This window comes from Anarhichas minor, unplaced genomic scaffold, assembly GCF_050575085.1.
Source record: "Anarhichas minor isolate MPS153535 unplaced genomic scaffold, ASM5057508v1 ptg000040l, whole genome shotgun sequence".
NCBI lineage: Eukaryota > Metazoa > Chordata > Actinopteri > Perciformes > Anarhichadidae > Anarhichas > Anarhichas minor.
The window spans coordinates 6,753,203-6,895,454 of record NW_027466486.1 but is presented as its reverse complement, the minus strand read 5'-3'; the positions used below and the strand labels follow the sequence as shown (position 1 = coordinate 6,895,454).

At 41.2% G+C, this 142,252-nt stretch overlaps 10 protein-coding genes across 17 annotated transcripts; 6 read left to right on the top strand and 4 right to left on the bottom strand.

The window, feature by feature from the left end:
• Positions 1–35,004: 35,004 nt before the first annotated feature.
• begain (brain-enriched guanylate kinase-associated) lies at positions 35,005–52,709 on the top strand. Its single transcript, XM_076108693.1, has 6 exons — positions 35,005–35,087; positions 36,828–36,989; positions 38,545–38,611; positions 45,881–45,988; positions 48,238–48,318; positions 51,171–52,709. Exons 1-6 carry the CDS (start codon positions 35,017–35,019, stop codon positions 52,707–52,709), a joined length of 2,028 nt encoding a protein of 675 aa, XP_075964808.1. The 5' UTR covers positions 35,005–35,016.
• Positions 52,710–55,765: 3,056 nt separating this feature from the next.
• Positions 55,766–70,580, bottom strand: wdr25 (WD repeat domain 25). Of its 4 annotated transcripts, XM_076108179.1 has the most exons (7): positions 70,452–70,580; positions 69,153–69,883; positions 65,211–65,358; positions 59,378–59,508; positions 58,149–58,319; positions 57,676–57,816; positions 55,766–56,457 (listed from the first exon to the last, which is right to left on the bottom strand). In XM_076108179.1, the coding sequence occupies exons 2-7, from the start codon at positions 69,852–69,854 to the stop codon at positions 56,236–56,238; spliced, it is 1,515 nt and encodes a 504-aa protein (XP_075964294.1). In that variant the 5' UTR covers positions 69,855–69,883; positions 70,452–70,580; the 3' UTR covers positions 55,766–56,235. The 4 variants fall into 4 exon arrangements, with proteins under 4 accessions (XP_075964294.1, XP_075964293.1, XP_075964295.1 ...); XM_076108178.1 differs by having other exon boundaries at positions 69,153–70,571; XM_076108180.1 differs by lacking the exon at positions 57,676–57,816 and having other exon boundaries at positions 69,153–70,571.
• A 241-nt stretch (positions 70,581–70,821) lies between these two features.
• wars1 (tryptophanyl-tRNA synthetase 1) lies at positions 70,822–75,388 on the top strand. The gene is made up of 11 exons (XM_076108182.1): positions 70,822–70,877; positions 71,178–71,313; positions 71,555–71,771; positions 71,937–72,045; positions 72,268–72,387; positions 72,487–72,669; positions 72,795–72,895; positions 73,133–73,245; positions 73,336–73,509; positions 73,591–73,731; positions 73,921–75,388. Exons 1-11 carry the CDS (start codon positions 70,846–70,848, stop codon positions 74,077–74,079), a joined length of 1,485 nt encoding a protein of 494 aa, XP_075964297.1. The 5' UTR covers positions 70,822–70,845; the 3' UTR covers positions 74,080–75,388.
• A 2,076-nt stretch (positions 75,389–77,464) lies between these two features.
• On the top strand, positions 77,465–83,778 carry slc25a29l (solute carrier family 25 member 29-like). 4 transcript variants are annotated; one of them, XM_076108729.1, is made up of 4 exons: positions 77,465–77,859; positions 79,018–79,061; positions 80,204–80,287; positions 81,031–83,778. In XM_076108729.1, exons 1-4 carry the CDS (start codon positions 77,826–77,828, stop codon positions 81,799–81,801), a joined length of 933 nt encoding a protein of 310 aa, XP_075964844.1. In that variant the 5' UTR covers positions 77,465–77,825; the 3' UTR covers positions 81,802–83,778. The 4 variants fall into 4 exon arrangements, with proteins under 4 accessions (XP_075964844.1, XP_075964848.1, XP_075964847.1 ...); XM_076108733.1 differs by lacking the exons at positions 77,465–77,859; positions 79,018–79,061 and adding exons at positions 79,192–79,917; positions 80,808–80,884; XM_076108732.1 differs by lacking the exons at positions 77,465–77,859; positions 79,018–79,061 and adding an exon at positions 80,805–80,884 and having other exon boundaries at positions 79,192–80,287.
• Positions 83,779–83,929: 151 nt separating this feature from the next.
• On the bottom strand, positions 83,930–115,579 carry fancm (FA complementation group M). 2 transcript variants are annotated; one of them, XM_076108727.1, is made up of 24 exons: positions 114,786–115,579; positions 114,526–114,698; positions 113,449–113,526; positions 113,154–113,312; positions 99,512–99,643; positions 98,680–98,812; positions 98,479–98,571; positions 98,214–98,318; positions 97,747–97,919; positions 97,318–97,524; positions 96,947–97,187; positions 96,685–96,833; positions 96,030–96,194; positions 88,296–90,198; positions 88,100–88,188; positions 87,513–87,581; positions 87,204–87,323; positions 86,587–86,749; positions 86,343–86,449; positions 85,782–86,239; positions 85,614–85,707; positions 85,150–85,501; positions 84,709–85,003; positions 83,930–84,534 (listed from the first exon to the last, which is right to left on the bottom strand). In XM_076108727.1, exons 1-24 carry the CDS (start codon positions 115,480–115,482, stop codon positions 84,405–84,407), a joined length of 6,285 nt encoding a protein of 2,094 aa, XP_075964842.1. In that variant the 5' UTR covers positions 115,483–115,579; the 3' UTR covers positions 83,930–84,404. The 2 variants fall into 2 exon arrangements, with proteins under 2 accessions (XP_075964842.1, XP_075964843.1); XM_076108728.1 differs by lacking the exons at positions 113,154–113,312; positions 113,449–113,526; positions 114,526–114,698; positions 114,786–115,579 and adding an exon at positions 110,039–110,943.
• soul3 (heme-binding protein soul3) lies at positions 101,889–110,994 on the top strand. Its single transcript, XM_076108734.1, has 5 exons — positions 101,889–102,480; positions 107,456–107,550; positions 108,353–108,494; positions 108,631–108,814; positions 108,960–110,994. The coding sequence occupies exons 1-5, from the start codon at positions 102,231–102,233 to the stop codon at positions 109,129–109,131; spliced, it is 843 nt and encodes a 280-aa protein (XP_075964849.1). The 5' UTR covers positions 101,889–102,230; the 3' UTR covers positions 109,132–110,994.
• A 196-nt stretch (positions 115,580–115,775) lies between the features above and the next one.
• Positions 115,776–118,298, top strand: iqcc (IQ motif containing C). The gene is made up of 5 exons (XM_076108735.1): positions 115,776–115,884; positions 116,110–116,253; positions 116,337–116,604; positions 117,258–117,358; positions 117,885–118,298. The coding sequence occupies exons 1-5, from the start codon at positions 115,843–115,845 to the stop codon at positions 117,918–117,920; spliced, it is 591 nt and encodes a 196-aa protein (XP_075964850.1). The 5' UTR covers positions 115,776–115,842; the 3' UTR covers positions 117,921–118,298.
• Positions 118,299–118,715: 417 nt separating this feature from the next.
• Positions 118,716–124,433, top strand: dcdc2b (doublecortin domain containing 2B). Its single transcript, XM_076108416.1, has 15 exons — positions 118,716–118,841; positions 119,031–119,325; positions 119,497–119,548; positions 120,935–121,005; positions 121,492–121,623; positions 121,722–121,856; positions 122,016–122,052; positions 122,177–122,239; positions 122,416–122,584; positions 122,705–122,814; positions 122,973–123,026; positions 123,324–123,395; positions 123,498–123,575; positions 123,670–123,747; positions 123,846–124,433. Exons 2-15 carry the CDS (start codon positions 119,042–119,044, stop codon positions 123,876–123,878), a joined length of 1,368 nt encoding a protein of 455 aa, XP_075964531.1. The 5' UTR covers positions 118,716–118,841; positions 119,031–119,041; the 3' UTR covers positions 123,879–124,433.
• tmem234 (transmembrane protein 234) lies at positions 124,304–126,428 on the bottom strand. The gene is made up of 5 exons (XM_076108417.1): positions 126,392–126,428; positions 125,958–126,109; positions 125,792–125,858; positions 125,318–125,410; positions 124,304–125,030 (listed from the first exon to the last, which is right to left on the bottom strand). Exons 1-5 carry the CDS (start codon positions 126,402–126,404, stop codon positions 124,921–124,923), a joined length of 435 nt encoding a protein of 144 aa, XP_075964532.1. The 5' UTR covers positions 126,405–126,428; the 3' UTR covers positions 124,304–124,920.
• A 1,255-nt stretch (positions 126,429–127,683) lies between these two features.
• On the bottom strand, positions 127,684–130,342 carry ncmap (non-compact myelin associated protein). The gene is made up of 3 exons (XM_076107721.1): positions 130,255–130,342; positions 129,697–129,781; positions 127,684–127,963 (listed from the first exon to the last, which is right to left on the bottom strand). The coding sequence occupies exons 1-3, from the start codon at positions 130,340–130,342 to the stop codon at positions 127,684–127,686; spliced, it is 453 nt and encodes a 150-aa protein (XP_075963836.1).
• Positions 130,343–142,252: the final 11,910 nt, after the last annotated feature.

Sequence of the window (142,252 nt, the reverse complement as noted above, 5' to 3'; positions counted from 1 at the left end):
AAAGGGATTTTCCTCATCTCCCTTCCTCACTGGCTAATTTAAACGTTACGATACAACGTCAGGTTTCAGCATTACGCAGTAAAATATCTCAATTAGGGACATTAAGATCTTCACCTTCTAATTATCAGGAAAAATAAGTATTGATTTGTTTTCAATTGAGTTTAGCACCCCATCCACTTAAAATATTTACACAATTCCAAATCCACTTGTGTTCATGAAATGGTGTGTTTCATTATTTATTATTGATTATCTGCTGCCATTGTAAACCTCACTTCCAAATGGTTCTGTTGAGCTGCAGGGGAGGAGGAGTCAAGCAGAAGATAAGATATTCCTACCCTCATCTAATTGAATCTCACCTTTCAGTAGAAACCTGTGGCTGCCAGCCCAAGGTTAAGCCAGTGTAGATATTGCCTCTCTGCTCGCTCTCACTCACTACAATCCCTCACTATGAATTATTCACATGCACGGTCACAGCTGAAAAGAGGCCAACGCAGGAGGAGATAAACTCAGCCCCTTGGATCAAGCTACTGTATATAAAACATTCTTTAGAAAAGCACTTTCGTCCGTAGCACTTTTCATCGGGTGTATTTTGTGTTTTATGAGCCCTCTCTATCAAATCCACAACATACTTATGAATGAGATGGTGTCCGGTTCAGACAGTTTTACGCCCCATACTGCTTAGGGTCGCAGATTGTAGTCACGAGTTTCCTGAAAATGTTACATCAATTTCTTCATCATGCGAGACGGGAACCAAATAATGAGAGTGGCACTGCTCCTCCAACTGTAACCAACATGATGGACCTAATTTCCTCGCTCGTTTTCCCCATCTCCCATGATGCAACTAGCCAACCAAATGAAAAATGAAATGATACAAACAGCAAGATTGTGGAATAGCAGCAGTGGTGTATAAAGTACCCAAAAGCCATACCTGAGTAAAAGTAAAGATACCTTACTGGAAAATTACTCCAGTAAAAGTGAAAGTCACCTATTAGAATACTACTTGAGTAAAAGTATCTGATATTTACTGTACTTAAGTATCAAAAGTAATTTTCTGATATTAAATGTATTGGGCGACTGCTACCATCATAACTCCATCTGATCATCCACAAAATGACTCAAATATCAAAACATGATCAACACTAAAGCAGCACCGAAAGTAACAACCCAGTCATTACTTGAAACTGAAAAATGTCCTGTTCATCTTCAAAAGAAGTTGGTTTTCAAAATTGCGAGAATTCAGTCTCGCTCTTCTTGGGCTGAAGACTAGTCCTGCGATGCTAAATAGCCTTTCACAGGCCGCTGAGGCAGGTAGAGGTGTGTTCAGCTTCACAGACAGCTTGCGCACACCCTAAAATCTCACAACTGTCAACACTTCCTCAGCTCACTAACTCGCTAGCGATCTGTCTACTACACTAATTGTCTCATTTGATTTACGATAGCTAGCGAATGTTAGCCTAACATACACCATGTATAGCTAAATTAGAAGATCAGACACCTGTCTCCCCCCCTCCCCCGCCAAAGATATACTCCAATCCTGTGGGGATTAATCTTAATTTACCTCAATGTGTTTCCTGAGGTTGGATGGGGAGTTTTTGAATGCCAATATTTCAGTAGCTTTGGGTAAGCATAAGAGGCACTTCATCCGGTACGAAGAATCTTTCACTCCAACATAAGAAAACATTTCTCGCAAATATGGCCACGGGTGTTGGTCTTCGTCACCACCGTCGTTTGTTGCGGGAGTAGCAGGTGCTTCCATTTCTGCTTCCATCATGAAATCAGTCATCGTAGAGTGGAATTCTGCTCATGTAGTCGCTCGCTAGCTAGCATCCTGGGCATCACTGGGAATCAAAACACCGCGGCTTTGAGAGCACTTTGTTTGCAATTGTGCATTAACGTGATTTACCAATGATTTAAATTGCAAGCTAGGACCACTGATTCGCCAAACCTGCTTGCTTCATACCTGCAAACTCTTAAGGTGAAAAAGGTGACAAGCACCGAAACCCGAAACCCTGTCTATTATTATTAACCTTTATTTAGACAAAATCCATTGAGACCAAGGTCTCATTTTCAAAAGTTTTAGTGATATAAAAACACAGATAGCAAGAGTAGCGAGAATCATCGCCTAAACAAAATAAAGTGATTAGTTTTCATTGAACCGACACTTTAACCCTCTCTCTGGTCCGTGTACGTTTTGATAGTCTGTTTTACCGTTCAGTCGAAAATATTTTCGTATTTTCGTCCTCTTCCTTAAACTCTTTGACCTCATCATCTCATCAGTATCCGGGCCTCATTTTTCGTGTTCATAAAAGTTATCACCACGAAATCACCTCATTCTACTTTGAGTTAAAAAAAGAACATGCAACCAGATCCGACTGTGTTCCGGTTTAACGTTGATGAGTGACTGCGTGCACTGAACACGGGGGGGTTACTTGGCAACTCGAATTTTCAGCTCCCTCCACTGATTTTCTATGTTAAGGTCCGGAGTCTGATTAGGCTTCTTTGTTAGTGGGCACTTACAAAATCGGCAAGGGGTCAAATAATGATACTCTTTCCTCTGTATGTAGCATTGTTGCAAATAGAGCACACGTGACTAACGTGACATTTGGAAAGCACTTATAATAATAATACATTATTATACTACAATCATTTCTATAACTGTAACGACAGCCAGAGCTGCACTTCTCACCGGGAGGCTGCCTTTCAGAAACTGTTAATCACGAATGCCCACGCCAGAAACGGAACATTCTCAATACGTCCTACTGTGTAAGTTATTGCTTGCAGGCTTTCTGATAATTCACCTTACTTTTTTTTCCTAAATTGGGATAATAACGAAAGTTAACAGTCGACAAAGTTTTGCATGCAGTGTACGTTATCCTTAACACAGCAAGTCTGAACTGTAACGGTACAGAACGTAATTTAAACTTTAATGGAGGGAAATGAAGACGCTGTAGACATCTGAACGCTGATTGGCCAAGACTCAACATATCAAAGATGTTCTATTGCGAAGATCACGACATCACCTTATCTCCTCGTCTCACTCCAATCTGAGAAACGCTGGCTGGCAGGTTGACCCCCCCCCAAAAAAAATATATATATTTTGATTCAAAATGGCGAATTTCGCCGAAAAGTGACAAGTTTGCAAGGTATGTTGCTGGCAGTCTGTGTTCCACCACAGTCCCCGACGTTGGTCTCATGATTCATTTTTTTCCTAAAGATAGATTTGATTTTGTAGCGAGTAACGAAGGTTTCAGGGGAAATGTATCGGAGTCAAAGTATCAGTTTTCTTTGCAAAATGTAGTGAAGTAAAAGTGAAAGTCAACAGAAATATAAATAGTAAAGTAAAGTACAGATATCCAAAAAAACGACTTAAGAATTCATTGTTCAACCTCCCCTTTGTATGGAAGATATACTTTGTGCTAAAAAGAGTAAAATGCTTAAACTGACCATTTTAGTTGCATTGCAAATAACATATTGTAGTACAGTAGGTGTGCAACAGCACATCCACATACTACTATATGGAGGAGATGTATTTAACTTTAGAAGAGGGTGTCTTTCTTTGGGAAAAGGCCTTTAAAATAAAGTGCAAATCCAAAGCACAAACTGCACAAATTGAAAGGAACTGACAAAGAGAGAGAGAGATATGTGCTTAATAGCAAAAGTACAGGCTGACCTTGCTCTTCTTATTCTGCTTTTATCACTTGCTGTCTCTCTCTCTCTCTCTGGTTTTTTTTCATTAATGATTTCTTTCACCTCTGCTGAAAATGGAAGAAGTGAAAGAAAATGGCTTGATGAATAGACGGAGGCTGAAAAGGAGGTGGGAAGGTACAGGAAGAAGAGGTTGTTCCATAACACTGCAGAGGGAAGGGATGTTGATAAAAAAAAAATAAGAAGCAGAAGGAGATGAATGAGAGAGCGGGGAGGCAGAAAGGACACAGAAAGACTGCTGATAGTAAAGTGGTCAGACCCTATGAACTGCAGAGACAAGTCCCAAGACTGAAAAAAATCCCACAATCAAGGGCAACAGTGCAGAAGGCTTCTCCAGCTTGGCCACACTGTGAGACAGGAAGATGAGATGTGAAGAGAATAAACAACTACACCTCTGCTTGTAAACATGCTCTTTAAATGTTCCAATTCTCCTGAACATTTATGAGATTTATTTTATTAGTTGTGATAGGATGGAATTGCATTAAATCTGTGTCGCACCATTGCAACAGTAACAACTTTATTCAGTAAGGTGTACACTTTATTTTCTTTTTTTGCTTGGTCAAATTCTGACACTGGACTGAAGGCAACATATTGCAATAATAGCACAATTCAAACTGGTTTTGGCTCTTTCCCCCTCAGTCACAGCTGAGGGGGAAATAGCCAGTAGTATAAAGATTAGAATAGATAAATAGAGTATAACGATTAGAATTGATAATGATTGTATAAACATGTGTCTTATGACAAGAAATAAGATCTGGCAATCTACAATAGGGCTGCAACTAACGATTTTTTTCCTCAATTAATCACAAAAGTTTTATTTTTTTAAATCTCCCTCTGTCTGATCAACGGTCCGAAACCTAAAGATATTCAATTACAATGAAATAAAACAGTTCCCTATAAATAACAGGCTGGAACCAGACAATATTATAATTGTTGCTGCTCTAATTGACAAAAATAATGTCAGAGTTACTTAGATACTGAAATGATTATTCCTATCTTTACATTTTGACACTAAACGGCTAAGTGTACTTACTTTGTAAGTCAGTAAAGCAGGGCAATATCACAAAAGCATATTTATCAACCTAAAAAGGAACACTACATGTCGACACACAGCTGTGACCAAAAGAAAAGAAAGGCAGTCCAAGTGAGATGAACTTCTGTTTAAATTACATCCACAATCAGTAACATGCAGCTATGGAGGGAGCAATACCGTCCTTATTCCTTGAAGGCAAGCATGCAATCCTTACTACTACAAAGGTGCGCTTGAGTTCAGGTGATTAAATGCATTTATTAAGCCAAATGACATGGCAGCCACTTAAGCAGTACGAATAATGCTTTTTGATGCTGTATTTCCCTCAATATAACAGATGCTCTAGCATCTCATTGGTTACGAAGGAACAGTATCGGCACACATGCATCCATCAGGTGCACGATCTGAGCTTGTTGGGTTTTTGTTTCTGTCTGTAATCATGTTTTCCTCACAGCAAGTGATGCAATGCGTCCCACTGAGTGGCCTTTGAATCTTTCTTTAGCGCTGGCACGGCAATGCAGAATAATCAGAGAAACAGTTGTTTTTTTGTATTTTAAACAAACACACATCCGCTTGTTTGTTGTTTTGCTTGTCTGTACATTTGATTTAAGATCAAGTGATCAAACGCTCTTGCAATATAAGAAGTTAATGAATAGTTTCTAAATCCTTCAGGGTTGCTTGAATCAATCCCAGGATAAAATGAACACAAAGTCCTACACAGCTGCAACACACTGAACCCCCGTACTGACTTTAATTGCAGTTCTACAATGATGTTATAATCTTATACTTCACAATATGAATAACTTGATGTGATTGTCTTCATATGACGCTTCACGCCGAAGTAGAAAATGATATTTCCCGAGAGTGTCATTTCCTTTGTCACGTCGATGTATGATTAGAAAGAAAGGACTGGTTGATTGACATGTAACTTAATTATAACCCCTGTAGAGTGGAAAATATCGTGTTGCTTAGAAACAGCCAGCTTTACAGCACCTTGTCAACTCCAATATCATACAGTCAGAGAGATAATTATAAAGGTTTTAAACCTGTGTGAAAGGAAACAGTGTGGTGGCGGGGCTGCATCACAGCCCTTGACGGGGACATATTATGCTCATTTTCAGACTTGTGCTTTGGGTTTCTTCTAGAACATGTTTATGTGCTATAATGTTAAAAAAAAAAATTTTCTTATATTACCTGTCTGAATATTCCTGTATTTCCTATTTGTCTAAAACGCTTTGTACTAGCGCATGCCTCGTTCGTAGGCACTCCAGATACCAAAATGTTTGTGCACAAGCTCTGAAGAAGTGAGTTTTGTCATGATGTGTCTCCTTTAAATATGCAGTGAAACTGCTTCTCTTCAATGAAAATAGAAATCATCAGATCTTGCATATTAAAGAAAATCGTAAAAGTCAACCAACAAAATGTCACCTCTGTGTAATTGCTACAGTGTGATGACATGCCATGTAGTGTTTTCTGATGGCTGAGAGGCTTTTCTCGTTACATCTTGCCTATATACACAAACTCTGTCGCCTCAGGACAGAAATGCCACCCATAAAAGTAGACCAGAGATTAGATTCTGTCTTTCCAAAAAGAGGAAATTAAACTGTCAACACAAACAGACAAAATATCACACAGTCATCTGATTAGTGTGTCATCCTCTCGGTCATGGACAGAGAATCCAGCATTATTCATAAGTGCTCGCTCACAGGTCATTTTGCATTGAGCTTTACATGTCTGAGCTGAGAAATGACTCGGATCAGTCGAGAGATTATCAGTGAAAGTTACATCCAATTAAAACTTAACTTCATATTCTATTTCTATGATCATGTGCCTCTCTATTACAGGAAGTCCTAGCCTAACTGATGAAGTTGGAGACTACTGGCATCAGGCTGCCACATCTCCGTGAAGGACCAACTGCCTCTGCAAAGGACCTCACAGCCTGGAGGTGCCAATGTTCTCTGATCCATCAAAGTCTCAATATGTGCAGCGATGGTCTGCCCAAAGCTGACCATCGCTGACAGGTTAGAGTTCTTTCTTATGTCCTTTATTTCATCAGAGTTGAGTGGAAGATTGATGATCCGCAGCAGGAAACCTACCGATACTGGTTCTGCAAGTACATTTGGAAGTTGTAGCCTTAATGCAGAGTGGAAGACAATACTGTAACATTTTAATTTCTCTTAGTGACAGCAGTCAAAGGTCTTTGGTTGACGCAACTGGTTTCTCCAGATGCCCTCCGACAAAACTGTAATGCTTTTTTCAGTATTCATTGTGTGTCCATCGCTCTATTAACAGCTGAAGGAAAAGCTGCTGTATATTTCTTGTTTCCTGATCCTCCGCTTCAGCTCCTGCTGTTAAAATGATGGCAAGGAAGGAAGGATCTGTAGAAGGGAAGGATGGCAGCCATAAAATGCTGATCGAGATGATTAAACATTCTCCCTGTAAATGTTTCCATATATTGTGTTCTAACCCCAGTGTTTAATAAGTGTTGATGAGTGGGTTTATTTTATGGGTATGATGATGAAGTTGTGTTAGGTAATGATAACACAATCGTATTAATGTAGCCATTCATTCTTTTTTTTACTTTATTATATCAGGAACAGAGAACATTTGACCATTTCCACACATTTTTCAACGATTTTCTGGAAATGGAAATCATTATTTTCTCACATATCAAACCTCACTTTAAGGATAATACACACAACGCACTGTTCATTCACAAAAAGACTGCCTGAAATCTCAAAATATTGTTCCGTGTATTCTCCACGTCATTCTCTTTCCATAGATGTTCTCATAATCTGCCAAATTACAATTTATGGACTTCACTGACATGTATCCATGTGTGCACTGAGACGACACAGCATATACCTCCTAATTGGTTCCTCTGTGTCTGCACACCAGTCCTTGTGCTACGTATTCACTAAGAGGCTCTGCTGTAGCCATGGTAACTGAGAGTTGCATTGATATCCCAATTTTATTTGAGCAAACATCAATAAAACCCTAGAGCTACCAGATATCTCTCTCTCTCTCTCTCTCTCTCTCTCTCTCTCTCTCTCTGACTGTGTGTATCTGCAACCCACACTCTCATTTTGTCCATCTGTTTTCTTCTTCTTCTCTTTTAATATAAAAACATATGCACTCTTGCAGATAAGCATGTCCGGGCCAACACAATATGCAAAATGTCGATTTGAGCTTAATTCTGGATATCAACCCTTGTGCCATCGCTTTAAAAAAAGTTGATCTAATGTCCTGAGAGGACAGAATTATATAATAACATTTTCCCCCACTTTCAATTTTTCAGTTAAATATTTTAAACATCTCCAGTCTTAGTCATAACCACAAAATATTTTATTTTCAGAAAAAACTCTACTTGATACCTTAGATGACAAAAATGTCCTTTTCCTGAAACTGCCATAACATTTCTTTACATTAAACATTATTTTCCATTTTCACTGAGTTACATTTTTAACCAACATCCGTCTTGATCATCACTACCTATGCCAGTTTGTATAGCAACAACATTGACTATGATGCATTGCATAAAACACTGCAATGCTCCATAATACAGCAGCAATGCCCCTAGTGGAGATTAGGAAAACAGCATGTATTTGTAGGGCAACAATGAGAAAATGGCTCAATCTGCAGGAAAATAGCAAAACCTACAATTTGAAAGCTTTAGATTGAAAGCTTGATATAATAGAATGCATGATGGTATTCAGTAATGGCTGTGGGATAAAACACTGTGGGATTAATGGGATTCAAGGAACATTTTTGTCCTTAAGGATGTGTCTGTTTTTTGGCTTCACAGTTTATTATAGACTTATTATCAGAGCTGAGGTTGAAAAATAAATCTCATTACCACAATCATTAGCCCAAATCATAGAAGAATTTAAATAAATAAACAAAAGCCTAAACATTTTTTTGTATATAAATTATAAAGCCAAAATGTCCCTGATTAATAAGGGTTAATGAGTTGACTTAATCTCTGCAGGTTGCTCTGACTGTGGAGCTGAAGGTCACTGCTGAGAAAAATCCTCTGAAGCCAAAGCAAGATGAGACTCAGTTCCAGCCCCGCTCACTCCAGCACTGAGGTGATAAAGTTACTGCACTTAATTATTCTTAAGGAAAATAAAGTAAGAATACCAATGTACCTGTGGTAATAACGATATGCAAATGGTTGCCACCTATGAAATTCAAAGAAGAAAGAACAATCTAGCAGTTTCAGTTAGCTCTCTGTTTGCACAATGTTTGTGAAAGCATCCCAGTTCTTCCTGATTTATAATACCTGTGTTATTTATAACCACACAGCTCAACGCAACACTGTCAGACTCAGGTGTTTATTCATTTGTGGGCCGTCTGGAGAAACGGCGAGCTGCCTGTTTGATCCACTGTCATGGTGAGTAATGACGGCATCATTTTAAATCAATTACAAGGAATATTAGTGGAAACCTGACTGAACACAGAAAGCAGATATCTCTAGCCTCAGATGTCTTACTTGCTCTTCAAAATGCCATAATTGTCACTTAACTGTGTCTAATATGGAACAGATATTTAGTTTTCATCAAGGCATACCAATAAAACAACAATGTACACTACTTATCCAGCATAAATGATTTATTATAAATGACATATTGTTAGTAGAATATACTGCATACTATTCTATAACAGTAACATAAACAAAAAGACCAACAATGTGTTTGTCCATCTCCCACTACTATCCAACTTCCCCAGCTTGCCTGTAGTACTCAGCCGCAAGCCCATTCGTTCCAACTGAAAATGTTCAAACATCTGTCTCAAACATAAACATTAAAAAAGCCTGAGTCATTTTCCAAAACGGTAGTTTATAGAAAACAAATAGGAAGTCTCAGCTGCAGTGTAACATTTGGTGAGTACAGCACCAGGACAGTGCTTGTAGAATTGACTCAAATTAAAAGTGACCATTTTGATGGTTCAGAGGGAACATTGACAACAAGTGTGGCTCACTAACAGGTTAATAGTTTTTAGACAAGCTTACATGTATCAAAAGTACTCATTATACAGCAGGATGGCCAAGGTTTATTTTATTATTCAACCTTTATTTAACTAGGCAAGTCTATCACAACAAATTCGTATTTACAATGGCGGCCTGGCAGAAGAAGAAGCCTCTTGAAGGAAGAGGGTAAGGGCTAAAAAATGGAATGTCAAAAGTTAAAAAGACAGCAGCACACATCCAAACATTTCCAACACTACTTACATACAATCAAAACAAGCAATTACGTAAATGTCACCCGGTCTAGCACCACGGCAGGTAGCAGACAACAGCATCAGGCAGTACCACAACATAACTGGAGTAGCATACACAAGCAGTGAGACGGACGGGCAAAGCAAAACAGCAGCAGCAAGACAACAGGTTGTGCACAACAATATGTATTGTAAAATTAACTGTTGTGTTGTGTTATAGGATTATTATTATTACTGCTGCATTACTGTGTAAGGAGCATTGTCGTAGCTGGAGGTGAGGCTACTAGCAATTACTTTATATACTTGTTTTAGTTAAATGTATAACGATGGATATTTTAGTAGTTTGTATTATATCGACCATTGTAAGCTCAAGGGACACTTAATGTCTTGAGCTCAAAACAGATGAATAACAGTCTGTGAAAAACTGACCTGCATGTGTTGTGTGGGCTGTAGAGAACTCATTTTCATTTGCTGAGGAAAAGTGCAGTTTCATATCAGCTGCTGCTGCTTTACTATCACTTATCCATTTTGTCTCTTTAGTGCAGATTATGATGATAGAATTTAATACCTCAGAGGTGGTTATTGTAATTATATAGGTAATTAGCGATAAACACACGGTAACCTTTCCTTTCCCCCTGGTGTGTATTTAACTCTATACGTGTTTGTGCCAGAAAAAAAATAAATGCTCTTAGGCCTCATTTATAAAATGGATTTTGTCATCATGTTTAAATCCACCAAACTGTCATTTAAAACTGTGAAATTAAAGGATGAAATGTCAAAACTCTCTTCGTGGAGTTTGTAATTAAGTCGATCGTGTGGTCTTTGAACATTTCCGAGTTTTAGTATTGGACACCTAGTTTTGAATTTTGATACTGAGATATGTATTTATTTTTTAATGCTCAGCATTGCATTACTTTCTCCTCAGTATGGTTAGATATTTAGAATCATCTCAGAAAGAATTAAACATGGCATAGTAGTATAGAAGTTTGTGCAGTATTTCATACAAATAAACAGCATCTCCTTCAATTGACAGCTTGTTGCTGTTGGCTGATGTTGTATAAAGGATAAACACTCTGAAATGTCTTCAATGAACAATTATTTTGTCATGTATAATTTGTGTGCCAGACCTTTTATGAGGTCCTGGTGCACCTGAGAGCTTGTGCAGACTAATGAAAACATCCTTAATCTCAAACCGACCATTTGCATTCAGCCTGAACGGCGTTGATCTGTCTTCTTTAGATTCTCGTCACATCTTTATCATTTCCATCTATGCCATACTTATATCTCTCATGTGAATGCGCTGCCTGTGATTTCCTTATTGATATTCATGAATCCTGCTCAGACATATAAATGAACTATTAGCAGCTATACAAGACAGCACTAAACACTGATGGCTTTTCTACATTTTCCACATTTATTTCTCCATCTTCTCTCAGTTGCCTTACTTAGTAGTACATGTCTGTGTTTTCTTTCCTCGGCACTTTATTACAAGAAAGATTTATTCTAATAGAAAGACATTTCTGTAGATGCACATATATCCTCCTCCTTTCCTCGTATACACACATGCACACATATACCTTCACATCAGAAGAATATGTATCAAACGCTATATGCTTTATGTACTGTGTCACTTTCCACAACATCTCTGTACTGCAGATAAATCACACACAAACGCACACAAACAGGTGAGGAGCCGGTAGTTGCACCTCCATGTCTTAGTATGACCATTATGTTTGAATGGGTAAATCATCTCAGAGCGTGTGTTTGCTCACCCGTACACAGTGACGAAAGGGCTATAGAGTCCCATTAGACAGCATATGAAAGACATACGGCCACTATGTGAAGTGGCGACCGTTGTGACTGAGCTTTTGAGGCAGTAGCACCAAGGTTGTGGAATGCTCTGCCTGCACCCCTACGCTTTGCAGATTCTGTGAATTTATTCCAGAATCAGCTCAAGACACACCTGTTTAGACTGGCATTTGACTAAAAACCCATGTCCTAGGCCTGCTTTTAAACCATGTTTTAATTTTGTTCTTTCTGTGTGTATGTACATTATTGGCCCTTATATGGTCACATTGTGTTTTTTATGTCTCTAATTCTGCCCCTGTTAAGCACTTTGTGACTTATTTCTCTAAAAAGCGCTTTACAAATAAATCTTACTTACTTACTTACTAATACAAAAACTAACAAATATTCCATGATGACTTTAGTGTAGCTCAGGAGCCTGCTTAGCCAAACTATAAATACAGGTGATCAACTAACAAAAGGAGGATTACAGACATGCAAAAGATCCAGATAAAAACAAGACAGAGGAAATAGACAATACACATCAGGGATGCATCTGGGCATCCATACCCAGTCACTCAATACACTTTTCAGCTATTAAAACACCAAACTGGTGGTAACATTCAAACTGAGTTATGGTTTGAACTCTGATTCTGGTTCTTTTCTTTCTTTTAAAATCTTTCTAGTCAAACCTATTACAGAAACAGCCTTTTTTTCCTTCATATTTATAGTGGAGTAATGTCTACCTGAGCAGAGAATGAAGTCGTTCTCCCTCCTGCTGCTATCCGAGCTTCTCCTTGCTTTGTTTACATAGCCGGGCCGGCCGCGTGCTTTTAGTGCATGTTCGTGCTTGTGAGCGTGCCCCACTGTTATCTCATGACTGCCGCTCTGCACTGCTCTCATACGGCGGTCACAGCTGACGTTGTCCCGACGGACAGCGTCATTGCTGAAGCATAGCACCCACCCTTCGTTGAGATGTTGACATGTTGAGAGCTGTTGAGAGGCAATTAAAATGCTCCCAATGTCGGATCTTGCACCTTTAAATATACTTGTTGATATTGTTGGCAGCAATGCTGTCACCCCAACATTCAGCAGCATAAAAGCAAGATGCTGGTCTGGAACCGTTAATGTTTAAAAGCATCTCACTGACCTCCAAAAGACTCCAATTTGTTTTTGAACAGCAGTAATATTTTTTTAACCAATTCAATTTCCGGCATCTGAGGGATGAGTGTGTCGTCAAACAATAATTTTGCATCCATCTGATTTTGTCCGTGTCAACATGGGGTTGTAGGTGATCGATTCTTCACTATGAAATACAGCAGCTGAGAGAAATTGATCTAATGTTGTTTTACTTTGTATGACCACTGGAGAGCACTGTTGCATACATAAACAGTGGATGTGTGTAATTTCACTGACAAATTATTCTGCATGGAATATGAGTATGTGGGTAAGCATACATGCATGTCAGTGAGCATGTGCTCACATACAAGTGTGTGTAATAGTTTGTGTGTTTCCTTTAAGTTAAAGTGACCTGCCGCCTAACCTCATATATCCAAAGCTTTCAGTGTACAGCAGTGCAATTTGTTTGAATTGCTGCTACTTACTGTCTTTTTCTTTCTTAAATGTAAACGATGCACCACTACAGGGCTCCCCTTGACATGGAAATGAAAGATATTGCTTGTCATGGCTGTCAGACTCCATATCCTTGGTCAGACAGTGCTGCTGACATTTCCTTTAAGTGTCTGTTTTATTGCCTTGGCATTTAGAGGGAGAGCTATATGGATCTTCCTGGCACATATGTTTTGGTTAAAAAAAAAAAAGAAGATGGATCCAGATCACAATCACTGTTTCCATGACAAAATCAATTTGGACACTGGGGGGAAACAGAGGGATCTGTAATTTGTTTGAGTGCCCATTAATAAGAAGATAAAAAACAGCATTAGGGTACTGAATGAAAGTGGTTAAAATTCCATTAAAGTTGAATGAGTGAGTGTGGCTACGCTTACAGTTGGCTGTTTTTCTTCTGCAGCAATTGGGATGAATATTCTCATGCTGAGTTGAGCCGGACTTGCAAGTATCAATGCACACAGACTAACAGTAAATGTGTTTGCAAAGGGAATGTTCACAGTGGTTCATAGTCCAGAAATACATAGCAAATAGCCTTCTCTACATTTTAGCTGGCGAATAACATATTCCTGAGGAGTTCACTGTTCACCATCCTGAAGGCAATATGTGTTTTATGTCAATAAGTTTGATTTATGGTACAGAAATCAACAAGGCTAAAATGCATAGCATAAACCAAATACTAAGCAGTGTTTCCCTATTTGTGAATCTAAAGTGTTAGCAAGATGTCAAAGCGTATCTCTGAAGAATTCATCAGGCAGACGCTTGAAGGGATGAAATGAGGCATCTGATCTTTTTGTTTCAGTTGTGGAGGCTTTGGGGAATCAGACCGTACTCGGAGGATATGATGAGTCGGCAGAGATCTTATTAGCAAAACCAGTGTGTATTATTCAAAGAGCTGGGGGGGGGTGCTTGCGCTGCTGCATCTGATTAGATTATTATTATCCTGTTGAATTTGTTTTTTAAATTTCAGCAACCAGAGATTCTCTCGGGCGATGGATGTTAAATGTCGGGACACAGTGAAAGAACAGAAATACTAAACCTGAACATGTTTATTTCTTAACTTGAGACTCATTTCCTGCTAGATACAGAGCGGTGAAGAGTAACCAATGAAGTAAAAGAAAACATGTATGGAAACAACACCATGAGTTTATAACCATGCTAGTTGCTCTGTGAGGTTGTAGCTAAATGCTAACATCAGTATACAAGTATGCTGATGTTTAGCTGTGTTCGCGACCTTTGTTAAGCATCCTAACATTTTCTAATTATTCATGCTGTCGTTGGCTTAGGACCAGTGCTTGGAGTGAAAAAAAGAGAACTTCCCTTATTCACATGTTGTTGTGTTAAATGCTACACACTAGCCCTTTTAAGTGCCATTCTGATAGGGGGACATATTTCCATTGCTTCTGGGAGTGTAACGTAATTTCCAGATTGTGGGCATGTATTTCTAAGGTAATTACATAATATTTAAAATACAAATTAAAAAGACCATGGTTTTTCCCTCTTGGGCCTTCCCTCCAGGGAATTAGATCCGTCTGTATCACACTACACACTAATTGAGAAGCTCGTTTTAATTGCTCGAAAATGCTTCCTGCTAAATTGGAGAGGTTTTTAACACCCTTCCCCAAGAAAGATTACAGGCTGTCTTACAGTGAAAAGATGAGCTGTTTTTGAAGGTTTGGTCACCTTTTCTAGATTATATAAAGAACCTATTTCTGAAGGGTAAGCACTTTTCTGAGTGAAAGACCGCTCTCATTACTGTACCCCAATTATGGGACACACAACATAATATAGCTTCTCATGCCTCCGTGCTGGTGACAGCCGTGGCTGATGACATGTTTTCGGGTTGTCCGCCCGTCCGTCTTTCTGTCCCGGTCTTGTGAAAGCGATATCTCAGGAAGCCTGAAGTAAATTTCCTTACATTTAGCACAAAGTCAAGATCACCGACACGTTTTTGGCCTCAACTCAAGAATGTATATGCTTATTATAACAATAATAAGCATGTCTAATGTGATAAAATGATGACATTTTAGACAGATGGATTTAAACTGTAACGTGACTGGTTGGCAGAGGCATACAACCATAAGCCATTCATTATATTTTCTATTTTTTATAAATTATTATTATTTTAAATTATTTAAAAAAAACAATGTCAATTAGGATCACCTTGTCCAGAACTTAATTTTTGCTATTAAGTTTTAATGTGTTCATAATTAGGAAAAAATAACGCTGCCTCAGCTACAAGCTGCTGCAGAAGTTATAGTTTCTGTTATAGTTTGTGAAGATTAGTAGGGACAGTATGGATCACAGAGGAGCTGCTCTGCATATTGGTGATGGATGACTACCTCTTGGCTAATATAATTAAAGCTGCTACCGGTAAAATTTTAAATTTGATTACTTAGAGACAAGTAGAGCCCCTCAGAGATAGTGTTTAACAGCATCACGGTCACAGTAACAGATTTGGACTTATACCTATCGTATCTATTTAGCAACTTCATTTTATACACTCAGTTGTACAATAGGGAAATTATATATTCCAACAACCACCCTTCAAGGGTTAAGGGTGAAGCAGTTTCTGAGGCAGGATGTGGAAAGATGAGATCTGGAGCACAGTTATAGTAAGAGCTTTAAATGAGGTGCAGCAATATCGTTTCGACATATCTTCAGCAATTGCAGGTTTTGGCAGTGGGCCATCATTTGCATCGTAAGTGGTGCTCCAATCTTATGTAACCACAGCAGCTAACTGCATTGTTGGTGCAAAGGTGAAACCTTGCCTCCATTCTTAGACTCTTAATGGGAAGATCAGCATTCAAATCTAACCTATTAAATGCAGGTTGAAAAAAGGATAGTTAAGTTGTCCCTCCTAAAAATGTATTCAGCTATAAACTTATATTCAGGCTGAATATTAATTGTCTTAATTCCATTATTCACACCATTTTCTGGTGGAGAACGATTCGATTTTTTGACTGACATCTGGCTGTACCGCCATATGTTTTAGATGACATACAAAACATAAAGCATGTCTTCATCAGAGGCTCTGATGACATACTCTATGTCAAAATCTGCACACGGTTTGCTGCACCTCATCTTTCCAGTTTCCACCCAAGGTTTACTTTGGTCTTCCCAGAGCTCTGTCTCTCCATCACTCCTCCTTCAAACACTCCTTTTTAGATTTTATTAAGAGGGTACAGCTGTTGGAGAGGTGTTCTTTTTTTTCAGCAGTTCCACAATCTGCAATGTAGAGCTGATGTTTGCATCTTCAACGGCCGGGTGTCTGGACAAAGTAACATCTGCTGGATGGCTCCTTTTCATCTGAGCTAGAGGCAACAGATGCTGCCTCTAAACCACCTCCATGGAGATGTTCTGTCTTGAGATTAAATAGATTGTGGGAGTGACAAATTAATAATATAAAAGTGTGTCTTGAGGGACGAGTTAAAGTTAATTAACGTACTCCTGTAAGTTCATGTCAGCATAATAAACACAACAACACACTATAAATACCATGTATAACCAATCAATCTGGGGCCCCTTTGCTTGCCTGCTGCCCACAAAGCAGATTTCACGTGGTAACTGTGGTCAATATCTCTGACCTGGATATCCAGCTGCTTTCCAACACCATCCTTGTCAATACACAAATTCATTACAGATGATGCCTATAAACAATGCACTGGTGATGCAGCTGCTGATCCATAATGCTATTTAAAAAAGGAAAAAAATAGAATTGACAGTGTCAGCTTTTGAATGGTAATGAAAGTAGGTTGGTTCACATCCAAATAACTATCAGACTCTAACCTCGTTGGGATCTCATTGTGTACTGAGCTTAGGCAGTAAAAGTGTGTCACACTGCAACAGCTTGGGTGCCCTGTTGGTGGCCTGGACAACTAGGGCAGACAATTGAAATTGGGCAAAGCCAGGGGACAGAAAACCATTGAACAGAAATCTGTTGTACTGAGCCTGACATGGTTCACTTGTGTGTGTCCATTTCAGACGATGGTCTCAGGCTTGAGTCTGTACAGAAAGGATCACCAAAGACTGTGCGGAGTAGGGAAAAGAAATCGATTGATATGGCTACTCTGCGGCGGCAACCAAGAGCCAGAACAGCAGGAACTCGGCAGGACCGTGGCTCCTGCTCTTCCACCGTGTCTTGCCCTGTGTTCTGTGGACCATACAGTGACCACGAAGAAGACCCACCACTACGCCGCCAATCCTCTCCTTTGATACTAAAGGGATCTCTTTCCAGTTTACACAGTTCTATCGGTTCAAGCCCCAAAGGTTCCCTTTCTAGCCTCCAGGGGTCTGCTCCCTGCCTCCAAGGATCATTGCCACATCTAGGATCTCTGCCCAGCTTGCAGGGCTCTTTATCCAGCCTCAGGGGATCAATCTCTCCCTTTAAGAGGAGGTCGCTGGGAAGCCTGGACAACTCAAGCCCCAGCCCCAGCCTACATAGTGGCAATGGCAGCTCCAGTGATGATGACGGCAGTTGGGACACTAATAGCTGGAGCTCAGGGGCCACCTGCCTGCTTCGGACTCCTGTTAAGCAAGATAGCACTGAGGCATCAGGTGAAATGTCTTTCCCCACTGACCATGCGTCTGCTATAGCCAAGGCTGAGCCTGAAATCATTTACCAAAATCTTATCTTCTCACATTCTGAAGCTAAAACTGAAGGTAACGGAGATCGTGCTCTCGAGAGAACTTCTACAGAGCTAAAGAAAGACGTGGGGACCCAAAATGCGTCCTCCTCCAGCCTGAGCAAGAATGCTGACACATTGTCATCACATCAGTGGGACTACAAGAGCGAGGACAGGCGCAAGTTCTCACAATTTCTGAATGACGTGACATTTAGAGTGTTGAAATCTAATGGCGGCCCTTCTCAACAACAGTCAATCCTTCGACATGACTACCTGTCTCCACCACCGGCGCCGCCATCAACCCCATCCCACCCATCTCACCCATCACTAACAACCCTACCACCACCGTCTACATCAGCAACAAACCTGTGGTACAGCCCAACCAGCTCAAACCTCCAGACCATCAAGGAGTATGATTCTAAGGACATTACCAGCTCCATCCACCAGTGGAGCAAGACATTGCCCAGCTGTAAGATCTTGGAGCCCGTGGATGTGCTGAGGAAAGTGAAAGGGGAAAGTCACTTGTACCCACAGCACGACCTGGAGCTATGTACAAACATCCAGCCGCAGCCCTCCACCGGGAGACTTTATCTAGAAACAGACATAGACAGTGTGAGGCGACTTGATGAACTGGTAGCTAATGGCAGCCTGGGGAAAGAGAGGAACGGAAAAGCACCAGAGAAGGTTATGGAGAGAGGGACGGAGAGGGAAAACAGGATTCCATGGGAGATAAATGGTTGCTCGGGGATGGAAAGAGGGAAGGAGAGGGAGAAGAGAAAAGAAAGCCCCTGGGAGAGAGACAGAGGAATAGAGAAAGGGAAGGAAAAGGATAGAAGTAGAGAGATGCCTTGCTGGGAGAAAGACAGAGGGATGGAAAGAGGAAGGGAGAAGGAGAAGAAAATAATATTTACCAGCTGTGAGCCGCCTCCTCCTCAATCAACTTCCAGTGGTCGGAGTATCCCCTGTCCTGTCTTCAGCTGGCCAGAGGGCTTTCCCAGAATGTCCTACAGAACTATTCCACTGCCCAGACCTGTAAATATCACTGTGAGTACCACCACATTTAAATAATTGTTTCACCTTTTTCCCAAAATACTGTTTATTAGATTGTGGTTGACAACCCAATACAATTATATATATTAATTTGAGGTGCTCATAGCAATAGGAAAAAGTGACATTTTTTTCCCAAAACAGTGCCCTGGTTCCATACACAACAATCACCAGACAAGGATGTTGCAATAATGGAAAAACCCTGTATTAAGATCGGTGACAACATGTTTCTTTTTTTCAACAATATCTGTATTTTGTGACTTGAACATTTAGTTAAGGCTGGGGAAGATCATGGTCATAGGTCTGGGATAGGGCACAAACTCTGGTCTTCTGCATGAAAATAGCGCTACATTCCTACACCAGCCTGACCTCCACTCTTTTACTTTCTGCATCACAATATCAAAGGCATACTACTCCCTGTATTGGCACTGGACACTGTTAATGGATGTTAATAGGTTGCAGAAAGCCCTGTCAACAATTTATTTCTCTTTGATATAAAATAGTTCCTGTGAATATGTGGTTGTGTTGGACTAACTAATCAGTTTTTGCTCCCTAATGTCTTTCTCTCAACACCTCTGTTGGCAATGGAAGGGTGTAAACTAGTATCTGCTACCATCTATTGACATACATTAAGGTGCCTACGGCTGCTTTTAGTCTGATAGAGGGAGTTTGTGGCCAAGAACATAATGTCCGAAACATGCTTCTGAACCAGCACCAAGGTTGGGTTAACCAATAATGTATCATCATTTCTAGAAGTGTACTTATTGGGAAGTTGAACTTCCGTACTCTAAACACAGACGCTTTCAAAGCCACAAATAGTCGCCCATACTATCAGGCTTTTACAGGGAAGTATATGCGAGAAATTTGAAAATGATATGTATAATTAACTTAGCATAAGGGTTCGAAGTTGGTTTAAATCAACATTTGGTCATTTTAACTACATTTTTACCTTTAACACACATGTTTAAGATGATGACTGCAGATATAAAAATACATTTATTTTTAGGATAATTACTGTGATCTTTAAATATATATACATTATATAAAAGGAGCATATACTAGTGTTTCCTCACTGTGCAGTAAGAGTAGACTTAGATTACTGGAAATGAGGAGCCAAATGAATAAGATTACACAAGCCTCTGATGATTTCACTCAATCTTTATTCAAGGCTTTGATCAAGTGTATTGCATCACATTCCTGCTTGTCAGGAGAATTTTTATCTTTGAGATTTATTAGACGTGAATCATTTATGTTTGGTGTTTTGCTTAATTGCGTCTGACACATCACACTTGCCATACAGAACAAAATCTGCAAACATGATAATTCATTAAAGTAACATGAATGGGCAATGTGAATTATTTTGTGCTGTACATGCACGGGAATGTAATGTAAACAGAATATATCTCCTCACTTGTTCTTTTCAAAACATAACTGGAAAATAAAGCATGACCTGCAGTAGGATTGAATCTTTCCTCACAGAATGTACATTTTCATATCCAGGATGTTCTCAAAGGAGTGCTCCGGTAAAGGTCTATGTTACTTCTTATTTAAACGCATTAGCATCTCTCTGCCCTCCAAACATCCAACAAAAATGATAGGAAAGGGAAAATATTGGTCCCTTTGGGATGTAATATTAAAAATACATCCACCCTTATTTACTGCTTATTTACTCAGAGCCCAGAGTAAAAGAGAGAAGATGGCTTAGGTTTCAAACACATTTCACGATCCTGCTTGGCTGCCTGTGTGAAGGTAGCTAATACATTAATAATGTAAATACTCTCCATCTTTTTTTTGTGCTTTTGAGCCTCAGGCTTAGAAACGCCACTCAGTACTATGGCCTCTCACACCCTGCTGCACTGTTGTACTATTGCTCTGTTGCTAAATGGGTGGACCTAGACCAGTGGTGTATAGTAACTTCGTTACTGTACTTAAGTCGTTTTTTTGGATATCTGTACTTTACTTTACTATTTATATTTCTGTTGACTTTTAATTTTACTTCACTACATTTTGCAAAGAAAACTGAAACTTTTACTCCGATACATTTCCCCTGAAACCTTCGTTACTCGCTACAAAATTAAATCTATCTTTAGAAACAAAATGAATCATGAGACCAACGTCGGGGACTGTGGTGGAACAGAGACTGCAAGCAAGCAGGTTTGGCGAATCAGTGGTCCTAGTTTGCAAGTTAAATCATTGGTTAATCACGTTAATGCGCAAAACAAGTGCTCTCAAAGCCGCGGTGTTTTGATTCCCAGTGATGCCCAGGATGCTATATGCTATATGCTATAGCTAGCGACAACATGAGTAGAATTCCACACAGGACGGGTGGGATGAGGAGAGGTGGATGGGTCAAATAAACACTGGTGTTTCCTCCAGAAGGCCGCAGTTTGTGCCGTGTGTGAAACAAGAAGCCAATGTTGATTTATTTGTGACGTGACTTCCGTACTTAAGCAACGCCACTTCCGTAGATATTTTAACGCAAACCACGATCTTTTCCTAAACCTAACTAAGTAGTTTCATCGCCTAAAAACCTTAGTTGTTTCCTGTGAAGATGGAAGTTTATTTTGAAAAGACAGTATGCATGTAACAAGCGAAAACAGACTCATGTTGCTGGATACAATGTAACTTCTTTACATTCTATTAGAATGTAAAGAAGTTACATCAAGAAGTTTCATCTTTTGAAGATGAACAGGACATTTTTCAGTTTCCAGTAATGACTGGGTTGTTACTTTCGGTGCGGCTTTAGTATTGATCATGTTTTGATATTTGAGTCATTTTGTGGATGATCAGATGGAGTTATGATGGTAGCAGTCGCCCAATTGCAGATTCAGCTTGAGCAAAACCTTTGCCTATTGTGTTCAAATCAGGCCCATAGGAGTTTACATGGCAGGCGTCCTTTCTCTAAACACTGACCTGATGCATCAAGTGGATATTTTTTGCTGAACACAATATTATGCATTTGCCCTCTACATCCTCTAGTCGGAATGAGCATACTTATAAACGCACTGTTACAACTCCTTCATAGTGTCATATTGCTTTTCGGAGAATTATGATGATAAGTTCATAGTAGATGCAAAAGTATACTTATGTACAATATATTATGTTGAACATTGTTGCTCCTGTAGCCAACCCAATTATTGTCAACACAGCTCCATGTCCTTGGTCATGGTGCCACAGCACTTAAAAGAATAAACTCCATAATTCTCAAAATTCTGACCCTTTGCTTTTTTATTAACAGCATTTACTTGTACTTTTACTTTCAATACTTAAGTACATTTAATATCAGAAAATTACTTTTGATACTTAAGTACAATAAATATCAGATACTTTAAGACTTTTACTCAAGTAGTATTCTAATAGGTGACTTTCACTTTTACTGGAGTAGTTTTCCAGTAAGGTATCTTTACTTTTACTCAAGTATGGCTTTTGGGTACTTTTATACACCACTGACCTAGACCTATGTCCAACAGCGACGCAGCAGGTGGATGTTTCGGATGTAGCTTCCTGATTGGATTTCTTTCACTGAAGGTCAGCTCCCTAGCAACTGTTCAGCCGTTGAGTGGGTGTATACGCATTAAAAGGAATACATTTGGTATCAAGAGAGAAAACTGCTGTATTTCAGCTTTTCACACAGTTAGTGACTTGGACAGAAAAGGAGGGGGAAAAGGAGTGTGTACTCTGCTCATTTCACATGTGCAAGCAAGGTTGAAAAACATGTTTCCTCTGTAATATACTGCATGTGATGAAGTAAAGTATACACATACAAAAGTAGTTGAATGAAATTGTAAATTTGCAGTGCACAATTCTATTGGAACTGGAGGGTGGGCGTTACGTTTTGGCGTCAGTGCCCATGTGTCAGGACACCGTTATCAGCAGTAACAGCTTTATGAGTGCAGTGCAGAGTGGCGGCCATTAGCTAGATAGGAACCAGTAACTGTAACCACACCCATCAGTGATGTCACAGTGTACCGACACACCCTGGAGAACAAAATCTGCATTTTTGTGTGTCTGTCAGCTGATCATATCTAGAATGTGGCCATGTTTTATTGCAGTGTTCACTACCATTACTGATGTGATATAACCATAACCAGCATTTCATGGTTGTGGTAGTGGTCACCCTTTTTTAATATTTACACACAGATTGTACCTGTAATATAGCAACAGCAAAAATAAAGGCTGACATTTAAAAAGAATCCTGAATGAATGTGCATCCATAGCCGCAGCTGCCGATTATCATTCAGTGATGCCTTCCAGGAATGTCGATCCACTCCTCCTCCCTCTCTATCTAGGCGTGCCCTCCCCGCACAGAGGGATGGAGGGATGGAGGGATGGACAGAGGGGATTACTGAGCGTTGTCTCATTCAATAGCTGTATGAGTCATCCTGCTGTTGAACTCGCGCTGTTTGTAACACCCACACAACATCGTGAAGCACAGCATACACGTGCTCACAAACACACTGCACTCTCACAACCCGTATGTTGAAGCTGTGTACCTGTAACAATAACTACACCTCACTGAACCCTCCACTATAAATCCTAAGGCTGGAACTGCATGTAACTTGGTACACATACTTGACACACCTGGACACAAACTAACCCTCTGCAGCATTAACAACACAACACGCATACAAACAGTATCTGACTTCCTGAGCTCTGGAGAGTGAACATACATTGGGGCTTATTTTAGCACTGTAGTATAAGAGTAAAATATATGTGGAATGTGTTTTTTTTCTGGACCTTGGCTGCACATATATGCTCTGCCAGGTCAACTCTGGTTCAGGGGATGCGTTGAGTAATTGGTTCTGCACCAAAGAATTAAGCCGAGGTGAAAATGTAAATGGTAAATGCTCTTGTGAAATCCATGTCATGCATAATTCATTTGTAACAAACAAATGTGTGCAAACAAGGAGCTGTTCTCACAATTATCTCTAGAAGAGAATACACTTATGAGGACATCGTGGACCATTTTACAGGAATAGTTTTAGGTATACACATTTGGGGGACATACTGTATGTGTTTATTTTCTTTTCTTTTACATTTTTATTCATTGGTAAGGTTTAGAAAAGCCCGTTGACTGAATCTTTCTTATCTTTCGGCAGGGGCAAGTTAACTGTTTCACCATTTCCATTGTTTATGCCACGCTAAGCTAACAAGCTGTTGGTGGTAGCTTCATATTAAACGTAAAAACATTTGTCGTCTAACTCACAAGTGTTTCTTTTCCCCAAAAAATGGTTACATATTATTTTTAAATTGACTGACATACAGTTTTGTTTGCCCTCCTTGTTTTCCTCCTCGAACTTTCCATTTTCTATCATTCATAATTTGGGGTTTTCTCACTGTATGTAAGACTGCTTCTAACCCTCAGGCACTTTCCTTTCATTTCTGCAGCACACAGCATTTTTCTTTTGCACTGTTAATCTGTCATTTCTTGGTCTGTCTCTCTCCTTCCTTCCTCTGTCACTTAACGCTCTCAGTATTAATATATGTGTATGTGAGAGAGTGAGAAATAATAGATATATTTGTTTGCTGAGACGTAGCCGCTCTGAGAGCTCGTTAAACACCAGATAAGAGGTACTCCTCAGCATGTAGTGGCAGCAACGGCGCCAGATAAATCGGCTTAATAAATAAATCTAATCATTTACCCTCTCTTCTTCTCTACCAGGAATCTGATGGAGAGATGCAGCATGACACGAGGTTAGCCACTTTCACTTTTACCTCCTCTCCTATCGGCAGTGACACCACCACCACCACCACACCTCTCTCTCCTTCTTTTTGTTCTCTCCATCACTCCAATAACACCTCCTCCTGCTCCATTCAATGTTCAGCTCCATCTCTCTCTCTCTCTCTCTCTCTCTCTCTCTCTCTCGCTCTCTCTGCCTCTCTGCCTACCAGCCTGTCTCCAGTCAGAATTAGAAGAGGCTTTTTCTAAATGCATGCCGCTCTGAGGGGATGCACAGGAGCGTGAATATTGTGATCTTATCTGAAGAAAATGAGGCGAAAAGCATATAAACGGTAAGGCGCGAAAGAGGAGAAGTGCATGCCTGGTTTTATTACCTGCTCTAAGATAAGTATGTGTAGTTGATTTGTCACACTTGTAAAAAAAACAATGGTTGTTGGAAGTAGCTCTGCCATCCTGTCCATGTGTTGCATAGTCAAAGTGCTTTCACAGAAGGGTTGGGTATACTGTGCATTCAACAGTGCAGTATGTTGGAGAATATGAGTACATGTTGTGCAGTGTGTTCGAGTAAACTGAAGCTTTTTGTGACAGTAATGACAAAAAGAACTGCAGCATAAGAACTGAGGCTACTGAAGACTGCTTGGTTTGGCTGAAGTAAATCTGCATTTTCTTTTTGCTCAGTCGATTCAGCTGTCATTTGGATTTCATTGGCGTGAGAATAATGAGGCGGCACATGTTTTCACAGCCCTCAATTAACTCTCATATTCATTCACTGGGCATGATGATACCACAGAGAGGCAATTATGGCTGAACAAGCACATCATAAGAGAAAGTTGTTCTCATTTAAACCTCACCTTGTATAGATTAAGAGAAGGAGAAGCTAAATCCTGTTGTATTTTACTTCATAAATTTGATTACACAATATTTCACGGAGTGAATCATGAAGTCTTCTTCCATATGTTAAGTGTCTTTATAATCTGCATGTCAGCATAACTTCATCATAACATCCAGAAGTCAATTGCTTTCACCCCCAGCAAGTGAGGAAACATTGATTTGTGGAGATGATCCCGGCTTCCTGTTACATAATTAAAGCAAACAGGACCTTGAATAAGGTGCAGAGGGAAACTTTAGATCTTTGAAGTGAGTGTCAGACTTCCTGTGCAATAGGAAGAGCTTAAATGATCTGATGGAAAAATAAAACAAAAAGAAAAGTGAGCAATGAGGGCTAACCCTTTCAGCACTTTTTTTTGCAGTATAATAGGATGTAATTAATGTACCATTACTTCAACGATGGCAGTACAATTAAAGTATCTTTAAGCTTTGCTACAGTACTGTACATGGCATGAGAGGCAATGCTAGTTTAGAAATACATTTTAAAGCATAATTCATAACAGAACCCGGTTTCACAACCAAACTCCACATAAATATTTGGTCATTCTAACAGCCAAATACAGAAATTAATCCAGAATTAGAAGAACAAGTCTTGAAGGCTCCACCAAACTCATGCAGCAGCACACCATGCACTGCTCCTCCTCGGTTTTCTTGAATGATTCTGGTAATAGATAATAAGCCACAACGTATCACCAGTGGCTGGTTTTGTTCTTTACTTGTAAGCTTATGGAGATTGATGCCAACTACATTTTGTAGTAAGTCATATTTCCCATCTTGTGCTAATTATAATATTTGGTAGATTGCTGTAATTCATTTTGTTAGATGGTCAATATTCTTCTAATGAGGGGATTTGCTGTTCTGTTATCTTGTTCCAGTCAGACAATGAAAATGTACTTTGAACTTTTAAGCACAAATTTAAAACAAAGGTCACTGTCAAACTGAAATTGAAAGCTGAAATTGGTGATGCGCAAAGGAGTGCGTTATGATCTTAAAAATGGACACTGTGCCTCTAGAGTCAAAAGATGCTTTCTGAAAATTTCACTTCTCTTATAGTTTCTCTTAGTAAGAAAAAAATGATTCTCGCTGTCCAAAGAATGTCAATGCACTTCCATGAGTCTGAGGGTAGTGGACGTTTCTTTGTATAGGAGCACATACTATAGCTGCTAAGTTTAGCTTTGGATAAACTGGGGACAGTGATTAAAAGATTAAAAACAGCCAGCTCATTAAAAAGCATGAAGAAAAAAAGTTTTGGTTTCACTTGACTTGCTTTGACTTTTATTAATTAGGTCTCTACAAATGTTTCCACTTACCTTCATCAGCTGTATCTACCCATGATCCACTTTGCCTACTGGGCCTTTCTCGGACTTTGAGGAATATATACCTAAAGAGGCTTTTTTATTTGTTCGTCTTTCTCGTATTTCCCCTAACCTACGTACGTAGCATCCAAAAGCAGATGCTATACGAAGGCTCCCTCTAGGTTAGCCCGGGGCAGTTTACCACCTCCCCGCTCTCTCATTCTTCTGTCTAATTATTTCTAAGACGATGAGATCAGAGATTTATGCGGGAGTTACTACTACTGTAGCATCTGGAAATGGTTGATGAGGGATCTGCCTCGGAGGGTACCCAAGGGGTTGCCTTTGTCTTTGAGTGTGCACGTGTATCTGTATTCTCTGATTCAGTCACATGTCTAAGTCTTAAGGCTCCTTCTTTCTTTGACTTCCCACCTCACCAGCCTCCTCGCTCCCTGGATTATTGGAGATACGCCTGTCTGCCACAGAGCATTCATAAGGCTCTGTCAAAACCAACAGGACAGGGTCAGTGGAGCAACGTAAGCCTCTGGAGCGCCCATACAGTAAACACAAAGTCTATGTGCGTCAAAAGAGTAAAATCTGTGTTTTTTATCATCACATATAACATACAAAAGGATAGAGCACTTCAACACATGGGTTTAAATTTAATCTCACTGTCTCCACACAGGCTATTTTAGCTCTGATTCATTATTCTTTCTTTGTTCTTGCAGCTTATTAATGCATCAGCTTTAGTTTTGATCCCTCTTGTTCAGGGTCATGGTTCAGACACTGCTCCTATTACATGATTTGTTCTCCGGCCTCTGTTGTGTGTGTCAGGATGCAATAAAACATGCCCTTTCACCGGACAAGAAGCATTTCGTCAAACAAACAAACACCCACTGCACTTTAAGAGCTACATGTTGAACAAACTGAGCACCTATTGCAACCATTACACCTCAATAAATGCTTGATTGCACCCTGGAGTGCTGTGCATGCTGCTGTATGTTCAGCCTACATGCACACAAAGCTCACCAACCCCTGGCAGCCTCCTGCAGTGTAATGCATGGTGGATTTCCAGATGTCCACCCTGGGCTGGGACGATAAAGAGAAAAAAGCCTTGAAGGTGAAAAGCGCAGGGACTTTTCTTCAAAGGCAAAATTTGGTCATCATGGCCCTTTGTACTTCTTGGTGCTAAGCAGTGCTGAGTATGCAGTGAAGTGGCAAGGTGCTGTGAACTGAAGTCTCTGAATTCAGATTCAGAAGTTGTGTTTAGTAGTTTATTCAGTCCTCTGTAATGTTTTGTTATAGTGAAACGTTTTGGTTTGCAGATACATAAGAGTATGATGTTAATTTGCTGTTTTGCAGTCACTATAATCAACATTTTCATATGAACAATTGATCACAGAACAACTTGTATGGCAAAGGAGTTGCTTGTAGTGAAGAACCCCCTGAGAATGATCACTGCCTGACCTGCAGTTCGCCTCAGCTCTATAGAGATTTGTATTGTCCTTCATTGTTTTGTTTTTCCAGCCTGCAACTTGACTGTTTTGGTTCAGTCTCACCACTCTCATCGTCAGCGGAATAAAAGCTCTGAAAACACACTGTGCACTCTCTGCCCGGGAAGCAAACAACATACAGGCAGTTACCAACTATAGCTGGTGAACATAGTGGAGCATTTAACAACTAAAGAGACAAATATTTATTTCAATAATTGGTAGAGACTAAAAACAAGAGCTAAAAGGAGAGGCAATATTGTACAAGGAAAAACAACTTCAAATGGATGTTACTCTGTGCTGCTGAATGCATAGATAGGCAACTCTTTGCCGTATTAGCATAAAAGGTATATGTCAATGTGTGTTACTGCAGATTTAAATTACTATACATTTTGAATAAAGCTATTGGCCAACTACAAATAAGATAAGATGCTTTTTATTGATCTCAAACAGGGAAATTGAAGAGTACAGGCTAATGGGGATGCCATTAGTTGTTAGGTTTGTCATAAACCAGGACAAATTAACATCATGCCGCAGGATGATAGTCCTACAGAAGAAGAGTTAAGGGATGAAAGTTATTACCTGTCCTGAGGGGGACATGAATGTCAGTACTAAGTTGCATGGCTAACCATCTAATAGATTAGAACAGCGGTGGTCTGACTGACCAACATGGCCATCCGTATGCCGCTAGCATGGCTAAAAGCTAGAATACTCCAATATGAGCATTTACCACGTCTAAAGTGAAGCATAAAGAATGAAGATAGAACTAAATACAACATGTACCGAGCATAAATGTGAACCGGTAAAACCAGCAGCAGCAGTTGCCTTACGGCTTACAACTTTAAATCACTTCTCTGTCTACGTATGTGGCATCTCGTTCTCCGCGGTCTGTGACGGTCTCGTTTCTCTGCCAGCCGGAGAGCACGGGCATGTCACGACTGTGTTGTCGTGGCAACCCCAGTGAGGACTGAACTCATTCACTTTGAGAGAAATTTAACAATGGAGAAATCTCCACACACACACACAATGTATAGATGCATCTCTCTCTCTCTCTCTCTCTCTCTCTCTCTCTCTCTCTCTCTCTGTCTCGCTAAGGGGTGAAGAGCGCACTGAACTGCTGGCCTTCGGCGGTCACACATTTTGTTATTACATACAGGTACAGCAATACGAAACATAAAATCTTTATCAAGTTTACTTAATTAATGTCACCTTTTTTACTGCCAGGGCAGCTATTGTTAAAACGACAAAAGGAGGTCAAATTTAAGCAGATCTCACAATTGTGCCCCGGGCTAAAAGGAGAATTGAATTTCGGACAGCTGGAGTTGTTTTTCTCGATGAGAAGGGAACATCTTTAAAGTAACAGGGGACTTGAACTGAATTCGACCTGATGAATCTGAAAGTCTGTTACTTTGTCAATCTTCAGACAACATTGAAGGAAGGATTCTTTTCTTTTCTTTTAAAAAACATTCAGAAACCAATTTCTATGTTGAGAAGAATAGATCATTTTATGGAGTACTTCAGCAATTTAGTATTACGTGTCCATAAAGTCGGGTAACCTGCAAGATGCAGATAAAAAAATAGGACTTTTAGTTTCTAGTATGGGTCAAGGTAGATCCCAGACTTTCCATACTGCAACTTTACATCGTCCTTGCTCAGGAAACAATAAACAACCCAAACTCTCTCCAGAGCCACAAGCCATTATCTAATTGGCCTTGACTAGTAAATTGTCTTTGAAGAAGTAAATGCAGTATTATTAATTGCTACCAAAATAATGTCTAAAGTTGACAGTTAAACCTGTTGCATGTCACGATAAACCAGTCATATCCAGTATCTCATGTTGTGCTGTGACAGATGGTGATCCAGTCAATGCAAATATATCTTGCACTATGCAGCATAATAAAGCAGTTTTAAATTAGACTATGAGGAGCTGTGAGCTGACAGTCGCACACTGTAGTAAGTATGGTTTGGCAGCAGTAAGTTACAGATGGGGTTGCAATTTACTAAAGCTTCTCTGTCGTTTAGTCTGCTGCCACGTGAAGCTTTTCCATCGAGGCAAAATGGCTTTTATGTCACTTAGTGGTGAAAATGGTATTGACTCACTTATTGGGGACTGAAATAGAATACCCTCATCAGAGGTTTCAATTAACTCCTACCATTCTTAAAATCATAAAGGATAGATTCACATTTGTTCAAAGTTTGTCTTTAAACAATAGTCAGAAGCCCATATACATTTTGCATGTAGCATCGAACGTGCTGTTACATACTGAACAATATGCTAAAGTGATGGTAGACAAAGTCTACAATGTGAGGCTTCCACTTTCTGAATTATTAATTCTGAATTAGTCAAACAGAGGCTACCCAGCCCTGAACTGCAAAACAGACACACACTACAGTAAGATGTGGTAAAGCTCCCCCTGTAGGCTCCCTGATGTGATCTGATCTGATCAGGAATAGTGTGAAATATGCTCACAAATTGTCAAAGTTTAGTGAACGCTTGCCGTTTCCTCCGAAGCGTGTTACATACACGCACACATATGCTTCTACTCTACACAAATACAACTTTAATGCTATGACTGACTTGCCAATAACAGGGCCAAGGATACATGAAGGAGCTGGAGGGAGTGCAGCAAGGGAAACAATGCTTTATCATTTAATTTATCCCCAGGAGCAATTTGTGTTGGAAAACAGGATTATGGTCACACAGCCCGACAGTGAATTTCAAACATATTTGCTGCGTGGTTCTGAACTGTGTTTGACATCATGGTCAGGTCCGATACTTCTGTCTGTTACTGTACATCAAGTTCCTAATTGAAACCCTCATACAGTTAATCAATGCAAACGTTATCAATGACATATGATTTGATATAACTGCAAATAAAAACTGATACTTCAGGCGTTTATTATAAGAAGATAGAGTGCTTTAAAAGTTGTATTAGTTTCAAGGCCAACGACTTCTTCCTTCTACACACTTCAGGTCGAGTCTCTTTTGATATGTAGATAGACACTACAGGAGAGATAAACTGCATGGGGATTGCTCCTCAGTTGCAGCTCTTGTCTTCAGGCAGCAAACTGTGTTGACTAGTCATCATCATTGCTCTGGTGACTTAATCCACAGAGCTGTTTTTTCTGGCTGCTGGTAGTGGAGCATGCACAAGAGACTGTTGTATTTCTGGAGTCTTGCATCAGAAGAAATACACAACTCAAGTAAAGCTTCAACCGATGTGGTAGACCATACCACGGGAAAGAAATAGTTAAATAATGTTGCTAATTATCACCACTTCTGCTCTTGGTTGGTCTCTTGTGGCTTTGAGGCTGTTTGAGTCCTCCTTTTGAGTTATGCAGCATTTGAGATGCATTTTGAGGAATAATTCTGGTTTGTTGAAACTCGGGTCTTATCTTTCCTACTGCATTACTTTACATTAAGTTAATTGCTAAGGTCTGGGAAGGCAGTGACATTGCTAAAATAAGACAAGCGAGGCAAGTCAGTTAGCCAAACTTCTTTGGAAGAGAACAGAAGGGAAATGGTAAAAGCATGCTTACTACACAGATGTCCCGGTTCAACTTTACCAAACTTACTGAAGGTGTCCTTTGCAATGAGGCAGTATTACCAACATTATGGGTGTTTTCAGTTTTCCCTACAAATAAGGTGGTGAAACATTGCCGCTGAATTGCATTTGACTTTGATACCGTCTAGTTTCACAGTCATTGTTGGTCACTTTCCAACTTGATCACAGTCTTTCCTTCCCCTCAAGTAGCAGTGTTTGTGCGTTACCAAACCATAGAGCATTTTATGGGGGTGCCAAAATACATTTATCTTGACCAGACTCAAAGTGTCCATGGGTTGCCTTACAAGTCATTGTTAAAAAATGAGTTGCATTTTTATTCCGCCTAAATGCATTTAGTCTAATTTATAAAGTATTTAAAATATGTATTTTTTTTAATAACACATGCATAAATAAGGTTGTATTTTATCTAATGTGTATCTTTGAAATGCCTGGTTTGCCTATTCAAGATGATATGAGGTGATGCGGAAATGGAAGTGAAACGGTCAGGAACTTTCATTTATGCAGAAATTCACTTATCTCATGATTTAATGATAAAACTTATTAAGAATTGGGTAATGATGGTTTGTCTCACTTAACAGCAGACTTCAGGAGGGATGGCACAGAGGCCATTCAAGTTGAATGTCCTCATTTGGTCATTGTGAATAGTATATCTGGTAGGCAGTGACTACTTCGCTCACCTCCCGTAGCTCACTTCTCAACCTGCTGGCACCATTAGGGGCTCCCCATTGTAGATCCAAGATGGATGCTTGCTTGTTGTGACCTTTAGCGGGTTCCACATTACGTTTTTTCTTAAATTAAACTGGCGTCATTTGACGTCCGTACCATGAAAGAGAGAAAGTCTACAGGCAGAGTGGGTGGTGGGAACTGCCTGAAGTAGGTTATAGTCTGCAGCAATACAACAAACATCTGTTGTAATCCCTGTAGTCTGATTATTATGACATGGTGTAACACATTGGGAAAGTTTTTTTTTTCTCCAGGTAAACAGGGTTTTCTCGTGTATACATCCCCACTTTAACAATTATGAGGGAACACTGTTGAGAGGAGAGTGTGCTTGATTTACATATCTGTTCCAATTTTGAGTTTCTCTGAGAGTGTAGAGACAGCAGTAAGCCTATCACGAGGTTCTCTGAGGATTTAGATTTGTTACTTTATGTTGATTGTGTTTTCCTTGCCAAGCAAAACCTGGGGCCCTGATATCTGCTGTTTATCCCCTGGGGGGGGGGGGAGGTGTTAAGATACAGTGAGGGTACAGTGTTTGGTATGCGCCGCAGGAAGGTGTGTGGTAATGTCTGTACATGTGAGGATGGGTTCTATACAACACTTTCTCTTTCCCTCTGTGACTTGCAGATAAGAAAATGGCTACTGCCACCATATTAACACTGTTTCCAGAAACTGCCATTGTTTCCTGAGCCAGTGTTGAAGGGAGATTAAAAATAATAAGTAGTGGTGCCATTAGAAATTGCGGCAGGCGACAAAACATTTGTTCCAGTTTGTTGTTGAACCTCTACCCTGCCACTCTGCACGGACTGATAAGTTGTGCTGCTGGTCTCTATTTATGCATTTATGCTTACTTGGCTTTTAAGGACAAGACATATTGGTGTATAAAAGGCAAATATATGCACTTATGGAAATGTTTGTGCTCCAGTTATGTTATGTATTTTTGGTGGTAAATTGACAGTTCGGACTAACAGATGTGTTTGGCAAACATAACTGGTTTGGCTGCTGTTGCTGGGGTGAAAACTTGCCCAAATCCAACAAAGAGCACCTCAGAGCCACTCACGTTAGCCTAAACTCTGATATCATCCAGGACCTGCTTCCACACAGTGAGGAAATACTGCACAGGGGTTATAGTTGTGAATGGACCTTTTAATGTAACCTCACCCCACTATATGTTGTCAGCTAATGAAATGCTCCTTGGAAGCAATGCACGATTAGGTTACTGCAGTAAACTAGTTAGCTGGACGTGCTATTGTTTGCAGCTCACATGGGAGCAGATAAGCACAGTGTTTAATCCATTCCTTTTACTTTTTCCACTTGTGGTTTTGGTTTTGGAAAGGCTAAAACAGATACACCACCCTCCAAGCTCTTAATGCTCTTACTACAGCTCGCTACTGGCTGCTTCAACATGCGGAGAAATCTAGAGCGGGCTCTAGCAATTCTTTACTTTTAATAGATCTTATATTTTTAGATGCAATTATTTGACATTTTATGATTTGTAACACCAAAATAATAGCTAATGGGCATTGATATAAGCAAGACCCATTAAATTCACCTGCATAAAGAAATTATTATCATTCTGGCATCAAATGCTTGCTAGTGGCAGGTAATTAAGTTCTTACGGTGCAGGAGACCTGAGTTCAAGCCCTAGAACTAGAGATGATGAAGGATGTAAATCACACACATCATAACACTGATTCATTGAGGAGTAACCTCTCTGGTCAGCTGGTCAATAACTCACTATTCCATAAGGTCCTGTAGTTTATGGTGACTGCAGTCAATTGTTCCCAACAAGAGAGAAAAGTAAATGATGAAAAGGCGGCTCAACTGATGAAAATATTTTGTTGTAGTTTTCACAGTGTAACTTTGGTTGTATTTTTTGAAATGTGTGCACATACTTGAATGGATTGCAGAATTACAGGAAGAAGATCTTTGTGCATTTATCCTTCAATAGGAAGAGCAGAGTCCAGAGTTCAACTGGACGCGCAATAACTCAAAGTCTTGCATGCTATTTAAGTTTGTTTACTGAACTTATTTAATTGAGCCCCCTGCTGTGCTTCGTCATACCACACTGGCTCATTCTCTCAATGCACCCAAAAAATCTCTGTTTTTGTCTGGAGTCAACAGAACAAAATGTGCTGCTAAATCTGTGGGACTTCAAAGCTGTTTTTCTCTGCTCTCTTGCCAGGGTCATCACAGATAGCCAACTCCTATCTGCCTCCCCAGGCAAGACTTAGAGCTTTCACTGTTGGTTTGTGGTTAGAGTTCAAACTTGGCTTCAACATCCAGCCGACCAGCAGCAGCAGAGGCAACTATACACACATGAGAGCCGAGGCAGAGAGAAAAATATGAAAAAGATATACATTGGCAAAACTGCCCTCAAAACACAGAGAAATGGTTGCAAACATCAGAAAAGAAGGTAAGATGAGTCAGTCTGGGGAGTGTTTTAAACTCTAAACATCAGCCTCATTCATTCATTTTGACTAATGGAAATGGATTCTCATCGGGAGGTCGTGACCATTAAAAAGCCATTAAAAGCATAATGTTGCATCTATTCATTCCCATCATTCATCTTTCTATCTCTTGTCTCTTATATCTTTATGTCTTGTATTAGCTGACATCTACATCCAAGTTGACACTCTACTGCACTTAAACAACAACAGTGTAATACATCTGGACACAAATCCATTGTAGTAACACCCTAAAGAAATAATCAATGGCTGTGCAGTCAGACTTAATTAAACTGGCATTACATAGTGATAAGAGCCCAGGGCTCGCATGTTAGCTGCTTATAATAACTCTCTGGCTCTTTGCCATGTGATTTCACAACATCACTTGCAGGTGTTAGAGAGCGGAGACGTTGTAAAGACTTTTTACACCTGAGCCTGTTGGATATATAAACTCTTCAATGACTCGTCAAACATTTATAAAGGCACAATTCCACATTTTGGGAAATGTGCTTTCTTTGCAAGAGAGAGATTTGAAGACAAATATTCCTAGCAAACACATGATGAAAGTGGTATCAGTCACTACACTCCACTTTCACAAAGAAATTTGCATATTTTTCAAATCATTTTTCTATTCCTTTTAAAGTTTGGTGAATTGTTGTGCTTTTTTTGCACACCACTGGATGATTATTTACTATTCCAATGTCAGGGTTTACGTTAATGTGCTTATTTTTGCTTGGCTACTTATATTCAGACTTCTTAACGCTTGATGAAGACTTGATTTGTGGAGATCTTCAACCAACCCAGATATTAAAGGTAGTCCATCCCTCGTATTGACACAACACAGTCTATAAGTCTTTCTGTGGACACCATATTCTCCTTCTTTACTGCCGGCTTCCTAATTGAGGCTCTGGGCCGAGGTGGACTTGGAGGTGCACTTATTGCGCCTGCTGGTTGGCAGCGCTGAGCCATAAAACTTCTCCGTGAGCCAAGTATCCATCAGTCTGGCAAAATGCTAAATCCCCCAGCGCTCACACAGCCACTGCTCCTCATCTCTAGCCTTCCAACATCCCCATCCATTCCCTCAGTGAGTCCCAGTCTGTGTGTTTTCATCCCCCACGCTCAAACCTGCATCAAATGAATGAAAATATTGCTCCCTGACTGGTATGTTGTTGCTGTTGATGAGGGTGGTGCTGTTGAATCAGTGCTATTGTGGTCTCTCACTCACTTTCTCTAATGCTCTTTCTGTCTCTTTCATCCTCTTTTAAAGCTCACTCGCACACACAACCATGGTCCATTCGATATTCTCTTCTTCTATGAATCACCCATGGTCTGTGTCTGGGGGCAAACAATCTTTTCATATTCTTTCAGAGGTTCAATAGTTGTGTAATGGAATTCACCAGCACAGCTATGGGAGCTCCTTTCCCAGCTTTGCTCCCTCCCTGTGAATGGAAAATGATTAGTGTTCCTTCTCCATCCATCTCCTCCTCCCCATTAGACTCAATGCTTTACCCCTATCTGGGACGTCTCTCGCTTCAAACTGGATTACACTCCAGCTGCACTTCATCCCGATACCTCCCTCTCACACAAACACATATACTCTTTACTTTATAGTCTATGGCTTTCCTCTCTGTCTGTGTGTTTTTTCTCCGCAATAACAGTAGTTTTGTGACTGTGTCCTCCTGTTTTTTCTCTCTCTGCTGCACGTTCAGCTCTTTCCACGACCACAAGGATGACCTCCGTAAGCGACTGTCGTACACAACCCACAAACTAGAGATGGTGGAGACGGAGTTTGATTCTACTCGGCAGTACCTCGAGACAGAGCTGCGACGGGCCCAGGAGGAACTGGAGAAATTTACAGAGAAACTACGCAGGTGTGTGAGCACATGTGCATGACTCTGGGGGCAGCTTGCCTTCTTATGTAATGCAGAACTGCAACTTCTCCATCAGGAAGAAACCCAGCAAAGTTGTGTTGCGTCGAAGAGGAAATTAGGTGATAGATGAAGAGGGTTTTCACATGCTGTAGCATGTCATTAAAGGTCATGACAGTGTTACTCAGCCCATTTGCAACCCAGTATCCTAAATAATTAAGTCTATATTGGTAGAGTGCACACCTCCACCTAATGCTGACATTCAGTGCAGGAAGTAGCGTGCACCTTGGAGGGCATCTGACTTTCGTGCAGCAGACCAGAGTTCATACAGACCTGAAATTAACTTTGGCCTTTTTATTAACTGTAACCCAGATTGTGTTCTCTCAGAAAAGTCGCTCCCCCTCTGTGTGTGTTGTTATCTGAGCTTCTCCTTGCTTTGCTGACGGCCGTGTATGCTTTTACTGAATGTTCGTGCATGTGAGCGTGACCCACTGGTCAGCTCACTGCCGCTGCTCTGCACTGCTCTCATACAGTGGTTACAGCTGATAATGCCGTCGCGGAAGGGTAGCACCCAGCCTGCAGTTCTCCATCAGGTAAACACTGTTAGTTCTGTCAGCCCCTTTTACACTGTTAGCTAAAATGGTGCTAAAGCTGTTGACAGTCATTGAGAGGCAATCGCAATGCTCCCAATATCGGATCTTGCACCTTTAAACTCGTCCCTGAAGCTTGAAAAGCAGACGCCCAACCCTCTTGTCCTAATTTTAAATATCTGAATGATAGGCAGAGCTTGTTGAAGACAAAGAGTGGTGCATGACAAACTCAGGTCTTATGCTCGCCAGTAATCAGTGAACCATTTTCTTCCAGTGCCACTCTTTCATTTTCATTTACGTTACCTCTGTGCGAGCTTGAATCTCTTTCAGGTCTTTGTTTTATTATTTGTCTGTGCTTATTGTCTCCACTGCCCACTCTCCATGTCTGTCTGGTTAATGGAGCCATAAATGCTGGTTTATCAACACTCTCTCAGGCCTGCTAGCTAATTTGAAAATATGATACTGAACTGAGAGGTGACATGATAAAAACGTTGGGAACAAGTTAACAAATAGAGTAGACTTCCTGTTCCATTAAGCTCACTAATGGGCTGGACATCTACCAAAAAGCAATAGTGACGAGAGAATTAATAGGAGAAATACAAGAGACAAATAAACATGTTAGTCTTCAGCTGTAGAGTTAATAGAGTCTGCTTATGTGTGTTTACTGACATCCAATCCTACAATATGAATATTTCTTAGTATTTTATGCTGTGTTCCTTAAACATATGGCTCAGTAGATTTTATCCTGAGTGATCTCCAAATCTGAGACAGTTTTTAAAATATCCTGCAAAGCCCCTCCGAGATTCTCTGTCAGCACCCTGATGTATTAATTTACTTATTTCTCTGTCTAAAATGATGTGGAGATTACAGGTGCTTATTCAACGATGAACAGTAAAATACTCTGTAGTTTTCATGTGTTGTGGTTTGTATTCAAATCAGGCCATAACGATTATTATCTGTTCTTTTAGGATCCAGAGTAGCTATGCAGCTCTTCAGAGGATCAACCAGGATTTGGAGGACAAGATGCACAGGACGGTAAGACACTAATCCTGAGGTGATTGATATTACCAGATGTTTCTTTTTTTTCCTGAAACATCCAGGAACCGTGGAGACTTTTAAGACATGCTATACTATGACATTTGAGTATGAAATTGCATATGACATACAACTATGACAATCTTTTGACATCCTATTCCATGACATTATTCATGACATTTTCATGGCATACTATTACTACACATTTTTTGGATATATTATTTTTTTTACGTTTTATGGCAGATTACACTATCACTTCTTGAATACATTTTTATGATATACTACAACATGGAGTGTCAATTTACAGAGCTTATATATGATTGAGAGGCTGCAGAGAACAAGTGCGTACATAAAACAAAATATCTTTTCCATCTCACTTCCTCATTATTAAACTGCAAAGATGTCCACTGACATCATTAGCTTTCCCTAACAGCACTAGCATTGATGATGTCAGAACGTATTTCCTGCGACACCATGCAACCAGACAGATTGCGGGCCGCACTTTGAGAAACTATGGTGTAATGTAGCGTAATCTGCACCCTCATACTCAAACATAAATCAATGATTTCATCAATAAGTGTTTGGAACCATGATGAGAAGCCTTGGCCTCTATTGAAAGTGAATATATATAGAAAAGTGCCAGACTGGAGTTTAAAGACAAGAGAAACAAAGTATTTTAAAGTACACAAGCTTCAGATCCGCAAATAAAGTGATCATAATAAATTACATAATGATAAACTTAGTCTTACTCAATCAGATAATGCAAGAGTGATGGCATGATTTGCTCTCTTTGCTCTCTCTGGTCTAAGAATGACAACGACTATACTATAATCGATTTGAACTGTTTAGCAGAAGAACCGCTCTCATTTGTCTCAAAGCAATTACATGATCAAAGATAGGGAGCGCAATCAATGTCCAAAGTAATTGGTCTTACCTGCCATGCAACCCCTGTTAGAAAACTATTATAGCTAACTGCTGTTCTGGTCACCTCAGCAGCAGCACATCTCCTCCCACAGCCTCTGCTTTAGTATTTACCAGCCAGTATCAGAGCAAAATATGAGTCGGCTTAACGGGGTGGTCCAATCCTTACGATTTACAGTATCATGATTAAAGTGGATCGTAATCTCATCAGAAGTTTGATCCATAGATTACACTAATGTAAGAGGACTGCGTGAAGTTGTCGGTGAACCAGCAGCAAGTTGCTAGAATATTGATGGCAAAGCTGATATGAAAGAGCATCCGCTGATTTTCATGGTGCATTCTACTTTACCTACTTCACTTCTACTTATTCTACTTTAGGATATGCATGCTTATTCACTTTGATGCTAAGAATTAGATTAGAAGATTGATTTCACTCACATGTTTGTAGAAATGTATTTGTATTTGCAATTATTGAGTCTGAGCCAGGAGATGACTAGCTTAGCTTAGCATGAAGACTGGACGCACATCTACTGTACATCCACATTTAGTTGCTATACACATGCGCATGTTCACAATCCATAGATATTACTGGAAAAAAAGGTATAGGTATGCGTCCCATAGGTAATTGATGAATGTATTACTTGAGATTTTATTACTACAAGACACCACTATGAGTAATTTGTCATTTGGGTGAACTGACCCTTTAACGTGAGAATTATGCTATTGTGAACAGCTATATTTTGACTTGCAGTAAATCATGGAGATTTTGCTGGATGAATTTCTCTGTCTACTCATGCATGGTGGTGGATCAGTGAGGCGTGAAAATTGTAATAAATCAATCAAGACATGAAATATAGTTCTGTATGTTCAGAAGACAGCCATTCAGAACAACATTTGTCTCGCAGTATTTGCAGTCCTAATTATTTGTGATGCTCCAAAGTAATCCGTCTTGCTTTGTCATATCATGAATACACTGAAAGCCTAAAATGGATCACACATCATCGTATTCTGGTCATGTGAAAATCATTATGGAAACTATTGGCATTTAAAAGGATTGTCTGTCTAACAGGCAGGAGACAGTATGTGATTTGTTTCCTTCTTTTAGGCAGAGCTCATTGGGATTTGCCATTTCTTTTGACGTCATGTCATGCAATGGCATTTCAAGGGGGAAATATGTTCCTTTGTAGAAGACAGTCCAGGAAGGCAGGCGGTGACAAAAGCAGCTCAAATCAAATTAGACACGTAATTAGTTCTGAAAGGCCCGAAACTTACAAGGTCAACTGACAAACAGCGAAGAATAAAACTATTTCATGAAGAGCAAAGCAAGTGATTAGCACCTGAAAGCACTGACAGATGCACATTGTGATGACATTGGAGTAACTGTCTACGTTTTGATCTCCAGATAAACAGTGCTGCAGATGAAGCTGTTTGTAAAGATGAAGTGATACCAAAAAAACACTGCTGAAATATAACTCTGGCAATGTCAGTGACTGATTAGTTATAGCTTGGTGCCCGTGAGACTGTTTCGTAAGAGAGCAAATTCATCTTGGAGCCTCTTCTGAAGTAGTGATGGTGCAAGCAGGAAAGACATATTTGCATATAATGTTTAGTCAGGTAGTCTTTTTGTCTGTGTTGCCCAAAATATACAATTCAGACTGCATTAGAATAGATGCAATTTTAAAGATTCAGACTGTAATAAACTACAAGTAATGAAGCTATAATTACTACTCATACTTCTAATTATGTAATAGATTATTCTACATGATATGGGTTATTTTATTATAGTTTCTCTTGTTGTTTACGTAATTCTTTTAAAAGATGTTGGACTGTAGTGATTCATGAGCTGTCATGAGCGGTGCTGGCGCTGCTGCCAGGAAATTAAAGTCTCACTCAATGACTGACCTCCTAATAAGGGTAATGTCCACTTCAACATGTGTCAATACTAAACACAATCCTGCTGTAAATCACTTATAAACATTCAGGAAGTATTGTTAATATTCTAATATATTATATTTAAAAAATCAGGAGACACAGTGCTCGATCATCTTAGAGATCCCTCTTAAAGCAGGAAACAGAAGCAACAACAACATCAAGAAGTCAGCATTAAAAAACATTCAAACTCATAACCAGTGGTGGAAACTAACTAAGTACATTTATTCAAGTAATTTACTTAAGTGCAATTTTGAGGTACTTGTTCTTTATACTTCTATTCCATTGCATTTCAGGGGTGAATATTGTACTTTTTACTCTGCGATTATTTGATAACTTGCATTACTTTGCAGCTTTAGATTAATAATGCAAAATACAATTAACAAATAAACTATTATGTACCCATATACGCATAGGCAAATAGATCCATAAACACTTATAACAGCATTTGTAGACTAAATAAATAGTGTATCAAGTGAGAGTTTGAGTAATAGAATAATCAATAATGAAAATTGATTGTTAGTTGCTATTCAAAGCATCTCCGTAAGTGGCAGCATGGTTAACCTCTGTTCTCGGTATATGCAGTACATTTCTATCCAGATGTATTAATCTATCGCCTGTCAAAATCTGAACTATTTATATTCATTTATGAAACACAGAGGCTCACTCTAATCTCTGGGGCCTCTAATCAGTTATTTCTTGTCCAAGCCTATATGAAAGAACATGAAGATGATCAATGATATTTGATTCAGAATCGATGCATTTTAGCTGCTTAGTTTATCAGGCATGAAAACATCAGACTAGTGATTGTTTGTGCCGCTGACATCTAAATCGAAATCAGCAAAGATGAAACTTAAAAATTGTGCAAACTATCGGGACTAATTAAATAACTTGTTGGTCCCATACATTTACCAAAGATTGTATTCTTGTCTGACATAACATTTAGAGATATTGCAGTGACTGTAGAGATGGAGGGATCATTTTGCTTATGAGAAAGGTGTATTGAGTTGTTAAAGACAACACAACTCAAAGCATATTGTTTTGCTTTATTCTTCCAGACACGTTCTCTGCTGCCTCCAGGGTGGCCACTGAGGTCTTGACTGACTTTCTCTTGGTTTCTTTAAATTTACTCACAATATTTAGAATCTGTTTTATTCAGGAAAATTGTTATCAGCACTTAAAAATCATCTTGGTTAGAAAATGTGATTTGTTTAAAGTAAATAAGTTTAAAGCAAGATTGTATTTAACTGGAGTGGAGTTTTCTGCTCTCCTCCATAAACCGCAGTCTTCAGTAATTGCATCTCATGGGATTCAGGCTTCATTTGTTGTCCAGTGAAACGGCCGAATCTCCAGCAGAATACTTAAATCAAATTGGGAGTGTCTCAGAAAAGACATATTTTTCCCTTTTTATACACTGTGCTCCCAATTCAACAAATCCTTTGAATTAATAATAACAGATCGGCATCCCTCCACCTCCACTGGGTCAATCTCCGTAAAATAAGATAGTCAAAATTTGCATATTAATTTTCCTTGATGCGGTTCTGTTATATGTGTGGCAGCAACTGATAAGAACGTCTTGGTGACAGCCTGTGTATCCAACACAGTGTGACTAGAGGAGATAGAAAAACTCAGTGTGCACAGCTGTGATTCTTCCGCTGGTCATGACACTGTAATTACAATTTCACTTCCTCCCTCTCTCCAAAGTACAGTACAAGACCATGTTCATCATATTAGGGCTATTAAGATTGTTCTATGTTTCATTTTTTTATCTATAAGACTCTGTTTCCAATTTTGCCTTTAAACGTGTGTAAGTGAAGTATCAGTTTGTAAGAAGATCCGAGCGATTACTGGATATATGAAAGCTTTCAAAGTCAGCAGCTACAGTGAGGAAAAAGGTTTCTTCTGGCTTCAAAGTGGCAAATTATTTTTGAAAATACGCAACACGGTTTTCAAACTTTTTTGACCTTCTAGGGTCAATTTTACTGTCAGTACATTATACATTACTCTTTGTTCTAGAGGGATTTTAGAGATAAGAAGAAACAGATATTAAAGCTGAACCTGCTTGATGTTTTTTGGGGGATTAATAAGCGTTTTTTGCCTTTTACTAATATAAAAGCTGCTCTATTAAATATTTTTACATTACCAACTTATCCCCTCACAAACCTTTTTGTCTGCGAACCATGGCCTCCAAGAAAAAAAGTAGTTTTGGATTTTTTTTGGATGAACATTGTTAGTTAAGATAATTTCTGAGATCTTGGAGGGTGGGCCAAGAAACAACCACAGATTTTTTTAAAGCGACATTAAATTAATATCTTTACATTAACAATGGATCAAATGACGATGTGTAATGTAAAAAGACGTGCTTCATGAACTCACAGAGAATTATGACACAACTTTGCCTCAGCACTACAGAGCAGGTGTCTTTTAGCTCCTTGCTTTGTTTTTACAGCCCGCAACGTTAATTTGTTGATTCAATCTCATCAGCGTCGTTTGTAAATGCAGCAAACAGCTGTTTGGTGAGCATAGTGGAGCATTTAGCAGCTCAAGAGACAGATGCTTCACACAGAATTTAGTGGAAACTAAACCACACTAAAATAAGATTGAATATTGGACTTGCATTCACCAGGTGGACATAAACAAGACTCCAAATGAATGATAACGCCTGCCGGAGGTGTACATAGTTAACTATTTGCTAACAAATGAGCTATACCAATTCAATAAGATGATAATATGTGAAATTGTTTTAACACCTTGCCCCCATGTGGCCAAAAGAATACGTAATACAGTTTTAACTAAGATTTTTATTCAGGTCCTTTAATTGTATTGCAGTATTTGTACATTGTGGTATTTTTACTTTTACTCAAAAAAGGAGCAGAATATCTCTTAAAACGACTTGTTACACTATTCTGTTGGAACCAGAAGATCTATTGCGTCACTCTTGTATTTACGGCAATATATTACATTACAAAACTGTTATGTATAATAACATCTGAGTGAGAAATTGTCTTTGATCCAATAAAACATAATTTTAACAAAGACAGAACAGGGAGCAATTAGATATCTGAGCTTTAAAGTGCTCCGATGTGGTCACCCGCACAATCAGCATCAGAAAATGTGAAAAGAAGTCTGTTAGGATTGTGAAAATCCTAACAGAATTTAAATATCAATGCTGGCCTATTGCTTAAACTGACATTAATTGCCACCTATTAAATTGGCTCTGCACCCCTGTATATCAAAACAATCACCGCCAGAGAGATTAAAAGACAGAAGGGTAGGAGGCCAAACGAGTGTTTAGAGCTGTATCATTTGTCAGCCGGCGCTGTGTGGCAGCTTTCACAATTATTTGTGTGTGTGTGTGTGTGTCTGTGTGAGTGTGTGTGTGTGTGACAGAGAGAGAATAAAAAAGAAAATTGTTTTTTTTAGCCAACAAAACCCACTACTGGCTCCGAGAAGCTGCAATGTCAACCGCAGCTTACCATGTAAAGATGTGGTACAGAACAATTAACAAACTGATGACAACCTCTGAACTTAAGTCACAGTGTAATTGAAATCAAAAGGGTTCATCCCTCTGGGAACATGCATGTGCTCAGTAGATTTGAGAGTCTATTAAGATATTGTGCTTGCAAAGGACTTTGAACTGAGGATGATGCTAGAGGAAAGCTCATAGTGTGTAGAAAACGGAAATGGTTCATCCTCTATGAGCAAGACCATGTTACTCGATCAACTGTTAATTTCATGTGTATAAATAGGACTTTTAGGCAGATGAGGCTAGATGAGGTCTGGGCCACCAGAATCATATTAGGAATAATCCTCAGGGCACCATGAATGTCTGTGCCAAATGTGCAGTGCAGGACAATGTGGCAGTGACAGTTGTTGAGATTAAAGTGGGCAGACAGAAAGACGAGATGACATCGCCATCATTAGACTCCACTGTCACTGGGGCTGAAATGTCACTCCAGCGCAGTCATTTTGCATTTCTTTGACAGTAATGAAATTGGAACGAGTGTTTCATTTGTCTTTCTCACTCTCTCCCTCTTTGTTTTCCTCTCTCCTTCTTCTCTCCCCCTCTATTTGTCTACCTCCCAGAGTAATTGATATGATATGAGCGCTGGCAAGTGTAATCTTCTCTTAATTAAGACCTGCAGCTGGCGCCGTCTTCAGACTGATAGTGATTTACGGCTCCCTTCCTCTCATTTTTCTTCCCCTCTTCTATCATCTTATTTTTCTTCCGTTGCTCCTCCAACTTTAGCTTCCTCATCTTTCTCTCGTTATCTCAACTCTTTGGTCCAACCTTTTGCTTCCTGCCCCCCCACCCCACTCATCATCTCAACCTTTAACATCCTTTTTTTGTTTTGGCTTTATCTTGCTTTGTTTTTCAATTTCTCTTCTCCCTTGTCAATTCTCTCTTTTACACTGCAGTCCCAGCACCATGAAGAGGAAAAGAGAGCCCTCAGCCGGGAAATCATCCTCCTCAACAACCACCTCATGGATGCGAAGATCACAACCAATAAACTCAGAGAGGACAACGTGAGTACCCAGAGCTGCATCATGCAATATGAGCTCCAACTGACATCTCTGTCAGCATTGTGCTCACTTGTACAAAATGTGAACTTTTTTTGTCTGATGAAAGTTCAGTTGAAGTCACGCCCAAATCATATTCCACCTTCAGGCCCACGAATTAAGCAGTAGTATATGGGGCATTAAGGGCCACAGAGATTTGCTGTACTTGCCTGGTCAGTAATCCGGCATTCTTAGCACCTCTTCAACTCTGACAACTCTTCAAAAAGCTGACGGAAACTTTCTCTTGTCACATTTCCAGCTTTCTCTGAGAACTCACTGTTGCTTTAAGTCTCATATTCACAACATTTTTGCAAACATTCTGGATATTTGTGCTTCAAGGTGCCACAGCAGATAGAGGAATTAACTCTAAGCCACTGGGTGTTTTATAGTGATTATACTGACATCAATGGGCATCCTCAGGGCTGCTAGAATTTGGAGCCGGGGCTGCAGGGATCTGAGCTCAGGGGCATGTGGCAATCTGGTGCCTCACTTTCTGTGAAGTGATTTAACTGGGTTTTCTTATTGGGGGCTCCAGGTCAGGTTAGATTTTCTCTCTTGTGGCAGATTTTAGCACTTCTGCGATATAGAGTATTTTGACGATCCTCCCAGATCGGGCCAGGCTGATTGGAGTCAAGGTTCATTTAGAGTGGGAGGATAATTTGTTCCATAAGAACCAGCAGCAGGGCAGGCCTTTCCTCCAGAGAGCAAGCTTTAAATGTACTTATAACATGGGCTAAACTAAAGGAAAAGACCATAAATAGATGCAAAATGGCATAAAGAACATGCAAAAATGACTACAAAGAGACATTATAACTACAACACAAAACAACTACAAAGAGATACCAAACATCTGCAGCCTTGCCGTTCGTAGTCGTTTTGTATCTCTTTCAGTCTGGGTCTAGCTACCTTGTTTTAGGGACAGTCCCATAATTCGTCCATGCTTGTTAAAGGCAATCTGACCGCACGAACAAAGCCACAAGAAACTTTCATTGCTCTATTCACATAGTCATCTAAAATATATACCATGACCTCATCTCAAGACCTCCCAGAAACTGTCTCCACAGCAGCTGGTGGCTGACATTCCTAGCAAAACACACAACTCATGTTAACGAAGACATCACCGCGGTCCCAACGGTTTATTTGACACGTCCACAGAAACTACCGGGAGCCCAAATGTCGCCTGGCGACAAAAAGAAAAGAAATAGTGATTCAAAAAGCAGTCAGTGTTAACTGGTGAGGGAGTTGAAACTGTCAAAGAGAGGGCTCTGATGTTATGGGAAGCATTGACAGGGCTGTGTAGTGATAGAGGCACAGGGAGGCTACAGTGCAGCAAGAACTGACCTTTATAAAAGGATGGATTTCACAGAGGAGGGAGAGGAAAAGAAAGTGAACTAAACCAGATAACCACCAACACAAGCACATGTATTCAGAAAATGCAGGAAACAGTTCAACTGAGCAACTGCTGTGCAATGGATCACCCTCGCTTTGCTCTTTTTAAGCAAAAATCATCCGTTAAAGAAAGCACAGAGATAGAGAAAAAAAGAATACAGCTTAGCTTCTTCCATAGGTTGGAATGTGCAGATATGTGAATACATAATAAAATGAGCAAAGACTGTCCTGGGCAGACATATTATACATGAAAAAGGTTAGTGGTGTTATTAAGATCCTGCAATCACATGATGTGAAACCTAGTGAAATAATACGGCCACGGTGATAAATAGGAGCTAACTAATTAAACTCTACCAGCTTCAATTGAAGAATGTGTTCCTTTTATTTGACAGTTCACTAAATCAATTAATTGCCTAATGCAGTAGGCTACTTATCCCAATTTTCCAATGGAATACAAATACACTGTGTGCTTAATATTGTATGCTATACTATACATTTCTTATTATTGAAAAATCCAGTCATGCCAGGCATTTTGTTTTTGTTTATTCGTTTTTAAATATAAATATGTATACACATATATACAGTATATACTTATTTTTTGATTTGTTGTTGCTATAGTACCACGGTAACAATACATTACTCTGTCCTGAAATGATTTCCTCCGAAAGGCTCCCATAATTACAGAATAATTCAACCACAATTAGAAGGCTGTATTGTAAAGTGAAAACACAATCCCTGTTGGTCAAAAGCTTACTTGCACCACTCTGGCTGCCAAAGTTAACAAGAATGAATTTAGTGACAGGGGATAATCTTTCTGCCTCCTACAGGACCTGTACAGAAAAGACTGCAACCTGGCAGCCCAGCTGCTGCAGTGCAAGTCTCACTACAGAGCACACAAGTTGTCTGAGGTGAGCTCCCCAACACTGCTACAACTGCATCGATGAGTAAATTCAATTCTGTGCTGCAATATAAAAAACAATGTTTGCAAACCTTTGGACGTAAAAGTATGTTAAAACCATTTAAAGAAATTACTTGAATTGATTTCCTGGATTTACCAAATTAGACTAGACACACCTCCACAATAGCAGAAGGCTGAAAACAGTCCAGAATAAGCAGCTTGATTAGGGCTGTATAGCAATCAGGACACTGAGGTCAAATCCTCTGTATTCATTACTGGAATTCATCAGATTGATGGGTAAAACTACATCATCCATAATTGAACAGTATGTACAGTTTAGCTGTATACAATTAGTGTGCTAATGAACTATTCTTGGTGCATTATTTCTGTAATGTTCTCGATGTTGTGTAAGTGTATACCTTTAAGCCTTGGTGAGTGGTTTTCACAATAAGACTGAAGCGCAGTGCTCATGGCCTCTTCAGTATCGGACTGATGAAGGTCTGCTGTCTGAAGTGCCGTCTGTCTGCACCCCGGCTCTGCATAATGAATGAATAAATGAAAGCCCGGCCTGAGGTGACACCTGATGCACAAAAGAATAAAAGCTGATAATTACTCTATACAAATACATTGACTATTTAGATAATTATATATTCATAAGTTCTCATTTATTATTTTATATAAGAAATGGGACAATTCACCTTCAAAAACCTCTAAAAAGATAATGTTTTCCATTTTTCTTATACTTCTGATTCTACTTTAATAAACACAGTGATGGACACGAAAGCAGGCTGGAGGTTAATTGTACTAGTAGCTTATAAGAAGTCTATATAACTTTAGAAGAGCAGCAGCCACTGCGGCAATAAGTGACAATTATGGGATGAACTAAAAACATATTGTAGCACAAGAACAAAACTGTAAAAAATTAGCAAACTGACTCAGGCATGTCTGTTATACAGCAATATCTGTCTTAAGATTGCCAACATAAGCTATTGGTCATACAAGGCCAAGTAAAAATGTTGCAGCGCAAACCCTGAAATAAATAATACTTTACTATAATACTATGGCCAACTAGTTCTACCCTACAATACACAAACAATGCTGCTTCTCCATGTCTTCTATAGATCATCTACATGTGAGGGTGTTTACACACTGACTGGGACATGTAGCTGTAGCATTATAACCATCTTGTGCATATTTAAGACCCTTTTATAGGCTTTTTGGTTGTAAAACAAATCACCTGGAAACATTAAAATGTTACTTTTTAAACTACTCTTGTAGTTTTGGCTATAGCATTAGCTTGTGCCAGCTAGCTACCCCTCATAAAATCTGCTATTGATTGTTATCTTTTCAACTGATAAAAATCAGCAAATGAAGGCTGGAAATGAGCTCCGCTTTTGTTAACTTCTATGTGAAATCGAAGACCCATTTTTAAAAGATTACTACAAACTTGGGTTCGTAATTTGCCATTGTTATTATTGTACACTGCACATGTGCTGTGTAAGAACAGTTAACGGGCAGTGGTGGTAATTAAGGGGGCAGAGGCTCAGCGAAAAGCCAATTGAAGATCTCTTTTAATAATCTCACTTTTAATAAAATAATTTGGTTATAAAACAAGGAAATGTAAAACCTACTCCATTGGTAGAGTATTTTATAGAAATGGCCTTTAAAGAGTGAATTGCTAGAATGACTAAAATAATAAGTGCCAGTTCCATCACCATCACTTATTTTCATAAATGGAACAAGACCTGCATGCCGTCACGTGGATTAACACTGTGTGGCTGTTAATTAAGATTTGCCTCAGATAGCAGCTAATGCTGAGCTAGCTCACTTGGAGCCCCCCCCCCCCCCCCCCCACACAGCCTCACCTACTTTCCATCTCCATTCCCTCTGGGAATGGCAGTGGCTGCTAAAAAATAGCTCAGACTTAAAAGATGCAAGTTATTTTATGCCGAGGCAAGTTTCTATTTCTTAACAAAGCCAAGTCAGTATTTTATCTTCTTTTTTTTTTCTATTCCCAGCTGGAGACCTGGAGCACTAGTTTAATTTGAATCTAAGCCGTTCCCTGTGGAAATGATACGTGTTTGATGGTAGACAGAAGAAAGAGGGCAAGAGAGAGAGAAGGAATAAGGGCCTCTTGGTAAATGAAGGTATTGGAGCGAGAGGAGAAAGATGAAAGGATAAAGAAAGGGATGAGAAAAGAGAGAACTCAGTGTGGCAGGAACAGTTCCTACTGATCCTGACCAGCATTAATAGGCACAAAGAAACCAGTCCGTAATTGACAGGAACACTTTTCTCAAACATTAGCCAATCCTACAGATAATGTGTCTGTCTGTGTGTGTGCGAGAGTGAGACAAGAGAGGAAGAGAGAGAGAGACAGAGAAACAGATGGAAGAGAGAACAACAGATAATTATTTGGAGAGACAAAAATGTTGTCCAAAAAATATTTCAATCATTTTCCCATTACAATTTTTTTATGGAATGACAAAAGCTAAGTTGTGTTCAGCAATTTTCTGACAAGTTCATTAGAGGGGCCAAGTAGTGCAATTCCTCTGAGGTACACAAACTGGTGTGGACTGTGTGAGCTTTGCGAGAATAAATGACTTTCTAAACCAGAACTATGGATTAAAGTCCTCCAGGAATGACTCTAAAAATACCTTCTGTGCAGACGCAGAAAGGATGTTTAAGGAAGAGAGTCAAGTTGATTCTATAAATAATTAAGGATAAGCTGTTGAGAAATTCTTCCCTTTTTTGGTTAAATTTAAAGACTGGCTCAGTAGCTGTCACAAAAACATCTGCATATATTTGTGTTTTTATGTCCCAGCTTCATGGAGCTTCTTTTGTCTCTTTCTATGTCTGTTGTAGATGCCGCTGGATTTCCAGGAACGCATCAGTTCCCACATGGAGAAACACAATCGGGGTAGCGGAGCCACCACAGCAATGTGCCACTCAAAATACTCTGATGCTGTGCCCACAGACATAATTGCCAAGGTCCTGGCGAAGCCTGAACCTGGAAGCAGTTGCCCTGTAACACGCTCACCCAGCCCGCAGCCACAGGATGGAGGCTTTCTTACAGTAACAGGAAGCACTGATCAGCTGAACCGTCGCCTTTCATATAAAACATCTGACCTGTACTGCAGCGATACAGCGCTCTACTGTCCTGAACGATCACAAGATAAAGAGCGCAGGCAGAGCATTGACCTCCACGGCACCGCTTTGCACCAACTGCACGCCCAGAACTCCACTGACAGCAACCCAGATGAAGAGGCCTACCAATCTGGAAGTTTCTCCCACCATGAGCCTCCATCCTCCTTCCACCATGATGACTTTGGCACTGGTAGCCTCCCTGCCTCTAGTTCCTACTCTAGCTTCAGCCTCGCATCCGATGAGAAGGGAGGAGTTGGTGGCGGTTGTGGGCGCACTGCCAGCAGCACCTTATCCTCTTCCCACCAGGGTCTCTATATGGACTGGAGAGACGGTGGCAGTGCGGACTATGAGCGCAAAAGCATGTCCTCTTACGATAAAGATATTCCAAGCTTCCCCAAGTCTCTCAGCATCCAGCATATGGTGACCCCCAGGAGCCCGCAGAAGGGCAATTCAGCAGCGTACACGAGGACTGCTTCATGCTTCAGTGAACCATACCATTCCAGCACCCCTCGCCTGGCCTCCTCCCACAGCATGGGGTCCACAATTGGACTGGGCCAGGCTCGTGGAGGAGCTCTGGACAGCCGTGGTGACATCCAGGTCCCTGAGGACGACCTAAGCAACCGCTGGAGACAGCTCAGTGTAGAAGACATCAACGCGTTCTCCTCTTCCTACCGTGACATCACAGGGCGTGTCTCTCCGTACAGTTTCTCTGAGCGCCAATTTGCCGTGGGCCCTTCTAGTAAGGTCAAGGGCTCTCTCTACAGCAGCTTCCAAGAAGGAGATGACGTCTTCCGCAGCCGTGTGCTGGACCAGTGTTTTGCTGTGGCTCCCCCGTCACCCAGCCGCAGTCAGAAACATATGGAGCATCGGAAGCAGGAGAAAACATCCGTGCTGTATAGAGCCAAGGAGGACAGTCAGGACTCCGAGTGCAGTTTGTTCCTCTCAGGGAGCTCTAAAGAGAAGGAGGCTGGCGGAGAAGCAATGGCAGCAAGCAATGCCAAGAAGGACTACGTAAATCTGAGTGCAGACAGCTCCGCTGAGTCCTTACACCAAAGCTCCCTCGAAGCCTCAAGTCTTCAACACTACCCCAGCCCCAGGCCGAGTGTTCGGCCTCGCCCGAGCTCCAGCTCCGCTCTCAGTGTTGGCCCCGCACTCCCAAAGAAGTCCTCTCCAAGATACCAAAAATTTGGCAGCACGGGATTGACAAGGAAGGACAGTTTGACCAAGGCACAGCTATACGGTACACTGCTGAACTGAGCAGAGAGAGAGAGAGCCTTTCATTTTATGCATGAAGATGATGAACTTACTGTACTGTTCTGTACCGTATGTCTCAAAAGATCACTGCACCAAACACATACGGGGTGTGATTGGGTATTATGTTGTTGTTTTATGTATCTTTTAGCCAAGGCACGTTTCATGCAGTCTGCAACACGTTTTCTATTGTGTGTCATGATACGGTGTTGCTACCTGAGACCAGCTATTCACTATGTTTTCGTTCGATGATTATTAGAGCCAGCGGGAACAGGGGAAGAACTACAATGCAGACCGAGCTACATGAACATACTGTGCAATTTGCTCTCTTTTTTTTAGTGTTAATAACTGTTAGTAAAACCAGCAAAAGACCATTAATTCTGCTCTAATATACACCGTATAGATAATGGACTAGAGCGTGTGCATTGGGGTGTGCATTCATCACACATTTTTGAGATTACGTTTAGTGGATCCTGCTGACTGCAAGCTGTTTTATTTAAGATTTATTCATTCTCTGTTATGTCTTAAACAATATGCATGCTGTATAATGCAGAAATAAGGTGGAAAAACTCATTTCCAGCTGAATTATTTATCATAGCGACATTATCTGTAATCGCCACTAACTAAAAAGGATGTTTTATTTCCACTTCCAAATTGGCTAGACAAGCGATTGTATTTGATGTAAAAGCTGTGTAACATTTCCTTCCTGATGCTAGATTTCTCACTTGTGTATTGGAAACTTCAAATCCCTATATATAAATATGAATAAATAAAATTACAATACGTTGCCAGGTGAACAAAAACAAAAGACATGTACACGGTAGAAATTGTTAAATAGAACTGTAGGATTTTTTTTGCTGGACTTTTTCTTATTTTTGTATCAAAATGAAGGCTGCACAGTAATTGCCCTCATACCAGGACACTTGTGAAATTGCCTTAATCCTGTTCAGTGGACAGAATGGTCTCCATTACAACAACTGTGTACATACTGTATTATCTGATGTATTGTTACTGTATGTATACCCGACTGTTACAGCGTATGTTCTTCCCGTTAGACGTAACACACACAAGGCCAGTTGCTTGGAAAAGGATTAAGTCCGTTCTTAGACTGGGGATATTTTTCAGTGGAGATCTCCATTGAAATTAGTTTTTAGTGAAAGATGAAGGAAGCTTAATCCCCGTCTGATAATCTGGCCCACGCAGCCAAATTTATACCCCGACACAAACTCTTAAACACTGTTGCACGAGTTTTTAGGAGAGATTAATTAGAACATTCTGCAATGAATTCACAAAAAGTGTACTGAGACGGGACTAAGAAACGACTGATTAAAGACAAAAATGTACATTCTGTTTTGTTTTTAAACCAGCATGCTGAATTAGACTAGTTTTGAGAGAACACTGTGAAGATAAACAAAGTGTGTGTATATTCGTACATAGAAAGTGGCAAAGACATGCTGTCCCGTTGGAGAATTTCAACGATGATTCCCATTCCTGCAGATTTGGGAACTGGCTTAAGGCTGTTTATTAAAGATTTAAAAACTGCATCCCTTCTTTTTGACCTGGCATGTTATGAAGGTGAAAGTGCACCACAAAAAGTCTTCAATTATAGTCGTATTTTATACAATGTATAGGTATCTACATAAAGGATTGAAAAGGTTAGGAATTAAATGTAACGACTGTACAGCGGGATTGAGAGGATATGTGGTTATTTTTGTTGTGGACATAATGTATAAAATGAGGTATAGAAACTACTTCCGCAGTTGTTATTACACTATGACTATTTTTTATCCAGTTTTAGTTGTTATATTTATTGAATGTTTTGACCCTGAATGAAGAGGCTGAAGTGGTTCTGTCCTGTTCTACCTCCAGCCCTGTTCCAGGAACAACAGGCCAGCCGTCTAAATGTCTAAACGTTTGTCTGTCTAATGCATGGTTATATATTTTTGATGTATGTTGATTTACTTAATAAAGATGAATGTTGGGAAATACATCATTGGCTTCCAGGGAAATTATTTTTGCACTAATTATTTCTGAAGATTCCAATTGACTCCCTCAACTGATTGTAGAAACTCCTCTGTGTACCGATTATAGATTTGTTATTTAGCTTTGAGATGCCACAATTAAGCTTTATGTTATCCTGTCAAAAGTGACAGGGAGAGGATTTTTCCGAAATTGCCAGACTTACAGATGTTTAGGCCGAACATAGGATAAGCTTTTTTGATCGCCTGATCGGAAATTCAGGATCCATTTTGGAGGTTGTCAATTCCGAGAAAAACCTTCATGAATATGGCATGAATCTTCGCTAAAGATGTTTCCCCACTGTCTTAAACACCCAATGTGACAGTTAATAGATTAATCAGACATCTATTAGCTATGATGGTTAACGTGAAGATTAACGTGGTTAAGTTAAAAGTTTGGTTACTTACCTGTTAAATATCAAAGAGGCAGCACCGTCTTGAAAGATGTCTGTCCTGAAAAGGCCCTCCAATCAATGTTCACCATGGTTTTCAGCCTATGCTGGTCCTTTACTTTATTCTTTGGTGTTTTGAAGCCTTATTATTTTATTAGCCTCTTTAATTTGTTTTAACGTTAATGATCTTCCACATTGGAAGTGCTAGCCAGTCAAAAAACACATAAGAATCACTACAAACAGCATTAAAAACATTCAAATTAGCATTTGGCTTCACAAATTACTTAGTGGTCCTTTAAGACAACACTGTTGAACTATTACTGACTACAGTATAAACAACCGCAGGGGCTGGAAAAAGTACTGAGCCATTAGAATTTCCCTGTGCCAAGTGTATTTTAAGGACTGTTTTGCTAGAGTAAAGATCATAAGCATCTGTCTGCACTTCACTGCTCTGTTGTTGACTGGCAGGATTTTGGAAGAATCTGGCAATGTTTTGACAGATGCGTATTTTCTGTAGTGTTGTGGTCGTCTCTCTCTGTCATTTTCTAAGCTGTCAGTGTGAAAATAAAATGTCATTATCAGAGCAGTGAGAACAAAAAGGCACAGAGTGAAGTGATGTGTATGCAGAATGCTGAATGAAAAACACTACTGATTAGAAAAGAGATTTTTTATTTTTGTTTTGACAAACACTTCAAGAGCATGATGTTGAAGTCCCATGCTGTTTTTAGAGTGAAAGTTGATCATAAAACTCATTAAAGTTATTTGTGTGTGTGTGTGTGTGTGTGTGTGTGTGTGTGTGTGTGTGTGTGTGTGTGCGCACCTAGACTGCTACCGCCTACCACTTCACAATAGTTCACTCTTTGAACTGTAATCATACTTCTGTTTATCTCACGCAGTGTATCTTTCCCTGTCAGGATGTTAAAACCATTAGACAAATCAGAAGAACATGCTTACAAAAACATTTACACCATAGAGAGGTTTGTTTTGCCCAGTTCTTATCATCTTATGCACAGAGATTATGGGAGATTAAGTCTTTCAGATGGATGTGCACACAAGGTTCTACTTCCATATAATCTTCTCTTGGTCTTTTTCAGTCCATATTTACGTGTTCATTCACAGTCCTCAGTGCCAGACCTTGATCTCACCGGCCCAGTCGCAGGTGGCCGCAGTCGCGGGCAGGATGGGATGCTGAGAAACGCACAGGCAGGGCTGGCTGTGGGCGTGGAGAGTGTGCAGAATACGAGCATTGTGGTAATCGTAGAAGTGAGCGGAGCCGGTGGAGCTCCCTGAGGCCAGGATAGTTCCATCCAGAGAAAACTCACACTGCACCGCGTATCCCTCAACCTAGAACGAGAGTATACTGTGTCAATATATGTGTCCATTACAATGCATTAGTCTGCTTAACAACTGGATTGTGATCCAGACTCGGGCAGCCTAAATGTTGAAATAGCATGCATGTTTTTAACATCTCTGGTTGTGGTTATTTAATCTTTAAAACTGTTTCTCAATTGACTTTCCAGGAAGTATACTATATCACAAATCAATAAAAAAACAACATAAAGTGAAATTGAAATAATCTATAATAGTATGCCACACTGTTGAGCATCTTTGTATAGAAACAAATGCAATCTCCTTTACTGTGTTTAATGATCACCAGTAGTATAATAATACAGGTGGCTGCAGATGAAACTAGCATTATGACATAAAATGACAATGACCATGCGACCTATAATACTATATCAGTCTATATTATATATTTAACACTCACATGCCCCCGTGTGGTGTGTAGTGTACATATGTAAAACAGAGAATGTAACTCTAGATAAGATAACCACTTAGTTTGTCTAACTCACAATGCTGAGGCCTCGTATTTTGTCCCTTTTCTCTTACCCTAGAAATGAATTAGGATGAATTTCTTCAGGATCAGTATCGACAGGATAAATGTTTAGAGCAACAGATAACTTTGAATCTTCATCTGGCGTATTTACAATCACATTAAAGGAGACACACTGGCTGCTAACAGTTATACTAGAAGTATTTGCTTTAAAGTAGTAAGAAAACATGAAAAAGGTTCAGAAATTAAATGTCTTTGTGTTTCTGGAATGTTGAATTTTCTGTTTTGTTGATTTGAAATGTTGTGTTTTGCACCTCAGGGCCACCAGAGAAAAAACAGGACCTAGAATGTGAGACACCACTTTGTTTCCTCTCCATTGTTCTTGAATCAACAAACCACACACCACTGTAGCAGCTCATCGTGCTTTCAGTTATATTTGCCAGCAATAATCTGCACTGTTTGCCTTCCTCAGTGGAAATATTGTTCTGTACTTAGTGCGTTTGCTTTTGGGGAGGGTGTTGCAGAGGAAACAGGTTATGGATCTACGGTACATGTCAGCTCTATGTTTTGTACGTTGCATCTGTGCGTGTATAAGCTTGTTCTACTGCCTTTCTACAGTTTTGTGGGATGTTGCTGAAGTTGTTTGTGTGAGTGTACATTCTGTATTGATCAGGCCTGCGCCAACAGCCCCCCCCCCCCCCCATCCTGAGGCCACAGTCGTTACTGACCTTGTGTCCCTCGTATCGCCGCCTCTTGTTCATTCTATAGGGCTGCTGGGAGGAGAACACTGCCATGTAGTCCCCATTAGTCTGGGCAACAAAAGACTCCTCCAGTGGGTGGAGAGCCAGGCTGGGGCACGTGTATCGCTCCTGGAGGCCAAATTGAGTGGGGGGGGGGGGGGGGGGGAATCAGCCGCATGTCAACTAGATCATTATTTGGAAAAAGCGTTATGTTCAGATTCTGTTCATTGAAGCTTTATCATATCATGCAATTCGTCTACTATGGTGATTTCTGAGGCGACAGTCTGTGTTGTATTAAATGGCATTGTACGCTGTTCCTGTTATTTTGTCCATCCTACATATTAAATAATATGAACAATTTACAAGACCCCGGGGACTTCTTGTACTGTTCAATAAATCCTTAATTCAACTCTAGAAATACAGATTTGTTTTCCCTCATTCACAGACACACATTTCTCTACCTGGTAGATCTGGTTGGAGACCTTGGCTGTGGTCTGGTAGTCCCAGGCGATGAGGGTGCGGTCGGCAGAGTCTCTGCTCACGCAGTCAGAGCTCGTTATGAAGTCCACACCACCTCTCAGAAACAGGATGTCCAGGGTCTGCTGGATCCCTGCCTTGTACACTTTCACCACCTGGAAACACACAAATTAGCACCAAGCCCTTTAAAATTCTTATTGAAGACGAGGAGGAATCCTCTTCAATCTATGGTACAGTGGGAAGCATTACTGTGTGAAGAATCTCAAGTAGTTATTTATACCACATCTTGAAGTTACCACTGTCGTGCCACATGCGTACATTGAACACAGCCCCTCTCTCTATTTGGAGACACCTGTACCGGTCTTACTGCTGTGTGATGGCAGCAGCTATTTTTCTTTATTGGATTAGGTTTAATTTCAGAGCTGCAGAGCGAACAGCTTGTAGCTACACTCAACATCGGACAATTTAACCTCTGACCACTACCTGTCACTTTCCTGCTGCTTTGTAACGTGAACCAAACGTTAAACTCTTGATCTTATCAATGAGTTTTAACATAACATTGTAGACCTTTTGGAAAGACTTCAGACTGATGATTTAATGTTGCTCCTGTGAGCCGTTTTATCTGGTGGGATCATTTCACCCCAAAAGCAAGAAGAACACAGCCCAAGACTAAGACTGACAGGATGCCAGGGCGCTACAGCTTCAGCAAACCGATTTGCTGAGGACTGGTCGGCACTCACTCTGTAACTCACATTGACACCTACTGGCAGAAGCAATCCCTGCTGTATTACATCTAAAAACCCTGCAGGGAAACTATTCAGTTAGCTGTGAGAGCACTCAGTTTCTAAGGAGGTGAATAGGATTATCATATAAAACAGTCCATTAAGCTTAATAGCAAGACTAGGTTGCAGCTTCACAGGAACAACTTATGAGTCCCAAATGAAATTCAAATCTGCTTTGAACAATTAGTGCGATAACTCACGGTGTTGCTTCTATGCATACAGCATTATTATCCTTTTAGTGAGATAAAGCATGGGTGCACAGTCAAATGAAGACTGCGTTGTTTGTACTAGTGTGGTGTAACTGGTGTGCCGGAGGGAGCTGTAGATGAGGAGCATGTGTTTAAAGTCTACCCGCCTTCGATTTATACGGTCTGTGAACCAGAGTCAATAAAAATGATAAATCTACTGTGGGGGGAGGTAATAAGGTTGACCTTGCAGCTGCGAGAGTCCCAGGCCTTGACCGTTGAACTGTGGCCACCGCACAGGAATACCTCTGGGCTGCTGGGATGCGGGACCACGCGCATGACTTTGAACTGGTTGTCCAATTTCACTACCTGCTGCCCTACAGACAAGAAGAAATGAGACGGAGAGAGAAAAGAAGCTCAATCACCTCGTCAGCAGCGAACTCTTGGATTACACACTAGGATCTGTAAATATATTAGAATGTGTGCTAAAAGCTAAGATTCCTATGATAAGTACATCTTGCACTCATATATTAAGTTACTTTTAATTGATGATATAGGATACACAACATTTTACAGCAGGATCCTCTGAAGCAGGGTGGTACTTAAATCAACAACACATTGCCCTTATATTGTAGAAAATAAAGACCCCAAATGTCTTCAAAGACCAAATATTTATCTTTTATCCTGTAGATATGAAGTCATCTTTTCCAGAGGTCGATTGCAATTAAAGATATTTCTTTCATAGTCTTCTGAAACAAAACAACGTTGATATTTTGACATTTGCAGTAAGAACATGGAGCCTTTCATGTGGTGTAAACAGCACTGCTTTCCACACGATGCATCTTGTAAAGAAACAGTGATGCTTTTCGGTTCAACATCCTGATGGTGTGTATATGAGAGAGCATGCAGTGCTTGCACCTGAGCGCGTTGCCTACTCAGCTCCGAGGTACTCGTTTCCAGCTCACCTCTGACCTCTGGCTGGTTTCTGTCTTCTCTGGGCCCCGACATCTCCCTGAGTTGCCGGGGCGGCCAAAGCAAAAAAGCAAAGCAAAGCTTATTGTTGTTTAATCTCTGCCCAAGGAGCATCCCTCCTCCTGCTGCTGCTGCACACATCTGTCTGAACGAACCAATATATCAATATATGTTTGTAAGTGTTGTTCAGCTTTTTTGATGTGTTCAAAATACTGTGATTGTGAAGAAAGAGAAGTACATCCTGTGTGTGTGTGTGTGTGTTCTTCTACACATTCAAAAGGAATTAAATGCTTGGACTAATAAACGAATGAATTAAGACAACCTGTTGCAGTTTGAGCGACATCAAAAGCTCAATTACACATTTTGTCTTTCTCAGCTGTCAAGACTAAACTAAACACATTATAAATTTCAACTACATTTCCACTAATTCGAATTCTGCTGAGACTTGTGTTTGGTATATTGATTGAGTGCACTGTGTCCAATCCTCCGTGCCAGCAGCCATTAGACTCCTGTGTGTAATTACATTTTGCCGTCACCTTTGCTTATAAACAGTGATTCCTAAAGAATCTCAGTGGCAAAAGATACATCAAATCTTGCTGTAAGTGGTTGCCATAGATTGTATTCCCAACTCAGTGTACTTTCTAAAATGTTGTGAAAGAATGACGTTAAACTAAATAAATGGATGAGACGTTTTCTCTGATCGCTCCAGGTCAGAAGCTTGTTTATAGGCTACATCCATCAGTTTTTGATCTTCACATAGACCATGGATAGTTTCTTATGATACAATGAAATTATTTTTTATCATTGGATGCCCCCAGAGCAGTTCAACAACTAAACTGTAGTATGTCTTCTAACTCCTTCTGGTGATGGCGGACCGACCAAAAATCTAAAAGATGGCACAGCTGGTGTGTGCGGGGTTGCAGCACGTTGGCATGAGCGTGTCTGGGATATTCCCAGACAGCAGAACATCATACGAATCTAAAAAGCTACTTCATTAAATATTGCTCAAGACAAAAAAATTATACAAAGACACGTAGAGATGAGAAACCATAACAATAAAACTCTGTTTTGGCTTGAGGTGGTTTGATCTAAAGATCTATTTGAAAATGTCTTAAAAACAAAAGAAAAACACTGACGGGGCTTAGATACAATTAAGCCCGTCATTGTGCGCCGGAAAATTATTTTCCAGGGAAAACAATGAAGAGGGCTACATAAAGAACCAAGCCAGACCATGAGCCAGTAGCTCCCGTCAAAGGCTATGCAAAGTAGAACACCTCGGGGTTCAACAGCTCCTCATTAATTCATAGAACAAACAACATAAACCCATCCAAAGGAGTCCAAGCCCACAACAAAATGCACTTCATTACACACACGTTTCCAGTATGTTCCTACCAAGTCTTTTTAGAAGGGGCACGAGTCACAGCTAATAAACCGCAGTAAAAACGGACCTTCTTTCTCTTAATGGCGATCCAGCATGCTCCCAAATTCAATCGCATTGATCCGAAGCTTTAACAGGCAATTTCGTCAAACCCACACTTCCTGCCTAATAGGCTTACCCATAGCGATACGGAGATCTGTCATCGCAATTTGAAACTCAAGTTTGGCAAGACAATGAGTTATCAACACTCAAAATAAATAGGGCCTCGTCCTGTTTAGTTAAGCAAGATTAATTAGCTTGCTTGAGAGGGTAGATAAGGGAAGTCTGCAGAGATATGTCCCTCCACTCACGATGGTTGACTTTGTAGTCCTAAAAGAACTGTGATCATGCTGAGGAGCTGACACACACACACACACACACACACACACACACACACACACACACTGGATGACTACAGTGAGCTGACACTATTGGGGCGATTGGGACGAGCTGCTTAGAGCAGAGGGAAGCGGGGATGAAATGGATATTCTGCCTCATTATCGAATCCATCAGAGCAGGGTGCTGTCCCTGCAACACAGGCAAAGGTTAGAAACACTTTACTTGGTTTTGACAAGTCATGTCCAAGTAATAGTCCTAAAATAGGCTTACGGGTTATTTTCGTAACTAGTCTGAAACACTGACAAACACCGACTAACCTGCAGCTACATATAGGAGGTGGTTATGCATCGTGATAGGAAATGTACCTTGACCATTAAGGCTTGAATCAGTTTCAATGATCAAGTGTTCAATAAGCACTCTCACATTGATAACGCGGCATAACAGAGTGCAACGTCTGTATACTTGGATTTGAATAAGACGTTATTTCTGGCGGGGACAGTTGAAACAGATCCCGCCTGATGTTGGACGTTTTTAAATCATATCATCAGTATATATATGAAGTATACCAACGTCTTTAAGATTATTAACTGTGCACTAAATTGAGTTATAAATGTGTCAGTCACTATAGAATAAAAATGAAGTAAAACCTGTGTCAACCTAGCAGGTTTCACTGTCACATGGATTGCATGGTTGGCTTGGATATAGACTGGTATGTTATGTTATTAAACATGGTATTTTCAGTGGGATGAAACGGGTTTTTTTTGCCCTTGCACTTCTGCCACATGTAGCTTGTAACTCTTTCTAAAATAATGCAGACAATAATTTACAGCTAAACTATTGTTGAAGCCTTTAGCTACATTCACCGAAATACAATCCTGCAAAAACCAACAGGAGGTGAAAGAGCAACACACAAGCCCTCTCTTGTACTGGCACTATCTCGGTGGATTATTGCTTTTTTGGAAAGACAAGGACGATCTCTTTTCTGCCAATGCCTGAAGGCATCTGGACAGAAGACTCAAGTTCTGCATACACCTACACAGACTGACACTTCCACCGTGACACGATGAAAGCCCTGGACAACACCTGCCACTTCACACTAATGCCCTCCAGATGAAATAAATGTATTCCACTCCCAAACTCCTGCTCTCTGTGTTTCTCTGTCTCTGAATTCATTCTGCCTCTTTTGATTTCTTTCTCTCTCATTCTTCCCCTCCTCCTTTTTGCATAATGCCCTTAAACCTGTTCTCCCTCTTTATAACCTCCTCTCCCTCTGCAGCCTGCCTGTGGACCCCTGAGAGTGGATATAAGACTCTACAAATTAAATTGGACACAGGGACCAACAGTAAAGATGGCCAAGGAAAATTCCGAATGCATAGGCTCCTTTATAATTCCATTTCTCTTTAAGCATACCAATTGGTGCAGCATGTGGTTAGAGTATGCTGCCGTAAAATACGGGGTCAGGTGTCCTATAAGACTCTCACTGATGATTAAAGTGCCTGCAGACATCTCGAAAATAGAGCGCAATTGAGCAGACCAGGCCCAGCTGCCTTCCTTATTGGAGTTGAGAGGCTTTGCATTACTGTGAAGAGGGTAAAGATCACATTCATCCTGATCACAGTGGGATGCGGTAAACACTCAGCTCCCTCAGTGTCCCATCGCTCTTGGTAAGATCGAGTGTTAACACAATGTTGGGAGCTTCATTCATTTTTCAAACATCACCGTCATAACGACGCCAGCCCCTTAGTGTGGCCCTGTTGTGAGTGCGTCATGTGCGTCATCCTCTGGAAAGATGGGATGAGAACCTCATAGTTATGTCTGTGTATCAATGATTATGGAGGCATATTACGCAGCTTGGCCTCTGCGTTCTTTTCACTGCGTGAATATGATTTTAAACTGTCAGTGCCGAGGTTGTGCACAAGGGCAGGAATTCCTAACTCCCATATTTATATGCAACAAAACACAATTGTCTTTATTTCGTGCTGCCATAGGAATGCTTAATGCAGACTCTTGTCCTTAGAACAATATGGTTTATTCAATTCTTATACAAATCTGTAAATAAATAAATAGATAACCTCATAACACACAGAAAGGTTGGTGCAGGATTGATGTGTACGGGCTCTCTGTCTGACATTACTTCAAAGCCGTTTTGTTTGACCCCACGAGGACATCCGACAGTGCTGAGCAAAGCAACACTGGCTACCAAAATAAAAGACCAAAATACTGGTTTATTTATGGCTGTTTATGGTTGTGGTTTGTGACGTTCCGGTGTAAGGTCATGGTGGCTGCTCCTGTGGTGATGTATCCATTATTGATCCCCTTCCTGGAGCTGCCTGTGTGTTTAATAGGGCTGGCCAAGCTATTATCCGTAGGCTTTATTGGCAGTATTGACAGACATGCTGAGAGGGGAAGTGCAAACGGCAGCAAGTCATCGAAGCAATGTGTTGACCCTAGAGATGCAGATGCCACGGGGGCTTCAAAACAATGTGTATCGTATGTTGGCTCATTCTTCTTCTACATATTATGAACACGGCAACATGCTAAATGTTGATGAAGGAGCAGCAAGGGTTTAGATCATTCTCTGTGACTCTTCAATCTGAGTTTTTCTATGAATTCTTACCAACATTTTTTTATTTCAGCTGTGTAGGAATTGATGAATGGCTTCAGGTGAAGGAAATGAGTGAGGTGCTGAACAAGCAGCGTCCCTATTGTAGATTGTTTGTACGATCGGTTCTTATCCTCTCTGCCAGGATGTTAAGCTTGGCCAGAAGGAAGCGCATTTCCAAAGCAAACCAAATTATGGATCAGCTGTAAATGTCACCTTGAATGGTTTATATGATCGCGCAAAAGGGCCGACAAACACAATGAGCCAATTTATTAAGTGGATTTAGTTATAAGTAGACAAAGGAAATGTAAAAAATGTTGTGACGTTCGCTCTAGAGATTTTAAAGTATGTCACTGAAATGTCTCACGACTAGAGAGAGAATTTAAACAATGAGTTTATAACAAGTTTTGGGCCCAAAGGCAATTCAGAATCACTCTACACATAAATGAGTAAACTAGCTTTAAATTTTGATTAAAAAAAAAGTAAAATATTTTGCAAGACGTTTTGTTTTCCCACAATGCCAGAAATATACTTGGAGAGAAACATTAAACCCAAATGCAGCTAAAACTGAAACCTAACAAAGTAAATGTAATACAGTTCGAATGAAACTTCATTCATTATTTAGAAACATAGAAAAGCTACACCACAGTCATTCTAGTTCAGTGTAGTTCAGCTGCGGATGACTTCACAGCAGCTCGTTCTGTGACATCGTGTTCGTCAGACCTACAGATAGAAGTGTTGCTTCTCACCCGTCTCTACGTCTGTGATCACAGCCATGTTGTCAAAGGAGCCAGAGAGAAGCTGCCGGCCGCAGGGGGTCCAACGGGCGTCACGCACAGCTCCCGAATGGCAGGTGTAAACCCTCAGGCATCGCCCGCTCTCCGCTCCATCCCACACCTGCCGGAGACGGGCACATCGCATCACAAACACACCTAGACTGCAGCATCAAAGTCCTCATTACCGACTGTGCACAAGCTCAAGCTTTTGTAGCTCTTCTGCATGACATAGACAGAATGTGTCCATTTGAATCGGCAGGAAAGCCTTAATGAGTTTAAAGTTATCAGTAATTTGTGCTCGGTCTTTGTAGATTCTATAGATGTGGTAACAGGCTTAAATGTTGACGCTGACCCCCTGCATCCTTAACACTGCAAACCAGACCAGATGAAATAACATGCAGTGTGACAGAGAGAGGGCCTCACAGGGCGCTGACTTCTCAGACGATGCATTCGATGTGTCCTCCAGCAGCAAAACATCGTCCCTGTGTGAACGAGGATCGGTGAACGTCTCTTGTTCGAAGCCGAGAAAGATTTAATCTAAGCCTTCCACAAAATAAATTATATTGTAACGCAACAAAATGTAATCACTCATCCAAGTGCCACTGGATAAATTGGCATAAGTTTATCAACCAGGCTTATTTGCTGGATTTAAAAGCCAAGACAACCTTTGTAATTAATTAATCAAAGTAATTACATTTGAGTGTGCCTGTAAATCAGTGTTAATTCAGAGCACTGGCTTTAATGGTTTTGTATTGTTTGAGGTTTCTCTGATTACACAGCGAGCAGAAGAGAAACCCACCCAGCTGCCTTCTGTCAGGTGCAACTGATTGCGCTCGTGTTGATTTTGGCAATGTCTTTCGTCATTGTTGTCATGTTTTTGCACTGAGTTTCAAAGGAATCTGGGCAAACAGGTTGGTCAACATCGTGACATGCTTTTCATCAGATTTACTGAAAGTAGGATTTTCTGTCAGACATGTAAAAAAAAAAAAAAAAAAGACAAAAGCTTCTCCTTAAAGCCGAGCCTAAAATCCAGCCGGGGGTCTGGTCTGGCGCCTACTGAGGTATCTGACAATAATGATGAAGTACTTTTTGCTTCCCCGGCCACAGAGAAGCTTTGAAGATCTGTGGGGCACTGCAGATCCCGCTCCGCCTCTCCCTGTGTTTCATTATTAAAGCGTAAATCTCCATACAGTATGAGAAAGTAAAGAAACATGTTGAGAAGCTCTGTAGGCTACCACAGTTCCCACAGGAGACAGACGGGGAAGGGGGGGGGGGGGGGGGGGGGGGCTGACATGCTGACACCCTGACGCCTTCAGGGGGAGAATAGAGAGACAGAGAATCACACTTTTAGTTGTAAGAAGCTAAATATTGAAATGAAGCATCTATTAGGAATAGTTTAAAACAGGGTGTATGCTACTTCTCTGCTGCTACACTGCCATCTCAAGGTAAACACAAAAAATAACAACAGGATCGCATCTAACGTCACAAGAGCTTCAAAATACTCAAATAAACAGACTTCTAACAAATGTGTCACGTTGTGTCACGTTGCTTAACTCTCACTCTACATAATATTTAACATACGAGTGGGGTTGTAATCTACTACTGTCAGTAATAACAATTTATGACATCTGAGGGGGAAAAAAAGATTATTATTTTGGGAAAGTTAGTTCATTTGCATATTGACAGAGGGGTCGTACCCCCCTGATATTAAAACCGCATAGGCTGCAATTAGGTGCTTTTGATTCATTAGTATTTAAAGAATTATTTTTAAAAAGCACCAATTTAAACAGAAGCAGAAAACAATTAAATAAAGTCATTAGGAACAAAAGTCATATGGAAAGATAGAATAAAGCACCGGTGAGACCCCAGTTGGTCGGATCAGGGGTAAAGCCGCGTCTCCAATGAATGACAGCGATACTGATCCGTACCATAACGGCACCATTCAATGCACACACAGCTGCAGTAATCCTGTACAACGCGAGACCTGGACACGAGTTGCTTGTTGATTTGCATCCCGTTTAATTTCACCGGCCACTTAACAGACACGCAGAGTGGATCCTCGCAGATGACTCATCGGGATAATCCGCTTCCTACATTGACTCTGGGTATTTCAAAGTAAATTGGGTATTTGTGTTATCAACCTAAAAACTGCGGCGCTACACCTGCCGTAGCCATGGTGACAACAGGCTGGAATAATGATAGTATGACTCTGCCCTCTGAGGACCCGACAGACAGGACGGAGGAAGAAGAGGCGGGAGCCTTAAGGGTGTTAGCGAAGGAACAGAAAGGAGTGTTGAGACTCCATAGAGTGTGTCCTCGCTCTGTCTTCAGCCAAAGAGAGTAGAACAAGGAGGGCTGAAAGACATAATCACTATAGCTGTGCAGTAAGTCAAGTAACAAACAACATGTGACAACGCCACATAAGAAGAGCGCAAGATTTCGCATATGTGCCTGTACTTATCGATAACAGGACACCCCAGGTGCATTATTGTACTCGTACTGTCGTCCTCACGGTGGCTCCCTTTACAGACTTACCTACTTAATGCTAATCCAATGCAGTTCTAGGTGAAACATATGCAGTTTTTTTGCATGCAGTATAAATGTGATACTTTCACATATTCTAAAGATGGTGTATTTGAATATTTCTGCATAATGGGGTTCCATAAACATTCATAAAATTGCATCGGAAAGCTGAGACTTTTGTGGATCCAATCGTATTCATGTGTGATGTAAATCCGTTAAGTGGCCATTTCATTGTATTGGGACCATTTTTGGAAACTTGATGTCACTAAAATGAAAGTGAGTAAATCAAGTGAGAGGGAAAGCCGAGATAAAAAAAAAAAAAAAAAAAGATCAGCTAAACTATTTACTTTAAGACATATATTATTGTGTTTAAATGACACTTCAAACATCTATATATGTCATCTTCTTAAGTAAATTCATTCCTGTATGTTTTTAACTTCATGAATCATGAGGATTATGATCGTGAGAATTTCTTTCCTTTCTTATCGCCTCATAATCCCGTCTGATTCCAGTTCAGGCATGCATTGCCAATAGTTAGGCTCACAAAACACGTGCACAGATAAGCAAGAGTATTTCACTTGCTCCTCTATGTATTGATGTCACAGAAAACGAAGAAGAGAAATCCTTGACTACAAACAACCGAGTCTTCTCCTCCCCTTCTCTCCTCCACCATCTGCTCCAAGCCGACCTTTCCAGATGCCAGAAGAGGTGGCTGCACACTTGTATGGTTATGCAAATGAAATCATGCATATTCAAAATCATTAAATATTCAGAAACCTCTTAGGATATCGGAGGGGTACGTGGTTTTTGCACTGGGGATACAAATATTTAGTCACCGGCAGAGGCACCTGCATGACTTGACCTTTACAGTAGGGAAACGAAGGATTGTTTTCCAGGGGTGAAATACAGAAAAAAGAGGGGGAATCAGAAAGAGAGCGATAGGAAGCCCCATGGGTCCTAACACACATTCAGCTGACAGTGACAGATATGATTCTAACGGAGGTGGTTTGTGGTACATTTATAAATCGAGGCAGCGGGGTTGATGTTATCTCACCGCTGGTGACTCTGTGCCAATTACACTGAATGTCGGGTAAGTGATTATCCCCTCAGACCTCCCCGGTGCACTTGGCACCTGCCTGAAACTACACTGATAGACGAATTTGGAAAAACAACAGTTCCAGATCACCAAGAATATAGAGCAGTCTTCAGAAAAGAAGGCCAAATTTGATCACATGGCAAATACATCACAATGATATTGAAATCTTTGAATTACATTTCAGTTTTGAATTGAGAAAGCATCACTCCCGAAGCAATACATCTCCTATTATTGATTTCTCAGGTTCCAAGGCTAAGTCTCAACGTGTCAGTGAGAGTTTTACTGTGGCTCGTTACCTTGAAAGTCTTGTCCATGGAGGCGGACAGCAGCAGATGACTGAGATGAGGCACAGGACACCATCGCACCGTGTTGACCGGACCCTGGTGGCCTGCCAGGCTAATCAGAAGCCTCCTCGGTATCCCCGAAGCGCCGGGCTTGTGGGCAAGATAGGGCTTCACTCTCGCCGACACATCTGAAAGAATTTGGCTTTCCCTGGTCACATTCCCTGGGACTTGCTCTGCTGGGTACTTTAGGTCCACTGTCCCTACTGAAGTGGCAAGTCTCTGTCTTTTAGGGACGTACGGTCTGACACCAGGCCGGACAGTGTGGTTTCTTTTTGCTGGGTTCAACCCATCGGCGGAACTTTGTGGCATGTTAGGAAGAGTCTGCGGTGGTGAGATGTGCCCCTGAGTCGCAGGTAAACACAGAGGAGCGGCAGCATCTCTTAAATGCTTTTCTTGTGCTGTCCCGTCACGGCAATATTTGCTTTCCCAGTCAAACCAGCTCTGTGGCTGTGAATGTGGGTGTAGTAAAGAGCTGCTTCTTTTTCCATGATAGTCCAACACTGACCTGTCAGGGTCAGGTGTAAAACTACACAGCCTGACTTCTTGGTTTTGCTCACAAGATCCAGTTTGGATAGAGGCTGATGTTACCTCCTCCGTTTGATCGAGACAATCATCCTCTGACTCTGAATCTTCGTATGCCACTAATGAAGACATGTTCACATGATGACACCCTGTTTGAGAATCTAGGGACAATAAAGGGACAACAGGTGAGGTATTCATTCATCCATTAAGAGGCCTAAGGGTGACATCTGGTGGTGGTTTGAATTTCTGCACCTCAAAGTATACTGACTCAGAACAGCAGAAGTTAAAATGTACAAATGTTTTGATGGGAATGTATTGTCATTATTGGGGTGCAATTTGTAGCAGCCAACCACCTCAGTGCAGCAGCCAAGCAGACATGTTATTTTAAAGGGAAAGACAGAAAGATCATTTTCGGGATATCCACAATTTTGATCTAACAGTTAGCTAACGTTACGACTTTTAGTATTAACGTTAGTTAACGTTAACCGAGTTAACGTGCCTGGGTACAATACGCTGTTAACGCTAAATCCCAAAGTTTGCGTCTAACGCAGAGGTCTAACATTAATGTGTCTTAAATGCCACCAATGTAGCAAAAGTAGCTAACATTGGTTGTTAGCCTTTCTGACTCCAAGGCTAATATAGCGTAAAGCTAACACGCAGTGCATCTGCCTTCAACTGTCGTGCCTGCAACATGGCTAAACAAAAAAATAACGGATTTCTGAGCATTACCGTGGTTAAAACAGTCAAAAATTAGGTCCAAAATCCCGCAAAATCATAAAGATTACGCAGCGTTTCGCAATAAAAGTAATGTTTCGAATCGTCCACTCATGTCTCAACATGCTTACTTGTAAAAGCTTTTATTTTGAAAGCTGCCGGTAGGAATCGAAGTGTCTGTCCTGCTCCGTGTTTTCCTCCGACATACACCGTACATATTGTATTTACAGTTAGTTTAACGCCTGGGTTTCGTATGAAAGCAAGCTGACAAAATAAATAAAACCTAATGCGCATTTAACGCATCAAAAAAAGTAATTAATTAATAATTAATTAATCGCGGAACCTTTGAAGAAGCGTGTTTGCCTGGGGAAGTATTTGACCGAAACACTACCGGGCTGATGCAAGTTGTATGAGCTGTCAGCTGTGTGTGAAGAATATACGGTATGCCGGCTAGTCACTTATTTAATCATAAATAACATTAGTCCCTCTATTATCGAATGTGATTTTAATGCTTTTATCATTTATGATATATGGAAGCTTGAGGTAAATGTAGAGGTAGACAATGAGCTAGCTCAGTAGCTTATCAAGTTAGCTGTGGTTCACATATGGGAAGATGTTCAACTACTGTGGCAGGAGATACAGTAATGCTTAAGCAGTTAAGATAGATGCTATACAGAACATGTATCTTTCAGTTATATTATATATTTGCTGATTCCTTTTAACGTCTTTATTACTATTCAGTTACCTGGCCGGTGTAAAGAGGATGACGGACTGTCAAGGAGACTGTGAAGGAGCCAAGAGTCCAATGGAGCTCTACGAGAGTTTGGCATCACAAGGAGACGAAGTCAGGGCCTTGAAAACAGCTAAAGCAGAGAAAGTAGGTGGTTGTAATCCAATGTGTAAAAACAGTGTTGGTTTATTACACATGATATTCCATTCACCTACATTGTATAAGGGGGATAGAACAAATCTTGAGCTGAAGCCAAAAACTATCTGCATAGCTTTGTATTTTGGGTGAACTAACCCTTCAAAATATAATGAGAACATCTTTTACACTGCCCCTTGATTCTGTTGTGCTGTAGCTGATTTATCTGACAGTAGTGTTTTGGGTTCCTCAGGCTGAAGTCGATGCTGCTGTCCAGTTGCTGCTAAAGTTGAAAGTAGACTACAAACAGCTGACGGGTCAGGACTACAAAGCAGGCTCTCCGCCCTCAGAAACATCTGTGGCCCCCGAGAACGGGCCAGCAACAGTTGGCGCTAATGATGACGACACAGTTGACCCGTGGAACGTCTCCACCAACAACGCCAAGGGAGTGGACTACGACAAACTCATAGGTAAGATTCAAGCGGCACACAAAGAGCTGGATTTCTATGGCAAATATATATTTAGTAATAATAGTAACTCTGATAAACATTTATGTCAGTGATGTATTTCCACCCATGTGTGATTTATGCTATACAACAGCAACACAGCTCACATTGTGTCATGTGTTTCCTTAGTGAGGTTTGGCAGCAGTAAAATTGACCAGGAGCTCGTGGACAGAATAGAAAAAGTCTCGGGACAGAAGCCTCATCGCTTTCTAAGAAGAGGAATTTTCTTCTCACACAGGTCAGCATTTTAGGAACTGAAAATATGTCATCAGTGTCATAATTTCCTCATCCATTACTTTTTGTGTATGGAAATTTCACAAGTTATTGTTTGGCGTCAACATGAAATCCTCCACTCTGAACCTCTGTGACCTTTCATTCCAAGTAAAGCATTTGTCGGTGAGAGTTAACGGGGGAATGAGATGTCAATATATCACTTTCCTCTGATCTCTGTTCCTGGCAGAGATATGCATCAGGTACTGGATGGGTATGAGAAGCACAAGTCCTTCTACCTTTACACTGGCAGAGGTCCGTCCTCAGAGGCCATGCATGTTGGTCACCTCATCCCCTTCATCTTCACCAAGTGAGTTCTCCCTCTGTAATGTTTATTAATACCAAAGAGCTATTGAAGGCAGCATCTCAAAGTATCAAGTTGAGACCGAAACTTACTTCCTTGTTTCAGATGGTTGCAGGATGTATTTGACATTCCTCTGGTGATCCAGTTGACTGATGATGAGAAGTACCTGTGGAAGGATCTAACACTAGAAGATTGCCACCGCTTCGCTGTGGAAAATGCCAAGGACATCATTGCCTGTGGCTTCGATGTGAACAAAACCTTCATCTTCTCTGACCTCGACTACATGGGGTAACGTATATTCCCACATGGCAGCCCTGCCATATGTATTATTTGTTCACATAACTGCATATCATTTCTTAATCTAGTCAGAGTTTTGTTTTTTAAATGTGTTCATTTCATTTCACCTTCTGCAGTGCATCCCCTGCATTCTACAGAAATGTGGTGAAGATCCAGAAACATGTGACATTCAACCAGGTCAAAGGCATCTTTGGCTTTACAGACAGCGACTGCATCGGTAAGGCATCTTAAACAACTGATGACTAAGACATACTTAATGATTAAAAAAAGATGGATCATTCTTTGATTGCTTTCATAGTCCAGCAGCTGAAACATTTACTAACGTTTTCCTTTTGATATACAAAACATGTCGGTGTAATCCTGTGTTTGTGGTTTTGTTACATGATTTCCTGACCCTGAAGTGTAATTGTGTGAATACCTTGTTGGTTATTTAATGGTGTTTATTATTTTCTAGGCAAGATCAGCTTCCCAGCCATCCAGGCAGCCCCATCGTTCAGTAGCTCTTTCCCACAGATCTTCAAAGGCAGAAAGGATATACAATGTCTCATCCCCTGTGCCATAGACCAGGTCAGGACAGCATTACAGTAAACCATGACAACACAATAGTGTCACATCTCACAATGACATGTGTCTGTATCTATCCTCTCGCTCATCCAGGACCCCTACTTCAGGATGACTCGTGATGTGGCTCCGAGGATCGGCTACCACAAACCAGCCCTGCTGCACTCAACCTTCTTCCCAGCCCTGCAGGGGGCGCAGACCAAGATGAGCGCCAGTGACGCCAACTCCTCCATCTTCCTCACTGACACACCCAAGCAGATCAAAAACAAGGTGCCGCTCTTACTAGTTATTGCTCATTCAAATTGACATTGCCTATAATTGCTTACTGACCAGTGTTATCGTTACTCACAGGTCAACAAACATGCATTTTCGGGAGGAAAAGACACAGTGGAGGAGCACAGGAAGTACGGTGGAAACCCGGATGTAGACGTCGCCTTCATGTACTTGACCTTCTTCTTGGAGGATGATGAACAGCTGGAGAAGATCAAACAGGTGAGGATGAGGAGGACAGAGAAAAGAAATTATACCTTCCAAACTTTATTTCTTTTGCTAATCACGTTCTTTTCTTTGTTTTGCTTTCCTTAATCTCTCTACGACGTTGACACTCGTTCTGCTCTCTGCATTCTCCCTTCAACATCCTTTCTGCACACTCCTCCCATTCCTTCAAACTTCCCTCTACAGGATTACACCAGTGGAGCTCTGCTAACGGGAGAACTGAAGAAGCTTTTGATTGAGACACTGCAGCCAATGATTACACAGCACCAAGAGCAACGCAAACAAGTCACAGAGGAGACAGTCAAGCAGTTCATGACACCCAGGCCGTTAAATTTTAACTTCTAGGCTCCTTGAGCAACTGAGATGTCAAGGTTCATCATGTCACTAATCTCTGTGCAAGAGTAAATAATTATCCATCTTTTTCAATTTAACTTAAAACGAGAAGACAGACATTTTGCATCAGGACTGGAGAAAAATGTAAATGTAAATGCCTGGAGCAACGGTGTGCTTCTCTGTGTCAAACTAAGCATTGCATTACCCTCACCTTCATGCAGCGTGTTAGCTTTTCTCTGCGCTACATGCACACATCTATTCTCATGAAGTGTTCTTGGCTGCAGCGCTGCTGTAATGTCACATGAGCCCTACTCCAAACCTGGAAAACCGTTCAGGACGAATGAAGATTAAAGAGTACAAATGTACATTGTTGCAAAATCTGCTTACAACACAGCTACACATCCACCTTTTAAAAAACGTTAGTCAAGAAGTCTTATTTTACTTGAGGAAAAATAGCCTCTAAACATGAACTGTCACTTTGTAATAAACAGAAGCAGATGTGTGGTAAGAGATAGGCGCAGTATGATAATAGGGGATATATTATGAGACGTTAATCTGAAGAGTTTGAGCACGTCAATAAGGAGGCTATCTGTGTAAAATGTGTTTCTCATCAGCGAAAGGGAGTTGACTCAAGGTAACTCTTTCGCTAAGCATGGTCTACGTGAAGAGGTTATGCATCGACTAAAAAATAAACTGTACTTGAACAACCAAAAACATATTTTAGGGTTACACAGCCTTTTTCATTTCACAGCAGAACCAAAAACATATTTTAGGGTTGCACAGCCTTTTTCATTTCACAGCAGACATTTTAAAATCTCACAGTAAATACATAATTGATGATGGCTCCATTTAAGTCCATTAGTTTCAGGGTCCTAGTATTGTACATGCTTCACACTGCCATGGCTTACTGGGACACTTAAATAGAACGGAGCCATCATTCATGTTATTAGTAACACCTGTGCTTCTCCTGCCATGACAAGTCAAAATGTCTGCTGTAAACATGCCTGTTGTCATAGAAGTGATTTGAACAATGAATGCATACTACATTGCATATTACATGATATAATGTTCCTTTAAAAGCCAGGTCTTTCATTCAAATGTAATTTGAATATAGCCGTAATTTATAAGAGAAAACAATATGAAGTTCCTGAAATGATAAAATGGCGGCCAAGTGTCTGAGAGCACAAGGCAAACTGTGTCAGTAAACTGTATATCAGTAACATGGAGGGGGGTGCAAGATGATGCAATTAAAAATGAACTGCTATGATACAGAAAAAACACATTTTTTATAGACATAAGATTAAAAGATAATTTAATTTAAGTACAGCATATTTTTACTGGCTGCCTGACTGTTCTCAAGTGTGGGAGTAATCCTCAACTTTGTCACAGTATAAACACTGAGGGGGGAAATGGAAAATTGTAAACAAATATGTATACGTATAACACAGTGAAAAGATTCATGTTTTACAACTCTCCAAAAATTCACAATTCACTTTAAATTGGTACTAAAGGTACCTGAAGACCGCTGCAGAAACAGAAACACTGTCCGCTTCAGTTGTAAACTCCACATCTACAGCCACAGAATATGTTCTATAGAAAAACAATTCAGCCGTCTTGAATACATACTTTATACATAAAAATTTAAAAAGGAAAATCCTTCATAATGGCATTATTTAAAAACTTCAGTATGATTTTTTCCACGTGTCCCCCTGTCAGACTATGAGAGAATTACCTTAATCAAAGATGAAAATGAAGGCCATATTGTGAGTCATCCAAAGTAATTATTAACACGGAAGAGAAATAAAAGCTATAGGTATGTTGAGTGTTTACAAAGGCACATCACTGTTTCATACACAGAGACGACATGTTGACTGGGAAGGCACCGAGTCGCTCAGATGATATTTTTTGTGTGATACAGTGAAAAAATCCTCGGTATGCGCTGCACAAACCAGACCATCCAGAGAGGAGCTTTGATTGAGTCCATGGGTGTGCCAAATTACCTGACAAACCTGCCAGAAGCACCACTTTCCACTCTGTATGAAGAGGAGACATTTGAATATGTTTCAAATGACACTATAAAAACTGTACATTTTGAGAAGGCAACCCCCTCACACTGCTGACACCTTTTCACCTTGTCAGCTGGAGACAGCAATACAACCTGAAGAACAGAAATGAAGGTATTGAAGTAATTGACAAATAGAGATATGAACTGACATTTTAAACTATGACAAGTCAGCACAACAATGCAATTCCACATTCTTCTAGGATGAAGACTACAATGACACTGGACAGGTTTCGTCTGGATACGTTTTTGCCTCTTTGCTTTGGTTGTTTTGTGTGTTGTATCCTCCAATCATTTGGATGCATGTAAAAGCATTTGAAGACTTTTTGAGACGTGCTTCAAAACAAAAAAAAGCTTTCAGGGACGCTGCAGTGCTATGATTGCCCACTTTGCTTAGCCGGTAATCCATCTTTAATTCGATTAGTTCATATTTTGTGTCCCCATAGATTATATGGGGGAAAAGTATGCTTTACAACCAGTACAATACTACAGACTGTGGTCAAAATGACTACAGAGATAAATCGCTCAGTGATGGAAGAAGTAGTCAGTCAGTCAGTAATAATACCACAGAGTAAAACACTCAGTCGTGCATTCAAAATCTTACTTCAGTACAAGCACAAGGTATCAGCATCAAAATATACTTAAAGTGTCAAAACAAAGAATACTCATTATGCCGAATGGCCCATTTCAGAATAATATATTATCTTTTAATGGATTCTAGTTAGCGATGCATTAGTGTGTTAGCACTAATGTTGCAGCTGGTAAAGGTGGGGCTACTCTACTTGATGTACTGCCTGGTGGTATCTCTATCCATATATTACATCATCATTTATGAGTTGATTAAATAGTTTATATTAATATTCTGAATCTGCAAAATTGTCAAAAATAATCCCCATTTGGCTTCATAAAGTAGCATAAAATAGAAATACTTAAGTGAAGTAAAATTACTTCATACATGAACAGTGCTTGAGTACATGTGCGTACTTTCCACAACTGTTTGCAGGGCCGTTGTGTTGTATTTCACCACACTTCTAGTTTAGTTTGAGTACACTATTCATAGCTCCCCTGTCACTCTGTTAAAGTATCCCAGTTGGACGCTCGCACATGCTGATGACGACCTCCATGATAACACTGTTGATTTTGAAGGTTGATCAGCAGCGATGGTTTCTAACACGCCTCTGCGGCTCTGAGGCTCTGAGGCTCTGCCCGGCAGCAGCCAATGGGTGCGAGGGGCGGACAGACCCGGCTAGGGGAGTTGTCTACTTCCAAGTAATCCGATTGGGTTTCCTTTAAATAAGAGCATACACGTTTCTTCTTCTCTACTTTGAACCAGTGCCGCCTCCTCCTTCCTCCTGCGGTACATATATAGAAAGTGTTGGCAGTAAAGGGCACTTAAATAGTGAGCGTGTGCGGAGACATCGGCAAAATAAACCTGTCACAGTTTCAACCACGCTCCGAGTGGTTATCATTTAGCCGGAGCAAATCTTCCGCTTTGCTCAGTATCAGAAACCCAACAGAGGAGATTGCTAAACGCTAACCAAGCTTGGCTTGAACACCAAGCCTGAGCTTGTAAAAGTGCAGACTTTCTTTTCCGGGGAGATTTATAGCAAAAGTACCCACTAAATAGCTTGTGAATTACGTCTGTCAGCCACCAAGTTAGCTTGACACATTTCCACCGTTAGATTTCTTTAAAGGAATGGCATTGGACTTCGCTGCGGGCTGTATAGGAGGTAAGTAACCGTAAATGAGCCGGTACTGATGTTAGCTTGCCAAGCTAACGAGCGGAAGCTAGCGTTAGCATTAGCCAGCTTTCAGTGTGTCTCTCGTCGAGGAGCGCGAGGAGCGCGTGGACCGCTCACACTGCGTGGTGATTTGTCTCCAGCTGCCACGTCCGAGAAACAACACACAAACAAACTACAATTAAGAGACTCAAAATCCAAGTTTCGTTTTTGGTTTCTCTGAACTTATATGGAAATCCCGGGTGTAGGTTAACGTTAGGAAATGACATTCCGAACCGATAACTCACAGGTAGTGGTGTTTATGTGCTCGTGTGCATTAAAGCCCGAATGAAGAAAGTACAGTGTATTAGGGTATGGCATCATCTGTTCTCGTGCTTATTCATCATCAGATAGACCATTCTACATGATGATGGGGCTACTTTAAGTTACCGCCTTCCTGTTTGAATGGAGGTAACTCGCAGCCCAATGTCTCCAGTGCATTCTCGCCATAAAGCCCTGGGAACCTAGTCAGCTGTCTTGTCTTCCCCAAAACTACCCCAGATAGTCTCACTTTAGAGCTGGTGAGATAAGAGTGTTGTCCAGAAAACCAGATGTAAGGTACTTTATGTAGAGATACTAGTACCTGAAATAAAGTGATATTTGTGCTCCTCATAGTCGTATATAATCCCCTAAAGCTACGCCCACATTTCTGTAGACTTATTTTGTTTATTCACTGATTCAGACATGTCCTGTCCTGTACTCCTATCCCAATGCGAGCTGGTCATACCTTAGTAATAACAGGTATGTGCATGATTTGTAACCAGACCCTCAAAACAAGTACATTATAATTGCAATACACCATTTGTAGTGTTTATAATCAGCATTATAAAGGTGTCATATTTGAGGATTAGATACCTCTGATGAGTGAATACCTCTCTTGGCTAATATGTCCTGATATGACATGGTCACAAGTGACTGTATAATGGATTTGTTGCTCAGTCAAGGACAGGGCACCGTCGAGCTTTCGACACCGATACAATGCAGTGATTACTCTGCTCAGGCTGTTTGCAGTTGAGAGATGAGCCGCAAGATTATTATGCCATTTTCTAAAAATACAAAGTTTCATAATTCGTATGATTTTAAAAACAGTCTCTGTTTTTTTTTTTTCAGGGGCAGCTGGTGTTTTGGTTGGACATCCATTTGACACTGTGAAGGTGAGTGTCTGCTCAGTCTTCTTCACTATTTGCTCATGTTGGGCAATGGTAGGATCCAGTACTTTGCTGTTATGGTGTTGTAAATCAGACCACTCTGAATATGAACCCAGATAATCTGAAGTTAGTCATCCTGCAAATACACTGAGATACTTGGGCACGATCAATGGGATCTTAGATGACTGTAGGGCTATTATTATTATTATTGAAATACTTGTGTTTTATCTGATGCAGATTGTGTTTTAATATAACAACCAAGTTCTGTGTATACTATAAAGTATTGTTCTGAACTTCAGAACAAGAACATACACTCATTCCCCCTTAAAATAAAATAGTCATTCATCAGAGGCTATTTGGGGACATTTGCTTCTGTTACTGGCATTTTGCTGAATAACTCTGGTGCTCTCTTATCCTTTACAGCCATTGTTTTCAACTAACCACACGGTCACATGAAGTTTTGTAATCACTGTCGTTAGTAGACTTACTCATTTTTGGCTTGAAGCTACTCGTTAAAGTCAATTAAATGGCAAAATAATCATTGGTGTGGTTTTCTGACCTCCCATTTTACCATTTCTGTAAAAGTTAACTTTAAATTACAATGAATACATTGTTGTCATTCACATTATTTGTTTGAGGCCTGACAAGGAAGGTTTAAATATAGCACACGATTGTTTGAAATTGCAGCATCCAGAGGCATACAGAGGTGGTCAATTGTTTGGTTGTAGCTCTTTTATACTTTGCTCTCAATGTCATTTCTCCCTGAGCTCGTGTCTTGGGGAGGCTGTCTTAACAGCAACAGTGTCACTGTGTTGTAGATGAGAGAGAGAAATAAACAACCTCTCGATGGAAATGTGACCTAGTAAGTTTTTTTGTTTTCTCTCACTCAATGTCTTGTCTTGCTCTATAGAAATATGAAGCACAGAAGATATTTTAGTTTCTCATACAACTTCATTCTCGGTTCATTTTTTCCCCTCGTATGTTGCACCCTTTAATATATTTATTTTACCCTCAAAGAACCATTTCAAAGCTCTGCCTGCTTGTTTCCCGTTGACTCCGTGTTACAGTATGTGGCTTGTAGTTGTTGTGGCCCTGTTGACGGCCATGTTACTTTATCACATGACTAACATGACGGCTGTCATCCACAGGTGAGGCTTCAAGTTCAAAATGTGGACAGACCTCTGTACCGCGGGACATATCACTGCTTCCAGTCAATCATACGCCAAGAGTCGGTAAGTTTGTTGTAAATGTGTCTCTTAATGTTTTTTACTAGTTTGTATATTCTCCGTCATGGCTGTTTTAGATAATGTGCATGTCTTTCACCGTGTGCTGCCGACTGTGCCATGGTTGAGAATGGTCACCGCTCTGGTCAAAGTGTCCAGTTACAGTCCCATCTCCAGACACGCATCAGCCCATGGTCAGCCAGCATGTTGCTAACATGGGGTGTAAGGGGGGGGGGGGGGGTCAGTGAGGATCTTTTTTCTGCATGGGCTAAATAAAGCTTTGCACATCATGCCATTTAAGCTAAGTGTATGCTGGGTCTCGGTGAACGTCTTGTGGCTGTTTTCACATGGAGGCATTGGATTGTATTTCTACTACAGTACATTATGCAAATCTTAAGTTCTCAGCAATTTGTTCTGACACATTCATATATGTGGACATTCATTTACAAAACCAAATCAATCTGATGATCTGTTTACATTGTCCTTGACCTGTCGACGTCCTTTATTCTGCTGTGTGTGTACCTAGCAGCTGAAGGTTTTGAGGACACATCAACACAGCTGCCAGCTTGTCACTGACACTGGCTGTCACTGCTCCTATCTGAAAATGTATTCTTTCGGTTTGCTACACTACATTATAAATTCTTACGAGCTGAATTAGTTAGACTTGCGTGCAGAAATGATCATATAATGTTCACAGCTGCTGGGCTCTGTAGAGATTCTGATGTCCCAGTAATCTGTCTCTGTGTCTGTAGATGCTCGGTCTGTACAAAGGCATCGGCTCTCCAATGATGGGCCTCACCTTCATCAATGCCATAGTTTTTGGGGTCCAGGGCAACGCCATGCGCAAGCTTGGCCGCGACACGCCCCTCAACCAGTTCCTGGCCGGAGCCTCGGCAGGCACCATCCAGTGTGTCATCTGCTGCCCGATGGAGCTGGCGAAGACGCGCATGCAGCTGCAAGGCACCGGAGAGAAGAAGTCGAAGAGGAAGCTGTATAAGAACTCCCTGGACTGTCTGGTGAGAATCTACAACAAGGAGGGGATCCGAGGTATCAATCGCGGCATGGTGACCACCCTGCTGCGCGAGACACCCGGTTTCGGCGTGTACTTTCTCGCTTACGACACGTGGACACGTTACCTCGGCTGCGAGCCGGAGGATCCTTACATGATCCTCAAGTTGCTGTTTGCCGGTGGGATGTCCGGCATCGCTTCCTGGATCTCCACCTATCCCGTGGACGTGATCAAGTCGCGCCTCCAGGCGGACGGGGTGGGCGGCGTCCACCAGTACAGCGGCATCATGGACTGTGTCAGGCAGAGCTTAAAGAAAGAGGGGTGGAGGGTGTTCACGCGGGGACTCACGTCCACTTTGCTCCGCGCATTTCCAGTGAATGCGACCACGTTTGCCACCGTGACTCTATTTTTACTGTACATGCGCGAGGGAGAGGAGTGTAGCATTCAGGACTCTGAGCCGCCGTCAGTCCAGCTGCAGCCTCTGCAGCCCCAGACACAGCCAACCAGCATGTGAGTTGCAGAGAGCATGACTACAGTCATCAGCAAGTCTATATAGCATTTCTCTAGAGGGAAGCTGCAGCTTAATGCAGGTCTATGATCTGTTCACTGGTGTCAATTATGAGAGAGGTGAACTGATCCGAGGTAAGCCCATGGAGCTACAGCCAAGTGACCCCGTGCATTATTTAAATAATATATTTTAAGATGAAGGTTGCATTTGTAAATATAGTATGGCTAATAGTCCTTGGTTTTTCTACACATTTTGAGTTTTAAGTAATTTAGGAAACTGTTACAATTGTCACTGATTACAATAGTTACAGATGTTCTTAAAATTGAGTAAAAGTGAGACTGTCTTTAATGCTGTGTTCAAATCATAGTATGTTAACTGTTCTCCACTATAAGACATTAAGACATGCCTAAACGTAGTTATTACCAAAAATAGTCTACAAAGTTTAGTATGTTTGTGAACATGAATGCGTTTAATACTGTTACATTTTGCAACTTCCATCGGTAAAATTAATGTGATTTTCAATTTACAATTAAATAATTTTAAGCGGTTAACCAATCAATTATGTTACCTCCATGATATCCAGGTCAAGTCCACCCCCACATAGTGTGAACGCATCATCTTTTCACAATGGTTACAGAGACAAAGAAAGCGTTTTATCTCTAAATATTATTTTTCTGAGGTTATAATTGTGTATGTAGTTCAACTTTCCTATGAGAAGTCGTAAGAATTTGAGCCAAAGTCTTGATGCTGTTTAAAGTTTTAATTGGTGGAAATATTACAGGCTCCGCTTTGGCCCGTTGCAGTATGACAAACGCAGATACAAAGGCATGTGTGGTCATTTAATTTAAAGAATGGAATTATTTGACACAATCATTGTCCATTGGCCATTATGCCGTTTTAAAATCTTTTTATCGTGGACAGTGTCCAAAGAAAGCACCTTATGGTATCGTGAGTACACGCACGGTTAAACCATTTTCTGCCATCACATTGTCCACTTTGCAATAGATTTTTAATTTTGTTTTTCCAAGTAGTGCAAGATTCTGTTGGCTGCTGATGGCTGGTTAAAAGTGGGCTTTTAAACAATCTAAATGTAATTTTAAAACTTGTGCCTCTTGTTTGCACATGTCGGGCTCCGCCTCCTCCTCAAGGTGGAGGTCTGGTTTTGTCAGAACGGTTCTGTGCACTAGCCTGCGCCACCTAGAGGCAGAGGACGGAATGGGTCCGGCAATTTGAACACTTTTCAGCTGCAGGTTTAGCATTGTGTAGCTGCTGTTTGCGAGTTTAAGACGGCACATTATTACTTCTGTCATTTATGCACCTGTGATAACATTCTCAGACGCTTGACCATCAGACCACACAAGTGTTACGAGAATAAGTCACTGGACAGCTCCGTGTCCCTCAATACTAACCAGGATAGTCATTATGGGGGGGGGGAGACAGTGTGACCTAGAGGAATTTGACCTCAGTACTTTACTCAGTGAACAGCTGCCCGAGTTCACTGACGCTTTACATTTTCCAGGTTTGAAGTGTAAACTATAGCAAATCCAACAGTGAAACTGCGGTCGTGCAAAAAAACAAAAGATTCCTTGGTAAACCTACTTGCAGTTGACGAGTATTCAAATTGCTGCCGCTATTACTTTCCTTCCACACATTTTCTTGCTGCTGTTGTTTTTCTTATTAAAGAGTGGTGGATGTTTGGCTGGTCTGAAAGAGCTTTGGGGTTGTCCAATGACATAATGTTGTACATACTGTGAATTTGTTTTGTTTTTTCTTCATATCCTCTCTAGTTATAATCCTGTATTTTTTATTTTTTTTGGTTTCAAGATTTTAGTTCTCGAGTTGTCTGACTGAACGGGTGGATTATGCACGACTGTTGACGTCTTTGTAAAAGGGCTGATTTTACCGTCTGTTGCCTTCATGTTCTGTGCTCGTTTGTATGGAGTACTCTGAGAGAAAGGTGAAATAAAAATCAGTTTTCTGAAATACGGTTCTTGCTGCAGATCAACTATTCCCACAATATCTTCTGAGAATGGACTTGGTGTCAAGTGACTGTTAAAGAAATGAAAGACTGCTATCTAGTGGTGACAGATGGTATCACATGTTCTACTTACTGTACACACAAATACTTTGACAGTAATGTATAAATAGCACTTTTTATTCAAGACATTTGATATCATGTATACATGATTTGGCAAAAATAAGTTATTCAAGTATCAAATATTGATTATGATCACAGTATTGCCTCAACTTAGATTAGTGTTTGAGTCTAAAGGGAAACACTTTTCACCCAAATGATGACAAAAATACTGCATGAAACAAATCATATGCCTTATATCAAGACACCCATTGTATTGTATAACAAACAAGTTGAGTTGTGTGGTGTTTCCCTTTCAACTTGTGCAAGAAGGTTGGATTATTATCCCGAGGCACTTCAGATAGATCAGTTATTGTACATATTATAGTACCTGTCATCCTCTGGTCCCTGGTGAGAGTGAAAACAAAGAAGGGCAACAAAAAGAAGGGCGAAGAAAGACAAAGTAGTGGACAAATAAAGGAAGAGGAATAGATTTCAGATTGTTTTCCTCCTACAGGGTTTCTCCTCCGCGCCGCTAGCTGTTTTTTCCTGCTTTTGATGTGTTCAAGAAGAAGAAGGAGTCGCAGGAGTAGCGCAGGAAGCGGTAGATCTCCTCGGCTCTGGACCGACTCATACAGCCTCCCTTTTGTATGGCTTCAATGGAGCTGTGGGAGGAACAGAAGAAGACGGGAGGAGACGTTGTACTGTGTGAACTGTTCTTTTGCCACAACAAATCTCACACACACACACACACACACACACACACACACACACACACACACACACACACACACACACACACACACACACACACACACACACACACACACATCCTTTACCTGTTGATGAGTTGGCCAATAGACCTGAAGTTGTGGCTCATGCTGAGGGCCTGGATGTAGTTGACTGAGGGCAGGCTCAAGTAGAGCTGCAGAGCCTGCTGCCTGTGCTGCCCTATGACCTCCATCGGTACGGCGATGCCCTGACCTTTACGCTGCTCCAGCCGTGCCAGGTCTGCCAGCAAGCCGGCGCTCTGTTCGGCGCCATCGCTCCACAGCAAGCGCATCCCGGTGCGCACCAGTGCCGTCAAAGTGCTGTCATAGTAGCGTGTTCGCTGAAACGGACGGGACGCCTCGCCTGTGACGGCGACAATTATAAAGAACTGAAACATATGCGATACCTCAAAGTAAATCAAATTGCTGCGCAAGCTACCAAACCTTCCTGTAATCAAAATACACAATACCCATATTAAGTCATCAAATCAGCAGTCCCTCCCTACTGACCTGGCTTGGTTCGGTCCTTCTCCACTATCAGACAAACGCGCTCAAACAACCCCTGCAAGCTGTTCACTCTTTCAGCCAGTCGCTTGCGGTTCTGCATCGCCGCCAAGTCCGACTGGCTGTGCCTCTCCACCGCCGTGCGGTTGCTGACGATGAAGTAGCTGCCGTCCAGCGAGCAGACGTGGACGGTGGCTGCGTGGCGCTGACGGAGGCTGGTCATCAGCTCCACCCCGCTACTGAGGCAGCGACTGTCCACCAGAATGCAAACAGGTGCGGGGGGGGCAGGGGGCTCGCTGACTGATGATGGACCCTGTGCGGTGGACGTCTGTGGAACTGAGGAGGTGGCAAGAGGTGCCTGGAAGAAAACCTCAATGAAGTCAACTTCTTTGTATGTTTTAGTGGCCATGTTTAACAACACACACACACACCGTAGGACAAGTGTGTATCTGTACCATCTTTGCTCGTACCTGGGGTTGTTTCTTGGAGGATAACGGCAACTCTGTCTCTATAAAGTCCAGCTCATCAGAGAGCAAATGCTGATTTTCTATCCTTTGACGACACCTGTAAGATAAAAGAAGATTATGCTCCAGTGGTTGATGAATGTTTATGTGCTACCGTATGAGAATCTCTTTTACCTTTCCTTTTGCCGGTCCTCACTCACTGAGCACCTCTGTGCCTTGCTCAGTACTGAGACCTTGGATGCTGCGGTTGAAGACGAGGAGGAGGAGGGTTTCTGCAGTACTGCCTTTGGCCACAGAGGGACAGCAACGTCCGCTTCTGTTGTGAGACTTCTCTTTTTACCAACTTCCTCCGTCTCCTCCTCACTAGAATCCTCAAGGCGTATAACACGGACGCGCTTGGTTTTCAGCCCAGCCTTCTGCTCTGGTGGAGCTCCAGCTGTAAGCTTGGCGCCGGCGCCTGCTCTGTGCAGGAATACACGCCGTCTGGTGGCGTACTGCCTCCGCCCCTCCACATATGATTCCTCGGGCATAAGTTCAACGTCTTCAGCGTCCTCCGCGCTGCTCTCCACCTCCTCCACCTCATTTCCCACCACAAAGCTGTCCTCTGCATACGTTTCATCCATCTCAGGCACCTGGAGTCAATAATAAGACCAGAAGGTAACTTAACTGCCTTGTATTTGGTTTCTTTGTAAGTCATATTATCATTGAGTAAAGAAAATATAATATACAGTATACCTGAGAAAATATGTCCATGTTGTGATGATTTCTGTAGGACATTTTGAACTTTCCCTGGACTGCAGGGCTTTTCACCGACTTCAGGTAAACGCCCTGCATCTCTGAGTCTGCCATAGAGGGGAACAAACAAAGCCTCAATGTTATGGCACAATTCCTTCCGCTCACTTTAGGGAATTCGATTTAAAATATAATCCACTGAGGGTACAATGAAATCACATTTCTTGGACTAAACATGGCGCCGTACCATTCAGTCCCTGTGAGAAGTGTGTGTTGTCGACCACAAAGCCTTCAAGAGAGCGGTCCTGTTCTTCTCCATCCTCTTCATCAGACGACACGTCGGCCCCCCCCTCCCCCGACAGCTCTGCTTCTTCGTCCAGGAAATGGCGGCCTTTTCGACGTTTGGGATGCTGAGAAAGAAACAGTGGATAATGTCAAGTTTGACGGATGCTACATGTGTCTGAGTGATATTTATAGACGTGACATTTTCATGGAGGGAGGAAAAGTGTAATTTTTGGGCAAAAACTGGTCTGAAATATGTTATGGTTGTAATATGGTTGTAGCTAAATAACCAGATACTTCCCTCAGGAGTTTGTGGAGACCAAAAACAAAGTAAATATTTGACTAATATTCATCAGAAATACATTCGCACACTAAAAATGATACAGTACATTCACGTTTCTGCACTTAGGGTAACATGCATTCTAATTTTTCCAGCAACCAGAAACAAACACGCCACCAGAGCTGTGTTTGCATCAACACCGGTGCCATTCATTGCATGCAGTGACAAGAAAACATGACGAATAAATGATACGATTCGGATTCAGATGACAGCGTTCTGCAGAGACCATCTGTCACACAAACCTTGGCTTGGCCTTGTTGGACGCTTTTCCTCTCGGCTCCGGGTGCCGTGCTTCTGCGTGTGAACACGGACTCCTTCTGGAAATCATCATCAGAAACAGCTTCACCCTCCATTTCATCCGACTGGAGACCATAGCGAGGAGAACAAATGAGTCAAATACTGTGAAACGCTTTATGAAGCTGCATATTCATCAAAACCATTTAGGAAATGAGTGTAAGTAATGCATGGAGCGAAATCATTTAAATCACATTGACTGTGCGGAACAGGTTGAACCATGTGGCTTTAATCGCTGCTAATGAAGTAAATCTTACGGTGTTAAGTGCAGCTGCGCGTTTCCTCTTCACAACCACCGGGGAGTCCACGTCGCTGCACGTCTTCGACTAGCGGAGACAAAACCGGTCACACATCACTCGTAAACAGTAGGTACGTGGTGTCTCATCTAAATTCATCAAGATATGTTTTTGACATTTCAAGAGCCGCAAATGCTTCTTCGCTGCTTGCAGGCTCGTTGCCGTGACAACTGCAGGTACCTCGGAGGTGATGGACAGCCGGAGTCGTCTGAGTCAGACGTCTCCTGCATTAGTCCTTGTTTTTCCGCCACAACACAGAGGTTGACGTTTTTTTGTATTTACTTGGTATTTGTATTCTATATACAAAAAGGTTCAAATTCAAGTGACCGTCTTTTTATCTCATTAATCTTATGAAAAGAAAGAAAAGAGAGAATTTACATCAATTAGAGGTGCAACTGTCCAACCAACTGTCTTCAATAAACTGAATATATTTGGGCTGTTGGTCAGGACACATTTTCACAATATCCTTTGGACCAAATGATTAATCGAGAAAACAATCGTCATATTAGTAACATAATACAGCTCTAATATCGACAGGCCTTGCTCACCACGTCCGGGGACGACAAGGGTTTGACTTTATTCTGATGTCTTCTTTTATGAACCACGACCTCATCCTCACTGTCACTGGTGCGTTCCACTAAGAGAGAAGGTGAAACATTCAGAAATCTCTACAGCAGGACAAATGATACCAGTATAAAGATGTTTTAAGGTTAGGCATCATATTTTTTGAAAAGGTAAACAAACCTGGATGAGGAGGGTTAGGGTTCTCCTCCGGTCGTCTCTGCTTTAAGCTGGGGACCAAAGACGGAGTGCGAGGCCCGGTGAAGCTGGGCATTAGGATCCGCCTGACTCCTGGTGACGTGATGGGAGATGGGAGTGCACCACCTGTAGAAGGCGAAGCTAGAAGAGACGACGTTTCTCTCCTCCTGTGCTCTGAAAGCATCTCTGGGGTAAATATCGTGGCTTCACTGGACTGTGGAGGCATTCTCCGTCTGAGGAAGCCGTTATAGGGAGTGGAAGAGTTTGAGACGGCCGGCAAAGGCGCTGCAGGGTCAGCCAGCTTCTTCGGCTGTGCAGAGGTCGATATACGTGGGGCGGGAACAGCCTCTTCTTCCGCTTCGTCAGAGTCCTCCAGTGAATAGCCGAGGTCAAAGTTGACAGAGTAGTAGCCATGGGAGCCGTCAAATGACGGAGATTTACATGGAGCTGTGATTACCTTGTCTGTCATTGAATTGTCTGGCACAGATTTACTTGGTGCTGCTGTGTGTGCTGTGGTGCTGGGGGTATTTGGAGTGTGAGTTATGTGCTTTGTGTGTGCAGTGTTTAATCTGCGCGTGCTTTCAGCTGCGTGCGTAGTGCGACATAGGTTTGTTGGGGTAAATGTGTGTGAAGCGTTAGACGTCTTTGTTGTGCTATTAGCAATGTCTCCGGATGTGTTGGGCGTGACGCCAGGAGTGGAGATGTCTGGGATGGTCATCTGCAGGAAGGCCTCGTCATCCCCAAACAGATCCATGCTCTCGTCCATCTGAGCTCTGCACTGAAAGTCATCTTCCACACCACCACCACGTGTTAAGTCGGGCAGTTCCTCGTTCCTCACATCATCCCAACTCTTTTTGTCCTCCGTCGTGCCATCGTTCTTAATATCCATTTCCTTGTACTTCTCAGCTTCATCACCAGCCCCTTCCTCCTTGTAAATCTCATCACCTGTCTCCGTGCGGTTATCCCTTACATCCTGTTTATCATTAATTTCCTCTTCCCCAAAAACTTCATCCCAGGTCGGACTGTTTGCCGCCACGCCGCTCCTGCTGGCACTCTGCTGCTGCTGCTGCTCCTGACGAGGCCGATGACGATACGGTTTACTGTCCTCTTTATCAACTGGAGGCTCGCCGGAGTCCGCCCTCAGGGGGGCATCGTCAGCGTCCCTCATCGTCACTTCATCGTCATTGTCGTCCACATCCAGGGCAAAGCTGATCTGGAATGGCAGATGAGGCCGCTGAGGAGAGGGAGGAAGTGATGGAGCAGCCATGTCAGCCACTAAATCTAAAGCCGGCGGAGATCGGGACAGGAGCTCCGCCACGTTGGCCAGGATGAGCTTCAGACTCTGGTCTCTTCCTGGGAGTTTAGCAAAGGAAAGAGGAGGCGCTGAATCCCATTTAGGAAGGTAAAACATGGCCTGAAGTTCGACATCTTCATCTTCATCAATCCTTGTAATCAACTGTGAAGTTTTGTCATAATTTACAGCCTCACCAACCGTGGAATCTGGCTTTATGACATCCTCGTTAATAATGGCACAGTCATCATCCATGCCAGCTTCGGGACAGTCATTGTTTGAGGGAAGAGGACACATTGGTCCTGGGTGATCCGTGATGTCATCATAAGCCTCCTCAGTATCATGGGCAACAAGAAGTCTCTGTTTTGTCACAGCGAGTGTGGAAACTGTGGTCTTTCCTCGTGTATCTTCCCAATCTCCTTCGCCGTCGAAGTGTTCCAGATCGGACAACGTAGAGTGAGACGGTCTGGCTTTGCTTTTGGTGGTTTTAGTGCCGGTCTTTGTGCCCTTCTGCTTCTTCTGACCTTTCTTCACGTGGCCAACAGCATCCGCTTTGTGGCGGTAAGGGAGAAGCTCCTGTTCATAACGACACTCGCCCTGAACACACACACACAATAATTGTATAAGAAATATCCCTCAGCAGGAAAAATAAGGTCAGGGAGCTGTAATCAGCCTCTGGACTTGCGAACCCTTTTACGACACATGTGACACAAGCCAGTTCACTAAACAAACAGCGTGTCGGTTCATGCTCATACAGTAATCTAATCAGGAAGTGTCCTATGAAGAGTTGTCACATTGCAGCAACACATGGAGCAAAAAAGTCTGACGTAACGTCTCATATTTATTTGTTTTGCTGACAAACACGGCAACGTATTGTTGCAATTTAGACATTGTTCCCCAAGATGATCATTTAAAAGGAATAATCCACTAAGAATCTGCCCAAAATGAAGACTTCCTCCCATTCTCTTCCATCTCGTCCTTGTTGTATCTTAAGCACACGTGCACACATCCTAATCATCCAGCACCTGTCACCTTTGCAAGCCACATGACCTGGAAGTGATTCATCTAGAGTGGTACCCTGCTTGGGCCGACGGGGTGCAATCGCACCAGTGACCAGCAGGACGAAGATGCTCATTGAACAGATAAGCAAGAACAAGCTGCTGAATGTAGAGCGAGAGGGAGAGAAGGAGTCGTGTATGGAGATCAATATACTGCTTTTGCCGATAAAGAAGGCAATACAACTAGATTAGAGTAGACTGTATTAAATAAAGCTTCACACTCAATAGAGTGGTCGGGTCGTGCCTCATCCGCAGTGTTTGCAAACACACTCGTCTAAAGACAGCGTTTGAGATGTTCTACAGCCATTATACGGGCTGTAGATCATTTAGATTGGCAATAACCCACTGACGTCGTTGCAATATTTACTGTGAAAAGCAAATAAAAGAATAATGAACACCTGAACAATTATTTCTTCACACCATGTGTTACCGCCCTCCTTTATTTAGACAAATCCAAATCTATACTTTTTGACCATGTAAATTGACACAGAAAGTAAAATCAGGATATTGTATTTTCCCTCGATGATCAATATTGAATATATCTGAGTTTTTACAACAGCATCAGTGGTTTTCAATAATTAGTTTATGTAATATAACAGCTGTACATCAGGTTTGGAGAGAAAGTGGTTTCAAGTTGTGTATTCTGATTTTTGACGGTGGGGATGCTTTTGTTCACATTTGCATAAAGAAATCGTGCCTTTAATAACTATGTTTGTTTGTCCATTCAATGATACTTATATTGTTTTCTAATAGTTATTAATAACCTTGTTACTGTTTGAATTGATGAATATTTATTTCAACAAAAGCTTCAACACAGAACTTCTTTTATGAGCTGCAGGCCTCTACAGAAAGGTGCATTTATATTACATGCTCAGATTGGTGTTACTGTACTGCAGCTGCTATTGTTAAGTATTACCCTAAATCTGATGAATAAATCACAGGTTTTTAAAAACGAATCCATCTTTAACAAGTCCTGAAAACTGCTGCATCCCACAGCCACAGTGTGTTCATAGCTGTCCACTTTGCACAAAGAGCAGGGCCACAGGACGTCCATAAAACATCACAAGCCTGATGAAAAATGGAACAAAGGCTTTTAGGTATTCAAGGGTTTAGTCGCATTGGACGCTGAGGGAATGAATTATCCACATCCCCCATTGAAGATTCATTTTAATATCTCATTTATGGTGACTTTTGACACCCTTTTCGGTAAAATAATGACTGGAACTGGGTTCACACAGGTTTAAACTTTACCCCTGACAAACATATTAATTAATGATCAGATTAAGTCTGTAGATCGAGAGAGTCGCAGACCAGAGAGAGAGAGAGAGAGAGAGAGAGAGAGAGAGAGAGAGAGGATCGGAGGGCTCATGTCGTTTCAGACTGAATGATGAAGGAAGCAGCCTAGTGGAAACTCCTGTCTGTTCAAAGGATCAAACGAATGGGATGCTCATGATGTATCACCCGTATTAATCAGTCTGCATGACTTTGTTTACCAAACTTGCTCGGGCTCAGAATAAGAAATCCTGGAGTTTCTCTGTTCCAAAATGTGGAAGATGCAGATCAACTGACAACACAAGCTGCGCTGATTCAAATGGCGCTCTGTTGGCAAATACTGCAAACTATTGATTGGACGGCATTCGTTGCTATGAAGTTGCTGGTTACACGACAACCCAAGAATCATCCGAGTAAGTCTCAGATAAAAAGGATTATCTGAAGGCAGGCGAAGAGTTCAAGGCTTTTATAAAAGCTACTTCTGACGTCTGGAGATACGAGACGAGCAACAACGTCAAGCTGTTCAGACAACAACAATAAGCAAGAATGAAACAAATACGAGACATAACACTTGTGTCACAAAAAAAGCATCGCAGTGTGATTTTATCATCGTAATATTTCCCAAACTTCTGTCTTTGTTGCAACAATGCAAAATGGTATATCAACCTCTGCATAAAAAGCTCTCATGTACCTAAAGCCATGGTCTGTTTTGAGGTCCTTGAAGTCTTATAATCAAACTTAAACTATTCTACATTATATATCAACATATGTGAAGTCTAGTCTACAATTTAGCGTCGCCTTAATTCTCTTTAAAGTGTAACTCCCGCTCTCCGCTCCTCAGCCCTGTACGCTACATATGTAGGTCGTCTCTGCCCAACCTACTTTCAGCTTCCTGGCTTTATGTAACAGTTCAGAGAAGCGTTACATAATCACAGGAGAGGAGGCCGGCCTGCCTCGTGTCTCCTCCTCATGCAGAAGAAGAGGCAGCACATGGAAAAACATAGCATTGTTTTGAACCCACCCAGACGGAAAAATAGCCTCAAATTAGATTAATGGATTTTTTGAGTGCAAGGCTATTAACTGGAGGGGCACTTGTGTGGGCAAGATTTATAAGAAAAGAATAAAGTTTGGATTTTCATTCAGGTGCTTTATCTTTTTGTTTTGTTTTGTTTCTAGAAGCGACGGATCGGAGGGGCCTGTCTGCACATTCAGGCCAAACAAGTGAGCCGTGGCTGATGTTACCCCGAGTAAAGATGAGTGTAGCTGGAGGAGAGGCTGCGTGTGCGTTAGGAGGAACACGTCCGTTTGCCAGAAAGGATGCATGACTGCTCTATTTGACTTCGATACTATTCATGATCAGAAAAAGCTAAACTAACAATACAGTACAATAGAGCACAACCTCTTGAATCTTGTAAATTCATCATCACTAAATGGAGAGTTAATGTGGAAAAATGAGTAATATCGCCATATTAGAGTAAAACAACAAGACACCGCAGGGATAGAATTACTGTTAAATTACTTATAAACTAATAACATCTTCAAAAGAGGTTTTGTTTTCGGTCCCATTTCCATCTCAGACATTGAAAACAGATTTTAATTCAATTTAATGGAACGTTTTTGTTTTTTTTCAAGATTTTGGCTCATACAGCAGCACTCACTTGAATTTTAAAAAAAATGACAGACACAGGTATTCAATTATTATATTTACGCATCACGCGATTAAACATTTCTAAACATTTACTATGATTACATTTGGTGGAAGTGGAGGTATGTGACTAAGTACACTGTCTCGAGTACTGTACTTAAGTAATTGTGCGTGACTGCGTTTCTTGCCATTTTGTAGTTTTACTACATTTTAAATGCAAATATTGTACTTTTTACTAGACTGCATTTATTTAACAGCTGTAGCTACTCTGTACTTTACACATTAAGACTTCAGATAAGAAAATGATTAGTTTCTAAAATATTAAACTACTCGACAATATAAAAAGTAACTAATGGTAGCTTCCCCCCCACACATTTTGACTGCAGGACTTATTCATGACAATAGAGCATGTTTACATTGTATACACAAATGTCTGTACAACATTTCACAGCAACTCATATACGATATTAGATATTTCAGTGTGGACCAAAGCTTTTGAAATGTTCATCTCCCACAAAAAGACACTCAGTGGCAGTAAGCCATTATACGGGCTGTAGATCATATACAGTATATTGTTGTCATAACATTTTCAATAACTCCACCACTGGAGTCATTGGAGTGTTAACTGTCACAAGCAAATATATGAATAACAAACGCCATCGATGACATTTGTCATCGTTTTTTTTTAAACGATTCGATTTGAATTGTTTGAATTTTACTAATCCACTTAACAGCAATGTATTATTATCTAACCATTTTATATCATAACTGTATATGTAAACTCTTATATAAAGCACACATAGTCAAATTTCATATACAAAACAATCAGACCTACTTATTAAACAGTGTGTGCACATAACTGTACTGTAGGGTTGTAACAGTATATCAAAGTATTGATTGATAATAATCATAGGACAGAATTTGAAAAGCTCACAGCTGATGTTCATTTAGTAGTTCATTTTAAATGCTATGGTGACGCTAGCATCTAAACTAACATGCTTCAGTCGTATAACGGGTCTCAATCCTTTAAAGATCATTGTAACTGATAATAATATAGGATAATAATAACAATAACAATAATAGGGTTCAGGTTTAAGGTTTAGGTTTTTAAATAAAGTTGTACTTTAGTTGTTTAGTTGTTTTTTTTATCAAATGTTTGAATTAATGTTAATTTTTGTTTGCTGGGTATTTCATGACTTGAATGAATCAATGAAGGCACGCAAGACATTAGCTGCCATCTCGCCCTGTAATCCAGTTTGGTTTTTACAGGCGGGCTAATTCTCTCCGTCCCTAGATTGGTGAACCCCACGTTGGGGTCAAAAAAGGTAATAAAAGCCCACTTGTTAGTCCAGCCAATAGTCAGTTTTACCATAATCTCTGACCTAGTTTCAAGGATTTGAACAAACTCAAGAGGTGTAATCAATGGTACAATCTTGTGAAACAGCAGATGGTGAGACAAGGAGGCCTGAAACGGTCTTAAAAACAATATTTGGAAGAGATATCATGTATGCTTGGAAGGGATCGGCAAAATGTAAACAAAGTCAGGAAGAGCGCAATGGTGGCTAAATAAAAAAACAAAAACAGGTACTGCTTATAAAACCACAACAGCGTGCTTTTTGAGTCTGTAAAACATATTTCCTGTTGAGATTATGAAGATTCAACATAAGACGACTGTTGTGTGACTACTTCTACTAGAGCTGACGTCCTTGCTGATATAACTGATCCATTCAAACGACCGGAAAAGATTGCTTTCAACCAGCAGCTGAGACCACGAGCCGCGCTGCTATTAGGCCAGCAGAAAGGCAGTAGGCTCCTGTAGCAGCTTTATTACAGAGGGAGATATAGACTAGTTCGCCTGACTATAAAGAATATTTTGGCATTCATCAGTAAAAGTAAATCATTACATTTCTAGTGCTGCACGGTCAGATTTCAGACTGACATTCCAAAAAGAAAGTTATTTCTTTTGTCAGTTTTTATCTTAAATATAATTCGAGAGAAAGAAGACAAGAAGAGGAGCAGCTCAAAAACTACCAGCTGAATATATTCATTTTTTTTGTAACTATGGAGCCTGTTTATCATGCCAGGAATTTGCCTTCATCAAAATGACGAAACACAAACCACAATCTGTTCTCATTAAACTCAGCTGACTCATTTCAGCCTGGTGAGTTTATCCAGTTTGGTCTCCCTTTCTAAAACACAGACTATGTATTTATTTGAATGAAAATATGAAAAATGTTTGCAAATGTTTTGCACGATGTTTGATTCATTTGCACATACCTTGAAGTGGTTACGTGCTCGTCTGACTAACCTATCGAGCTGTTGAGACACTAAAGACCCAAGTTCAGTTATCTTCCTTCATGCCACAGAGTAGGACTACATTAGCTTCTATCTTGGTGCTCACAGATTTAATACAAAGACATCCTACATTAACTTGTTGTTGTTCCTTTTCTCACCTCATTTTCCTCTCTCATGCCGTCTATGAGCTCCATCACCTTAACGAAGTGGTGGCAGCGGAGGGAATGATCAACGCCATGTGTAGGAAGCGCTTTGTGCTGCCAGTGTCTCCATTCCCACAAAGATAGGTCCCTGGACGGGGGTCCACTTTTGGAATCCTCCTCCTACGGGACATGAAATTACATCATGATGGTTAGTAAAATACGAACAATATATTCAGGCTTTTAACAGAAGACAGGAAAGTATAGCGAGGTTCTTGCACGTACTTAAACCTTGGGGTTAGGATTTAGCAGACCTGAAATCACAGCAAGCTGCCACCATTCACTGTCACAGACGGGAGCCATAAGATGCAGTGAAATGAATGGCTCCGATCAATATCAAAATGTGTAGATATCCATTAAAAATATCTAAATTTAGTTTTTCTACAAGACGTTATGGTCTGACTTAAATTTCACTACCTTCAATGTGCCTTAACTGTACATTTAAAGATGGCAGCACGCTGTGACGTCTTTCTCTACACTGCAAACGTGACAAAAAAGTTAGTCTTATTTCAAAATTTTATCATCTTCATTTAGATTGTCTTCTATTGTCCGGTACTTTTCAGACTTGCACAGGAAAGACAGAAACAAACAAAGACAGAAGAAAGAAAGAAACCTGAGGCGGCCGATCACTGGGCAGGGACAGGAAACGGGACTGTTTCAGGGTTGGATGAGCTTCATCGTCCTCCAGCCTCATGGTGGACGCCCACAGGGAATATTCAGTACTGCTCAGAAACCCATCCGACGTCGCACTGCGCTGCCGAACTACCACATTAGGCACAGACAAACTCAGAAATGTGCAGTTTCTCCAATCAAGGTTAGCTTTTCTTCTCCATCTCCATTTTGTATGAGCAGAATCTGCCCGTCTGATCACTCACTCAGGTTTTGAGGGTGGATGAGTGAGGCCCGGCCCTCAGAGTGGGACCGTCGACCCCTGACGGACCGCCTGCTGCTCTCCCGATGGTCAAACTGGCCACAGGTAATGTGCATCTTGTGCATGGTGGGGTTCACCCCCTCGGGCAGCATGCGGGGACTGTTGGGGTACATGTGGAAACGGCTTTTGTTGCCGATAATGGACTTGTCTACGCTGCGCTTGTTGGTCTGGCTCTGGTTGTATGTCTGAGGAACAAAAAGGTTCAAAGTTAAGAACTTTGTGGATATGCGTGTGGCTATGTGCGTTTGGTAGAACATATATAACTCGAGGGACCGCGGCTCATCTTGCTTTTATAGATGCAACTCAAACACTCACCCTCTCCTCGCGTCCCTCAGCCAGGATGACAACAATTCGTCCTTGCCGCTTGCGTCCAGTACGCCCCATGCGCTGCACCAGGCGGGTGGGACTCTTCTGCGCATCGAAGCAAACAATGAGGTCCACCTCTCCGATATCCAGCCCCTCCTCCCCGACACAGGTCGACACCAGCGTGTTGAAGCCTCCCTGGCGGAACCTGGACACCACCTACAACACAAGTGGGAAAAAAAAAGCTTTAAATAGTGAAAGCGTTTTAATCTTATGTTGTCATCCTAAACCCACGGGTATATACCCATCAGTATATAAAGTAAATGGAGTAGTTTGTTCTTGAGAATGTTACCACCATAATACATTTTTATATTTCTTAATTTAGCATATATGCTGCAGGTTACTGTAAATCTGCACTTGATGAATAAAAAGTCAGTCTACCTCCATTTGTTCCTTTTGTGTGAAGCCTTTGACTCCCTTCCCCGCTGAAGCTTGGCCCATGAAGGTCATGACTCTGATCAACGGAGCATGGTGGTTCAACATGTCTGCGATCTCCTGTACGCTCTCCCGGAACGATGAAAAGATCATCACACGCGTGCTCACTTCCTGAGGACCTGGACATTAATGAGACAGAAGAGAAACCGGCCCTTTAATAATGACTTCAGTCGCCATCAGTCGGTTTATTGTGCCCGTTTGATTCAGATGCAGCGAGACTTTGTTCTGCGATCCTTTGTATGTTAAGGGTAAACGTTATTTTTTGCATTTGCCGCCAAGTCTAGATTCACTGTTAACATCACACGATACAACTACAATGTTGAATCTTTACGGTAAGCAGCTTTAACACAGCGCCAGTGTCTTTCTCTTTGTATTTAGAACCCGAAGACATTTGTTTGATTTCAGTATATCACCATTATTGTCTGCCGAGCTCTCACTCCACCGTCTGAAGTGCTGCACCACCACCTCCTCCAGTTTCTCCAGTTTGGGGTGACTGTAAATGAATGGCTCATCTGGACCTAGAAGTATTAACCATAGCGGATATTAGTCAAATAGCTTTATCTCAAAGCACCTTGATAGCTGCACAAACCAAATTAAGAACTTCTCATCAAAATGCCTCATTGAATAAAGAAAGGCTCATGCATTTGACTGGGACGGTAAGAATGAGTTCTCAGGTACCAGCAGATGGCTTCACAAACATTGCTTCCATCTCATGGTAAAGGTCCAAAAAGATGGGGGTCCTCTGCAGCTCATTTCTGGCTCTGGGCATCTCTGAAACAAACAGGGCAATGTGAGCGCTCATATCAAACATCATTCACAGACATTTACACATTACCGAGAGTCGAATACACTGCAAGCCGTGGAAGTAATGTGACCGACCTCTGGATCCGTCCATGATTCCCTGGAAGTAAAAAAAGAGCGATCTGAGCCCCATCTGCATCAGCAGCTCGTAGCCGTGGTACAGGCTGATGCAAAAGGCAAAGTCGCCCTCCAGCCTTCCCTGCTGCGGACCCTAGAAAGCAGAGAGAGCACGTCAGTCCCTAAATTCATTTTGAAGAAGAATTTGATTTTAAAAAGTCTTTGAAAATAAATACCACAATATATCCTGCTTCTAATGTATTTCAAAATACATGAATGCATGATTGTCACTTGCAAATAAAGCACTGTATTCAGCTTAATTCTAAAATGGTATTTAAATCTTCTATAATAAATACTTTGATGCTTATCTGGAATATCTCAACTTGGGACAGAAAATCCATGAATGTTCATCCAACTACCAGACAATGGTCTAAAAGCTTTAAAAGAAAATACAGTACAAATCCAATAATCTAGATGGGTCATATTCATAAAGCTAGCCCTCACTGTGTGGTTGAATATTTTCTTTAGCCTTGGGCACATCTTTATGGAGCCCCTAAACTAGTACAAGTAACAATTAATACAACGAATAAAACTAATAATAAATAACTGGCTTCATTAATATCGTTAGTGAAATAATAAAAATAGTAAAAAAGACTGTAAATTAATATTACTGTTCCTTTAAATGATTTCTTCATATATGCATTTATATTTCTGACCTGTCTGATGACCCTTTTGATGACAGTTTGCCAGTAATTATGCAAGGCTGTGTATCATAAAATGTTAAACTGTGTACTCTAGCACATAGTATGTTTGCACAATCGCGCCCAAAGATTGATAGAGCAGCGTTCCGTGCCTTGATGCATGGTGGTGGGTTCTTGCGAAACTGATCCCTGGCGAGGATGATCTGGTATTTGGTGAGAGTCCGCAGGTCTTTGTGTGCCATGACCCGGTTCTGGAACAGACGAGACATGAATTTCTCCAGCACCTGGCAGGAAGAGTAACAAACACAACATACACAGGTCATCGATAATTGCACAGCACAGCCATTTCCTGTGCTAAGGGGGTAATGCATAAGACTGACACACACACGCACCTCGATTGGTAAACAGATTTATTTCACAGCGTGAATAGAGGTACTACTTCAACAAGAGACACATAATAACACTGAAATATGTTGGATTTGTTCCTTATCCTGCTTGTCAGATGGACATTTTAACAACATCTATTCATCCTCACGACCACAGATAATGGAAGGCTGAGTCATTACAATTTCAATTTCAGCCGTGTGGAACGGCTGCTCTAGAAACTGGAAAAAGCAGAGCAGGAAAAAAAAGTCTCTGAAAGAAGAAGTGGGCGGCCCTTTGAAATAAATTGGTCAACAAATATGGACAGATGAGATGCAATTTAGTTGTAATTATTTATAAATACTGATGATAAGATGTGCAAAGTAGGCCAAATGATATTAGTCAGCAGACATTCATACAAATCTCACATTTTTCACATTCAGTTTCATAATAATAATAGTTTTATAATGTTATAGGGCTAGACTTTAACATGTATACATATATTTTAAAATACAGTATATATAAAAATATGTATCTTAAAGGGATAGTTCAGATAGTGAGGTTGTACACTTCAAAGAAAAAAAAAAGACATAAAAACACATTCTAGAATTCATATGGTATTTAAAAACACCTTCACAGTCACCACTGGGATAGAACATATTTTATTTATTTATATATATATATATATATATATATATATATATATATATATATATATATATATATATATATATATATATATATATATATATATATATATATATTTCATATTAAAATGTTTCATATTAAAATGTTTAAAAACACCTTGATATGTACATTTTTTGAGGGTAATCATCGCAATCTACAAAATAAGAAAAAACATAAAACCTTCACTGCCACATGACATAAAAAGGAGAGCAAGAAATATTTTTAAAAATATATAAATCAAAGATATAGATAGAACGTGATGGATCATACGAGTACAAAGTATTTTACAGCCACTCCTCGATCTTCCCATGAACCAATAGAGGTAGAAGTAGCTGTGCTTACGATATCAATATATTATATGTTATATATTAACTGGACCGCCACACTGGAACAACAAGTAATACAGTAACACAGAACCTACTTTACCTGTTACTTGAAAAATATTTTTAATTAGGCTTTCCTCTTAAAGTGGAAACTGAGACGTCCACTTGTGTCATATCTGCTCAACGTCCGCCTGATTCTATAATGTGCATTATAGAGCTTATATGAACAAAAGCAAAGAGTTAAATTACAACCCTTAATTCCACTGACCTTTCAGAAAACATCAACAGCTATATCACTTAGACCTAAACATTCGTCCAGCCCATCTGGTCCGGATGGGGCTTCATCACATATGATACGGTTCCAACTCGATAACAGATCAATAAACGGCTGGTTGCTAAAGACGAGAACACATTTAACAAACCCTAATTCAAATAAAGGATGTCATTATTCAAAGTATTGCCACTTTTTTATTTGTTAAGTGGAGGGATGTGTAAAGAGTTTATTCACTTAAAAAGGTACATCAAGGATAATATATGTGGGACTGAAAAGAGGATTATCTTTATTTATCTTTATTAAATTCTTAAGTGAATGTATGCATGTATCACACACACACACACACACACACACACACACACAGAGCTCTCAATGAGGCAATGCGTAGGCAGCGGTCAGGTCCAGATTATGAGATCACTCAGCACCAGATTACTGAGGTACTGTTTTTGTCTGAGTGGAATGCGGACAAAGGGCACAAAGAAGAAAAACTGCTCAGCTACAATTTAATAACTGGTGTTTTTTGCATGTTTCCTGCACTCTGATTTGCTTAGTCCTGAGCAAGACACTGAACCCCTAACGGCTCCCCGGGCGCCTGTCATGGGCAGCCCACTGCTCCCTATATACAGGGATGGGTCAAATGAGACAAATTTCCCCCTTAACGGGATCCATATAGTATAATAAAATAAAAATAATTTTAAAAAATTACGGCGGCAGTCATGGCTGTCCTACGTACATGCAAAAACACACTCTAACACACACACCCTGCTGCCCTCTAACACTGGGTGTCCTGTTGTTAAGACATTCATCAAATCCTTTATAGTCTCGAGCCCGCAGCGTCACGTGCTCCGCCCTCATCCCCTGTAAACATCGCATTCACCTCAGGTTACGGCCGAGAGAAGTCACTCTGCTCCGCGCGAGCGAGAGAGGGAGTCGACTTCTTCTTCTTTTGGGGTTGTTGTTGTTGCTTTTTAAGCGACTATTAAGTGCGCGGACGAAAGGATATGTCTCGTTTAAGTCCGATGTAACATTGCGAATATGAATATGGCTTCATGTGTCGAGGAGAGCTTCGCAGTGCCTGGTTTGTTGACCAGAAAGTAACGACTGGACGAGCAACTCGCGGAGGTCCGAAGGAGGAAAAGACGGACACTTTAATTAACGAGCATTTGTTTTGATTTTTAGTCATATTTGTCCTCGGTAAGGTCGCTGCTAGTCTAACGAGCAGAGATGGACCGAGGTGGCTGCCAAATGAATGGCGGTGGTGGCGGCGGCGGCGGCGGAGGTGGTGACGGTGACGGTGACGGCGGCGGGCCCGACCAAAGCGGGATGATCACACTGGAGGACCTGGAGTCCTTCTCGGAAGACGGGATTTCAGACTCGGGCAACCCCGAAGAAGACGAGAAAACCATAGACGATGACCGGCTGCTGCAGTACTGGCAGGACGTAGCGAGGGGGCACCAGGTGGAGGTTTCTCAAGGTACAACATCAACACCTCACGAGACATACAACTCTGTTTGACGTTATCTTGATTAATGTTGTACTAGGTAATAATACCTAATACTAGGTCATAGTCTATTGTAGCCTCGGTATAAACGTAGGCGTGGTGAACAGACAAGTCAAAACAACAACTAAAGACATGTTGGGCTCAACTTCCTCAACCCATTGACCTAGTGTCCAGTGATGCACATCTATAGATAAACCAGTTCCACCCAGGACACCACCTTCCCCGTATAGTTAATGCATTATGCGAGGCCGACCACAGATGAGTAAGTTTCTTACAACTGCTTGCACGGTGACGGGTAGTGATTTAAATGGCCAAACTACAGCAATAATAACAACAACAACAAGTTGCATTTCCTCAAGTGTGATTGTTGGACCTCTAGAAGTTCTGTTGGGTCCCAGAAAAGGAGACGTCGGTCAATATCTCTGTCATTTTAGCAGCTAGAAGTCTGCAAAGTCAGAAAACACATTGCAGACTGACCCCCTTTTTCTATAAATAGTTGCGTAACTTAACTGCAAAAAGAAAAACACGTTTGTGTGTATTGTGATTTGCATGGATATCTGGAGATCTTATTAATGCACAGAAGTCAAGGGATCACAAGTACAGGGAGGTGTTAGGAATAAGCATTGAAATTGAGCGAGCGTTTTTTAAGTCAGCGTTTCACTCAGATGAAGTTATCAGACATGTAATAATAGCAATTACACGTTCCTCTTGTGGCTTTAAATATTCTATTGGGACAGTACAATCTCACAGGCAGTATATAAATACGACGGGGATATTGCTGTAGGAATATTTAATTCAACTTGACTTGTAAAGCCCAAATATCACGAATTTGTCAGAGGGCTTTACAGTCTGTACAACAGACGGCGTCCTCTATCCGTGGACCCACTCACCCCCGATAAAAAACCTTTAAAAATAAATATGGTCTAATACTAAAGCAGTAATAGTACGGGTAATAATATAGTAATACGAGAATGTGTTGCGTCTAGCAAGTTATAACCTCAATAGAAAATAAATGATAAAATAGAACAAATATATTATCTGTAATTTTGTGTTCAAAGTTTAAAAAATAAAAACATTTTTGCGGTTGTTGTTCCTCTCATGAAGTGAATGCTTTTATTGTGTAGGTAGTTCTAGCATACGTACTTACTGCAATATGGAGTTGCTGTAATTCGGCATTGTAAATTGACATTGTGTAATTGTTTTTTAAAATATATATATATATACACACACACACACATCTGTAGTTAAATGTTTATCCTTACCGTGTCCAGCTTTGTTTTTAGCTTTATATCCGTTTATGTACATTGAAAGCAAAGGAAAATGTGTACACGTACTTGGTCAATAATGTTGCACACGTGGAATCAGGACACACACACACACACACACACACACACACACACACACACACACACACACACACACACACACACACACACACACACACACACACACACACACACACACACACACACACACACACACACACACACACACACACACACACACACACACACACACACACACACACACACACACACACAAACTAAATCAAACATGCATGACAATATGTTGCTGCATCGATGGAATAAAATGTATTAAATAACATCATTTTGCATACTATTTGATGTAATTCTAGTAACGAATATAAAGATATAAAAATGCAAGTTTATCTTAATATGCTATACGTTCTCCCTGTGAGGGAGCTACGTAACATCCGCTTGGAAATTCTGTCGCACTAGACGGCAAAAGCTTAAAATATGTTAATCTTTGGACGGCAGTGCCACCTGTCATTACCGGTGTTCTCTGCCAGCCTCGCCTAATTTTAATGTTCTGCTTTCATCCACTAAAATGATATCTGTCATCTACCATTTGCATGATCCCATGTGATCTGACAATATAGCCTTATAGCATAGTAACTCAATGCGGTTACAGGGGTGTAAAAAAATAAACATTAAACTAAATGTAGTCGAATACTAACTCAGGTCAACACATCCTCACTCATGTGGCAGAGTTGTGGTTTGTGGGTCCATATATTCATGATCTATCAGCAGTTGACCTGCTTTGCAACGTCCAACAGACCAAGGTCGGACTACGGGAGTAGGGATTCCCCCTCTTAGTCGAATAGTCGACCAATCTTACAAAATCATACGAGTAGTAGTCGACGAAGAATGTCTTTGGTCGAAGACGGCCCTATAAGAGATTCAAGTTTATGAATTGAATTCTAATATTTTCTCTGGAAAATTGTTGACCAGTGTACTTCATAAGTACCTGAATTCAGGAGTAAAACTTTCAATACAAGTCCAGATGTTGTACTCACAACAACAGCAGGTTTTTCAACTCTGCTAATCACAGACCAGAAAAATGGACCCATTAACATTAGCTTAACTTTAAAAACATACTTTATCGTCCTTCACCTTTTGAGGGCACAAAACATTAACAAAGTGAACATCAAAGCTGTATTTTAGTTCAACCTGTGTATGGTTAATGCTTGTTGACCAATCATCACCAGTTTATTATGCTAGAAGTCATGAGCAGTTCATATTTTCCCCTCAACTTGTTGTTAAAATAACGGTTTAATGACTGAAAGGCAAAGAATTAAACAAGAAAATAGGAATATTTTGAGAGAAGCCTGAAGAAATGAATAACATTTTGTGAAGGAGATGTTTTTTGGGTGCCCACTTAGAATCCCGTGACACAGACTGGCACATTGTCATCCCGCTGCCCTCAGATTACAGCACTAATTGAAGACTGAAATCACTTAGTGGGGCTTTCTGACTCGGGGGGATTAGCTACCTGGCCTGCACTGGTGCTGAGGTTGTGGCTGCTAAATCCTGGATTACAATACTGCTGCTGAGGACACAGGTCAAGGCCGTCGCAAACTCCTTCGCTCTAATTGGAATGAAGTAAAGTGGGTCGATGTTGGAGCTCTGATCGGGTTTTTTAATTGGCTAACACTAGCTAATGCTACATATGCAACTGTAACTCCTCTGTAGCTACTAACTAGCTGTTTTCACAGTCGAAAAAACACCCCACCTATCAGAAAACACTCACCACCTCCTCACATCCACAGAACCAATCTGGCACTCGTGAGGAAAATGTGGGCGGGTAAAGACAAAGTTTACGAGCTGCGCAAGCGAGCGTTTCAATGACTTTGAAACCAGGAGTTGAGTTGGGTGGCTTTGGAGAGGATGTGGGTGAAACTCCAAATATGGATTGATGTTCAATCAAGCTCTCTGCCGGAAACAAAGACGGTATTATTCTCAATGGATGTTCACAAAGTCTCATTGCAAAGTGAAAGGAGGTCAAAGGAGCAGAAATCCTCAACTGAAAGGGCTTCTTCTAACTTGTAAACAAGGTGGAATGTATTGTTTATTGTTTTTAACTTCCCATAAGTGAACACCAAATGAAAAGTTAGGAACAAAGTCGACCTCGTCTTAGTCTCCCTTCATAGATATTGATGATAAATGCCTTAGCACACCCACGAAACTGATGAAAACAAGTAAGAGCGTGTTTCTGAGGTCTGTAGCCAACAATATGCGTTTTCACTGGAAGTACGTGTTAATAATACAGGCCAGTGAGTCAAGGCCTTCACATTTCAAGTGTTTGTGATGGCTAAATACACACACCCCAGGTTTCAACTGAAACTCAATAAACCGATCTAATGAGAAACCATAAAAAGGCCGTAGTCGTGACACATTTCAAATGTTGTACACAATTTCCTACTTGTACACACATGTTCAACTATCGTACGTTACATTGCACTTCATTACGCAACTCTTAACACATGAAAAGCCACAAACAGACTGCACTCTCGACACTATAGCGAGCAAGACGCTACCCCTGCTTCTTGATTGGATGCTGTTGTTGATGTACAGTATTTATGTCCACCTACAAAGATCAAACATGGGTGGGACGTGATTACAGCCCCGTATTGATTAAGAAGCACCGGTACAAGAACAAGTGTTCACCGTCCTGCGTCAACACCGAGCGGCTCTAGAGGTGCTGCCATAGAAACTGGCGACGAGTTTGCCGCTTGGCCGTGCGTCTGTGTGGATAAACACGCAGCGGGTTTGAAGTGTTTTCTTGTCCTCCTTTACTCTCTGGCCGGGTAATATTTACCACCTCAAACCTACGTGCTCATTATCCATCCACAGCCCTCCTACTCTGTGACACACACACACACACACACACACACACACACACACTTGTCAAAGGATTGATGCCCTAAATACCACAGACCCCTCTGACCCAGTTGTCCCTCATGATATTGATTGAATTGGCTTCACCTTGAGTGACTTGCATTTGACAGTTCAGCAATGGAACATAGCGGCATTATTTAATCTGACAACAGAGTGTGATGTGTCGAGGCTGTTAAAGTTTAAAGCAATGACGACTTAGTAGAGGAGTTGCTCCTGTGGTCCACTTGTAGCATTACGCAATATGGTCCACACTAACTTCAGCTTAAGCATGTGTGGCTCAATTACACCTGCAACAACAACACGTGTAATAACATGATTTATAGCAAGTTTAAATTCCTGTGGTTGGATAGAAGCTGTAACTTAACCGCGGTTCCATAAACTACTTTGATACATAAACTCCAAAGTTTTGGAGAATATTTCAAAAGCATTGGCTAACTGCTGTCGTTCCCTCTCTGTTAATGCCAGTCTGTATATCTGGCCCTGGGGCAGCTTTGCTCAGTGTTCTCTCCATCAGCTCCAATAAACGTTACTCTCTGCGACATCCTGGCACACTCGTCTGCCCATCTGGCTGCCTTTTTTCACAGAGACGACCGGCATGGCCTGCCAGTAGTCTAGATACGAGTTTATATGTCGACACTTATCAAAACAAAAAGGTTTCAAAGTGCCTGTGTACCGTCTGTACGTTGTGACAATACTTTATTTCTGTACCGCCGTTTAAACTGATCAAGTGTTCGTTTGTCTGTGTACAGAAATGGCGGAGCCCATCCAACAGCTAACCAGCAACAACCAAGGACGCAGCAACAGAGAAGTCATCCCGTTCACTCTCCTCGCACGCAAAGAGAAGGTATCTATCCGACTTTTACTACTTTGACCACGACACATACTGCACAGGTGTGGACGCACACCTTTCTAGACATTTTTATGGTCTATATAAAAAGAGAAAAGCTCACAGATTGGTTAGTGAGCATGGGTCAGATATTTATTTTTGACAGGCTGTGTCCCCCAACACAATAAGCCATTTAAACTCCTTAGGGGGCTGTATAAATAAAGAGGGCTAATTGGTTTAACTTGAGTTAATTAGTTCATTCAAAATTGGCTGGAGACTCCGGTTAAACAAAGGACAATCATGGCACCCTATTCTTAGAGCAGGTCTCCGTGCCGTGTGAAAGGACAGCATGTTGACGATCAAATACAAATATATACGTGCGAAACAAAAGCATCGTTTTCATCACTGATTCATCTATGTAGATAATTAGGAAAGTTCAGAGATTGGACGCTTTGCTGTAAGTGACAGACAGAGTATTTACTGACGGTCTGTAAAACACACTGATGCAGCTGATTAAACAGAATATGCATCAGTGACATTAACTCCCCTTAAAAGTAAAAAAGTTAATGTAAATGTTCAAATGGAGTTTAGTAAATGTGTGAGGGGGAAAAAAAAAGTCACACACAAATGTATTTTTTACACATTTCGTTGACGGCAAGTCCGAGCATTTGCCGGCATTCTCAATTCCATCATCCAGCTGTAATGTCATCTGTTACAGGACACAGTTTCATAAGCCTCGATTCAATTTAACGCAGTAATCACGAGTACCCACAGTCCTAACTTCGTCTTCACTAGTCTTTGCTGGTCTTTGCTGTTTCAGTGTGGGGAGCTGCTGTGGGAGAAGCGGCAATACGAGAAGGGCCACTGGGCTTGTGTAACAATGCACGAGGAGACGTACGAACAGAGCATCTGCTATGGTTTCATGAAGCTAATGAGATATATCTGCCAGCAGAACTCCTTGGGTAAGTACAGCAGCAAGCAACCATTAAAAAAAAAAATACAAAAGGTTCTGACCTTTTGAAATTCAGTCTTTGTCTTCATTGTCATTGGTTGATGATAATCCCCACGCCAGCCTGACCATTTCCTCTACACCTCTAGGTGACTACCTGGGCATGACGTTGCCCATCGTCACAGTGGTGCGCACAGACGAGAACCATTCTGTGATCTCCCACAACGTCACTGTGGCGTATTGCCTTCCCGTTGAGCATCAGGCCCAGCCCCCGCAACCTCACGACAATGAGATCGTCATAGAGATCTGGCCCGCCACTACTGTATACACAAGGTCCGTAGAGAACGAAATACAAAATTACACTTTTGCTATTCCTAAATCAGCTCCCTCTTCTTGTTGGCACTGGTGGCAAACAACGATTGATGATGTAATGAAATGTGATGCCTCGTGCTCATGCGCCACTCCCTCCTTCTTTCAGGTCCTTTACTGGTCCCACCAATGAAGTGACCATCGTTAATCAGATCAACGCCCTGGCCGAGCTGCTGGACTCCCCCGGTCTGAGCGCCAATGACTCGTTCATTGTGGCCGGCTACACCAACCCCGCTCACAACAACCGTCAGAATGAGATCTGGTTCCTGGAGCGGACCTGACCGACGACAAGATAGAGCGCCATCTTATCTGTGACCCTTGAGCCTCATAAAGACTGCCATAACACTGCCTCAGCCTCAGGTGCAACTCGATCTTTACTCATCTCCTCTACCTGAAAAGACCACCAGCCCCCCCCCCCCCCCCCCCCCATGGCACACTATAGAGCAGTTTGGGGCCTGAAATAAACTCAGCCCTTACTCCACCCTCAGTGAAATCTCATTAATTTAGATAGATCCTCCTTTCAACCCCACAATGAAGACACAATGAGTAGGATTTTGTCGGTCGCAGTTTGTAAACAACGTTTAAGAGTTGGCCCCTCCTCCTCAGCTCAACAAGGGTCACGATGCTCACTAGTGGGTGACAGCAGACCCCAGATTCACCTCTCCACTTGGCGTTTCACATCGCTTTATTTAAAATACAGGCATAGGGCTGGGACACCGCCACACACTTCTAGAGGGTCATAAGTGATGATTGAGAGGGATTATTTTCATACGAGTCTTGTTTTTAAATCCTACTCGTTGTGCCTTTTATTTTGCAACATGGCATTTTAACTCCTGCTCGTACATTGCGATGGCTAAAAAGAACCTTTCCTAAACACAGTGCCCTCTAGTCAACAGTTGAAATAGTTGTAACTCTTCGCACTCTTGTGAACACGGATTACTGTCAGAAGAATGCAGCCGCCTTATCGTGCTCCCTCTCTGTTTGTTGCACAGCTTCTATGTCTCGGCATGTGGGGTGAAGGTCAATGCACACAAAAAAAAAAGAGTTTCTCTTTCACACTCTAGCGTGCCGGCGGTGATTTCAACTCACTATCGATCCGCCGTTTCTTTATCTCTGGACTAAATGATTTCACAACAGCTTACAATGGGGGTGCCAGTCACATGTTTCATCAGTTAGTGCAATATTTACCAGATGACCACCGATCATCAGTTATTACAGTTGCTGGGCCACAGACCCGATCTGAGGGTTCGGTCAGCCGTGGTTGTGGTGGGTTTCGGAAGGGGGATCCGATAAGACGACATCCAGGTGGCTTCAACCGTGAATCAGCTCGACACGACAGGTGACACCAATTCAGAAAACAAACACATTATGAACATAACATGCTCGCGCGCGTTTGTGCAGGAACGTAGAGCTGCAGGGAGGGTGAACACAAGAGGACTCACTTCTACAAACCAAACTCACTGATACATTACAGCTGAATGACAATCAAGAAGTAACTATATGTATCCTTCTCTCTTCAGAAAGAGATAATGCATTCCTCATTGCAAATCTATTCACACGTATAGGAATAGTTACTCATGTAGCGCTTTCTCACGCTGTTTCTACTTGCTACTCAGTGTCGGTGTTTCGTGATTAAGCCACGGACCGCTGCGGTACTGCTCGGTCTGGCACGTGCCGGATCCACACTGCATTCCAGTTGGCAGCGGTTAATGCACCATAACGTAGTTCAACTTTATTCGACTGTCTTATTATTATTATTTAAATGTGGTTAACAGCAGAGAAGCTCTCGTCAAAACGAGCGTCGCTTTGTTATTTTCTTCTCGGCAAACCGGTTAGAACTGGATTTTTTTCGCGCGGTCACAAAATTCGGCTGCACGCCGACCCTGTGTGGATGACGACATTCACGTTGCGTGGGCCAACGCGGACCCTCGCTTAATAAAATATGAATTGGCCTTTATTAATTCACGGTTGAATTGCAAACACCATTACTGCTGAGTAGAGACAAAGATATAGAGCGCAGAGGATATCTTTACTGTGATTATAATCTTCTTTTTGTTCAATATAAGCTCGATTCTGCTTTAGTACAAACTGTTTTTAGTGGTCCATCACCAATCTGAGGAGAGTCTACGAAGTCAGAAAGAAAGATATAGATATAGATATATATATATATATATATATATATATATATATATATATATATATATATATATATATATATATATATATATATATATATATATATATATATATATATATATATATATATATATATATATATATATATATATATATATATATATATATATATATATATGTTTATCGTCACTGTACTTTTAAATTAAAACAAACTAATGCAATTCAACACAAACAAAATGATACACATTAAACCAGCTACGCAGAGAGTTCACCTCGATATAGGAATGTTAATGCTTTAAATTTATATTGAAGTGTGAGGAAGTTGGTTTCATCTTATTTAGTTCACATACACTTGTTAAACAGTTAATAAAGTTAGCATTGGGTTGGAAAGGTTGCCCAGTGGTTGACGTCAAGACATCCAAAGAATTTATTTTGCATTAAATGATTGTATAGTTGATATGATACTCTCGGACAACTGTAGTATAAAGTGAACACTTGCAAAGCCATGCTATAGGTGGGTTGGTTTTCCCTTTGGTTATATGGGAACATCAAGTGTGACTTTTTCCTTTCTCTATGCTTATTGTTTTAGTGTTTCAAGTGCAAAAGCGAGAACTACTGTGGTTTTCTTTGTTCAATAAAAACGTGCTTGTCTCCCATCTTTTGAAACGTACAGCGATGCTGAGTTTTATTGGTCTCTTATACACAGTCTGCATGATTCTGGGAGTATTACTGATATAGATAGTAAGCCAAATGGTACAGAGGAGCTCATCATCTGCTTTAGGAAACAGAATCTGAATTATCGGGAAAGAGATAAAGTTAAAATCTCTTCATGGTGAATTAAATCCCCACAGTTTTTGATATTTGGGATATAAATGTAGTTAATTCATATTCTTACTTTAGCAACAACCGAGCTGCTTTGTATGATTTTTTTTTTTTTAAACATGTCCGCTTTCACACTGATACATACATACCAACCAACAAGTACTATATACTGTGTACTACAGAATATCCCTTCAGGGTATTGCTTCCTTTTTATGGACTCAAATGTAGAAAACAAAAGGGGTCACACCCGACTTTGTTCTCCCACATATACCATAACGCATTCCACAAGAACAACTGGTGCTCCGTTACTGAAGCACAGTGACATGATGAGTTCTCACACTATGGCAAACCAGAGTGCAGCCTCTTGCACAATACATTACTCTGTATGTAGTATCTGACAGTTTGCAGGTGAGGCAAAGGTTTCAGATAATATTCTAATATGAAAACAGACATTTCTTTTCTTTTTAAAGTACAAATTGCTCTTCATAAACTTCAGCGCATTTGTTTTAAGTAAAGAACAGAAATTATTTTATGCTTAAGCTCTAGATCACACCATCGACGTCCATTACAACACAACAAGAATGCCACAAGCGAGGGAAACGCATACAGCTGAGCCCCAAAAAGCTGTCTGCATGACTGGTTCATTTTTCTGATTGGCTCAACAATCATTAAGTTCTGCCTGAATGACCGCGGTGATGCTCATTTTACACCCGAGTGCAGCGTTCTCTCTATTCTGCGTACTGTCCGGTCAAATCACGGGAGTGCAGAGTGAAATGGAGGTTAATGAGCAGGTTGCAGACGGCATCCGGTCAGGGGGAGTAATATAATGAGACGGTCAAAAGCAATTAAAGAACAACCAAGAAAAGCGATGTTATTAATTATTACAAACAATCCAAAAAGAATCAGAAAAGGAGCGAAGAAAAGACACGAAAGACCCAAGGGAGCTCATGTTCACCGGGTCTAATCTCTCGGATGCAGGTGTCACATTCCGGCTGTCCATCGAGCTGAGACAGATGAAGTGTTGCTGCACATTTACAGAACAGTACACACAGACAGTGAGCCAACCCGTGACAAGGAGAGAACGGAGGTCCAGCACTGGAGCCAGACCAACGAGTATGAAGGGTATGTTAGGGTACGGCCGGAGGAAAGACGTGTGACGCTAAGAGAAGGATTACAGCTGAGGAGCACGCACACTGTGACCACAAGGTGGCAGCCAAGCACAAAAATACAACACTTCACGGGCAATGAATTGACTTAGCAGTCAACAAGAAAGAAATACATTGTTGGTGAAATAAAGACCGGGAGGAGTTTTGATAGATACGATGCTAGATTGCTTGTGTCCTACCTGCAGGTAGCGCGCCTGGTGAGCAGAGAGGGCCCCTCCCAGAGGAACCACCACTTTGTCCACGCTGCGCTGGTGGGAATGGGCCCGGACGTCCGGGCTCTCTTCTGAACGCAGCTCAATGTGCGAGATGAGCAAATTAGAGATCACCGACTGCACCGACTGCAGGGAGGGAGTGAGAGAGGAGACAGTTTGAATCGTATATACAGTAGAATAGTGAGACGGAGGATTTGCATTATTTGGTCACATTAGGCCAGAGAGACAACGGTTGGACACAGATGCAGTTTATTGTTCTTACCTTTGAATCCCCTCCTGGAGTTGCACTGAGGGCCAGGATGCGGAGCTGCACAGTCTGGCTGCAGAGCTGTCTGATCACCTGAGTAACAGAAAGATAGTACACAACATAGTTAGAACAGTTTAGTGACTAAAGGTGTAAGAACGCAAACCTAAAGAGGCCCGTGATCGGAAATAGGAGTGAGAGATAAGTTAAAAGCCTCGGTAACCGTCAACTAGTAAAGTACATTTACTCACGTACTGTACTCAAGTACAGTTTTGTGGTACTTGGTACTTCTAGTCTTCCATTTTTTGCAACTTCATACTTCTACTCCACTACACTTTGGAAGCAATTATTGTACTTTTTAATGAACTATACTTCTTTGGTTAGTTTTCAGATTTAGATTAATACAAAATAAAAATGTTTTATTATAGATAAAACTACCTGGCAGTATATGAAGTAAATAAACCAGCTCCGGCTTCATCAGTTACAATATTAAAGTGATAAAACCTGAATGCATCAATAATTATAATATAATATAATATAGTACTTTTGAAGACAGGACTTTTACTTCAGAGTATTTCTGCACTCTGGTATTAGTACTTTTACTTAAGATGAGTACTTCTTCCCCCACTCATCACTATCGATGTAATAAAATAAATGAAGTAACTTGTTAGGCAAAATAACCAGATATGAATGTTCAATTTAGCTAGTGAATAAAATACTTGACAAATAAAAGTACTTCATTACATTAAAGCAAAATATACTATAAAATGTCCATGAGCATGTCTGCCCACAATGGTTTTGTAGTACAACCAGACATACTATAGGGAAAGCTTCCTTGGTACGCTATTTTGTCACATAACTCAAAGGAAATAAATTAACAAAAAATGAATAAAGTTTCAAACTGCTGTCAAGACGGCCTCCATTGTCTACAACAATGTTTCAAGAGTGAGTGCTACTTCGTGAGAACATCTTTTGGATGGATTATCGCTTTAAAAAGTCACTTTATTGCAGGTTCACAAGCAGAATTGGACATGGCAAGAAAAATATAACCTGAAAACATGACACGCTGTAATCATTAGTCGCAGGTTGATCTACCTGACAGTAGGCATGGTTGCCCAGCGCCTTGTGGGCTTCGTCGATCACCACACACTTGACCTGCTGGGCCGGACAGGTGTCTCTGGACAGATCGTTCACCATGACCTGAGGGGTGAGGAAGAAGACGCGCTTGGTCCTCCACACCTCCTGTCTACGATTTGCCGCCGTGGAGCCTGCAGATAGGGGAGACAGACTCTCGTTAATAAAAGGGCTAAAAAGAAGAAAGATGGGTGTCACAGTTGTTGTGCCGTGATTGTTACCCGTCAGCTCGGCCATGTGTGCCTGTGGGATCCCCATCACGTTGTAACAGGCCTCGATCTGTTGTGCCACCAGAGGTTTGGTGGGAGCCATGAATACGATCTTCCCCGATGGATACCAGCGGTAGAAGTTGTACATGACCACAGAGGCGATAAAGGTCTTTCCCAGACCCGTGGGGAGGCACACCAGTGTGTTCTGGAAGAGAGCAGCCTCTGACATCTTCATCTGGTACTCCCTGATGGGATAGTTGGTGGGGTAAATCCACACCTTAGCCGAGGAGCTGTCGAAGCCAGGGAGGTCTGGATAGGTTTGCCCAGCTGACGGGACGGGAGAGAGGGCAGTGCTCTCTGTTCCTTCAGGGTTGTCATGTTGAAAACAGTTTGCATTATCAAGTCCTAGGCTCTTTTCAGCCTCATAAACAGCGACCAACATCAGATCATCATCTTCATCTTCATACAAAGGTCCAGGGTCCCCTGTCCTCCCCGGGTTCACTGTTGACCCCTGACCTATGTGAGCCCACAGAGGATTTTGAGGAAGGTGAGTTGTAACGTTAGCTACCTGCGCAGTGCTGCTCGGGGTTGTTGCTCTGCGCCGTGCAGCGGCTTTCTTGCCATCTATTTTCGGTTGAAGAACTTTGTTTTGAGAGACGGGTGCACCCCAAGTCTGGAACAACGTCCTCTGATTTGAACCACTACTCATTTTCCATTAGTTGTGGCGGAAGAAATGTGAGGAAAAAGTGCCCCCGGCACGAGCAGCAACATTGTAACCTGACCGCCGGTATAAAAACAATGGGTCACTTCCGCCCACGTTTTACCAAAATAAGACACCACATATATAACGACGGTTTTACTCCAGAGTGATTTCGATCATTTAAATACAGTTTCAATGATGACACAATCTCTGTATTGTATGCACGTCAACATACCAAGCTAAGAGCTAAATTAGTTACATTTAACGAGGAGGCTTTTATTTTGTTGTGTGTGACACCGGAACAACATCAAAAGTTTGAGCTCGTCTCCCGCGCTCTTCCAGAGTAAACGCTGTCACGTTACCATAGCAATGGACAGAAGCAAGTGGGAGAAGACACTCACCTGCTTTCAGGTAATTTATACCTTTATACCTAAAGTTAATAAAGTGAGTTGTTTGTTTGTTTGCTAGTTCGGGCTGTTTAGCTTGTTTGCTAACTCTGGAAAACAGCTGCTAACAGTAAAACGTTGCTATTGTTTTTAGCATTGACGTTAGCAGTAGGTGGGCTAGCAGGGACACGTCGCCGTTACTTGTAACGTTAGTTAGTTAACATTACTTTAACTCTCCTCTCTTCGGTAGGCATCTGCGCGTGGATACTTGGTGCGAGACGAAGTCCGTCGTACGCGAGAAGACTTTGAGGACATCGTGAGAGAGATTGATGGAGGCTTGACCCACGTGGAGTGGAAGGAGACGGTCATCGCTATCCCCCACTTCACAGACAATGTAGGCAGCTTTAACCGGAAGTTTGTAAATCATCTTATCGGTGCCTCGCTCTCTCTCTCATGCATGTGCTCGTGCATCTTCAGGAGGGCCCATTTCTACGAACCAGCAGCTCTGCAAGCAAACCTTCAAATGCATCGTCACCCTCATTATCATCATCATCATCATCATCATCAGCGGAGAGAGGAGATCCTCGTGTCCTCCAGGAGAGGATAGAAGCAGAGAGAGATGATTGCGATGCTACAGCTGCTGCAGTGAGACAGAAAGAAAGCACCGAGTTGGAGAAAGATGGAGACTCCACCACTGTGTGGAGCAGTTTGGAGCTGGACATGAACTATGGTGACTCTCACAAAGGTGAGCACTGTGCACAGCAGTAGTAGTTTATTAATGAAATGAGATTGCTTACTCTCCATTTTTCATTATTCATTCATATCAGAGGTAGATTGCCTGCTATGTTGGGCTTCAACGAACAATTAGTTTCACAATCACAATTTCCAAGCACTCAATGAGATGCTTTTAAAAAAAATGTTTTTATTGTTTTTTGAATATGCAATTTGCAATTATATGATACTGGAAAGTAGAATTGGAAAAGCTGTAAATGGCAAATGTTGAGTGATGAATCAGTGAATTGTTCAAGCACCAGTCTTGTTGTGTAAACACTGTGAACAATATCCATCTAGTTGATGATGGAATACAGAGGCTCTGGTTTGCTTAAAATAGATTTTAAAAAACTGTTTTACTTATTTAAAACAGGGATCTGCTTCAAAGCCTTTAAATTAACTTTAAAGAGGAGCAATATCATTGCAAAGAAGTTCATTAATTTCACCACATTTTGAGGGTTTTCAATGAAGAATAACCAAAAAGAGAAGTAAAAAGAGAATCTGTGTGTACAGGATTAAGGAAAAGTTGGACTTTTGTGTAAAACACATGTTGTGATTGCAAACCGATTCTCCTCCTGTAGAGTAGATGCCTTATCAGTCATGTTGAATTTGCCATCCTTCCTTCAGCTCCCCGGCAGTCCTGTGCCCCAGAGGCCCTGCGTCTGCACAGAAACACCCTGACCATGGAGCTGGTCTGGCTACAACAGGCCATTGGCAGCAGGAAGAAGGTGAGACGGAGGAAGTGATTGGTTCCCTGCATTTATTCAGCAGCGGCGGTCTCCTGCTGTAAGAAAATTGCCTCTCCTTCAAGACATAATTTATTCAGTGACCTCAAAAAGAAGTCAGTACTGTCGTTCCAAGAAGCATCCGAAAAAATGCCTACATTGTAGGTATCCGTGAATAATAACCAGTCGCTACTTATTGAACAGCTATGTACATGATTCAGCCTGTTTTTCTTTTTATTAAGTGCATACATCTGTCATGCTGTTCCTTAGCATATTCAGCAGCCTGCACCCTTTGCACACAGACTGTGTACCAATTGAATCCCTTAATTTATCTTACAACAAAATGTTTTCATGAATCCTACATCACTGCTCCCACGTAGCACCCTGCAGCTCCAGGGGGTGGAAAGGTGCCAAGATGTGGATTCATGTGCACGAAGAACACTTAATGTAAAGAAATGCAGCTGATGTCAGAGAAAGCAGGATTTACTCAAACTTTTTCATGAAAGTTTTTCCCTTCTCTCTTCTACAGTACTTGTCACTGAAGGACAGGCTGAGCGTATCCTGACGGCAGCAGTGATGTGAACTGGACTCGATAATGTGGGACTGAAGGCCTGACTGCTGTTAACTGAACTTTTATACATCAACAAAGACGCCGTAAATAGATTGCTTTCAGTGGTATTCATCATGTGTTTGACAAAAAGCTGTACATTGTATATATTATTTGCTAATTTAATAACTGAATAAATTGTATTTTTCTAAAAAAAAAAAAAAAAAGTCTCCTTTCTGCTGTTGTTTGCTGATATTGCGTCATACGGTAGTTACTGCTGTGTGGGACGGCTCATTCAGGGGAGAGATCCTCGGCTCGGGACAATGCATGGTGTGACTCAAAGAAGCTCCAATTTCCTACAAATATTCACAAGTCTCCTATGAAGCTGCTGTTGTCTTTTGGTATTATTGTCTTGATAGAGCACCCACAGGGGGAAGCTTTTAAATACAAAAAAAACAGAATAAAAATTGCAGCCCTGCTCCTAAAATTTCAATGTTCTTAAGAGGTTTTCAGTAATGGTTTTATCACCTGCTGGTTCTTGCACTTGCTGGGTAATTCTAATATGCATGACATATTTTTGCAATTATTTTTTGGGAAAATACAGACAACTGGGTTAAGAGGTTATCTTATTGATTCAGCTCACAACACAGTGACCCACTCGTTCTCTGCTCCTCCCGTCCGTCTCTTTTGTTGTGGTTGCTGCCGATGGTTTGGCCCACAAAGCCAGTCATTGCTGGCCACGCTGCCATAGCAACCAGGAAATACTCACCGCCGTCAGTGGAGTAGTGTGTGTGTGTGTGTGTGTGTGTGTGTTAGGGGGATAGATAGAGCAGAACGTGGTGAGCCGGAGTCCAGACGGACCACAACAACGCAGGGGACTGATTTTCACCTTTGCCTTCAAATTCTACGATTTCCTCGCTTCGTCGTCCACTAAGGCTTGTGAGTCACTGAGTATTGTATTAATGTGTGACTTGAAGAATGTGGCATGTGAATGTGTCTGGTGCATGAAGATGGTCGGTAACTGCCACTCCAGGCTCAGTGAGTGAACTTACATGCATGTGGGAGAGAATGATAAGGTATGTGGATTCAAAAAAACAGCCTTTTTAAAACTGTGTCTGTGACTAACAGCCGGCTCATAGATGGCTGCCACCACCGCAGCCACGACTCCCCTGCCTCCAGTGAAGAGCGTGGTGGTGTATAAGAATGGAGACCCCTTCTACAGCGGACGGAGGTTCGTGGTCAACCAGAGGCAGGTGGCCACCATGGAGGCCTTTCTCACTGAGGTGACCCAGGCCGTCGGGGCTCCACTCGCTGTCAGGACTCTGTACACCCCCAGACAGGGCCACAGGGTCACAGACCTCCAGGGCCTTCAGACAGGAGCCCAGTATGTTGCTGCTGGCTTTGAAAGGTTCAAGAAACTAGAGTGAGTAGGCCTACAATAACTACTTACTGTGAAATCAATTTAATGTAGCAGACGTCTGTCTCTAAGATGAAATGAATTTAGAATGAATACTTTTTGGTGTTTGGAAAAGAGGTGTGAATATATATATATATATATATTTTCTTTTATCGTATCTGTTGTTTTGATGTTTAGTTACTCGAACGCCAGAACGAAAAAGCAGCCTGCTGCCCGTGAAGAAACCCAGGTAGGCTTTTATTCTGTCATGTGTCTTGCTTTCAAGGCTAACAGCACAGTCCATCACTGATTAATCAGTCTAACCAGGAGGAATGCATCACCATGCAGGCTGCACTGTACTCAAATCAGTTTCATCTATTTGAACTTCTGCCAAATCAAATGTGAAAATGTGTACAGGACTTCCCATTATCGAGACAAGCTCTCATTTGCCTCTAAATGTGAGCACACATCGTTGTGTTAGCGGTAGTTAGATTAGGACCAGCCTTTGTGCTGACCGTCTCATTGATGTCACTGCTGTGTAAATTACAGGAAACAATCGTGTAATGATTGTGCTGTTCATCGACTTGCGGGGCGCCCTTTTAAAGGTCTTGTGTGACATTAGATTCAGTAGTTACCGCTGGATATTGTCGCAGATCAGGAATTCCCAGAGTATCAGAGGTTATGATCATTTCCACCGAGAAAATACTCTGAATGAATCTGAAGTCTTTTCTCTTTTGCTTGTTTAATGATGATGGTGATGGTAGTATCATGCAGGCAGGTGCTCTCTTAACATTCACTCAAAAATAGATTTGAAACAAGTACGCACACAAACACTCACGCTGACAAGTGCTGGCTTTGTGTTCTGGCCAGCTAGCAGGAGGTGACCGCTTGGTTTTTCAGACGCAGAGTGTGCCCTCAGTCTTAAGAAATCAGTCTTACTTTTCTGAAAAACATGAAAGGAGCGGAGAGTAATTGTGTGTGCCTTGGGTGTCTGCCATTTTGCTTCTTTGGTTTTAAAGTCTTACATGCCTGTGTTGTGGTTGCTGTGGAGCAATGCAGGAAGTGTGTCCGTGAGTGAGTTGTGTTTGATCCCGCTGGTGGAACAAAGAGTAATGCTTCCACGCGGTGTTATCGGGGCTATGTGCTTGTCCGGACGGGCCTAATGCCCATTTCCACCGCCCCCACGTCTCCTTCTCTGCTCGGAGACACTGTAAATGCATTAAACGGCTGCCACTTCAGAGTAAAAACAATAAGGGAAGATTATCAATGTCTGGTTTGTTCTGAGCTGATTGATTTAGTCCAGCTGGCAGACACGGATATCGGCTTCAGAGGTCATTGATATGGGACGACATGGGCTTCGACAGGAGCCTTCAGATCAGACTGTGAATGTGCGATTGAAGGAGTCTTGGAGCGACGTTTGTCTCCTTGGCTGCAGCACTTGAGCCGACATGAGCGGAATAGTTAGTCAGTCATTACACATTTAGGATGACTGATTTTTCTGTGATGGACGTGCAGTGTAATTGATGTGCACGACATGAATGATGTAAAACTGATTTTGTAATTTCTCTGAGAAAATGCCAGCATTATAATGTTTTGCAGTACCACGCATGTGATTTCTTTGAATTATCGTCTGCAGGCCAAAGTAACCCAGAGGCCAAATGTTTCAGCCAAATGGAGGAAGTTTATACCTCTGCCTTGCATTTTACAGTGAGTTGGACAAACTATGAAAACACACACACAATGAATTACTGTGTTTTACAATTTTCCCTTTTTAACCATGCTAGCTGCATGACTGTTGGGATGCAATGTCAGTCCACCGACAGAGGAGCTCTCAGAGGATGAATCCTTTTTTTTTCATGTTCCCCTCGGGATGAATTGTAATAACTTCGTAAAAATAACTCTGACTTTTCATTTAGTGCCACAACATGAGATCAAAGTTTTTATTTGTCCAGGGAAGTTTTTCAATAAAAAGACTTTATCTCTGGAAGATGAAGATGCCCTACTCAAGTCCCAAAGCTTTGCCTGAACTTTAGAGTGCATTTCTTCTCAGAATAAGGATTGTAGATTTTTTCCTCCATCTCTTACATTGGTATAGCATTAGTATAGTATCTTGTCATGGCCACTATAGACAGAAGGAGGTGTTTCATTGTACATATGGGCTTGAAATGTAAAAAAACGACCCTTTCTGTACAGCGTTTTCCGCAATGGAGATCTCCTGTGTCCACCATTCCGGTTCATCATTCCTCGGAGCATGCAGCAGGACCTGGAGAAGATCCTGAGTCTGATCACAGAGAAGGTCAGCCTACGAACCGGAGCTGTGCGCAGGTCAGTGGCACTTGACAGATAGTCACATACACATGTGCACTCTGTGGAATACAAATAGAGGAGGCGAAATCTCACCCCTAACTCCTGTGCTCTATCAGGCTGTGCTCTTTGGAAGGAGCGACTGTGTCCTCAGCTGTGGAGCTGGAGACAGGCCACTGCTATGTTGCTGTGGGAACCGAGAGGTTCAAGAAACTTCCGTATGTGGAGCTGTTGGTTTCAAAAGCCACAGAGAGGTATTGTTGTCCACGGCCCTTTGTGAGCGTCTGTAAAGACGTGTGTTTGTGTGCTTCGTTGCTGGCTGCTCTGCACTCTAAAATGAAATGATTGTCAGACAAGACGGAACATGAACAAAAACATCTTTTCACATGAAAGTGGCTTTCTTTATTTTGTAGATATAACCAAGGAAAGAGAAGGCTAAGGAGAAATGAGGTACCTTTAGTTAATAATGTAATTTTCCCATCCCCATGTCTTAAAATAGTCTGCAGTTCATTTGCAACATGTGTCAGGTGAGAGCAACATGCTGTCTTGTATACGTCTTGTGTGTTTCTCTCAGGACAGGAAAGCAAGGAGCGGTCCAGAAGACCAGTACAGTGACTCACTCCTCGACTCCCCAGAGGTGAGAAACAACCCCCTCCTCTGTCTAACACTACAAGAGCCATATATAGAGACGGTTCATTTGTTTGGCATATTCTGCCCAACACATTCAATGCACCAGTGAGACAAACTGTGCAGAGGGTATTTTGTGCCCGTCCATGATATTATATTTATTCAGTCGCATTCCATGAATTTCAGTCAGATGGCCGGAGGGTGAAGTCGACGGGAGATGAAGCTGCAGCTCCAGCAGCCGCACAGCAGACGAGCAGGAGAGAGGCCGCAGACGAGACCTCCGCGTTCTTCGCCAGGCCGGTCAAGATCCGCAACTACAGGGGACAGCCAAGACCACCACCCAGCCATGGATCTGGTTGGACTCCCCATCTTTATACTTCTGATTTTAAATCTAACTTCTTCACATTCACAATGAGTGTGAGGCATTGTGTGTTAATCGTTATATCAGCAGCGTTCTGATTTCTGTTCATTCCAGTCCAGCCCAGCGTGTTTAAACGAGCAGCACGGAAGAGAAGAGAGGAGGTACGAGGGGCCGAGGAGGTGCACGAGGATGAAAACACAGCTACAGAGCTGCCTGTTGACCAGGTTTGCTTTAACTCACGTGTCGTTTCGGCCTTATAGCCACACAGTGCGACGCGTGAATTGAATGGCAAAAATATCAGTGAAGGAGGTTGAATTAATTGCTGAAAATATGTTCAAAGCAGAGGTTTTTCTAAACCCGTCTCTCTCATGTTTGTCTAAAGAGAGCTGCAGAGATAGTGGAGGATGAGGAATCAAACAGCCGAAACACACAGCAGGTAAACCAAACAATCCTTTCATGTTCCAAGTGACTTTATTAGCTTCTTATCTAAGTGGAGATGTTTACATTCACTCTTAAAGTACAATGTAAGGACAATTTCTCTACAAAGTGGAAATAAATTGAGGGTATAAATTGGAAAAGACATGGATCCATGATGATTAATTGATGTATCCATGCATTATGGTGCCCTTTGTAAATTACAGTCAACAGTTAAAATATGAATATGTGACACATGATACTTTATTCTGCATGTGGGAAAAAAAAATCACATAAATCCTTATTTGTTTCTCTCAAGAGACATTCACAAATTATAGAGAGTGAGCAGCACAATGGGAGCGAACACCCACACAAACACAATCGAAAACAGGTACAGTATACATTTGAGTGGGTGTTTACGTGTCTCAATAGAAAAATGTTTAGTTTTTTTCTAAATGGGTTCACAACAATATATATTATTTTCCTGTAACAGACTCCGTCATCTGAACAAGATGGTGTTAAACAGACAGAACATTCTGCTACGACTGAGGAGTCTGCTGCTGAAGCACTGGTATACCAATGCACACACACTGCCGTCAGCTTCCATTCAGACGTACATGGACACACAAACTAGTCAGAATTCAATGCGTGTCTCATTTCAAAAGGAGCCTGAGCCGAAGCAGACGTCTTCAAAGTCAAGGCCTTCGTCATCAGCCTCTCAGCCACAGAGCGGGGAAGAAAAGGCAAGTGTACTTACCTCGCAGCCTATTGACCAGGCCCAATGAGAACTTGTGCTTGATTGCTTTTTTCTTTTTCTGTTTTAAATAATCTGCTTGAACAGGAGAGCCTACAGACCCATCATCAGGAGGACTAGTGAATAACGAGCACGGAGGATTCATCAAAGAGGTCACATCATCATAACAGCAGATGACTTATGCGGCTGAATGAATGGTTTGATTAAATTGGTAATACTTTGACTGTGGTGCTGAAACAAGCAACATCATTAATTTATGTTGTTTTCTTTTTGAAAAAGTAAGAGTCAAAAATGTAAAGAGGCTCAGACATCATTAGAACAAAGACTACAAAAGAGGGACGCACTATCATGAGTTCTAGTTCAATAGTCAGTCAAAACTGTACTTTTATGACATAGGACACGGGTCATTCTGATGCAGATAGTGTGTAGCTGTTCAATGATGCAGTTCATTCCATATACAATATGTACACAAGAAACAATATTTTTGGTACATTTTAAGCCTGAATGTATTTCTGATCTGCAGAAATCAGTGACGGAGATCATCGTGTTTTTTCCAACAATTTATTAATAAAATATCAGCCACATCACAAGCTGAATAGATGCAACAATAACAAAGTCGTTTGTACAGTGTTTTGTGTATACTGTGACAATAAAAATAAAAAATATATATATTACTATGTACATTTCCGTTATTCCTGAAATCTGTACAACTTGTTCAGACACATTTACAGTGAACACAGGCAGCCGCAGTAAAATGTCCTCGTTACACCAAGAAGTTACATCACATTGGTCCATTTTAAGCCCCAGCCTTATTTGTATGTGGCCTCCATAGCATTTATGCAGCTGCCAGTCACATGGCGGGGCTTAAAAGTTAACAGCCACCAACTTCTATGCAAACACCGTAAATCTAGTCTGGCCTTGAGGTGAACCCGACACGAACCCACTTCCCGTTCAACTTGGTGTGAGGGTTTCTGGACAGGTCTTTAGAAGCTCATGTTGACTTAATGTAGACACAATTCTCTCACCAGAGCCGTTAAGAGTCACTGTCTGAATCTAAATGGCCCCCCTCTAGTCCTGATCCAACTCTGCTTCGGCCATCTTCCCTCCCTGGCTGAGGAATCACTTCAACGTACAGGAGAGTTTGTTTCAATCCTCATCTCCGTTAGTGTGCAGCCTGCGTGATATTCTGCTTCTCAGCGTCTTTGCCATCAATGGAGCTTATGACACACAGAGTGATGCCCGCCATGGTGAGGAACATTCCTGCCACAGCCTCTGCAGAGAGAGAGAGAGAGGAGCGTGGGGTAGGACATGAAGGAAAAATCAGAACACAACCAGTACAGTATTTTTTCAAGCAGATGAGGGAATTAACTGCTCAGTGATGTCTTGGCATGCCACTGCCAGTCAAGTAACGTTGAGCTAATGTTACTTGAGTCTTGCTGATGCGATATCTCCGAACATGTTTGACTCTAAAGCTTGTAGCATTCCCAGATTTGTCCTTGTGGGTTATCAGCATCACTTGCTGTGTGTGACAAGCTAGTGTATGCAAATGAGTCACTTACGTTTGCCTCCAAACTCTTCACCCAGTAACTTGCCAGTGAACAGAGTGCAAAGGAAGGTGAGAGAGTTGGCCACAGGAACAGCCAGCGATAACTCTGCAGAAGAGAAGTGGCGAGAACTGGATATAATATTCTGCTACCAAAAAATAAACTAGTTAGTTGCAGCACTGGGTCAGTTAAACGGATTTGTTTGAACTTTCATGGCACGTAAACTAATGTTTACACAGAATGTATGCATCTCTATCGTTCTCCCGCAATGATGATTAATGATGATATATTTTAGGAAGTTATGCAGAACGAAGAGGTAACATTTTAGTGCTAGTTTAGAAAACATGTTTATTAGTTTATCTCAGTAAGAGTTAAAATGCTCTGTCTGTTTTTGTAGGCTGTTATTGTGCATGCTAGCTCGCCGGGATGATTTACTGGCATCATCAGATTGTCGTGAGGTGTGTGTGTGTGTGTGTGTGTGTGTCTCACCTGTGGTGGAAAGTGTATAATAGTAGACCAAAGAGCCACTCTGGTTCAGGAGAAATGGGACCAGGTACTGTGGAGAAAGAAGCTCAATTAAACTAATTGTAAGGGAAAAAGTCAGAATTTCAAAACATGCACACTGGCAAACAAAATAACTGATCTCAGGGTTTACCTTGAGGTTTAGGAAAAGAAACTTGACCTCAGCCAGGAGCTGAGAGACTCTGTTGTTGTGTTGCACGTGTTCAATCCCCTCCGTGCCTCTCTTCAGGAAGGGGTTGGTGCAGCCCCACAGCACCGACACCAGCAGGAGGCTCAGCAGCTCCACTGCAATACACAACAATCACACACAATCACCACGTCGCAGAATACCCGGTAGTGCAGTTAGCACCCTTGCTACAAACGTCTTATATACAGCCTATGATGCTAACGCTAGCTTACTTCCTTAGCGTTAGCTCTAATGTGTTAGCTATGTTTGGCTCAGTCCTGTTATTATTCAAGCTTAAGAGGAATTGATGCTTAAGACTTATATATTCGGTCTCAAAATACAAAAAATACTTGGCAAATGTTGTGATTTTAGAGAGTAAATCGGCTTGTTGGGACACTCACCTACGGTCACCATTGTAATGTAGACGTTCACCGTCAAGGCGCATTCAAGACTGCTCAGTTTTTAGTGAACATTACGTAAATGGCCAGATTAATAAATAGTTTCAAACCTATTCATTTATTCACTTACCTAACCTGGAACCATTTATTTATAGAGTTTTATCAGAGTTGAAAATGTATTAAATAAAGCACCGGACGATTTTGTGTGATGACTCTTTGTTAATGATTCTTGTTCATTTTGCAACGTTTCTTGTCACCTTGAATGCCGCTTAGGGTTTTTTATGTTATGGTACCAAAAGGTACCAAACGAGGGCGCGATAACTAACAATAACTCAACAACACCATAACATGCAACATACACCTCACTCCTCTTTTCTTTTCACTCTTTTGAGGTTTCATATGATTTCATCATATCATTTTGTCCTCTGTACAAATGACACTTCATTTTAACAAACAGGTCTGCCACAATTACAAATATTATATTTTATTTTCATCTCATTTCATTTAAAGAACCACAAACAATACAAATACAGAGAGCAATGAAAATAAAGTGCAAAATCATTTGGCGTCAAACTAAAAAAGGCTTTACATCACCGTGTTAAGCTGACACCCAGATGTCTCAAAATATCTCTATGGTCTCTTTGTTATACAAAGTACAAATCACACTGACAATTTATAGATTTCTTTAACGAAAACTAATCTGAGAGAATCTGTGACCAGAAGACAAAGACAGTATAATGCAAGGTTAAGCAGAATAAAGTATGCAATATCAACACATTTTTCTCAAACATATTGGTATCCATTACACACTGAGATCTTTCATACTGTCTTTGTCTTCTCTGAAGTCTATACTAATCCTACATTTACTCATGAACCTATGTGGTCATCGTTAATACAGAAATGTACACACTAAAGCGCATTACAGTCTTTACTACACATTTTCTTCATTGTATTAGAAGTGATCTGCAAAGACTACAAGCAGTGAGAAACTTCTGGCATCTATGCTCTGAACACTGACTGTAGGCAAAAAGCAATCTCAGTTTCCAATCATGCAACATCCTTCATGCAATCCACCATGTCTGTTTAAGGTACCATTTTGTTCATGCCTACCACAAGTACATCTCGGTATCGTTGTAGTGACCAGCAGTGGCTCAGTTGGTGGAGATCGACAGTGACGACACTAACGTCCCAGGTCGAGTTTCAACTGGATTCAGTCAGCACACAGCGTATATGGTCTGGGGTGAAGATGACACATCGCTCGGTGCTTGTTGTGAGACTAAAGCACAGTCTTGTTGCTATGTGTTTCCTATTGATGGAGACTCATTTATGGTGATCGTAGTGGATTCACTGATGGTGCTTAACTGCTCTGTGTGGTTTCCCTCCACGCTGTTCAGCTCCCCTCTAGGCAGCTGCAAGTCGCTCTCTGAGACTGGGTTTGAACTGAAGATGCTGCTCGACACAGAGCTGATTCCTATGGGGTTCAGCGGAACGCTGGTGTTAACTGTGGATTGTGACATCTTCGGACGGGGTTTGGAGCCCCCTCTGGCTCCCAGGACCCTGGATTCATGTGTCCGCCTGGCAACAAATAAAAACCATGATGTTACTTCACTCACATGCTATGTAGTAAGCTGTCATTTAGCGAAGTGGCATGTGATGTTCAGTGATTGTTTATCCATAAGTTGTGCTCGGCAGTTGCATAGAAATATGGCAGATATTCCCTCAGACCTTCTAATCTTATTTTGCTAGTCGGGCTATTACTTCAACCAGACACAGTGGTCATATAAAATGACAATAAGAAGACAAATAAGAAAGAAAGGTGTGGGTATTGTTTAGTCAAAACTGAATAAAAGAACCCACTCTTCACTACTGAGTCCCAACCTTTATGGCTTTTGTCCCCTTAAAATGAATGTCTACATGAGAATAGATTCATCATTTCTTACCGCATATCAAGTTTGACATATCTATCAGTTGTGAGCAGTTTCTCCAAAGTGTTTTCTTCTTAAATTGTTTCATTTGAATAACTTTAAGATGACCGAAAGAGTAATAGTAGAAAAGTAAGACTAAATTAATCAAATTTTCTTTACATTCTTTATATAATTTTTGTCATTTGGATTGTCTATACAGTGATTGTATTATATTGGTTATTGTACGTCTAGGGAAAGGAATCCCTCCAAAGTTGCTCCTCCTGAGCTTTCTTCCACTCTTTCCCTGTTAAAGTTATTTTTGGGTGGTTTGTACTTAAGTTTGTACTTATCTGAAGCCAGAGTTAAAGAACAAAGGGTCATTTTCTTTACAGATTGTAAAGCCTCTTGAGGCAAATATGTGATTCATGATATTGGGCTTTATGAATAATATTGACATGACCTGGAGAAGACATAACACTGAATATCTTCCGTCTTGTGGGTCGAGTCTTTATACCGACAAAGTCACGTGAGACCTTGGATGACTCCAAGCTGGGTATAAGTTTGGCCGGCGCAGTCACCCTTGTAGACATGTAGGTGGACCCTCCGTACTGTCCCAGTGGAACCTGGGGAGCTGTTCGGTTCAGCTGCTCTACAGGCGCTTCAGCGGACTGTTCAAGCTAGTCAGACCAGGCAGCAGTTCTCTGGTCTTCGCAGGGACATGCCCCCCACCCCGCAGGCCTAGGGGTCCCACGTTGACCCCCCCCGAGGCCACTTCCAGCCGCCAGCTCACCCCAGTAGCCACCATTGGCCTGAGAGGCCAGTCCACTACCAACGCGACTCTACCCGCTTGCCTTTTGCGGCTGTGTTTCGTGAACTCTAGATTCCGTAGGACTGATCTCAGGGATGACACCCGGAACTTATACTCAACTGGGCTCATCCGAGGTTCGCCAGACGGAAGTTATTGAGTGTTAAGCACTGGCTCTGGCCAAGATTCATAGAACCGTAGTTACATCTGTAACTTTCATTTAAAATCCATTCTTTTATCTCTCAAAACAATTTTTCTGTGACCCCTCAGGTTTATGGTACAACCCCTTGGAGTCCCCAGCACTCATGTTGGCAGCGTAATACTGAATAGTTTTACCTCCTCAGGGTAAACAATTGAAAGTGCAATCAAAGTGGGGAACATCATGGAGAAGGAAACGCCACCGGTTGAATGTGTCCTTTGAAAACTATAGGAATATGTTGATATGTATGATTGTTTTTTTTTTTAGCCTGATGAAAAGATTAGAAACAGCAGCAAGTGCCCAGTGCTCCTTGAAGTGGATAAAAGTAGCATTGTTTACTTCACTGCTCGTGACATTCGCTATCCAGTAATTGTCCTATCAAACAGAAATGAGGCCCTACCTGTTGTACGTCTTCAGGATTATCAGGAGAATGGCGAGAATGACGATGATTCCTAAAACGATGACAGCGATCATTGCCCCCGAACCTGAGACACAGTGAGAATGAGTAATTAACATGTTGAAAGGCTGTTTTCAAGTCAAGTGCGTGTCTTCTAAGATTGCTTCATGCCGTGCAACTCATTCTGTGTATTCTCCAGAAGTAGTTTTTCGTAGCTTAGCGACAGACAAACAGAACAAATATGTCCTATAAAATGCACGGGGGCCACTCCTGTACAAACGATCTAGATTAGACTGCATGACGCAATAGGTTAGTATTAATGAGGCTTGTCTTATCTTTTTCTTATGTTGTAATCACTGCCATAGGGGACACTCAAATCTGATGGTGTCCACAACAAACAATTCATTCACAAGGGCGTGTTTTATCAATATCCAATTCAAGAGGACAAGGAGACAAAGCAGACATGCGGGGACACACACACACACACACGCACACACACACACACACACACACACACACACACACACACACACACACACACACACACACACACATACTTACTCTGGATGAGTATTTGTTCTTTGCTCTTTGTGATGGTGGTTGTGTTTGAAGTAGTGTTGGTCACAGGTGAGACAGTTGAAGCTTGCATCTTCAGCAATAACCTGCACAGAAGGACAAACACACACACACACACACACACACACAAAAACTACTTTAGTCAACTGAATATTCTCTGAAACCATGACTACACAATATTTTTCAAGGTTGAAAGAGTTTTTGCTGCCGTCAATACTACAGATTAAGCGAGGAGACAGGAATAGAATGAGGAGAGAAGATGGGATTTGATGATTAAAATATCAGTGTGATATATTGTTCTTCATAAACAGTGAACAGGTGGCATAGCAGAGGGAGTGCACCAATGAATAATTGTTTTATGAAACAATATAAAACAGATTGGAAAGACGTGATTGAACAGCTTTGTGTTTAATCTTTATCAGCTGTCACACAGCAGGTTCAAATCTTCCATGTCATTTCTTCTAAAGCGTTATGAAAACATTTGTGGTTATAGATGTGCATCATCAGCCACAACACACCAGGAAACCATGTTAAAACAAGTCGGACAAGTACAGAATAGTGCTGCAGTTCTTTTCTTTTGCACTTGAATTCATTGCATATCTTATATTGAGTCAATCCCACATGCACCATCCTGCAGCCATAAATATTGACTTGACCATCAAACTATTGCTGAAAATAGTCCCCACCAAATGCACCATTTGTTTAAGTTAAGTATTTTTCAAAGATTTGCGTCTTTAGGAGAAGCAGATGGATTTGGTGCTGAATGCTGCGTACTGGGTAGGGAAGTTGCAGAGTATTAAAAGACAGACTAACGCACAATGATACCCACAGTCATCACGATGAACCAAATATAAAGCTGCACTAATGTGACGTCTGTTCTGTCAATCATGACTCATTTAGCCCTGCATCGTCAACAATGCATATCCTCAGAGATGTTATGTTGCTTCAAGGCATGCTTCATTGTGTTTTCATTGATGTTAACACACTGTCATTTTGATCTAGTCTATCTCTGTTGTTATGGGTCACGCAGAGATCCTCTGTCATATTTAGCAGGATCCCTGATACCGTTGAGGAAACAGATGTAGGTCAGGCCTGTCCCTGTAACTGATACTTCCTCCTGAGTCCGCATAACACGCCTGCAGACACTTTCAAGTTCCAGAAGAAATACATTATGATTACATGTTGGTTCATTATAATTTCCACTGAGCCTTTGTTCTAGAAATGTCACTCCTACGTCAGGTTCCACATCTACCACACTAGAACAGAACAAGCGTCATGAAGGGAGTTCCTCATCCTCTTTTCACACTGATGACGAAGCCACTGAGTCATTGAAACAGGACTCCAGAGATGTGAATCATTATTACTTAAATGATTCTCTGTAATAGTGTCACCTGATTTGTCAAAGCATATTTCTTTAGGCAGTTTTGTAAAGCTTGTGAAACGCTCGGGAGGTCGTCTTTTTGTCCGATTAATTTTCGTTTCTCGTGTAACAGCTTCAATGACTAATCCGAAAATCATCCAGTGTGTTTACATATTATTATTTCGTCAAACTGTCAGAGAAATGTCAGGCTTTACAATCAACAGCGACATTGCATAGGCTATAAAAAGCTGTAAACCCTGGCACAAGGAAACGCAGCAAAGTTAGATTGACTGCTCCATTGATTAAGTTCAAATTTAGGCTGCTGTCATTCAAAAAAGAACAAATGACGGAGATACAGTAGCCCTGCTTTTGCTTTACTGAATTGAGCTCACATACAAAACTCAAGTAATAAATATTAATATTATATATAGCTGCTGCTGTTACAAAGAATCTGTTATTCTAAATGAAAAAGTGGGAGTTCAGTGGTTTTCTAATGAACACCTGGCTGCTGACAGATAAGCTGACACACGTTCTCCTCCCTCTCTCACACACACTTACAATAGCCTGATTATTTTCTGCCACACATACTGCCTCTGTTCAGGGAATAATTTAACATTTTGGAAAATACGCTTATTCGCTTTCTCGAAGAGAATTAGATGAGAAGGTCGATACCACTCTCACTTCAGTGAGGTAAATATGAAGCCAGCTTTAGCAGCCGTTGGGCTTAGCTTAGCATAAAAGCTGGAAGCAGGTGGAAACAGCTAGCATGGCTCGGTCTAGAGGAGAAAAAAAAAATCTCCTACCGGCACATTTAAAGTTTGATAATTAACACGTTGTATCTCGTATGTTGAATCCAAACAAAAACATAAAAACAATAATTTTCTGTATTTCTTTCCTTGAGTCTCTGCTGGCTCACATTGTTAAAGCTTTAGTTTCTATTCAGATTAAACAAACAAGATATCATTTGTTAATTAGTGAGCTTCTGAAGTGCTGGAAGGCAGATTTTTAAAAATATATATATATATATATATGTTTTAGCTAGCTAGGCTAGCTGTTTCCCCTTGTTTCCAGTCTTTATGCTAAGCTAAGCTAACCAGCTGCTTTATCGGGCAGTGTGGTATCAATCTTCTCATCTAACTCTCTGCAAGAAGGTTAATATGATGCTTTTGCACACGTTTTTAATTTTACACTTAAAATGTAGTTTTGTTCAGAGAGGTTATGAGATTAGTTCCTTGTATAATATCTGGCTCCTGTGTTTCTTCGTGATAATGTATGGACAAACAGAGCGGCGGCCTGTGTACATAGCCTTAACCATTAATGGAGCAGAAAAGTTTACATTGCACCTCATATCCTGAAAGCATTGTAAAAGGACCATTTACAACCCTGTACCTGTGACAGAGACAACGAGTACAACGCATTCCTGTGATAGGGTAAAGATTTGTAGAAATATTCCACAAATATTCCACAGATTTCGACTCTTTATTATTGAGCTTTGATGAGTCACGAGTCAGAATTTCACTTGAAGCTATTACTCAATACTTGTGTGTGGACTGTACATTTGAACCAGCTTCCTGCTCAACGGCAAACATTGCTCAAGCAACTCTCCCAGTGTTGACACACACTATTAGGCGTAGAGATTGGTAAAGACATATATCATGTTTTCTGTTTGCAGAGGTGACAGTTAGTGATAGGTGGCAGACTGACCATATGCAGAGTAAAGTTGGTTATATGGTGGAGCCATCTACAATCACAAATTTAGCATCTAGTGATGCGTATGTATTTGTGCCTCTGTTTACAGAGTTGTGCCCACAGAGCGCAGGACGAGGGGAGGCAGACTCAAACATATTCAAAGCTGATGGATAATGTTTCCCTGATGTTGAATTGTTTATGTTAAAGGGTTAACTTCAGTATTTTTCAACCTCTTTTCCCACTTTTTTTTGTGTCTAAGTGACTAATGAGAACAACAATTTTTGAAATTGGTCCAGTATTGAACGAGAATGCTGCAGCCGGCGGCCGCTAAACGGTCTAAAACTGCTTGTTTTTGCCACCGGCAGGCTCAGAATGTCATTAGAAGTCTCTGACCACATTAGGGCCCTTTCTTACCTTTCGCTCTCGGTTTGCTAATGTGCCATTTGACTTGTTGCCAGAAGACAATGGCGAAAAAAGTCAGTGACAGTTGGACAGAGGAGCGCCACAGCGACATCGGTGTTGTGTTATCTTACTGTTGTCTAAATGATTTTCAATGTCATGACAGACATGTTTGGCGGATTTCGAAAAAATGTGGATGCAATGCAAGATATCAGAACGACACTTTAAACAACAACAAACAAAAAAAAATGCACTACAGGAAAGTACCTCTGTCTTTGTTTTTCTTGTGTAGCATAAAGTGGCTACAACTGCATTCTGCCGAACCTTTGGTGCAGTAATATAAGGATGCCAGAGCAAGCACTCCTCTAAGGAACACATTACCTAAATAATAAAGGGCGTTTTGTTTTTTTCTAATTCAAGCTAATTAGATCTTGAGTGTGAGCTGCATGTTTCTATGTCATTATAGCCAGTGTTCGTCAGTAGTGGGTGGGTGTGTCAACTCCCTCAGCTTGGGGTGGGTCGACAGAAGGTGGCTCCTGACTTCTTAACTTCAACCGGACCTCCTGGAGAACAAACGACTTTTGCTTGCCGCTGCCTAAATAGCAAATACCATAATTGCCCCTGAGTGGTGTTACGCATGAACATCGGCTAATTAAAACGTGCGTTAAGGATGTTCCATTTAAGCATGCAGTAAAAAGAGACCCGCTCACGTCATTGGCTAAGTACACTTAACACACTAATTGTTTCCGCTGCGTTCAACCCCTTCTAGATTGTAGGGGAAGCGAAGTGTCCATCTAGCTTCATCTACATAACGTGGCAATGTTTTCATATGTGAGAGACGACTAGAGAAAGAGTGACTGCCAATTGATGTTGCTCCTTCCATTTAGTCACATTTCTAATTCACTCAAATGTGAACTGATACTTTGCAACAACCAGCTGAAGGAAAAGGCCTTTGACGCACTGACCCACATGTACAGTTTTGTCCCCTCGCTAAGCTAAGCTATGGGTAAGAAACCCGACCACTGGCTGTAGCTTCATATTTATCTTCTCAATCTTCTCATCTATCTTCCCACCAGAAAGCCAACAAGCACAATTCCTAAAATGTAGAACTATTCCTTTAACCGCAAAGCCCAGAATCACATCAGCTGGTACAGAGCTAGTGTGCAAACAGCACAATTAACTGGTCAACTTAGTTATCCACGGACTGGAAGTGCCATAAACAACAATCATACATCCTTTATTGTCACAATAACAGAAGGGAAATTCAAATGAGAAGGCCAGTGAAGGACAACGGCAGGAAATAGGTCACACTGTGAGAACAAAATTGTTAAAACACACAAACATTTCAACTTTGCACAAAACAAACACAGATATGACCTACGGCTCTTCTTCCAGCATGTGATGTAGCATTGCTAACCATCAAGTCAAAGATATCATCAATAAGCAGATTTGAAAAATAAGTTTCATGTTTTTAAGCAAAGGAATTTACAACTAAAATGAATCCGATCACGTTGACAGTATATACTTCCGCCAGTCTTCTCATTGCTGTAATAACAGTTTTGTTTGTTGTTCCACAAATTGCAGCTATTCGTTAGCATGGCAGATTCAATATCCTTTCTTCCATCTTCAGTAAACACATCATTTATTGCTTTTTCAGAGAGCAGACTCTCAACACAGAACAGGATCTATTTAGTTTCCTCTTTTATATATACGAGGAAAAGCCAGACAAAGCTTTTGACCGGCTCCACCCCCCCCCCCCCCCCCTCCTGCACACGTTCATCCACATATTGTGTTTAACACAGGCTCCTGCACACATATTCATAAAGCACGTTCAAAGCATGACCTTCATCAAATGACAGCTGGAATCAATATGTGAGGAGTCAATTAGAAGCAGGGTTAATACGACACAGATGGAGCTATTAGTTCAGCAAGCAGAACGCAGTCTGAAGTCACCGCAGAGACGTTATCTGCGTCACGTCAGATGTAAATTTCCCATACAATTTGTTTTCCAGTTATCACACTGTAGAGGGATTTAACTATGACTTTTATCAACCTCAATCAATCACTGAGGGATTTGCAACCTCCCTCACAGGTCTCTGGCACCGCTCTGATATGGGAATAAACGATGAAGTCAGACGTCAGAGATTTAAAAATCAACTGATTCCCAAAAAGTGTGCGGTAAAGAGGTAATACCCCATGGTGCGAGAGTGAGTTGTGACGAGCTCGTGTAGTAGTGAAAGTACAGGCAGCAATATCCCTGAAAGATCTACACATCACGATGGACAAGTTTCTAAAGAATGCGGCTATCCTCTTAGTACCAAACTGGGTTAGAAAAAGTAGGATTTTAAGCATGAACTAGACAGAAATATTGATATCGAGAACCGCACAACAGGGTTGAAATGGAAGAAGGAAGCTACTTCGTCATCGAGACGTGCAGTAGGTTTGCACAACAGCTTTAAATCAGTTTATCATTCATGGTTCACTATAGAGAGTAACGTAGCGGCAGAGTTGGGAACTTGGACTTGCAAAAAGTGAAAGCATCTCTAAGTCTGAGAGGCTAGAGGGAAGTCTTAAGTTACAGTCGGTTATTTGTTTGAGTCCCAGTGTAAATATACAATACCGTTGTACTGTGTCATTGAAAAATACCCGTATTATTGCATGCCTAATAATGTCAGCAATATTTTTCATGTTACCCTGAGTAACTTTAGTCTGTTTCCATTTTTAAGGGCAAAATACAGTTATTTATCTTTTTTATTTTGCATCGCAACGGCATGTCTAAAGGGATCATTTACAAAACAGCTAACCAATGCTGATACTGTATGCTAACAGCTAAAGGAATGGTGATAATGGTACATGCTATACATTCCATAGATATAGCGTCCGGATGGCATGCAGCAGATGAACGTTGATTACAACAATAGAAGACTTGAGACTTGCAAAAAAAAAAGACAAGTCAGTCAAGGGCATCTATGTGAGTCAGCCACTGACAGCTGGTGAGAAAACTCTGAACACTGAAGTGTGAATAGGGACTTTGAAAGCATGCAGGGCCTTTATAGACCTGATGAATTCTGATTAATCCCCTTAATGTGGATATTACCACGACGGAAACCTGCTCACATAGTCTGGGTTCTGATTTTCCAGTCAGGATATTCCAATTTCCCATGAGTGTTTTAATCCAATAATAGGACTAATATCCTAAACAGCCCATTAAATGACTTTCATGTTAATCAGAATACAGTCGTGGAGTAGAGCCGGGTTTCCTTTTCGAGCTGTCCTTCTCATTGTGTTACTCTTCATCAAAGTATCATTGACATCTCAGTGTCGTCCAGTGTTCCCCTTTACAAAACCTCCATTTTACAATCAGCCTTTGATAATAAAGACGTCTGCTGCTGACAAGAATATTTTTTATTTAGAGTTAATAAACTGTTAATAACTGCTAATCAAGTCAGAGGTGACGATTGAAACTGTGGTATTGTTCAGCATGCTTATTAATGCTGTGTAATACAGCTTGTTTTCAAACGGTGCTTATCCAAGATGAAAATTAAACCAAAAGAAAGTACATACTATAGCACTGTGATCATTATCTGCAGAGCCAGACAGCAGATCATTTTCATTTTCATGGGAAAATGAGTTCATATCTACTAGTGGTGATGTAGTTACAGTCTCATAATAACTGCATTCATATATTCATTATTCCATGATTGAAATGAGTGGATATCATATTGTGGGTCATGGATGGAAGAAAGGGATAGCCCGCTGATTGTAATTTTGATATACTTGTATGTTCTTTAGGCTTTTTATGCTCTTTTAAGGGTTAAATGTGTCCTTTTGTCTCATAACTCTTATCTCTCAATGTTAAATTGTCAAACAGAAACACACTACTATACTGTATAAACTGTCCACCATCCCAGTGCCATTTCAAAGGGATCCAAACTATAAATGTTAGCCTTATTTAAACTCAAGCTCCTTAAGTGCAGCTGGTATGACACACAGTCATTAATCATTACAGGAAGGGCCAATTTAATAAGCTTATAGAATAAAACACACCAGAAGAAGATGTACAGACAACTCCTCGTGGTCAAATAACTACAAATTGTTGTTTATAAAAAAAGCTTGCACAAAGCTAAAAGTCCACAAAGGATAAATATACCATCATCACCCCACTGACGTTATATGAAACCACTGAGTTCTGAATTAGCGCGGCAGTCCTGCACAAACAGCTGTCTTATTTTCGTGTAACGCAGCAGCAACTGATATGATAAGTAGAGCTGTTCCATCAAACAGCCTCTTATCAATAACAGATACACAGGCAGCATTATGTAATGTTCCCAGCTCAAGAAGTAGATCTGCGTCGTCCCACCGGTTCACCAGCAAAAGTAAGATCTCTAAATATGAGAGCAGTGCTGGAATGTGAGCTATTCCCTTTCACCTGAGACTCACCTGAAGTCTCGTCACGGTGTCTGGGGGACAGCTATTCTCACACAAACACACACTGGCACACGCACACACACACACACACACACACACACACACACACACACACACACACACACACACACACACACACACACTCACTCACACCGAATAGACTGACCAACTCACTGAAAAATGTACTCTCAACCACAAGAGTTTAGAGAAAAAAACAAACAAAATCTGCCAGGAAGAAGGAGTCAAAAGACTTACCTAACCGTCTCCTCTTTGATTTCGGCCCGAGCCTTGTCCAGGTGGGAGCCCCGAGCAGCATAGAGGCGCCTCCCTCAGCTGACTGATGGGGGCATAGTCCAACGGTGGAGGGCTGACGGTCACAGCGGTTCTGAGGGGAGGGAGGTAACAGGGAATAGGAGAGCGCGCGGGCTGCTCTGAGAGAGGAAAATAGGTCCTAGGTGCTACTAAAGTGACAATCCCACAGGTACAAAGAGGTGGGACGGACACAAAATAAAGAACAAAGGAGTTTCAAAGCAAGCAAATATGCCTCTGTGTGTGTGTGTGTGTGTGTGTGTGTGTGTGTGTGTGTTTCTGTGAAGAGGAGGAGAGATGAGGAGGAGGAGGCTCCACGCTGGCTCACTTGTTGCTCCTCTCTGAGAGTAATAATCTCAGGCAGCTGGTTTTTCAGGTCCTTCCGCCTGGCCCTTAGGCGTGCCGCGGCCACTGATCAAAAAGAGAAGGTGCTCTCCAGAGTTGTTCTGCTCTGCTCGGCCTCTCTAAATCACAGCGGCTGCATCTCACATGAACTGCAGAGGGTGAGCCACTGGGCAGGAAGATGAAAAGTAACTCGTACGATCTCAAGTATTAAAGACCCGTGCACATCCATGTATATCCTTTACTTTTGTGTGCAACTGAGCATGCATAATACTGAATATATATGTGTCTTTTTTGTCTCAATCATTACTTCTTTGGAGAATAATAAGACTGCATGTGTGTGCATGCTTTTTTTTGTGTTGACAATTATGTATCACAAATCCATAAATCTGTGCACAAACACGTTTTATGCGTGTAGTTGAAAATTAACTGAATCACGATACTTGTCCGAAGGGTGCTGGGTGTGTTTGTACAGTAGAAAAGATACAGTATACAGCAGCATTTTCTATTATCATCTCATAGGACAATGAGCTCCATTCAAACGCTTTGGCAACATTTGTGTGAAAGGTGTACACTGAATGAGAAGAATGTTTTTACTGGCAGTGATCTTCCTGACTTATCTGTCTGCTATTTATTATTGTAGCACACAAACTCCTGTAACACACCCATCGTGGTAGTCTCGCCCACAACAGTGCCAACAATTCTTTGGGATCTTGCCTCATGTTACCTCCAGGGGCTAGGTGGTGCCCACGACTATAAAGCCAGTCAGTGCTGTGCCTTTGTTGGAAAGTGTTGCTAAACGTCATATTGGCAGAAAGGCATTGTTCTGCTTCACCTGATGGCCCGCACACAGTGCTGGTGTCCCCATATCCTTGTGTTCCGCTGTTAAGTACAAATAGTGTAAACATCCTGGGTGCAAAAATTTGTTTGATTTTACTGATGGTGAAAATACAAGTGCGTCATCATTTGTTGATTCTTATTTAGTGATCGTAATAGTTAAGAATCAATCTGTGCTATCTCAAACGTACAAGAACGTGATTTATTTATATCGTTTTTTTAGTTGTTCAATGCTAGACTTAATTTTCTTCATCATATTTTCTCATTTCTTTTTCAAAAATCTGCTGTGCCATTAATTTGTTCTTTCTTTGGGATGTTAAGTATTGTTTAAAAGAAGAGAATAGGGCCCTGTATGTTGGCCGACGGCTAGCGAGTCTATGCTGCTGTACTTAAGCTGCAATCCATTGTACTCCAAACTCGGAAAAAAAACGACCTCAGACACGAAAAAGTGGCCGACCAAGAAACACACGGAGAAGAAGTGTGGAGAAGGAGATGCAGAGCCTAAACCACTCATGGGGCACCAGCGACTCGCCCGGGACAGACGGGGGTGGAAGACCTTTGTTGCTGCCCTACATGCCAGGAGGCATAAAGGGCAATGATGATGAATCCTTTGATCATTTCTGATTAAAAAAAAAAAAAAAAAAGATAAGATCATTTATTTGATCTTAACCTTTGTTGACAATACAAAATAGCTGCTTTTACTGGGGCAGCCAATCTTTTCTCACTCTCACAGATAAACGTGTTTACACCCACTGTACTTATCAGTTCATTGCATTAGGAGACTTTGATTTAAAAGCAGAAGTAAATGTTTGAATTTAGTCCGAATAAACCCATTACACAGTATCTGTTGACTTCACTATGTGCACTTTACTACAAATCCATTGTATATAATCTTGTCAACTCATGACTAATGCATTGTTTAAGATTGCTGCTTGAACAACTGAAACCATAGTGCTGTGTAATCCTGGAGAGTACCTTTAAAGGAATCTGAAAGCACTGGCCCCATTAACACCCACAGGGCCACGTTAACCGGCTCTGTTCCCCTCAGTTGCACAAGCATCTTCAAATTCGATAAAAGGTCATTGTGAAGAGGAACTCCTCACTCCCAGCATCGCGAAGAGACGTCTTTTTGTGTCACGGTGATCTCACAGCTGTTGCTCGGTCCTCTCTACCTGTAAAATACTGACAGCCGTCCACTGCTTTTACCCCGAAGACCCTTAATTAAGTCAGCAGTGAGACAGCTAACCTTTACAACCTTGGTTCCTCTGCACCTGCTTGTCAATATTAAATATGTCGTGTTTTGTAGGGTACAGCTCTGGAAGCACACATCTTCTCGCTAAAATAGTAGGATCAAAGACTTTCTTCACGTAGATGGACATCTTTTTGTCCAACCTGCTGTTGCAAAACTCCTTCTTTTGTCCAATCATGGGTGACATTGTGCAACCTTTTTTGGCTTTGTTGTCTTTCTCGCCTCATAATAATGTAGTGCAGTCAGTCAGATGAGAGAAATCTATTGTTCTAGGATTCATTAGCAGTCATCTGTCTTCATGTCTGCCACGAGGAAACCGCAGCCGTGAAATTTAATAAACCGCAGAACTGGAGGTCACGGCTGTATTGCAACACCTCACCTTTCATCTTATAAATTCCATGTCCAGTGTTGCTCACTGAAAGAATCATTAACACGACCTTGCTGCGTCTTTAGCATTGATACAAGGCTCTGACCAAACAGAATATTAACTGTTGTTAGGCCCCTGAGGGAAATATGAGGTGCAAAGTGCAAGGGACTACTGTTGTGCCATCTCAGCATTATAAAGTAGGATTTCAATACATGTCACACCGGTGATACAGTCTAGTAAAACAGAAGGTTTTAAAGAAGTGCAGAATTAAAGAGGGATGAGGGGATGATAACCATGAAAACAATATTGCATGTGTCTGTGTGTGAATGGATGGTTATATTAATTATATCATTTGATATTTACATGACTGACCTGATCTTTAACATATTATTTATCAGCACATCTGAGTCAGAGCCAAGCATCTGTTTTTTCTGAAAGATCTTCCAACAATGCTAAAGCCATGCTAATGCTCTGTAAGGCTGTACTTTGGAGGTGCTTTGAGCTAAATGCTAACGCCACTATGCTAATATGAGCACAATGACAATGCTATCATGCTGATCTTAGCAATGTTAACCATGTTTGCCATCTTAGTTTAATGTGTTAGCATAACATTTGGTAATGTCAGACTTAGTAACACTCACGGTGTCATGTTATATTTCCATCTTTAAAGACTGTTCTGCTTATCTGGCTAAAGGAATATAAAAAAGAAATATGTCAGTTTGAAAATAAGTTTTTTTTCATCTCTTTTTCCAAGTTGCGACATTGTTTAGAATATAGTAGCGATGACATGCTCATTTTGTAGAACACAAGGCATTTATAAAAGTTTTTGTTTTGTTTAAAATCTTTCTTTAAATGCATCAGACAAGACATTTTATGATCCATATGAAGAAAAAGATTCTGGAAATACCTTCAACACAACACAGTGTCGTTGCAAAACCTTCAAATCTTCTTGAAAAGATTTTCATGAACTTGCCTCTCTGAAGAACTATATTTTGCTCTGACT

What these genes read in the sequence shown, in the direction of transcription:
- slc25a29l (XM_076108729.1), top strand. Translation starts at nt 77,826, where the DNA reads ATGGCATTGGACTTCGCTGCGGGCTGTATAGGAG. An exon ending in CGCTGCGGGCTGTATAGGAG is followed by an intron (nt 77,860 to 79,017) that starts GTAAGTAACCGT and finishes TTTTTTTTTCAG; the next exon opens with GGGCAGCTGGTGTTTTGGTT. An exon ending in CAATCATACGCCAAGAGTCG is followed by an intron (nt 80,288 to 81,030) that starts GTAAGTTTGTTG and finishes CTGTGTCTGTAG; the next exon opens with ATGCTCGGTCTGTACAAAGG.
- begain (XM_076108693.1), top strand. Translation starts at nt 35,017, where the DNA reads ATGAAAAAGATATACATTGGCAAAACTGCCCTCAAAACACAGAGAAAT. An exon ending in AGGACAAGATGCACAGGACG is followed by an intron (nt 38,612 to 45,880) that starts GTAAGACACTAA and finishes TTTACACTGCAG; the next exon opens with TCCCAGCACCATGAAGAGGA. An exon ending in ATAAACTCAGAGAGGACAAC is followed by an intron (nt 45,989 to 48,237) that starts GTGAGTACCCAG and finishes TGCCTCCTACAG; the next exon opens with GACCTGTACAGAAAAGACTG.
- soul3 (XM_076108734.1), top strand. Translation starts at nt 102,231, where the DNA reads ATGGACCGAGGTGGCTGCCAAATGAATGGCGGTGGTGGCGGCGGCGGC. An exon ending in CCAGGTGGAGGTTTCTCAAG is followed by an intron (nt 102,481 to 107,455) that starts GTACAACATCAA and finishes GTCTGTGTACAG; the next exon opens with AAATGGCGGAGCCCATCCAA. An exon ending in TCCTCGCACGCAAAGAGAAG is followed by an intron (nt 107,551 to 108,352) that starts GTATCTATCCGA and finishes TTGCTGTTTCAG; the next exon opens with TGTGGGGAGCTGCTGTGGGA.
- tmem234 (XM_076108417.1), bottom strand. An exon ending in TTATACACTTTCCACCACAG is followed by an intron (nt 125,411 to 125,791) that starts GTGAGACACACA and finishes TCTCTTCTGCAG; the next exon opens with AGTTATCGCTGGCTGTTCCT. An exon ending in TGAAGAGTTTGGAGGCAAAC is followed by an intron (nt 125,031 to 125,317) that starts GTAAGTGACTCA and finishes CTCTCTCTGCAG; the next exon opens with AGGCTGTGGCAGGAATGTTC.
- wars1 (XM_076108182.1), top strand. Translation starts at nt 70,846, where the DNA reads ATGAGCTGTCAGCTGTGTGTGAAGAATATACG. An exon ending in ATCCCCTTCATCTTCACCAA is followed by an intron (nt 72,388 to 72,486) that starts GTGAGTTCTCCC and finishes TCCTTGTTTCAG; the next exon opens with ATGGTTGCAGGATGTATTTG. An exon ending in CCAAGCAGATCAAAAACAAG is followed by an intron (nt 73,510 to 73,590) that starts GTGCCGCTCTTA and finishes CGTTACTCACAG; the next exon opens with GTCAACAAACATGCATTTTC.
- wdr25 (XM_076108178.1), bottom strand. Translation starts at nt 69,920, where the DNA reads ATGAATACCTCACCTGTTGTCCCTTTATTGTCCCTAGATTCTCAAACA. An exon ending in CCATGGACAAGACTTTCAAG is followed by an intron (nt 65,359 to 69,152) that starts GTAACGAGCCAC and finishes CGTCTCCGGCAG; the next exon opens with GTGTGGGATGGAGCGGAGAG. An exon ending in GGGACTCTCGCAGCTGCAAG is followed by an intron (nt 58,320 to 59,377) that starts GTCAACCTTATT and finishes GTGTGTTTCCAG; the next exon opens with GTGGTGAAAGTGTACAAGGC.
- ncmap (XM_076107721.1), bottom strand. Translation starts at nt 130,342, where the DNA reads ATGCAAGCTTCAACTGTCTCACCTGTGACCAACACTACTTCAAACACA. An exon ending in AGAACAAATACTCATCCAGA is followed by an intron (nt 129,782 to 130,254) that starts GTAAGTATGTGT and finishes ACTGTGTCTCAG; the next exon opens with GTTCGGGGGCAATGATCGCT. An exon ending in ATCCTGAAGACGTACAACAG is followed by an intron (nt 127,964 to 129,696) that starts GTAGGGCCTCAT and finishes ATTTGTTGCCAG; the next exon opens with GCGGACACATGAATCCAGGG.
- fancm (XM_076108727.1), bottom strand. Translation starts at nt 115,482, where the DNA reads ATGAGTAGTGGTTCAAATCAGAGGACGTTGTTCCAGACTTGGGGTGCA. An exon ending in CCAGTGATCGGCCGCCTCAG is followed by an intron (nt 96,195 to 96,684) that starts GTTTCTTTCTTT and finishes CATGTCCCGTAG; the next exon opens with GAGGAGGATTCCAAAAGTGG. An exon ending in GAGGACCGGCAAAAGGAAAG is followed by an intron (nt 85,708 to 85,781) that starts GTAAAAGAGATT and finishes TTTATCTTACAG; the next exon opens with GTGTCGTCAAAGGATAGAAA.
- iqcc (XM_076108735.1), top strand. Translation starts at nt 115,843, where the DNA reads ATGGACAGAAGCAAGTGGGAGAAGACACTCACCTGCTTTCAG. An exon ending in TCCCCCACTTCACAGACAAT is followed by an intron (nt 116,254 to 116,336) that starts GTAGGCAGCTTT and finishes GTGCATCTTCAG; the next exon opens with GAGGGCCCATTTCTACGAAC. An exon ending in CCATTGGCAGCAGGAAGAAG is followed by an intron (nt 117,359 to 117,884) that starts GTGAGACGGAGG and finishes TCTCTTCTACAG; the next exon opens with TACTTGTCACTGAAGGACAG.
- dcdc2b (XM_076108416.1), top strand. Translation starts at nt 119,042, where the DNA reads ATGGCTGCCACCACCGCAGCCACGACTCCCCTGCCTCCAGTGAAGAGC. An exon ending in GAAAGGTTCAAGAAACTAGA is followed by an intron (nt 119,326 to 119,496) that starts GTGAGTAGGCCT and finishes TTTGATGTTTAG; the next exon opens with TTACTCGAACGCCAGAACGA. An exon ending in ACAAACACAATCGAAAACAG is followed by an intron (nt 123,396 to 123,497) that starts GTACAGTATACA and finishes TTCCTGTAACAG; the next exon opens with ACTCCGTCATCTGAACAAGA.